This window comes from Glycine soja, chromosome 8 (assembly GCF_004193775.1).
Source record: "Glycine soja cultivar W05 chromosome 8, ASM419377v2, whole genome shotgun sequence".
In the NCBI taxonomy this organism is placed as follows: domain Eukaryota; kingdom Viridiplantae; phylum Streptophyta; class Magnoliopsida; order Fabales; family Fabaceae; genus Glycine; species Glycine soja.
The window spans coordinates 907,034-1,024,456 of NC_041009.1; the positions used below are offsets into that span (position 1 = coordinate 907,034).

Below are 117,423 nucleotides of genomic sequence, written 5' to 3' on the forward strand. Positions count from 1 at the left end.
AATATAGGATGGGAAATGTATATGTAGTTCTATACAAATTTACTAACAGAGAAATATTAAAATGAACTGAGCACCATTCGTAGAAGCTTAGTTCTTAACGTGTAGATCTACTCGATTTTTTTTTTTTCTGACATTGTCTTTTTCTTTCGGAAACAATCCTGTTTGATACAATCGAATATTAAATTCAAAACTTGGTCAATCAAGTTGTGGAAGACTAGTTACTTCCGCCGGATCCAATCTCATTGGTAATCAATAACTCTAATAAACTTCAACGCATATATACATAACAAACTGGAAAGATAATTTTGCTCCCGTTTGAAAACGATTCATGTGGCCTATAAACTTCGAGGATCCTAACAAGAACAATGGATCGAGGAGACAATCTCTTTCCAACTACAAATTAAACAGACCCACAGTACTGATTTGGACCCGTTCGTGAACAGAGTTACCATCCTCATGTCAGTTGCTAAGATATCACCATCGTCAAAGTGTGGGCAAATCTAATCAAAAAATTGACTACATGTTTTTACTTACCAACACAAAAGGATAAATTGATCAAACTCCTGCTCCTGACTTCAACGTAAGATTAATAATTATGTGATAAGTGTGCCAATGACATGTCTGAGTATTGACACATGGCAAAATCTATCAACACCCGAGTGACACAATACACGTTAAGACATTTTTTTTTTGGCGTGGAAGCTTAGTATCTTAACACGTGAACCAAACGTTTTCATGTACATTTTTTTAGCGACAGTGCTTAATTAAGTGCAACATATTGCTTTGGAAGCAAGGTTACGATCACCGGAAACAACGGTGTCTCTTGATCGGTATCACCGGTTTTTTTCTGATGGATTTTTTTCACCATGATTTCATTCAAATTGACATATTCTAGAGCATGACTTAGTGTGGAGAGACCAACTTACATATTTGTAGGGAGTTTGGGCCTTGGTATAGGGCCCATCGCCAACTGGTAAGCCTGTTACCATAAATATTATCCTACTTTTATGATGGAAAGGAATAATTGTCCAAAATAATTATGTGTAGAGCAATGCCAATGCCAATGCCATGCGTCCCAAAGTGGAAATCAACTAGGATTTGCATTTACGAAATAAAATACTGATTTGATGTAACATACATACATAGATACTTTTCACATTAGTAGTTTGTTTTATAGGTTTCAAGAAAAGACGAGAGAGATCAGACAGAAGTGGGTTGGGCCAGCGTTATTAACGGGCCTAAAGCCCAGAGCCTTGGGCCTTGGGTCCAGGGATGGCATCGAGCATCCAACAAGTGGAAGGCATGTTCCCTCTTGCCTTCTATTCCCCTCTTGATGGCTTTCGCTTGCATCTTCCCTCACATCTGGTGGTTGTCTCAAAGATACTTCACTTGTCCAAAAATACACTATTTCTGAAGAACCCTATAATAAGCGACCGGGCATGTCCTCATAAAACCTTTTTATTTTTTATTTTTATTATTGGCTACTTTTTAAAGGTTATTTGTATATATGTTAAAAGAGTTTAATTGGCATGCATGTAATAGTTTTTATACTGTCAACCAAATTATATATTATCCATGCTATGACTTATCATGCACGGTGGTTTGTGTTTGGATAAAAAAAAAAAACTTTGCACTCTTTATAGGTAGGGAATAGGTTTAAGAATTGAAAAATAAGAACTGTAAAACGAAATATAGCTTTTATCGTCTCAAAATTCAATCTTTAAATACTTATTGAAGAAAAAACATATACTGTTTTATTCCTTAAGTTACATGTTTGCCCAAGTGGACATACTCAAGAGAACACCAAGTAGAAATTGAGCTTTTCAATTCCCTCTTGAAGTGGACATACTTTAATTTTTTTTTTTCCTTTCTTTCCATGTTTTGTTCTATTTTTTTCTTCTTTAAAGTTAGTACCTGTTGACATGCATTTCGAACTCCTCTAGTCAAGTCAATCCATTTCAATCAAATTAAACATTTATGTATATGCTGTCAAAATTCCCACTTACAGCTTATCAATGAAACTTTTTGACCCTTCATGTTTTATCGAGAAAATATCAATATTTTATATCCGTAGTTACGGACTAATGGGTCTTGTAGCGCATTTATGCATGTTTTTTTACTATGCTGTAACAGACACTTTCAGAAAATATAAAGAGAAATTTACTTCCCAGAATACTGCAACTGCAGGGGCAAAGGTAAGCATTTGATTTATCCATCCTGCTTAGCCTGCTGTTTTAGTGTTCTCTGGTTGCATGTGCAGCACAAAACTCTATTACTTGATAATTGAGATGAGCCCAAGTGCTGCCTTCTGGGTATTTGACAACTTCATTGATTTGACATTCATTGCACAGATACCAGACGACTGTATGGAAGATCTCTCTGCTGATATCAAGGTTTGTCTATTATGATGTCTATGTTTCTTTGTTCTCTATGTACAAATGGTTAAGATTGTTATATATTTTTTTTCTTTTTCCAATATAGTTGTTGAAATTACAAGGTTTAGGTGGAAAAGGAGGGAAATTGAGTGGAGACACAGTAAACAATTAATATGATAAGTGCAGAAAACATTGCCAAATCTGTTTGCATATCAGAAATACAACTTCCTCCTAACTTTCATATAAGTTAGACTGAAATGCAAGAAACCTTTTCAATTACAAGTCAATTTTAGAAGACTACCTGGTTCAGAAACTCAAGCCCTTCAACTAAACAAACTGCGCATTTTGATTCCCTCTACAAGGTTTAAGGGTTTTGTGCACATGCATTGGGTAGTATTAATTTTACAATTTGATAAATTTAGAGAGTTGAGTTGTTGAGTTTTAAGTCACTGGAGGGTTTTGTATATTCATACTCTTCTTTGGCACAAATTTGAAAAGGAACCGATGCTTATTTTGGCATTTCCATTGTAAAATTATGATTTAGTAAAACAAAAGAGCAGGTTTGGTGTAATATTTTAAAGATTTTTATACTGCTTAGAAAGCTCCATTGCAGCAGCATTTCTTGTCCATATTGTTTTTTTTTTTTCACCTTTTTCCCTTGAAGAGTGGAAGAAAAAGAAAAGGAAACTTTGGTTAGTTTGGTTCTCAACTGAACTGGTTTTAGACAAAGGAGGGAAAAGGGGTGGGGATGAAGGACTCAAGAAAAAAAAAAGGTTTAGATCCTCAACAACATGACTGCAGGAAAATAGATGTGCTTGCCAACAAACTAAAGAAGGCATATGTAACCAAATAGAATATGAATTCAAATGCTTTTAACAGTAAGTTGGATATACTGTTTTGTAACAAGAGTTACAATTTGTATCGTATCAATTGCTAGTCGTATAATTAATAAGTACTGACTAATGATAGCTATCACCTGCTAGCGGTAGGCTATACTCTATAGCCTCAGTTACTTGAATATTTGGATGAATTTTTAATGGAATTTATTTATGCAATACTTCACGGTGTTTTTCTTTGGATTTCTTAATTTTGATTCATGCACCTTTGCAGTTTTTGTATTGTTAAGAAGGTGATATATTTTTTTTTCTTCACATTGTTGTCTATCATACTTGTATTATTATGCATTAAATCTTTTTGAATTGCTATCTTGTTATTTTATTGTCTCCAATTCCCAAAAATATTAAGGTAGGATCCAGATGTGAGGTTGAACCTGGGGCAAAAAGGGGTGTTGTAAAATTTGTTGGCCGGGCAGAATCACTGGGTCCTGGTTTCTAGGTTGGAGTTCAATATGACGAACCCTTGGGCAAACATGATGGCATGTAAGTAAAATTTCTATATCTGTTTATGATATGCAAATCAATATACTTAACTCCTGACTAACCTATCATCTTAAGTTCCCTTGACTATAATGTGCTTCGGTGTTTAGAAACTTCAGATTATGCCCACACTTCTCTTAGAATTTCCCTTGGATATGTCACAGGGTCAAAGGAGTAAGCTACTTCGAATGCCCTCCATCTCATGGTGGAATGGTTAGACCAGAGAAAGTGAAGGTTTGTTTAAAACAACATTGTAGTAATCCTTTAAACATTGGGATATTTGCTATTGTTTGTAGTGCTTCCTTTGTCTGATAAAAGAAAATTGATTAACACAAAGGAAAAAACTACAAAAAGATGAGAGAGAATATGGAATCCTTCTTAAAACAAAGACAAGCCAAAACAAAAAAGAACAAAGAGAAATATCAATGGAAGAAAGCTGCCCAATCCCTCTTTAGGCCTCAACATCGTGAAATCAAACGCCCAATTAAATCCCATTTAAAAGGTCATGTGCTTTTCACAAAGTAGAATCCAAATGCCTATTCTTAATGTTGGGGACCTAAGGGTAGTGCCTATGAATAAAGTAGAGCTGTTGTATTTTTTATAGGTGTTAGCTATCAGTGGAAACAGTAAAATAAGAATGTAAACGCAGAGAGGGTAAGGTACAAATGAAATGAGAGCAAATGCTCCCCCAAGCTAGAGAAAGGTTCTCTGAGCTCCAAATTCTATTCCAATTCCATCATATCCCCACAATTGATTCCCAATCCTAATCTATCAGAAACAATACTCAGGCTCTTTCTCTTCTAACTAACTCCCACTATTACCCTACTAACAGACAATGACATCAGGCCTTTATGGTTTGGGCCTACGAGAGTATCTCTTAAAAGGCCTATCCCATTTAGAATTCCTATCAATTTTAAACAGACTGAACCTACACAGATTGAATGGCAATGAAGAAGTGCAGTGCACAGTTTCTCTGATCTCTCATTCTCTCTTTATAAAATCTGGTTTGTTTTTTTTACCACCAATTGGCTGATTTTGTTGGGTGTAGAATTTGTAAGTATGTGTTTTACCTCCAGTTATGATTTTCTTTTTCTTTTTTCTTGATATAAAACATAGCTCCTATTTTCTTTCTCCACTAAAAGAAAAACACAGAAATATGTGTGTGCGTGTGTAGAAAGGATGAAGCTATTCCAATAGAGTTACTCTTTGTTCTCATCCTTTATTTTTTTAATCTGACGGTTCTAACGAGTAGCTCATATTTGACTGTTAGATTGAAAGAAAATGAAGGACAAAGATGAAGAATAACTCACTTAGATTAACTGTAACTGAACTGTTTTTCAAAATATTGGTTGCTTGAATAGATCCTTGAGAAATTAAGCTTTTGGAAAATTAAAGTTTCTCACCTATTTAATTAGTTTAGTTTTAATGGTTGAATGAACTCACGTCTACTGCTGGTTTAAATTTTTGGTAGGCTTCCGTTTGTCATTTATATTTGAGCAAAAGATAAAATAAGAAATTTATTTGTACAATTTCTTGTCAGGTTGGTGATACCTTGAAAGAGATCCCTTTGAAGAGGATGAAATATGAGTCTTCACGAGAAGCTGCTTTCAACGTGGAGGGTTTTCCTATATGGTTTTCCTCAAGTAAATCAAACATTTGTTTGGAAAAGTTCCATTTGTTGACATTTCAAGGCAGTGGATATGTTGAAGGGTTTCACTTTGACTTTTGAATTGTTTGTATTGTCTTTAGAAAAGTAATGCTAGTGCAATGTGAAAAACATAAATTAGAAGTTCACTGCAATGGTAAAATGAGAATCAACAAAGCCGGATACGGCTTCAGAGAACATGCAGATTGGTTTTTAGTTTTATTTCTAAAGTGCATATAATTTGGTAAAGGCTAAGACACTTGCTAAGACTTGGTTAATTTGTGAAGCCTTCTGTATTTATGGTCTATATTACTAGCATTCTGTAGAATTTTTCTATTTTGAAAACAACTGAATAAAAAAAATGCATTTACATGTAAGGTAATTTTCAGCGGGAGAAGTTTGAAGTTTTTTGGAAGCACATCTTGAAGGAAATTGTTGGATTGCCCAAACATATGAGAGGAAGAGAATGTGGGAAACTGCTTATCTTAGGGACACATTTTTTGCACGTTTAAGGACAACTTCACCGTGTGAGGGGTGAACTATTGTCTGAAAATATATGTAAAGAGGAAGAATTCAATTGTTGAGTTATTGTATAACTTTGAGAAGTACTTAAAGGGATTTTTGATACAACGAGTTGTTTTTAGATTTTAACTCTTTTTATATTAATCTTATATAAATACTTCATTGCCTACGATGGAGCGGGAGGCTGCAAAGCTATAGACACGGAAATATGATCACCAAAAATGGGATCGGTAGCAGGAAATGGGACACAAAGGCTAACCTAACATTTAAAAAATAAGGTTAAATTACTCATTTTATAATTTTATGATTCTTGCTATTTTAATTCTTATAATTTAAAAATGATTTTTTTAATTTTTATAATTTATATTTTAATTTTTTTTAGTTCATATAATTTAAAAGTATTTTTTTTAACCTTTGTATTTTGTATTTTAAAAAACAAAATATAAAGACTAAAAAAAAATTAAAATATAAATTATAAAGACTATAAAGAACACGAAAATATTCATTTGATTTTTATAGTTTTATGATTCTTATTTTTTTAATTCTTATAGTGTGAAAGTGGTTTTTTTAATTCCTATAATTTATATTTTAATTTTCTTTTAGTTATTTTTAGTCCTTATAATACAAAATACAAACTATAAAAATTAAAAAAAATTAAAATATAAACTATAAAAACTAAAAAAACATTTTTTTAATAAGAATTAAAAGGTAATTAAAATACAAATTATTAAAACTAAAATATACTGTTCTGTATTCATCTGATCTTGATCTCTTTTGTATTGTACGTGAAAATAATTTATTGGAAGATTTTCACGTTACGTCACACAGAAAATTCTACTATTATTTAAATTTGGCTAGTCAACAAAATAACTTGATTATCTGCTACAGTTAATTGTTTTTCTCTGCAGCTGCTGGCCAAGTTGCTAATGTACTTTTCTAGAGCAATTTCATGGAAACTCGCTATAGTTGGACCATTAACGAGTGTGTTATGACATATTTCAAGCTTATGCTGCCATGATTCACGAATCCAACTCCATGTTGTGTTGTGTGCCCCATGTTTCTCATTAAAAAATGTGTAGTAGCGCACGTTTCCGCAGTTGACAAAATGATCACGTCTTTTATTGGAGAAATAAATGAAAAATAATAACTGTAGATGTTCACCCCATTTTGAGATGAATTAGACTATTGGAGTGAAAGGAGTAAAGAGATAGAAGAAAAAGATAGAGAGAAAACGTGATAGATATAACATGTAATATTATTAAAACAAATAAAGAAAAATAAATAAAATGAATCGTAAAAGAATAAGATGTATGTTTACAGTTATCATAGGTTTAAAAAATATGAACTACTTGGATAGCCGGCCTCATCCTCCTGTAAAGTTTTTGGCTTAAATGAACACGAAATTAATTAAATTTTATGGGTTTCAACTGAAAAGTCACAAATTTAGTAACTTTTGGCATAAAAAATTAGAATTATAATGTCTGCGCATTACTTCATTAGATTGCATGTTATTCACGGCACCTAACGCATCTTATACGGTATACTTGCCATGCACATCAACTCTTTTATGTAGTTAATTAAATGAATATATATATATATATATATATTTTGACATATAGTTTCTCGTTAGTCATATAAATTGGATCTTGACCAGACCAGTTGACTTGCTTGCCGCCCTCATGTTTCACCTTCTTATAATGCATGCATCCTCCATCATTCTTTTGCACAATATATATATATATACAACACATATAACTTGTGCTATAACCCTAACCCTCTGGTGCTATCTCTTTTGTTATTTCTTAATCAATGGAGAAACATCAAGTGTTGTCCCCTATTTCATCTTCATCATCTACTTCTCCATCTGACTTTAAACTTGGTGATCACAATTCTAATGCTCATGTCAAAAAGGCAGGTTTATTAAAAACTCAAAGGCCAAGCCTGAAAGGTGGCAAAGAAATCAAGCAGCACAGATATGCATTTCAAACAAGGAGTCATGTTGATATACTGGATGATGGGTACCGGTGGAGAAAGTATGGGGAGAAGTCCGTGAAAAACAATAAATTTCCTAGGTTTGTCTTACTTCATTAATTACTCGTTTTGTTAATTGATCGCCTATTTGTGGTATAAACTACCTCAAATATGGAGACACAAAAGACTAAGCATATATTTCAGAAAACTTACGTACAATTGTTTTCAGCATGGCACGGCCATCTAAAAATTGAATAAACCAAAGCCATTTCTTTGCCCTGAAACGATTTATTGTTCGTAGAAATCATTTCAATTCTTAATTTGCCTGAAACCAACCCCCAAATCTTTTAAATCATATATCTATATAGAAAGTAGAAATCCTTATTTGTTTAAGATCATATTTGTGCATCACAACTGTTGTTACGAGTGTCTAAAATTCTTATCTTTGTTAACTTTAGTTCCAATTTTATTTTGGTGCTTTCAGAAATTACTACAGATGTTCTTATCGAGGTTGCAATGTGAAGAAACAAATCCAACGCCATTCCAAAGACGAAGAGATTGTGGTAACAACCTATGAAGGGATACATATTCATCCTGTGGAGAAGTCAACTGAAAGCTTCGAGCAGATATTGAGAAACCATCACATATACAGCCTAACTCTATAATTAGTGTATCTCAAATGTTAGAATAGGGTGACATGGATGGAAACAAATGTTATCTCAAAGATCTAGTTAACTGTAGTGGATATAAACAACATTTCAATTTATTTTCAGTTTGAAGTTCTGAAATTTCGATTCTTTAGACTAAAAGAGAAATGTAAGAATATCTCAATATTTTAATTGATTTATTCTATTTCTTTTACATGTAAGTACGTGTACAAAAAAATTCATCAAAGATATCTCAGAGCAAAATTTTTTTGGGTAATGTCCTCAAAAATACCTTTATACCTTTATTTATCTTTTAAAAATATTATAAATATTATATTGATAAAACATATCGTTGAAGTACAGAATGCTTCAGTCAAAGAAATGCACAAGTAACATTTTCACCTAAGCTCTGTATTGTTATCATAAAAATGCATACCCAGAAAATAATTTTCCCTAACCTTGTCATCATACTTTGATCGATCTTACCCAGAAAAACCTAAGCTCATCCAAATAATGATAATTGAAAACGAATGGTCAAAACTTCCCCCCTAGAGAAATAGTTCCATTTTTACCATATATAATTCCATTACATTTCACATGAAAATTGCAAAGTGAGAAGCTTTTATGAGTTTATATAAGTGGATACAGAATTAATAGGGATCCATCGTCATGAAGATTCAAAAGGTCAAGATATTCTATTTTTAAAGACATGAACACAAGCCTTTTAATTCCAAAGTCCGCTAGACAAATTATGCAATACCAATACTTCACATGTAGGATTCTACAGCCAAGATTTTTAATTCCAAGACTGCAACATGAAGAAATCTATAGTCTTTATGCAAAGTGAGATGTTATATTTTATTCTGTAAGTGTATCTTCTTATAAATTACTAGTCCGATGGATGGACTACGGGCTAGTTTTTTTCAGATTGTATGTTATTTCTTTTGTGAGGGCTTGTTTTGGGTCCGTAATCTCTCTCAAAATCCTAGTGTTTTGTAATTTCTTTCTTGTCTTGTTCAAGTACTTACAAAACTGTTACACCTCTTTATTGTTCAAAGCTTCTGAAATCGTAATCTAGCATTTAATTTGTGAAAGTTTACTTATAAGTTTCTATCAAATGACTGCTGTTTAGTTCAAGTCCTAATTAAAATTTTAAATAATCTAATTTAATTATAATTCCGTTTTATTTGAAGTTATAATTTGTAACATCAGATTTTATTTAAGCTGTTAAGCTGTTACGTGTGAATAATGGAACTGGAGCTCCACGAGAGCACTGCTGTTTGTTTCAATATTACTTCACAAAAAAGTTACGGCCAGAAGACCACGAAAGACACTCAACCAAAATTTATACCATTCCTAAAATTTTTTGGTGAATTGATATCATAAATATTATAATAAAACTTACATTATCAAATGATTGTGTACGGCGAGTTTAATGTAAATCCATAATTAAAAAAGACTGATAACCACATGTACCCAATAGAGTACCACCACATAAACATAAAAGGACAATTGGGCTTCATAACATCAAAAGGAACGCTGATGAGTGTGTCTAGTGACTACATGACGAGAAGATCCTAACCCTAAACTGTTATTAGTCTAGATAAAATACATACAGACTAGGAAGCTATATGAGCAGTTAATAAGGGAGAAGGGTCAATTTCTTTAGAGATCTTTTGAAATTTACTAGTTTTCTGTGCTGTTTTGGCAAAAGGTTGCATCCCTACTTTAGACTGCCAAAGCTTCGGCCATTAATTAATCACTTCGGAGAGAGGTCTTCTATAATGCCCTTCCCATCAAAAGCATCAAAAAAGAAAAAATTCTTTAGGGGGTCTCCTTTCCCAGAAATTGCTTTGATAACCTCCTGTGATTTTAAAAGTCAACCTAGTCAGTTAAATATCACAAGACATCTTTAAAGCACAATGAAACTAGTAAAATACCTGTCCAAGGATTCCCCCTATAATTGCACAAACAGGCGGAAATTCTATTGCATTTGTCACCAATCTTTCTAGAAGAGTATCAGGCACATGAGATTCATTGAGAGACTGTCAACACAGACATAAAAATGAGATAAATAATGGATTTAACTTGTAAAACATATAAAAGAAAAATAACAAATTCCAGGAAGAATACTTGTGCAGTACAAATCTCCTTTTTCAGTTTGAGAACACCAGAAAGATCTGCAATGGAAACTTCCCCTGCGCTACGTCCCTCAGCCTCTTCAAACTTTTCTATTACTGCAACAGATAATTTCATGTTACTGACAGCAAATTTTTCTATAGACCAGACTCATCACAAAATGCATTGCGAAAAAGAGGCAATAAAATTAAGGAAGAAAACAGATTTCTTTCAAACACGAGTCACAACAAAGTCAAAAAAGCATTAAGATGTAAACTATGGTCTCCACGCTCCAGCTCTATCTCTTCTCAGTTAACAGTCCAAGGACCAAATCATAAGGCAGACATTCTCAATTAAAAGTTTTATTTTTAAATTGATTATAATCATTTATTTTTACTTTATGTATTGTGTATTTTACTCACAAAATAGAACTCTACAGTTTACTGTTTACCAGACCTCTCATAGCATAGTACAGCTTTGACATTCTCCTGTGAAGTGCCCTCCAAGGTACAGATAATGCATCCTGCAGCAAAAAAATAAATAAAAAAAGAATTGCCATAGTCATGAAAATGAAGCTTTCAACTACACATCATTTAACACTTATGATAAAGCAAAATAAGTAACAAGCATAGCAACAAGGTGAAACTATAAATGACATAAATGACCAAGACTGAATGACATGCACAATAACCCTAATCCCACATCCATCTATCATGTGAGCTTCACAACAGTCCATTTGCATTTTACAAAACCCGCACACAACTTTAAAATTTGAATCCAGCAAGGAAATCATTTGTGCAACATGGCACACCTAACTCTAGTATATGACAAAAAAGGAGGACACTAGATTTTACTGACTTCTAGATTATTATTTTAGGATCACTGAATATACAAGTATGCATTAAAAGTCACGCTGTGGGCATCTAATGCAAATTAATGGTTGGGTCAGCTAATGCAAATTAATGGTTGGGGCATCTAATGCAAATTAATGGTTGGGTCAGCTATTGAGGTTATCATGTGCATCAAATATCCTTCAGGTTAAAATCAGTATGTTAGTTTATATCTTTTATTCTTTTCATTTAAAAATGATAAAATAGATTACTTGGAACACAGTTAAGGCCATGAGGATTGCAGCACATCAAGACCCAGGAACTAAATACTATCATGAGAAACATAAAAGGATTTTTTTTAACATGAGATGAAGAAATGCATGAAAGAATGCAACTATAATGAATTAATACAGACATACCTCGAATGATGGATATTTCAGGTCACATTTAACAGTTTCATCCTGTTTTTTCTGCCAAATCAGAATATATCATTAAAAAAAATTAGTGTTCGTTTTAAAAGCAGGGATCGTCTGATGCTTATCATTTACAACATCCAATGATAAAAATAATTCATTTAGCCATCATTAAGTGTGTATCTGGATCGACATCCGGAACGCACATAATTACATAAACAGAAAAATTCACGATAAAATGAACAATTAATACATAAACAATATGGCGTTCACCAGGTTTTCTGTTTTTGTGATTTTGTATTTATTCATCCTTATGGCCTTTACCACTAATTGCAAGAAAAAACTCCCTACAAAAAATGACGACTATAATAGATTTTATATTCATTGTCATCATGAATATAATAGAAAATTTTAATTGTTTACGAACCATCATCATATAAAAGCACACAAATTGGGACTAGAAATCAAAGAAAACAATATAAAGTCATAAAAACCAATAATTAACTGTGATCCAAGAGTAATATACCTTTGAATATTTATAATCCTGCAAATCGACGAAAATTTCACCACAAGAATCCCTGCAGTCAACAGCATAAAATGCTACACGTTTTGATAGCTTTCTGCATTTGTCATTAGCCAGTTTCTACAGCAAAAGAGTAAAACGACAATTTTGAACACAGTGACTATGTAAAGCCTCAGAAACACACACACACACAAGTTTTCCACATTACTTTGGCTGAAAGCGAGCAACAACTGACGACAACAACATCGAATTTGCTGAAGAATTCAACATCAAAACTCGACAAATCACCTGAAGCAAAGACGAACAACAGAAAAGACCAACCACAAAACATAATGTCAAGAACCACGTGAAAGCAATGCAGAAGCAGAAACCAGACAAATAAGGGAACAAGTTCAAAACAAAAACCTTTCTCAATGGAAACACGAACCATAGGGTTGAAGTCTTTAAGTGAATTACAACAAAGCTCACCAAGGGTCTTTCCACTATACGCATTCTCATCAGGAGGGATGAGAAAATTCGAGGAAAGCACTTCCTCAGTGGCAACCCGGTCATCTACTAAAGTCAGACTACCTACTCCAGCCAGAACAATATTCTTGCAAAACTAACCAACAACAGGAAACTCAAACTCCTCACACATTATTACATCAATATAAGGAAAACAAAAGTGCAACAAATATGATAACGACCAAACACAACCCATTTTTTTACTCCTTTTTGTGTATGTGTGTTTGTCAAAGTCAAATTTGAGATACCAGAGAGAGACAAGTTCTGGGACTACCTCAGCTACAGTTCCTTTCATTCCATAGACTAAGACATGAGATTTGCTTAATCTGCAGCAACATAATCACAAAATAAAATAAAATAAAAAGTATCATTAAAATGCTATGTGAAGTAGTTCTTTGAACTATTATTAGATTAGATATAACGAAGAACAAAAAAAAGCAGAAATCAATTAGGTTACAAGAGTAAAGTAAAATATATATATATATATATATATATCAAATCGTGCATAAAACAATTTCAAAATTTAAAAAGTTAAAGACGGAACCTTCTTTGAGCATCAGCTCCCCAAACCCTAATTTGACGGTCATACAAAGCGGTCTCCTGCGCAGTCAACTCCTCGCCGTCACCGTCCATTCCCAGCCGCAACCTGTTCCACGACACCATCGGAAACGTTTACTTTCGATTTTCCACGTCGCAATTATTATGAAACACAATGTACAAAAGTTAACGACAGTGAAAAACACCCACTCTCGGTGAATTCGCCTAAACGCTGAAAAAAAAATCGTATCTCAGTTCAAGCTTTCAAGAGCGCGGCGACGAGAATAATCGGTGAAGGCGAATTTTAATTTTTTGGGGGTCAACTGAACTAATGGCAAAAGGGCTAACATCTAAAGCCCAATACAAAGACAAATAATACACGGGTGTTGCTAGGTGCACCTAGAATAATTGGTGGTGCACCCAGAATTTTATCATATTGCCAATTTTACCCCTTATACAATCTTAAGGAAGAAGTTCTTCGTAAGAAGTTTTTCATAAGAGTTTCTTATGGAAGAACTTTTTCCTTAAGTTTTTTATGGAAGAACTTCTTCCGTAAGAAATTCTTTCCTCTTATGAAAGAACTTCTTCCATAAGTTTTTATGGAGAAGAATTTCGTAAGTTTTTTACGAAAAAACTTTCTTTCGTAAGAATTTTTTTTTTTTTGAAAAACATTTATGACCAATTAATTTAAAATTACGTTGTAACCAACTGAGCTAATGAGTCAATTACGTTATAAAATAAATAATGTTGTTATACATAACATTAAAATTTCTTATGTATATTTAATGCGTATGTAAATTTAAATAATAAATTTTGTGACAATTAATTTTGATGTAAATCATACGGATTATTTAATCCGTATATTTTTTTTAAAATAAAAAATATTTAATATTATAAAATTTAATATATATTAAATTTAATATTTATTTTTTTAATTATTAATATGTTAAATTACTCATTTGTGCATTAATTTTTTTACTATTACAAAATTTATTATATATTAAATTTTATAATTGTAAATATTTTTTATATTTTAAAAAATATACGTATTAAATAATCTGTGTGATTTATATCAAAATTAATTGTCATAAAATTTAATATATAATAAATTTTGTAATAGTAAAAGAAATTTAATGCACAAATGAGTAAAAAAAATAAAAATTTAAGGAATTAAAAAAAATCAAAAAACTAGTTGGTTAGAGCTAATGATCCAATATTTTTTAAAATTTATATTGTTTTTTTTAATTCCTTAAAGTTTTATTTTTTTAATTATTAATATGTTAAATTACTATTTTTGTATTAAAATTTTTTGCTATTACAAAATTTAATATATATTAAATTTTGTAATAGTAAATATTTTTTAATTTAAAAAAAGTATACAAATTAAATAATTAGTATGATTTATATCAAAATTAATTATTTAAATTTACATGCACATTAAATATACATTAAAAATTTGAGTGTTATGTATAACAATATTATTTATTGTATAACATATTTGACTTATTAGCTCAGTTGGTTAGAGCGTTGTGCTAATAACCTGAAAGTCACCGGTTCGAGTCTTGCTTCCGTAAGATCTTACGGAAGAAACCTCTCCCATAAGCATTCCGTGTGAAGGGCAAAATTGGAAGAAAGGTAAAATGCTTGGTGCACCTAGCAACACCCTAATACAGCCCAAAATCTTAACAAAGTGTTAGACAAAGGCTTGTCGGCTCCGGATCTATTTAATTTGGGCTTTAATTAGCCCATGAAGGAAGCTTTAACTGTAAATAGAATCGTTTAGCTACAGATGCAAATTGAACAAAAATTTTATTTTCTAACCTTCTCATAATTAAAGCTAATAATGTACTATAGATTTTTCAGTACTGAATGCTACCCTCTATAATTAAAGCCAAATGTTTTATCATTTTTTCCCAAGATAGTTACTAAAACTCTCAATCAAAATATTAAATACAGTTACATATTTATTGTTCGAACTCAAGATTACCAAAATTAAAATAATATAATTATTTTATTAATTTTAAAATGTATATATTACCAAAAGAAAAAAAAGTAATAGTGTAAACTTAACCAATTTAAATTGTGAAAAATACGTTTGTTTATCTATTTTTTTAAATGTTATTGATTTTTTAAAATAACTAATACACACCGGTGAGGAATAATCTTTTTTAATATAAACTTAGTATATATTCTTTTATCAAATATAGACCACTCACTACATGTATCTTCTATTTAGAGACAACCGTGTATAGATAGTAAAACTGTTTTTCCAAGTCAAATATCTAACCTAATTGCATTAGGAAGAAGTTAGATTCAAGATTATTAATTAAACTGAAATAATTTTTTACCAATTAATTTATGCATCAGGTGATAAGGAACAACATGTTTGATTAAACATCTCATATTTATGCGACTACAAAATTTATGACAAAATGTAAGCAAAAAGGACTTTAGGTTGTGTGTAGTATAGAAAAAAGAAATATAGTAAATAAAAATTAAAAACAAAAGTAAAATTAGGTGAGAAATAAAATGATAGCTAAATGTGTTATTTAAAGAAAAGAAAAAAAAAATAGACGAGACATATAAAGAAATAAGTGAAAGATAATAGGGTGGATTCCACTCCTTTCAAAATTATTTCTCCTCATTCTCTCACATATCAAACATTCTTATCTTATTTTGATACGAGAAATAAAAAAAATTGAATTAAAATAAAATATAAAATATATAAGTCCCACTAAATAAATTATAAAATTTATTTCATAAATTATTTATTTCCTTCTTATCAAATACAAACCGGAGAAACACATTTGTCCAGCGTATTAAAATGAAAATTGAAACATTGGCTGGTGCGTAATTTCAATTTGATTCTGTCGTGTCCTTGTCCCTTTTGTTTGCGAGAGCATGGCTTCACCAACGAAGATGATTCCCCAATGCTCATCATCTAGCTTAGCTCCCTCGCCCCAAAAATAAGAAACCTTTTTGTTTTATTTTCTTTTCCTTTTCAATGTGTGAATTTCAAGGTGGTCCAAGTTTAGGTGCCGGAACTATTTGTCCAAGGTCTACTCTAGAATTAATAGCTCTAGCAGTGCTAGTTTTAGCATTTCTTATTTGTCAACATGCTTAGATATTCCAGTGGATTCACAGACAAAACGATCGGTTGAGGTTAAACTTGCCTAGAAAACAGATAAACGATGAGCTTTATTTTCTTATTCCTTGAAACAATATGCTCCTTCTTCGTCTTTGTATCCTCACCACCATTTCTTAATATTCATTTCAGTCCTGCCAATACAATCAGTAATTAATGAACTGTTTCACTCTCTATTTTTTATTTCTTTGGTCATATCTTAAAAAGTTTGCATAAGAAAGAGTGAAATTCAAAGATTTAAAACAATAATAATAAGTTGTTTTTACTATTTTTTTACACTTTTAAAAAATAAACAAACAAGTAAAAATAATATGATGTTTTTGTAATTAAAAAAAATGTTTTCTTAAACCAAACAGTTCTAAATATAACCATGGCAAGACTATTAGTATTTTTTTTTATGAAAAACCATGGCAAGATTTTGTGAGTATTTGAGTAGTGGGCATTTGCAAAATTAGTTGATTTGTAAAATTGATTTTGAAGTTACTAGTATCAAAGATGTTTTTATTTCAAAAGCATGTTAAGAGTAAAATTCAATATAAAAATTGTGATTCAATTACTTTTAGTTTTAAGTCAAAATCAAATTTAAATCCTCAAGGTGAATAAGGGTTTAGATATAGGAATGATGATAGAGAAAAAATATGATGACTAAAAGGGAAAGGCCTCAAGGTGTTTGGACAAGTTGGGAGTGACTAACCTGTATCCTGGTTGGGAAGCCCTAGCATGGTCCACAGACCCCACAAGTCTCGCATCATGCGTCACGAACGGTACTGTAGTCTGTAGTATCTAGCATCTAGCACATTTAAGCGTGTCGTGGTTAAGAACGTGTACTTGATTTTCCTTGATCTGGCACCAAAGGTTGCTCAATAAATTTGCTTTTCCTTTCACTGGGTCTGGGTGTGGGGGCATCATGCACTGTCACTGTTCATGTTACTAGGATTCAATTCAATTTGAAGAATGAGTTTGGGAGAGAACAGGATTCAATGGGTTTGGTTTGATGAGGAAACAGATCCAAGGGTCACGTTAGTGGGAGTGTCAATGTATCGTATCTTGAAATTTGAAACGTGCCCCAATTGCAAGGGAAGATTAGCCCCAGTAATTAACTCCACCCAACTTTTTTAATGTAGGCCTATCATATTCAAAGATCTTAATTATTGATCAGGAAGTAAGATGATTATGTTTATGGATTGTGGCAGTCAAAATGAAAATGTTACTCCCTCCCTTCACAGTCACTTTATCACAACAGAAACTCTTACTACTATTGAATTAACTTGGTATGCTTTTTCTTTCACAATAAAAAAAAAAAACTTCATATGCTTTCCCATTAATGAGAATTATTTATATATATGCGCTGAAGAGTCCAAAAGTGTTACATAAGGATTTATCCGAATTTTGACATGATTGTCTCGTAAAAAAAATACTTTTTATAAACATTAAATAAATAAAATTTTGTCAGAATTTATAAATATAATCAGAAGAAATAAATAATTATTTTACATGATATAGTTGTTTCCACAGCCCTCGTAAATCACGCTCATGACCTTTTTATTTGCATTATTTAGACTGAACCTAAACTGCAAAGTTCAGTAAAAATTAGGATCGCAACAAGGAAACAAAAGGGTTAGTCTCAATAATGCAAAGTTTAGTACCTATTTTCATACTTCGCGTTTGAAAAAGTTATCTACTAGTATACCTGATTTCATACCTCCGAAAGTAAGGAATTTGTTTTCCGTGACAAAATATTATAAGGTCATTTTAGGTGAAATTTATTTAATGTAATATAATTTATCAAATCTCATTTTTTTTTATCAACTACGACATTATGGATCAGAGTTTTATAGTTAATTGTTTCTAAATTTTCACTATCAATATATAAAAAACAAAAAATTACTTAATATATCCTTTAACATAGTTAATATTAAATTTATTTAAATAAATAGAAAAAAACTACGTTTAGTATTATAATAATTTCAACCATCCTACTGTTATTGAGTAATACTTATCCGAAACACTTCACTTTTATAAAAAACAATTATTTTTCTTAAACATACTAACTTAAATCCATCCTTATTAAAAAAAAGTGCTTGTTGTATCTGAATTATAGATCTTTGACACTTGTTACTGTTATTCTGTTATTGACAATTACTTTTATCGGAAACAATTCACTTTAACATGTATAGTGCATGGGGGACTACTTCAAGCAATTAACTTAACTGGACATCAGAGATGAATCTTGACAATGTTGTGTTTGAATTGGATTGTAAGACAATTACAGATGATAGTAATACTTTCTCGGCTAGAATAACAGATTATTATGTCATTCTATAGAAATGTCAAACTCAGTGTTAAGTTTTGTTGGAAAACAAGTCAATCATGCTGCTGATACCTTAGCTAAGGCAACACGACGAGTGAATGCTAGCTCCAGAGTCTTCAATTATATTCGATATTGTATTCAAACTGTTATCTTGATGAGTTAACTTTGTGCTCTTAAAAAAAAAGAAAAACTGTACAGTGAGACTGAGAGGGAGCTAATGGGTGTAGAAGCATACACGCGGCCAATAATTGATAGGCACAGTGACAGTGTTGAGAGAAGGAAAGAGATAGGCACAAAATCGTTAACTGACAAATACTTAAGAGCTTGGTCCTACTATTACTGAGTATAGCAATGACCAGTAGTTATCTTAAAAATTTAAGAGATTCTATATAACTCTAAAATAGTATATTTTCTTAATTGTTCGGCAAATTAATTTAATTTTTTTTAAAAAAACTGAAAGGCTGAATCATGCATATCAGTGTTAGAATTAATGTCTCATGTGAGAGGTATATGACTTATGTAAGGACTAATAAATAAATAATTAATAATTAAGGGCTAAATTGTAATTGGACTTAATATGAGAAATTTATAGGTTAACTGCTACTTGATGGGAGTAGTGGTTATAAAAGGGACTTAATACCCACTAACGTTTCCATTCCTGACTATAAAGTGTTCTCTCTCACCCAAAATCACCACAAACAAAGAGAGATACTAAAGAAAAGGTCAAAGAAAGTGAAATTTTATTTCTCTCATTTTTTAAGGAAATCAAAGTGCAGAGAAAAGTTGTTATGAAGAAAGATACACATCATTATCTATTATTTTTTATTGATTATTTATGAGAATAATAAATTTCAAGATCCTGTTGATTTTCTATAATTGATAGTCTAAAAAACCCTTTAGAATTTTTACAAACAGTATCTGCATTATCAGTTTTACAAAATCTGTGAGGAATTCACATCGCAATAACAATTACAGGCACAGCTGCCACACTGACTCCTTGGTAGTTGAAAGGTTTAAAGGCTTTTCCTTTCTTTCATTCATAGTTTTTTCCTACTTTCACTATTTTTAGGAGGAGTTTAATTATTTGTGCTTTTACTTATTGTTTTTATTTTCTGTTTTACTTTTAATGATATATATATATATATATATATATATATATATATATATATATATATATATATATTAATGTATATTTTTTTAAATGCATTATAATTGTAATCATCTTAAAATATACTTAAAGTATAATATGTCGACATGTATGGGGAATAGGATAAAAGAAAAATCTGTCAAAAAGTATAAAAGAAAAAATTGAATAAAAAATAAATTTATATTGACATAATTAATTTAAAATTTATTTTTAAAATATCGTATGACTTAATTTTATGTATTATTGATATAAAAAATATTTTTTACAACTTATAATTAATCAAGTGAATTGCACAACATAATTTTTTTATTTAATATAATTAATATTTATAAAAAATAATACTTTTAAATATATAAATTATATTATAATTAAAATACGTAATAAATAAATATTTTTGAAAAAATGAATTATATTTTATATTTATGATAAATAATTTATATTATGATATAGTGTTATTTTTAATTATTGATAATTTAAAAATATATAAAATTTAGGTTAGAACAAAAAATATTGAAAAAGATAAACTAAAAGAGATAATGACAAGAGGTTGAAAATTTTCTTAAATATACTATCTTGAAAGAAAAATATAGCTAAAACAGATATCGTTAAATAGTGACAGTTAAAACACGTTTGTTTAAAGTAGTTATTCTTGTTTATAGAGAGAGGAGGATTATGTATTTTGACATTGTTAATCTCATATAGATGATAACGTAGTTAAATTTATCAACTAAAAGGTTGACAGCTTGACATAAAGTTAAGTGATAATATAAAAATATTTTTGCATTGTATAAAAAACAATTAAAATGTTAGATTATAAGGACATTTTGATAATAATAAATTTTTTTAAAAACTCAATGTAAAAAAATAGTAAAATTTTATTTTCCAATGGGTCAAGACCATGTTTGAGACCCAACTTAATCTTTACTAAAATGATGCCAAATATAATACTTCCACGACCGACATAATTTTTAAAGGAAAATAAATCTTTAAATAATTATAATATGAACCTAAGCTTTCCAAAGCTGTTCAATAAAATACTCTCTTTCTTTATTTGTTACTCATATTGACCTGAGAAAATATAGTTGTAGTCATAATTAATAAATATTTTGTTTGTCGAACTAATACTTTAAATTTAAATATATAAATTAAAAAATATTTAAAACATTAAATAGCACACACTCCTGAAAGTGACTACTAATCGACTCTTATTTTCAATAAGTCGTGTGACCTCTTTTATGTCAACAACTTTTTTCTGTTTTTTTATATTATGTATTATCAATTTTAAAAGAATCCTTTTAAATCATATCATTTGAAAATATAACATTTTGACTGAAAAATAAAAATAATAACAATAAAATAAATTTGATCTTTTAATTTTTAAGTTAAAACATTTCATTTTATATCTCATCTTCATTTGAATTTTAGATATATTATTTTAAAAATATTTATGCATATTTTTTATTTTTTATTTTAATTATTACATAACATTTAAAGTTAAAATTTTCGTGCAATAATCACTAATTTGCATAATTAAAATGATATTGATTCAATTTAAAACTCAATTGTAATGATGAAAATTGATATTCAGTATTTAATTCAATCACTTTTATCGTTTTTTCTATATAAATGGAAGTTAGGTTATCTACGCACCAATTTTCTTAACTATAATCTCCCCGTCTAATTTGTGTGTGTGTGTGTATATATATATATATATATATAAGTACACAAAAATATTTCCTGTTAGCTATTCTTTTTGGTGAGTTATTGAAAAAAATAGGAATGTGATTTGGTAGTTGGAGATGTGTTCGACGGGATGTTTTTGCTTATAAATTTAAGGTATAGATTGTTATGTTCATTTATGGTAACTTGTATCATTGGTTTTTAATCATCAATTAGAACTTCTGATTCCTAGAAGATACATCAAATATATTATGCGAGAATTAAATTTAGATTATCTCTACAAATTTAATGTGTGTATTTTTTTATGAGATATTTGTGTCATTTTATACGAATATTTTTTTATTTTTTATTTTTTTGGTTAAATAGCTAAATTCTTTTATGAAAAAGTATGAGATGTTGAGAAACTAATTCCTAAAAAATAAAATAAAAATTCAAATTTAATATTTGAATGTGTAAAAGTACGATAAATTAATCTTATAAATGATTTAATAATAAATTAATCTCTAAAAGTTACATCTTAATATTAATTTAATTTTTTAAAAATATAATTTATTATCAAATTAGTTCTTAAATATTATAAATTAATAAAAAAATAATTTCACAAATTTAACAACAACAAAATTAATTTATCATATTTTTTACACGTTAAAAAAAGACAAAAAAATTAATTTTTATGCATCATACTAATACTTATAGACCAATTTAATTATTTGTCATTTTAGCTTTGTTCTAAAAAGCAAACAAAACATAAGTTTTTTATGTCACGTGGCAATGATGTCATGGTATTTTGTTGTATTGCATTTAAACATCTGTTTCCAGCATTGAAGTGAGATTTTTGTGAAGCACTATGGCAACAAAGGTGGTGCACACATCTCATGATCTCATCAACCCTGGGCAATAATTGACTAGCCAAGGCCCTCTCCCCTCTCCCAGGGAGCCTGCAGTGACTAGTCGCAACTCACTCTCTTTCTTTTACGTATTTATATTCATGGTCCCATGACAAATCTTCCTATCTTATACTTGGATTCCTTTCCAATGTATGGCTGAATCAAGACACTTCAAATTTTCTGCAAACAATGGAAAAAAGAAAACAGAGATGGTGAAGTGAGTCATTTAATTAAGCCTAAATAGCCGATTTAATCATGCATTAGCTGACAACTTAATTTTTATATTTTTTAAATGACCAATTATTTTACAAATATTACTAACAATTTACTTCGACCGTTAAATATATTAATAAATTGATCATTAAAAAGCATGATAATTTAATGTTAAATAATGATAAAACTATATTATTTATTGATAAATTAATCCACAACATACCTAACTTATAATAAATCATTAAACTAATTTATCTTAACATTTATAAATATATAATTTAAGAACTAAATAAGCTATTTAGCCTTGAATTAACCAAAGTAAAGTGTAAACCTCTTGTGGGGGTGATGAGTTGAATTGAGATTTCTGACAATTTGTCAAAAGTCAAAATGAGTTCAATTTAATTAAACACGTTTTTAGTAAATTGGGTTGAGTTAATATTATAGGTTGACTTTTTTTTCGTGTATTTTCTGCAACCTAACAAAACTTATTTGTAATTGTGGATTTATAACTCTCAATGAATTAAAGTATTAATGATTTTTTTTTATTTTGCTCTTTTAAAATAATTGATCGACGCATTTGACATTTCAACTATTTGGAGGATCTGACAAACTAATTAATAATTATTATGACTATATTTAGATATTTTCTTTCCGATCTTGATTTAGTTAGTGAATACATAATTAAGTCACCCTTTTATAACCTATTTGTTTTATTTAAAAAAAAAAATTACGGCAGATAAAGTCAACCCATAACTCACTTATAGTTGAATTGAGTTAAAAAATTATAATTCACTCTTATAATAAATTCAACTTAACCCAATTAATTATTTTTTGTCCAATTAAGGGCTGACTATGTTGAGTTGAACTATTTTAATTATCACCCTAAGAATTATATATATATATTCTTTTGTTAAGTTCCTACTTCTCAATATTTAAATATCACATTGGATACCTGACTTCTCCGATTTAAAGAAATTTTGAATTTGACCACTAGTGAAGTTTTAACAACTCTCTACTAACTGATTTATTCACTCATTCAAGACAATTCTAACGACGCTGCAAGAATACTCTCAACGGTATAAGGAAAATAATTTATTTAGAAAAAATACTTATTTTAATGTTATAAATTGTCCATGAATATATATTTTCAAGTGTACATGTTATAATTATCGTTAGATTTGCGTTTAAAAAAAGAATTAAAGCATAATTTTACGATAATTAGGTATATTTTCTTGCATATTACTAGTAATTTATATTAAGAATGACTATATATGCTTCTTCCTCTACTGGTGTACTCAATAGAGCATAACATAAATAGCAATTACGCAGCATCGGCATTGCAGATTGAGTAAGGATTATCACGTGGAGGTGTTTGGGTATGTGAAGGTTTTACTGAGTCTCATAATTAATTGTTGTGGCTTAAATCTGCAAGGCATCTAAACCTGGAGCCCTCTAAATTAATGGCGAGCGTCTACTGCAAAGCCCCACCAGCACCACTCATCATTAGCCTTCTGCCAACAAACATGACTATTAGATTTTTCTTTCCTTTTAAAATTTTTCATTTTCAAATTTCAAGTGTTTTGTTTTGTTCCCATTTCCTACTAAATTTTAATGTGCTGGGCTTGATGAGAGTGATTTTTTTAAGAGAGATGAGAATGATTAATTACTCAGGGAATAGTAAATTTTGATTTCAGCCTTTACTTAAATATGTTTATATATAGTTACCCTTTTTATAGATATGGAGTGGATTTAAGATACTCACAACCAAAAATCACAACTCACAAGTTAATCTTAAAGGATGTAAAGTATTAATTAAGAGATAATTCCTCTATCCACTGATGATTCTCTATTTGTATAGTGAGAGATCAAACCTTATTATATACTTAAAGATTCCAAATTATTAATCAATTATGTCATACCTTCAACGCATATTTACTTTTTTTTTTCTTTCACATTTATATTTCTTTAGTTTAAATTTTTGTTTTGGAAGGGATTCATGGTTTAATCTCTTTGTAAGGGATCATCTCGACCTAAAGTACTAGATCAGATCAAATTGTGAAATGTTGATTAAAGTTAATTAATTAATTTATTATTTGCAACGTCTTGGTTGTGTCAAAAAAGTAAGTGCATCTTTAGATATTTGTTGAAAACTTTCAACGGAAAAAATACACATTCGACGCGAACACATGCAGAAATAACTACCTACCTTGTTACTCTTGAGTAAAGGAAACAGTTTCACAAACACAACCTAAAACTACTATCACGATACATTAGAGCTCAATCTACTTGAATTTCACCTTGATCAATTTAGTTTAGATCTCAGATAAAGTCAACATTCATACTTTAGAACATTTATTACAGGGGGCAAAATTTTATATGTAGTTTCCTAATTCATTTTTTCTACTTATTCAAATGAGACGAATATTTTTTTCTTATTGTTTTTAAATAATTCATCCTTTCTAATTTCTATTACATATTTTTAATCTTATTATTTTATTATTTCTGTCCTCCCTGACAGTTAAACAAAGTGTTTCTGTAGTGTAGAAAACTAAAATAGTAAGTTAATCCTAATAAAGGAAAGACATGCCATGAAATGTGAAACACAATGCAAAATGTCTTGTCTTTTCTTTGTACTTCTCTTTCCTGACTAAAAAAGCTGAAAGCAACCAACAGCCTGTCCTTATTATATCTCCTTTCTTTCCTTTCTTAAGTTTTACATAAGGGGAAGAGGCCCCATATTTGGAAAAAATGCATTTTTAAATTGTTAAAATATTTAGTTGAACCCTGTTAGCATATCATCCATACCCTTTTGGTTTCATTGCTTTTGCTCTTGTTCTCTGCCTCTCTCTCTCTGTCCTCCCCTAGTATCAAGTTCAACTTTCAATACATTATCCACACTCCTGTCTGCACAAGTCCGCAGTTTCCTCTTCTTAAGTGCCAAACAAGGTATGCTTTGTAAGTTTCCTTCTTTAATATTGCATACAATCCTCTCTCTTTCTGTCCCCCTTTTTTTTTTCTATTTTTAAAAACATAAAAGAAGGGGGGAAAAAATCTGGTTCCTTAATTTGACTGCCAGGGGAGGTTTTGGTGGTGAACGGAAGAAGTAAGCTTCCTTCAGTTACAGTTGTCTACAACATTCACTTCTCTCTCTTTTTATGTGTTGTTTGTTTTTATTTTCTTCCTATTTGACATCTATTTGCTTCATTATATTCTGTAGCAACTTAATTGTAACTCCGATTTCCTTGGAACTCTTTCAACTTGGCTGCTGTTGTTAGTCATTATTACGTATTTTCAACACTCTCTGGTGCAGGTTCTTCTCTCTCTCTCTCTTTCTCTCTTGCTAAATACGGACAAACAAATATTCAATATAGTTGTATAGCCTATTTTATGGTTGTCTCTCTCTTTTTTTTATAATAAATCTCCTCTATAAGTTGTCATTTTGAAAATCTTGTTGATAGAATTTCGGCTGGTGCATATTAATCGCTTTAATGTGTTTTTACTTCCATAAAGTTTGGTTCACCTTCTTTTTTTTCTGAGTGTGTAGTCCAATGTTTCTCCCCACTTAAATTTTCTCTTTTCAATTTTCATGCAATTGATTAGAGGGCCATCTTGGTGTGGTATACAGAAAGGTGAGCAAAGAAAGACTGAAAAAGTGCAAGTGTTTATGGATTGGAATTTGAAAGCACCTTCTTGGGATTTGAGTGAAGTGGATCAGGCAAACTTACCCAACATGGAAACAATGGAAGGCTCAAGCAGATATGGAATGTATAGAACTAAGGGGGAATTTTCTGTTGACTTGAAGCTTGGCCAAGTGGGAAATTCTGGCACGGAATCATCAGTGTTGACTAAGTCCAAAGATGGTGGTGCTGTTGGAGTCTCCAAAATGATATCCTCATCTTCTTCAGGGTCAGCTAAGAGAGCTCGTTCCCTTAGCAACGGGACACAAACAGTGTCATGCCTTGTGGACGGGTGCCACTCTGATCTCAGTAACTGCAGAGACTATCATAGGCGCCATAAGGTCTGTGAAGTCCATTCCAAGACTGCACAGGTCACAATTGGAGGCCAGAAACAAAGGTTCTGCCAGCAGTGTAGCAGGTACATGTTTCATATGAAATTTCTCATCATTTGCTCTCTTAATTAATTAATGTTTTTACTATTTTTTTTTTTAATTTGTATCATGTATAATTTGATCACCGGAGTTAGAAGTAGGTGTTAAAGTTTAAAGAGATTATTTAACAACCAAGTCCTCACATTGATAAATGAAATTTGAACTCACCGAATATGAACCAACCGGCAACTGGACCATTAGACACCTATTCTTTTAATTTAGGGATCATTAGCAATGAGGGGGAGGTAGAACCGAACCGTAGAAGCACAATCCTCAAAAAAAGAAAAAAAGAATCTCAATTGATGGGTGATGCGGTGTATTATTGAGTTGATAAATCCTGATTAGATTGGATGGCGTGTTGAGATGACATTTAAGCTGATTGTGGGTTTGTGTTGTGTAGGTTCCATTCACTGGAGGAATTTGATGAGGGGAAAAGGAGCTGCAGGAAGCGGTTAGATGGGCACAACCGACGGAGAAGAAAGCCACAACCAGAAGTTGTTCTAACGCGGTCTGCTAGTTTTTTGTCGAATTACCACCAAGGTTAGCTTTGAGTTCTAGCTAGACCCCTATGTGACATCACATAGGTACACAAATCTTAAAAGAGTAATAAATTACACAATGCACTTTCATGTCCACTGCCTACTACACACAAAACACTTTTGCTTTTCTTTCTAGTGTTTCTGTCTAAGTGTAGTTTACTGTTTTGTTTAAGTATCTTATCCTGTGTCACGCCCCAATTTCTTCCAAGGTCTTGACATTTCTCGACAACAAACACATAACATAGTACATCAATTATTGGTTAGGCACGGCCACCTATACCCGAGACCCTCTCCCACACACATCATGATATATATCATTTTTTTTCAGAAAATAATTCATACAGATTTTACACGCTTATCCAATTATAAAGTATCAGATTTTAGTACATCAATTATTGATTAATTATGCAGAAAGACATAGAAATTAAACTCTAAAAATAATAAATTAGTAATGTATTTCTTTTGTTTCATTAATTGTCGTTCTGGTTATTTCATAGGAAATAATAAAATTTAATAAATAGATAAAAAAAGAACAATAATTTTATAGAATTAATCTTATCATTATTAATTCATTCTTAGTTTTTGTTGCTCGTATCATTAATTATAAGAAATATAAATAAAAAAATATAATTAATGTTACATTAAAAAATTTAAATAACGAGATAAATTTTTTACATGATGATTATGATGGGATGGACGGATAGAGGGGGAAAATAATATTTTCCTTCCTTGACTTGCTATATATTACAGTAGAAACTAGAAAGTCAATGATTAAATTTAGTAGTACTTTTATCAGGCACACAATTGCTATCTTTCTCAAGTTCACATGTGTACCCATCCACTACTGTGGTGAATCCTACTTTGGGTGGAGTTCTTACTTCTGGTGATGTAAGGCTTCATGGGCAGAACCACCTCCACCACCAAATGCATTTGGTTGATAAACAGGACCTGTTTCTTGGATCTTCTCCAACCGGTTACAAGGAAGGGAAGCATTTGGCATTCATGCAAGGTGACCACACCCTCAACAACCAGAGCCCACATCTTCCAGGTGCTTCCGTGGGCCCGGCCCAGATGTTTCTTAGGACCAGCCCGTATTCAGAAAGCGGTGGATTGAGATGCAAAATGTTCTGCGATAGCCTAACAGGTTCGGCCCACGGCAACACCTCTCGTGCTCTCTCTCTTCTGTCATCACCACCACAGCCGCACAGTCCTGGAAATGGATTAAACCAAATGGTGAACCCTCACTCGCCACTTATGCAACCCTTGGGCCTGAGCCTGCATGATAACAGCCTGGGCTCCGTGGACCCGGTTTTGGGCCCCAACGGGAGTGACCATTCCTCATCAATGCATCACATAGGTTCTAATGGATCCCAGGTGAATGAGGCCCCTCCACTATTTCCCTTTCAATGGGAATAGACTTCAATTATAAGGACTCGTCCTTTGGTTGTTGATTCTTTCCCTCGTACTATTTCAATGTTCAATTTATCTTTTAATGAAGGCAATGAACTATATCCATCACGTTTAACAAAATGGTGTGGAAATTTTTCATGTCTTTAAAAGTGATGAGTTTGTTGCTGTGCACCATCAAAAACTATATTTCCTGCACTTTCTTGTCTTTCCATTTTTTATTCTTTGAAGCAGCACCACATTTCAATGTGCCAGTGCATAACTTACAAAACGCACAATTTTTTTTATTGAAGTGATGGTGCTGATTTACCCACAAGACTCTGATATCAAAATTATAAAAAGTATGAGTTGAAAATTAACAAAAATTAGAAGGAAAATGTGTAACTCTTAGGTGAATTTTAGGTGAATGCATACCAAAATTTTCTCCCTTGCAAGGTAGTATGGGAGTGTCATTCTCGTGTATTAAGGGAATGATACATTACATGATCATCCCTTCGTGCCATTCTCACTTATTATTAGTTGGTATTTTAGGAGGTATGTTTCCATGTGACGTAGGTGCATGGTGTTTTCTAGCCATGAAGCAAACGTTGAGCCCATTCTTTGATCTTTGAAGTAATTGGGTCGTTTAGATGCAAGTTGGCCCAAAACAAATGGGTTCAATATTTGAAATTTATTGGACTCAGAAAAGAATTTTGTACTCAAATGTATTTCAGGTTTAGTAGGTCATCTTTTATAAAAAAATAAAAAAATAAAAGTAATTATAAGAAAATAAAATGAGAATGTAAAACGAATTGCGTTTTTCTCATCGACTAAAATTAACTTATGTATTTAACTTTTGTAGAAGTCCTTTCATCTAGTTTCTTCAAAAGCTAAAGTACATGAGTTGATTTTAGCATATTAATTGAAGAAATTCAATATATTTTACCTTCTTTTTTTATAAGTATTTATAAAGAAATTTATTCAAACATAACGTAAATTCAAATTTTAAGGATAAGAAATAAAATACAAAAACTTACTTATATGTAATTTTTCCTAAAATGGGAGAAAACATTTATTCACCCTTAAGGTATGAATAAGTTTGCCACTGTTAACATACATATCTTTGCATTTTACAAAGTAAATGATAAGAATAGTCATAAAGCCGTAAACTGTTTAGGCGCATGCATGTAGGGTAAAGTTTCACTTTGAAAAGTATTTTTCAAATGCTATCTTAGTAAGTTGTTAGATATAAGTTATTTAAAATACAATTGACTTTAACATGTATGTGAGATTATTGTAACATTGTAACTTAACTGGTCGTCTCACGTTTGAGTTATAAATATACAATTATATTAAATATCCAAATTCAAAGTGGTAGCTTTACATAATAATTTTACTTGATTTGATAAAAATTGCTTTCAGTACAAAAAAAATGCATATAATCTAAAAAAAAAACTTTATGCTAAGTAGGAATTGATATTGGCACGGCTCAATCATATCAAAGAATCCAACCATCACCCAATCATTAGGAAATTTGATTTGATTGAACTGTTCCAACATCCCCACATACTCCTCCAACAAAAGAAATTACTATAAACATTAACATTTTCTACCTTTGTGTATGAAGAACATAGGCTTGAGTTCCGAGCTATGTCATCTTCCAGCAACGAACCAAATATCAGGAATAAGGGTCTTGAAGTGGCTTGCTTCCTAAGAGAAGAAAGCGGATGGAATATATAGGGGAGATTTTGAATTAAATTAGGATGGTTGAGAGGTCAATATGTATCAATTATTATATAAATTTCCATTACATCCTATACCTACATTATAGTTGATGATTATATTAAGTCCACAAAGGGGTTTCATTCCTAACCGGTTTTCTAATCGAATATGTTTTAAATAATGTTTCCAACACCGTGCCAACTACTTGCCATTATTCAAATCTATCTCTTCTTCCACCCTCCTCCTGGAGGAAAAGGGAATAATAATTAGTCTAATTATTTGAGGATCCCTTATTTTTCAATACATAATTTTGTTGAGTTCATGGAGATTGGTTTATGATAAATTGAACCAATAATCTTATTCTTATCTTACCTTTATTTTGCAATTCAAGTGGCCATTTTTAACATTAACATATCATTAATACAACTTTAGATCCATGTCCTAATCCCCTCATTAATTAGGAATTTTCCAGCTCACTTAATATATGAAAGTGGAGTCGTAGCATTTTATATCCTAAAATGGTCCACTGCTGCAATTGTAATATTTTTAAATCTTTTTTTTCTTCACTAGAAACTTGTCTCTCATGATTTTCTTTTCCCTAAATGTGAAATAATATCCATTATCCAACTACGTCAACAATTATAACTGGGAGCTAGTAGCATCTAAAGTAGCTCCTTTGAAGATTTTTGGTCGAAATGATCCAATGATGCTACTGTTAAGGGTGGAGTCAATGTCATCACACAGGGCATGTCAATCTCAATATATCACAAAGATAGATAAACGTGTTTGACAACAAATCCCGCATTAAGAATTAAGCTGACTTTAAAGAATCTTTGACTAAGTAAGTGGGGAAGGCCTCTTTGCGTCTTGCCCTTTGGCCTGGCGGCACCACCCCCTGATTCTGGGATCTACAGTCAGATTTTAGTTCTCACCATTCAACAATGCGGTCTCTGTACGGTATATTGTTTTAGTATCCTATTTTTTCTTCTTAATAACTTGGAGTTAGCTTTCCTAGTATTTTAATTATTCATAACTATAAAATATAAACTAATTTGATAGTCAATTTGTATTAATAAATGAGTGTAATTTCTTTACTTTATTATTGTTTTTAATGAAATAATGAATAAATTAACATCTTTGTTATTTTTTATTAGCAAAATGCAAAAGAAGAAAATTTCAAGTATTTTAGAGAAACAAATTGATGTAGAAACAGGAAGAAAAATTAAAAGAATTGAAAAGTCTGTTTAGCGTGCAAGACAAACCAGTGCGCACTCTTGCTTAGCGCAACACACGCTTAGCGTGAAAAAGACCCACGAAGAAGCCCAAAGGTGCATTTAGCGCAAAAGTCCGTGCTAAGCACGAAGTCAGCGTGACAATTAAACCTATATAAGGAGGAGAAAGCAGAAGAAAAAACACACGGAGTCTCACAATCCACGCACTGGGTCTATCCCTTAGGGGAAACCCTCTTTCTTTAGTCATCCATCATCTTCTTCCATCCACCTCACCCCCCCTAAAGGGTAAAAGTCTCTCATAACAATGAGAGGCTAAAACTCTCCTTAGTTAGGGCCTGACAAGTCTAAAAAACCAATAAATATATTGTAATGCTTCATATCTATCAATGTAATCAGGTATTTTCTTTCTTATCATCCTTTCTTATTTTAATTTCATGTATCATTCATTCTTACATTATTTTTAGGGGTTAGTCGCTCGGGAGACAGTAATCCTTAATAGAAATACAATGAAGGTCTTATATGCGTTAGTTTTAGGGGTTATTCATTGAAAAATGGTAATGTCTACACAAACTCGAAAAGGGTATCTCAATATTACATTTTTAGGGATAAAGTTACTTTGTTGTGTCTCTGCATACATTTTTAGTAACTTTATCCTTAATGTTGTTTATGATTCCATCTTTGTAGAGGGATTTGTGAGAGAGAATACATAAATTAGACTCTTCATGGTGAGATGGTGAGGGATCCGGGTTGAACATATTAATAGATGTGGGTAGAAAAAATTCACCAAATAGAAAATTCTAAAATAATAATCTTAGTCAAATAAGACATGTTAGGTCCCAACATTATCACCTTTTAATTCAAATATTTTATCTTCTATTTTCTTTTATCTTTATCATCTTTTAATTCAAATATTTTATCTTTTCTATCTTCTATTTTTATCTTTAAATATTTATCTTTTCTTCTAAATTTTTATCTTATCTCCTATCTAACAATTATTATTGACATGATGGAAGTCGATGTTGAACAGTGAACATTAACATTAAGCGTAAACCTAAAGCTTAAAACAGTGCATCAAAGTCTCCTATCAATTAAAATGGACCGTTGAAGTCGAGTATAGAGACATTTTTTCACAAGTTTCAGTTATAGATTGTACTATTTTTCTCATTCAATTATTATTTGTATTGAGAAACATTAAATGTTGCTTATAAGGCCCAAAGTTTTGTGATTGTTTGGCAAACTAGTAGAATTAATTCTTTCCAACATTCCACAGGTTGTAACGTGAAGTTGTGATTCAAAATAATTTTAATTACACGTTACAATCACATTCACCAATTCAATTTTTCTTTTTTATCAAAAACAATTTTACCAAACTATAAATCAAATGAATTCCCAATCATTCATTCGAGACAATAGCCTTCTTAAGCAGGCTTACAGAACAATTTCTTTAAAAGGCAATTAAATTGCACACTATTCCATTTATATTTAAGTAACTCTCGTGTAGCCTGAATGGAGGTACACCACAAAGAGGTCAACATGTATAAACCATGGATGTACTGGAATTTGAATAACCTCTCATTCTTTGTACACCGGATACAGAACATCTTTATCTTTATACATTACAGTGAGACAGAAAGTAACTCACGACTGCTTGAATTATTACCATGGGAAAAGTGTGCATGGTAACATCATCTAAGAAGAACTACCCATACCCTGTCCTATGGAAACTTCAAATCACAACTCAAGTGAACTCGAGCATCTCTTTAGCACATGCCTTCAAATAGTTAATAAAAAACGGGGGCAGAAATAGAAAGTGATACAAACCTGATTGGTTATCCACCTAATACCTGTTGAAAAGGATACTGGCCAAGTGGATAAATGTTTGTTGTCACCTGGCATTTAGGATTTCTATTTGTTTGCAACAAATGGGTAAAAAGGGAGAAACAGCGGATCTATCCAATTGGGAGTTAAAAATAATAATGCCCAAAGCTCAGAAGATGCATTTCATCTCTGAACATATCACTCCAGTCAATTATATAGAACATGATGTTTTAAGCCAATTCTTTCAGCAAGGAATACAAAGAAAATACAAAAAGCTTGCTCTCTTTGTTTTGATTCTTATTTCCTTACAAGCAAAACTCCAAGCTAACAGATACATTGAAGAATAACAAAAAAGAACATCAAACAGAAATACCCAAAGACTTCTTAAACTTCTCAACCTCCAAATATACGGTGGAATAAGGAAGGAACTCAGAGTAATGGTCTCTGCTCAGATCGTTTATAGCAACTGCAAGTTTGGGGATTTCTAAGATTTCTTCATGGGTCAAAGTCCTCACATACCTGGCTGGATTTCCTGCCCAAAGTTCACCGGTTGGAATTCGCCTCCCTGGTGGAACTACTGACCCAGCTTCAAGGATTGACTGCGTCTCCACCAATGAACCTTCCATGAGGATGGAATGCTGCCCAATAATGCACTCTGGCTCAATAGTGCAGGACCTCAACAGGCTGTATGCTCCAATTGTCACGTACCTCTCTATTGAAGTGTCAGCTGGAAGGCCTGTTTCTCAGAAGAAAGCTTAAACAATGAACAAGCATACATTCACAAGTCGTAATTAAGCCTATCCCATATGAATTTTTCAAGGATCGCAAATTAAATTAGCAAACTGCAATGTAATTCAACTCCACTTAACAGTAAACAATTGCAAAGAAGTATGCTGATGACTAACTCTCCACTTAAAAGCAAACGGCTGAATAACGAATATCACATTCTAATATTATTTTAAAACAAGCATAAAAAATATTTCTAGAACCCTAGAAGAAACTCAGCCCACAATGGTATAAATGTATAGAAAATTGGAAGGGAGGTTGTAAGTGTCAGACTGGACCATTACATAGACCAATAATAGTGGTAGAATCAAAATTACTTCATTATTGTTTGGGACACAAAACCCACTACAAGGTGCCCCAGTGCCAGACAGGTGCAGACTGAAAATAACAAGCTAAATGACCACAAGTATCGTTGCTCCAAACAAATTTACATTTCTCAAACAACACAAAAACATTTAAGTATTTCTTTGACTTAATAGTGTACCACCCAAGCCACCTAAAGATCCAAGCCCTGTCACAGTAAAGTAATCAGATCAAACAAGCATCTGTGTAACAAACTCCACTTCAACCTCATCATCACTCTTTAAGAATATTTACGCAATTCTTTTGACCCAATATAAGAATAAGATAGATATTACACTCTTGAATGATATTAGAAAATTATTAAATCCTTCTTATCTGTGCAGGAAAGGAAAAGCAATCTTGCTCTAAGTATTTAAGGAGATTCACGCAGATGCCAACTAGTAAGTTAAGGACTCAAGGCCAAGCAATGAAACAATATTTCATTCAAAAGTACTATTTGGTACAACACTGTTGCACGGAAGTTTTACACAAAACAAGTGACATGATTTCACCCAAAGCTTCTTGGATTAGGCTCTTCTAAAATGAATAGAGATAACAATATCATTTGAGAAAAATCAACTGTTGATTCTTCATATTTCAACACATTCATAATTTGTCATGCATATGCACCCAATATCGACCACTGATTTTACCATCAACTACTGAAACTATTTATTTTATCCTCTAAAATGAATTGCTCACTTTAAGCAACAAGTGAGATCAAAGTTTGTTTGCTTGTTTTTATTATTTAAATTTAGGCTTTGTTTGGATAAACTTTTAGAAGAGAAAAAATAGCACGGTAAAATGAATTGAACTTCTCCCATGAGTTAAAAAGCAATTACTGCATTTAACTTTTATAGAATCCCTCTCCATTTAATTTGTCCAAAAGCTGAAGTGCGTAAGTTGGTTTTAGCTTACGAGAGATACTCAATTCATTATGCTTTCTTATATTCTTCTCCAATACGTGATTATGGAAAAGATTATCCTAACGTGGCTTTATCCAGTGAAATACATAAGCCACACTCTATTGGGCAACAATTTGATGTTAGAACTTACAAGTTAATTAAGTACCCAACATAGTAGTGTGATTACTATGAAGCACACCGAGGAAGGAACGTCAAGCATGTTTACAAGTTACACCGGTTTTTCAGAAACACGAATTTTAGGAATTTGATACCAACAAATAGCAGGCTTTACTTAGAGAGACAAAAACGAAATTCACGTATTCATTTTCAATGAAGAGAAAGAAAAGGGGAACGAAAGTGTTGGAATGGGAACCAAACCTGTGGGAGAGGACCAAGCCGCGTGAAGAACGGAGCGTTCCTGTACGTTGGAGCAGAATCCGATGCTGATCTTGTTGAGATCGCCGCGGAGGACGCAACCGGGCCAGACGGAGGCTCCGTCCCAGACGGTGACTTGGCCGGCGAGGACCACGTTGGGTGCCACGTAAGCATCCACGGCAACTTTGGGGAGCCACTGCCCCAACGGGATTATCTTCCTCTGCCCACGGTAGTCCCACTTCACGCGATCCGCCGACGGGGTAATCGATGTCGGCGCATCCGTCGAAAAAGCGCGTTCTGCTGTCAGCAGCTGAGGCTGCACGTGGGGCCTTGCTAGCGCGTGTGCGCTTCTTAGGGCTCTCTTGGAGAAGCGTGCTAGATTCGCCATTTTAGAAGAGTGAAAGTGGAAAATGAGAGTGAGGTAAGGGGGGAATGTGTTTGTGGGCTACAGAGACAAATAGGTATGTAATGTGTTCGCTAAACGTGTCAGCATTCTTAAATGCTTGCCTCTCCTCACTCGCGCATTCGGGATTCGCTATTCAAATTATTTTTATTATTCATTTTAGTTTAAATATATTTTTCATTCAATAAAAAAATTACCTTATCTATAAATCATGTTTATTTTTTTTTATTTTTTTATCATTATTGTTAATTCTCTTCATTAGAACAAATGTCATTATTGTTAAGAGACTGAAAATCTCATCATGTTACATCACATATCTTTAAATTCTAAAAATAAAAATCAAAATAAATATAATTTATATAAAACAAAATTTTTTGCCATGTTCCCCTTTTTTTTCTTCGTTTTATCTTACACTCTTGAGGGCTATGGCCCTATGGCCTATGAATATTGGGTTTTGTTTCCAAGTTACGAAGACTTACATTTTAAATCTTTTACCTATCACTTTTCATTTTATGAATTTGGATAAAAATAATTCATTAGGAATTTCCTTTTTCATAATGATTTATTCTAAAGTGATCATTTCATAGAATAATTTTTATCTTTTGAAACGAGCATTCTAAACAAAAAATAAATACTCTAAAATTATTTTAAAAAAGTTATTCTGAAAGATAAAATTTATGTTTCAAAATGATTATTCCAAAATAATATAATACAATCTATTCCGAAATAATTATTTTAAAAGGTAATTTTTAGTTTCTAAGATAAAAATAAATATTTTAAAACTTATGAAAAAATAATTTTGAAAGGTAAAAATTATTTTTTAAATGACTATTCAAATATAAAATATTTTAAAACTATTTCAAAATGATCTTTTTATAAGTAAAAAAATTGACTTCTAGAATATTCATTTCAAAAATATTGTTTCACAACATATATTACTGGTGACACCAGAAACCCAAAATCCATTAGTGTTGGCGCACTATCCTGGGAAGGGTACTAGGGTTGACATGGTGGAGGACTGTCATGGGAGGGTAAAAGAGGTGTCATCGTGACATGAGTATGCTTAGAGAGAGGTGTCATTATGTGTTAAGGTTATGATTAGTTTAAAGAAATTATTAAGATATTTTAATCTTTTCAAATATTTATGGGAGATAGATGGTACAATATGAGAGATACATGATTGAAATGGCTACAAATTTGGATCCCAAGATGGACTTGGATTTAAAATTGTGGCAATTACATTGGCAACCTTAGCCTCACATTTAAGACTAGCACGTGTAGAATTTAGCGCAATTGCCGTTACGTATGAAATAAAAAGAAGCGATGACGTGTAGCAGTGGCATTGGCCCCATTCGAATCGGCTTAAAGTTCTGCTCTCCCACGTTCAGCCAACGTTCCTTCTCTCTTTCTCTTCTCACCGGCTGGTCACCGGCTTCTTTCATTCTCCGACCGCCCCTACCCCCTTCATTCCCGATTGCTTCGTTCGGGAACATGTCCAGTCACGCTGCTTCTTCTTTAAGGACCGCTTCCTTCTGCAATAGCCCCACGCGCCCCAAGAACAAAGCCTATGCCTCTGACCATTCAACGCCTCACTTCATTGCTCGTAAAACCTTTTCCTCACCGCGCACCATGTACCTTCTCCTTTTTTCTTTTTCTTTCCATCTTCAATAGCTCTTCTCATCTATCTATCTGTGCCTTTTGCCTTCTGGACAAATGTTTCATGTTGGCTTCAATTATAATTAAATTCTCTCGATACAGCTGGAGATATAGGATGGGTTATGTGATTATCTGAGAAGGAAGGAAATGTGGTGGATTTTATCCTCCCCTAATAAATAAACTAACATTTTTCTATTAAAAATAAATTCTCTCAGTGTACAAGTTAGAATAGTTATGTTCTGTGCTTAACGATTTGTATATTCTTTAACAATTAACCATAACATTATTAGGATTTTCTTTTTCAACTAGGGTGTTTTTAAATACATTTTAATTTTTTAATCTATCATTTATTCTATATATATATATATATATATATATATATAATTTTTTTTAAATTATTTTTTATGATTTTAAATTATACTATGATTATGTATACAAAAAAATTATAATATGATTTATATATTAAACATTTAAAAATATAAAATACATGCTTATTCTGTCCATTCCAGAAGCTAAAATATGATTCCAAAGATGAATGCAAATTGAAATATTATAATCAATAGCTGCCTGTTCCTGTGAATATTGATTTTCACATAATGGAGGACACATTTTCTCATATTTAGCTAATTGATTCATTACATGGAGTTAATGATTAATCATGTGATGATGGCGCCATTGTTTTCTACTTGGAAATGGATCAGGAAAGAGAGAACTGTGAAATCATTGCGGCTTTCAAAGGCATTGACAGTTCCTGAAACAACAACCGTCTATGAAGCTTGCCGTAGAATGGCTGCTCGCAAAGTAGATGCTCTGTTACTCACTGATTCCAATGCTTTGCTCTGTGGAATCCTCACAGACAAGGTAAGTATTGGACTTCTTTTTATGACTCATGCTGAAGAAACAAGAAAATAGACTATAGTATTGGGACTTTTGTTTGAATTTGTGCAGTTTTTACTTAAATTTACATACATAACTTGCTATTCTAATTTTGTGGTTAAAGGATATAGCAACAAGAGTTATTGCTCGTGAGGTTAATCTCGAAGAAACACATGTTTCCAAGGTTATGACAAGGAATCCAGTATTTGTCCTTTCTGACGCTCTTGCTGTTGAAGCCCTCCAAAAGATGGTGCAAGGTTGGTATTACTCGGAGATAGGCACATGCTAATTTCTATTTCTGTATGGTGCCATTGGAATAAGTACAAAGATCATTTATGTTTTCAGGGAGGTTCAGACATTTACCAGTGGTGGAGAATGGAGAAGTTGTTGCCATACTTGACATAGCAAAGTGTTTGTATGATGCCATTGCCCGTATGGAAAGGAAAGCTGAGAAAGGAAAGGCAATTGCGGCAGCAGTTGAAGGTATCGAAAAACACTGGGGAACATCTACTCCTGGTTTGTACAGTTATTTTCTTTTTTGTATGCCTAATTTTTATTTCTAATTATTGGATGGCGTAGTTAATTAGGTTGCCACTTTCTACAAGTTGTTTTTTTTCATGCTCATTTGGTCTTTGTGCAGGCTCCAATTCGACATTCATGGAGACTCTTCGGGAGCAGATATTTAAGCCATCTTTGTCTACAATTATTCCTCAGAATTCAAAGTAGGTAATACCTTCTTTTGTTTTAGCTGAACAAAAGTTGTCTCAGATTTAATTTGTTTTCGTGTTTGGAGTTGTTATACCAAGTTAATTCAGCAGATAGTGGCACTTTCCAGGGTTGTAACAGTTTCACCAACAGACTCAGTTTTGACGACAACAAAGAAGATGCTTGAACTTCGTGCAAGTTCAGCTGTTGTGACGGTTGGTGACAAACTTTGTGGTATTCTTACGTAAGTGTCTTGCTGTGGACATTGCCACCAGTCCACTTTTTTCTGAAAAGTTTCACACTTTTCTACTTTTGCCTTGCACTGAAAAATTAAATTTTTGTCAACGTTTATCATCGGAATAGTTTTGATGAACTATAACCTGCATACGAATTTCAGTTCAAAGGATATCTTGATGCGGGTAATAGCACAGAGTCTTCCTCCATCGTCAACTCTTGTTGAGAAGGTACATCTAGATCTGGTGATGTTAGGACCATGTTTTAGACGGAAAAGTTGTCTCTCCGAGCGTTCGATCAATTATCGTTTCTACTCCCTCTTATTTGACATATAGTCAACTCTATCTACAGGTCATGACTCCAAATCCAGAATGTGGAACAATTGATACACCAATAATCGATGCACTTCACACTATGCATGACGGAAATTTTTTGCATCTTCTTGTGGTTAATAGAGGTAATATAGATAGATAGTATACGGGATGGGGAACAAGTTCTTGCATAAATAATTTCTGATTTGGGTGGTTGAAAACAGATGGCATTGTTGTTGCTACGGTTGATGCGATTCATATCACGCATGCTGCTGTGGCGACAGCTAGTCAGGTATGCTTTCTCTGACTGTGTTTTTATACCCACTAAGGTTGACTACATGAAACTTCTATTGAATCCTGTTTGAAATGGTGTATGAGGCTGTTTATTTGTAAGTAATAGCAAATTGTTGTCAGCAAAACTTGATACTTTTCATGTTCTTAGTTGATTGTTTTGATGTTAAACTAAATTCAGGTTATGACAAAAAAACAACAAGTAAATTCAGATTCAGATATGAATATGTATTGATATCTAAATATGTATGCAGATTAATGATGAGTGGGTCTTCAGTGAGCATTTTGGTTTTAAACCTGGGGAAAATTGCCACCTTTAATTTTTACCCATTTGCTTAAGCTTCTTGCGAATATAATTAAGAATCTGAAAGCTCGATAATTGATTAGTAACAAAAGATTAACCAATGTTGACTATTTTTTTTAAATGTGCTTAAAACATGGAACTGGGTATGAAGAAGAGAAAAGGAGGTGGCATATCATACTAATGAAACGATGATGTATGAATTGAAAACCAAATGAAATCAGAGGGCACTTATTCAACTGTTTTTCCCTCTCCTACTTGCAATGTGTAGCTCCCAAAACAAAAATAAAAATATTCAACTGTTTTTCTCAACTTATTCTGAAATTGTTTCTTTCACTTACCGGGTTTGGAGCATTGCTGATGTTAATGTTGAATAGGCAGACAACATGGCACCGAAATTCAATTTTTTTTCAGCTTCCATGATCTTTTTTTTTTTTTTCATTTGTAATGACGGTATCATTTTCTTCACTAATTAGGTCGGAAATACTCCCAATTTTAACAACGAAGCTGCCAACTCCATGATACAAAAAATTTGGGATTCGGCCATGGCCTTAGCTCCAAATGAGGAGGAAGAGGATTCACAAAGGTTATAAATATGTATATATATGCGTCGATGTTGTTAGAAAAAATATTTTCAATATTTTAAGTTTAATTTGATATTATTATTGGCATGCCAGCGAGACTTCCTTGAAAATGATTTCTGAGGGAGGAGAAACAGGAAGATCCATTTCTTATCTTGCGTCAAGCATGCAGAACGCATTTTCCTTCAAATTACAAGACAGGAAGGGCAGATTGCATAGGTTCACATGCGGTATGTTAACTATTACATGTTTCCAATCATGTCTTTACGTACATGTGTGTTTTCACTCTCAAGTCTCATCTATCTCTTTTAGCATGCAAAAGTGCCAATGATGGTTACCTGAGTCTCAGTTGAATGTGACTGGTTTGCATGTCTTCAATCTATTGATGCGTAAATCTGCTTCTTGATTAAAATTTTTGAGTAATGTTAGCTGCACATATTGTACAGCCCATATAATTCAAACAGCGGATTATGCTTTATTAGTATTGATGACTAAAAGACAGAAAGAGAAGGAGAAACAAAATTGATAGCTTGGGACTGTGGTAGGGATATGCAAAGACATATGCATACTTGGGTTTTTGTTTTGATGAAATAAATAACAATGCATTTTGAAAAATAAAAGGAGAGAAAGAAAGATGGTGATAATGGGTATTCTGTAATCTGTACAAGAAACTTGTTTATTGCCCGATGTAGCTCTATTTCACCTTTCAAGCTAACTATACATTACGTAAAAAAGTGTAAGTTGAATGATTTGTGTGCTTGTATGCAACTTAAGATACTCGGAGCTTGGCAGAGGTTATAACGTCCGTCATTCAGAGAGTCGGTGATGATATTGACCCCATGGACCTGCCCCAAATTTTGGTAAGTTTCAAGATGTTATATTTATATTCTTCAGTCAGTTTTTTTTTTTCTCGTTTTCCTAATGCAAGCTGGTCAATTTTTTTTGAAGTATGAAGATGAAGAAAATGATAAAGTTGTACTGGCTTCGGACAGTGATCTTGCTGCAGCTGTGGACCACGCAAAGACGGCTGGTTTGAAGGTATGACTAAATGGAATTGGGGGAAGGGGTGCGTGAAGAAAAATTATATTTAGATTAATGAGTCTTTTTCGTTTTTTTTCTTTAAAAAAAAATGTATGGGAATAGCAAAATCTAAAATGTTTATTGTAAGTATCAAGAATCAATTGTCTTAAAAGGTGAAAGAACTTAAATGTGGGGATAGAATAAAGGTTAAAGGGATTACCTTAGATACGTTCAACTGAAAAACTGCTTCATAGCATTTTAGCGAGCAATCATCTAAAGCTTGCTGTCATTTGAGTGGGATTTGGAGCTATCATCCATGAATAATCATGGTAGTATTTGTGGGAATCTGTATCAGATAAGTTTGACTTAATTTGATGATGAATTTTGTAGGGACTGAGATTGCATTTAGACTACTCTGGAACACATGGTTATGGAACTGATTCAAGTTCATTAAGTTGGAAATATGCTAATTCAGAAGCATGGGCATCTGCATACAGTGCCATTGCTGCTGGAGCTGCAGTTGTTGCTGCCTTAGGTCTATTGGCGTTTGTGAGGCGAAGTCAATGATAGGAAGAAGCGAGTTTTTGTTGGGGGTAGAGGCCAAAACTGAAATGAGGCCTGTTGGAACTTAGGAGGAGGGGCATACTTTTAGCACTTGCCAATCTGTAAGTTCTAACATTTTGTATATCCACTTGTATTCGAAAGGAAGGAACAACGTTTTTATTCTGCTGTCTATAAATGCTACTTGCAGCTTGTAAATTTGTAATTCACTGGTTTAGAAGCCTCAAACATGACAATTTAATAATTGTTAGAAAAATTCTGACGATTTTACATCATCGCTTTCGATTTTGTGGCGACGTTAGAAAAATTACTCTGCAACTAACTGCATGGCCTAAAGCATCGTATTTATAGAGGCTAAAAAGTGGACTTTCCATGTATAAGGATTGAAATACAAAATTTTGACAAGTGGGACCAAAAATAAGTAATTAAATCGTTCAACATGCAGCCTCGGCATGTTCACCTTAAACACGGGTGGGTCCCACACGCTGATGTCAACAAAATTTTGCTTCAATAAGGATTAAATCACTAAAACGCAGAGTTTCGTATATAATTAGAACTAAAAATTGATCCAAGTGTAGTAATCAAATAATTAATTAAACTTTCATATATATTAGTGTCTCTTTTCTATTTTTGTTTATAAGATTCAAATTTAAAATGATATTTTTTTATTTATAAAATTTAATTTTTAATAATTCTTGTATTAATTATTTTTAAATTAAAAATATCTCTCTGGTTAAAAGAAGAGAGAAAATATATTTACAAATTAGAAGAGAAATGAGTATTAATGATAAGGATAATTTTAAAAAATATTATAAATTTAAGATAAACTTATTCTTATCAATTAAATTAATTATTTTTTTAATCTTAATAAATTAAATAATTAAGTTTTATATATAAAAAGAGACGAAATATCATTATCATCTTTAACTCACTAAAATGTAAAAACAAACATTCAAGAATAGTCATTTAACTCAAAAGTATATACACTGAAAATATAAACATAATCTAATTATAAATTACTATGCATGATAATAAGTATCTAAACATGCACTTGACATACATTAAAAATTGATTTCTAATCGATTAATAATATATTTACATTGACTATATATATATTAAATTCACATAGCTAAAATAACAATGAATTTACAAAGCGTCTTTTTGGTAACTTAAAATCACATTATACTGGCCTTAGTCACGAGGCCTTTGGAAATTTTAATTTCCCTCCGTCGTCAAATGTCAACTAGCTATGGGTTAGTACTACTGTAGCGCACAGTGCGAGAAAAAACAAAATCCTTCAAGTTTTTTTAATTAACTCAATGTACACAGTACACTTTTGTAGGCTATTGTAGTTCTAATATTTTATGCTTTTTAATTAGTACATTATTTTTATTAGCTGTAATGCCATGTTATAGTTTGTCATGTCAACAAATTAAGTTAATTATTAGATGGAATCATGATGAACAAACATGACTATAATTAAAGTATCGTATAGTTGTAGCATAGAAGAGTAAAAATACAATTAAGCTTAAAAACAAATTTATCCTTTTTATAATGTCAGTTGTGAGATCAAATGGATGGATGAGATTAAATTCAAAATCCAATTTCAAGTTCCCTATCCAATTACATGCATAGAGAAGCTAATATTCTTGTCGATTACATTACATGCCCAATACTAGCACAAAAAAAAAAATAATAACATCACCAATATAGTTCAATACATCCAATGGACTTTCTTTAGATTCACAACAGCTGCTTGATCTTTTTTACTTGCATTTATTTTGTGACAAGTTGGCATCTCTTCTGGTAACAAAAAAGAAAAAGAAAAATAAATGGGCATCTCTTTGCCCCCAACAAGTGTTTCTGTAATATGTTATTTTTGCCTTTTAGGCTTATTTATATTATCCAAACTTAATCACAAACTTAATAACTAAACTAAGAATGTAACATACAGAAGCTAGTAGGGCTTTAAGATCACAATTTCGACAAGGGATAAAGGAAGCAACATCCATTAGCTAGTTATTACTTAGATTCTAAAAAATAATTCAAAATAAGATTAATCAATTTTGTGATAAATAATAAAGTATTCGAAAATTCGAGTGTTGAATGCATATGAATTTTATTTGTATTTAGATTGATATAAATCCAATTTAAAAGTAAAAGATAAAGAAATAAAATAACAGAGAAATATAAGATATGAGATAAAAAAAAATTTTAAAAAAATTAAAGTGGATGAGAGGAACCTTGATTGCATGATCGAGTCCAGGGAAGCTTCAGTGATGCCACTCACAGATTGATACTCCCCAGTCCCAATCAGTATTATTAGCACGTGTGCATGAGATTGCGGAAAAGAAACACCATAGAGAATAGGGTTGTAGCTAGCTAGGAGAACAAAGTATCTGAATGAATGAAAAGAGACAGGAAAAGAAAAGTATTTAAATAAATGTGAAATACATAAAATATCAAACAATAAAAAAAAAATACACAAATTACTCTAACATCAATCTATACGTTTCAAATACATAATTAGTAACATGGTTCAAAATATATATTTAAAGTGTCGTAAAAAAAAGTTTTAAGTTAAAGATAATTTTATAATATTTCAAAGAACAAATACACAACAAATAATAAATTCTTAGTTCATACATGTTCTTAAATACGTAAGCATTATACTTAATTATTGAATTAACTATACAACAAAGTTAGATTCAATTTGAATGGAAACCATTTTGAACCTAAGATCCAAAAATTGATATAATTTAATGAAAAAATATTTTTATGTTATTTTATTTTTTTATATTCAATCTGTTTAATTATCAATTTCTCGATTTAATTACCAAGATTTATATTAGGTTTGGTGCATGAAGTAAAAAAATACAAGGTTGGATATCTATTTTCCAACACCATTAATTTGTGAGTAATGATAACTGGATACCCCATCATTTAAAGGCACTCCTTCAAAAAAAAATATTTATCTCATTTTATCACATCATAATATTTATTACATCTGTATTTCTTAACTTTTTTTTCACTAATTATTGATTAACCATTGGATGTCCATATATATTTTATCTTAATTTATTGAACGAAGTAGTGTACATAAAGCCAAGGTCTACGTACGCAGTGACCTGTGAATCTCTCTGGCTGCTACTGCATCTTTTTTATTTTGAAAGGTCAGGCTTCTACTTTGCTAAGGGAGTAAACTCTCTCTCACGCCTTTAATATTCTATACTATTTTCAATTTCCTCTTTTTATGATGATAAAAGAATATATTTAGTTGGTGCAAATGAAACTAAGTTTTAATTTTTTAAGAAAGTCTTCTCTCAAGTTTACAAATGAAAAAATAACTAAAAAACTATATTAAAGGTGATTTATTAAATTTTTCAACTAAAATTAATCATTAATAAAATTAATAAATATTTTATATCAATAATATACTAATAAAAAATAAAGTCTAATCAATATAAAAAAAAAGAATAAATGTACCAAATTGAAATTAAAGTGAATGACGCTATTGTTAAATAAAACTTTGAATAGGTGGTTGCGTTCAATTATAACCAATCCAGTGGTGATTTTCTCCAAAACAGTTTGGGGTTCAATTATAATAAAATAAAAAATTAAATATTTTTTTAGTCATTATAATTTATTATTTTTTTATATTTTTATCATTATAAAATTATTTTTTATTTTTAAGTTATGGTAAATTATGTTTATTTTATTTTTACTTATTAAGATATTTTAGATAATATTTTAAAGACGTATTTAAATTTATAGTAAATAATTGTGATTGAAAATATAAAAGAAGTAAATGTATATAAAAAAAAAAATTGACGTAGGGCGTAGAAGTAACATTATTTGCGCGCAATTTTTCTTGGACGAAGTGGTCGGTTTCTACACAGAAACACTTTAAAATGTCTTGTATCACGGACATCCAACGTTAACATGCACCTTCTGTGTTTCACTATGCACTAAAATAAACATAATTCAATAAATAAGCCGTGCGTCTGCACTTTGCGTGCCCCTCCTCTATCAAGTGTCTACTTACTTCTATTCTAAATGAAATGGGATACTTATGAATAATATATTAAACTTGCCCAATGAAATGCCACTTCATTAATTTGAATCTTTATTATTTTGTTACATAATTTTTTTCCTTCTAAAATCCTTCATGTGAAAAAATTCCCGTGAAAAAAGCAGTAAAATTAATTTCGACCGTACAATCCTAACTTATTCCCATGTGTAATGCTATTGAAAAGAGTTTGGACACGTACACAACCCAAATCTGGAGTGCCTGAGTAGAAGATTTAGAGAAATGGACAGAAAAAATAAAACAAGAGAAATTGATAGATTTAACAAATTAATTAAGATGGATGGAAGTAAGATGTAAAATAAGCTGAATGCATGAATTAATATTTATAGTATTACTAATTCAATTAATTAGTTTTTTTTAATGTTTAATTTGGATTAAAGTTGAAAAAGTTTAAAAGACAAAAAGAGGCAAAAACTACTTTAGTTTGCTTTAAATGGATGTGATTTTTTACTTTTGTGATGAGTTTTCAAACATAATGTTAACATTGACGAATTAGTTAATCGAGTTTTATAGAAAGAATCAAATGGAATAGTATATAAATTTTGTGGCAAAAATTTCTGTAAAGATGAGTAGCCTTATATGCTTTTTTTTTAATTTTTTTTATTACTCAAGAAAAATAACCTTCACAAATTGACACATTTTCTTATACTACACCTTCTCTCCTCGTTTTACTCAAAATAAACCTATAAAAAAAATATTTCTTAAACTACACTTATTTTGAGTTAGAGAGAAGTCGGGGTTGGGAACCCGACTCTTCTTCGATCATGGCTTCTTCTTTTTTAAATTTATTTTTTTATATTAATTTTATTTATTTATTTATTTTAAATTAATTCCATTTTTAAAAAATATTATTTTCACATATTTATTGTATTTTTAATCAATCTATTTTTTGATTATTTTATTTTAAAACTGTTAATAAACAATTTAAAAAATATTCTCATTATTTAAAAAATAAAATAATAATATTAAATTTTTATTTATTTTTTTAATGTGAAAATAATATTTAAAACAAGTGAATTAATTTTTTTTAAAAAAAATTAAAAAAGAATTTAATAAACAAACTCAAAACAATAGTAGTTTAGGAAATATTTTTCATGTAGATATATTTTAAAAAAAATGAAGAGAGAAAAGGTGTAGTGCAAGAAAAAAATCATATTCCCACATAACACAAACAAATGTATTATGGATTGTACGACTTCCTGTTCCAACACCGTCCCTTACCCAGACAATATTTTCGTCTAACGATTTAGCCAATTTCCATATTTATTAACATTTAAGATTCAATTTGAACCTTAACTTAGTTTTAAAAACGATGGTGGACTGGATAAACTTCTCTCAATATGAAATCGATGGCCAGTCTAATTTAAAGATATTGTTAAAATACATAGTTTTTACTTCTTGAAATGCGGCCAAATTTTTATTCTCGAGATTATACAACGAACTGCCTAAACAAATCATCCAACATAAAAGTATTCTATAAAGAGATGCCTATTTGTGTGGAAAACATTCGTAGATGAGCAGTATATTTCTCAAGCTAACTCAAGGCTTCCCCGTGTAACCCTGGGGATTGTTCTTTGCCCAATTCCATTGGTCCCTGCACATCTCATCCACACCATATTTTGCTCTGAAGAGAAGAGCCAAATTAATAATAACAAATAAGAAACATAAAATACAAGGTAAAAAAAAATGAAAGATCCCTACATCTTATTTATCAAATATACTACTTTAATGAAGCATTGTATGCTAGTATATAATATTTGAGAATCTTGATTTTTCAGTCAAAAACCAAAAATGAAAAATCCCTATCTCGGTGCATATTATTTATCAGTTTAATGTTATATCATAGCATTTGAAATTTGAGAATCTTGATTTCGGTCAACAAAATCGATTGTCAAAAACCCAAATGATTACTGATTTAAGTATTTAACCGTGCTTGTCACACACAACGGACTAAAGTACTTACTTCCATCCAAGTTCTTTCTCAGCTCTCTCTGTAGATGCATAAACCTCAGTAGCATCTCCCGGTCTTCTTGGACATAATTTTACTGGAATTTTCTGAAGATTTGATATCCAATGGAAAAAGAGAAGCTTTCAGATGCTATTTCATTCATTTGTGTTTTTAGATACATAAAGGGATTGGTTTATATTGGTATAAAACTTAACATTCTTACATCATTCAATAAATTTCATTTCACGAGTATGTCAGGAAGACGCATATTTACCTTGCCAGACGCCTTTTCAAATGCTGTAACCATTTCAAGCACGGATGTTCCACGACCAGTTCCCAGGTTGTAAGCAGTACAACCTGAACAACAATAATATCTCACATTCTACTTTAGCATGCAAAGAAAAACAATCAACCTATAATTATCAAAATACTCATACAAAGACACAAATTTGTCCATATAGATAAGCAAGGGAAGAAAAAGAACAATTCACCAATTTTTCCATATAGATATGCAAGGGAAGAAAAGAACAAATCACCTATGTTCTCTGTTGTGAAGAGCTTTCGCAAGGCAGCAATATGACCATCTGCTAAGTCCATCACATGGATATAGTCCCGGATCTTATTTTGAACAAGGAAAAAGAGAGGAGGATTAGCATTTTCGAAGGGGTTCTATGTGGTTATTTACTTTGTCCAAATGACACATTTCCCCCTGAAGGAGTATATGATGTAAAGAAAAGGAAAATTTAAATTTACGAACCGCAGAGCCATCCCTTGTGGGATAATCATGGCCATATACATTGAGTTCCGGCAATCTTCCAACGGCTACTTGCTGAATGTAAGGCATGAGGTTATTTGGGATGCCCTTGGGATCTTCACCGAGTTTACCACTTTCATGAGCCCCAACCGGATTGAAGTACCTCAGTAATATGATCTTCCATTCTGGTTCAGCTTTCTGAATATCTCGGGCAATTTCTTCCAGGAAAAGCTTCGATGAGTTCAAGTGTCGGTCAAAGAGTAAACAGAGACAAGATCCCAAAGTTAGGCATTACAAGCTTACAACTCAGCAAGTTTACACAACAGCCCAAACAATGATGATAAAATTTCGCAATATCATCTTGTCAAGTAAAATAAGAAGGTAAAATAAATTAAGCTTCTCCTAGAAGTTAAAATTAACTTATGCGCAGGAATTAAATTAACTTTTTGAAGAAGCCAACTGAGAGAGTTTCCATAATTAGCTTATATGAAAGAAGTTTAATTTATTTGACCTTTTTCTATTTCCTTTACTTATAAGTGCTTATTGATAAGTTTATCCAACCTTAGAAACCATAAGCTGCGAACAACAAAAAGCAAAAGTAAAAAGCAACTCAGAACAAAGTGATGGTTACCTTGGTCCGTCCATAGGGATTCATAGCTTGTAACCTGAAATCCTCCTCACACGGTATCTTTTCAGGTTGGCCATAAACGGTTGCAGATGATGAGAAAACCATCTACTCAGCAACACAATCATATTGTTAAGTAATATTCTATAATATATAAAAAAAAAAAAGGGGGAAAGGCAAGAATCTGATTCTGATTCCTTGGATGGAACACAAGGTAAAGTAATAAAATATTCTCCCAAAAATGAAATGAAATGAAAGCGAATTGCAATTATTATACAAATTATGGGCATGTAATTTTAAATTTTGGCTACTTACAATTATAAAGTTAAAAGTAGGGCGTGATAAAAATGTGGGTAAGGTGCGAACCTTTCTGCAATTATACTTTGCCATAACTTGGTAGAGGTTGATGGTGCCGACCAAATTAAAATCAAAATAGCGACGGGGCTTGGAAACGCTTTCAGCAACCGCTTTCAGGCCAGCAAAGTGGATCACGGCATCAAAACTATTTCATAATTAAAAAAGAAAAAAAAGTATCTTATCTTATTATTATATGCTACACGAGAAAACATAAAAGGAAAAGGACGCAAAATATTGAGCGTACGTTGTTCTGGAGAAGAGTTTCTCCAAGTCATCCCTATTCCTGAGATCGCCCTGGGTGAATTCCAGGTTCTGAGAAAGCTGAGGGCCCACCACTTGGCGGACGCGGTCCACTGCTTCCACGACGGAGTTATCGAAATTGTCGATTATTGAAACACTGAAGCCTCCTTTGAGAAGCTGGACCACGGTGTGGGTGCCTATGAAACCGGCACCGCCGGTAACCAGAATCTTTTGCGACGAGGTCACCATTTTGGAGTGTGAATGAGAGTGTTGTGTTGCGATGAGAATTTAAGGACTGAGAGAGAATGTTTAGTTGCTTTCCCTTTCTTTCTATCTAATCCGTTTTGGTTTGTTAGTTTCGCGCGCGCCTTTCTCTTCTTTTATATTTAACTGATTAATAATTATTTCCCATTTCTCTGTGTTTGTTATTATTTTGGGCGTGGGTCCCACACAGGTTTCTGGCTTTGGATTTGGATTGGTTCACCACGCAACGTCACCATCATGCGCGTGATCACTGGACCATCTCCTCATCCTTCTCACACTTCTTTTCCTGTAATATTACGGCGTTGTTCACTCGCTGTGTCTCATTATTTATTGTGCTTTTTTATATAAGAAAAAAACTTATTTCAATTTAAAATAAAAAATATTAAAATAAGATGTAGTAAGAACTCATCATAGAAAATAACTTTTATTTTCATGGGAACAAGAATCCTCACACTTTTATATGACAATAGAAAGAAGAAAAGTTACGTGTAATATATAATTTTGAAAATAAATCATGCTTGAGAATGATATATTTCCAATCTCATATTCTCAGAAATAAATATCTTTAAGATTAATTGTGTTTAGTAAGTCACTCCAATAACAAAAGTTTGTTAAATAAATTATACTGACACTTAAATTATTTTATATTACACATAATATTTTTTTTCTATCCATATTTTAATCCCTTAATTATTTAGAAAATAATACATTAATATCTCTTATATCATCTTCAATGAGAGTGCTTATATGACTTATTTTATTTTAAGCAAAGTTGCTTAACTTTTTTTTTCCTATAGAGCATATAATAAAATGTTGTTAATATAAGTATCATTACTTATATAAGTCATCATTGTTTAATGAATGTATATTATAAATAACATATTTTTTAGGATAAGTAACTTATCTAATTAATTGATGCTCTTAAAACATCTATAATATATGATAGTGTAAATGAGTTGTTTGTCTAAAATTTGTTAGCCTTATAATATTAGACAAATTTAAAGTTCTTACACAAAAATTTATTTCATTTCAATGTTGAGTTATTAAAGTGAATGTTTAACTTGAATTACATTAAATTTTGTAATTAAAAAATAAATCTTCAATAAAAATAAATTAAATAATAATCATGTTAGAAACAGAAGATTAGCTAACTACACTAACCTATATTTGATAATTCTTCTCTAATTCTTATTTCCTTTCCAATGGTATATTTATAGTGATTATACAATGAATAAGGCTTGGCACTCATGACTCATAACAGAAAAAGATAACAATGATAAAAAAATTGTAAATAACAGAATAGTGGAAACATGCTAGTTTGTTATAAGTGTGATAGTGTTGTCGGGCAAGGGATATGCTGGTGTCTTTTGGGCCTACTCTCCCTTTGGACTGTATTGCTATCATTATCCATTGTTGGAAAAACCAACATAGGTACATGAGTGAAAATTGCTAATTCGGGCTCTACCAATGATAACCCTCAAGGGTTATCAATAGCATGAAAGGTGAAAGGGTTGGGTCTGTGACCTGCGCCACAGAGCAACCAAGGAGAACAGTGAACGTCGGAATGAACGACCAAGAGTTGGACGACCGTAATACCACTGTCCCCGAAGCGCAGACCCATGCCGGTTGTGGTGGTGGTGGAGATGGTGGCGGGTGTGACGGCGGACGTTGACGCCTATGGTGGACAGAGCAAGAGGTTGAGGGGCAACGACGCGAACGACGGTGAGAACGACGGGTGCAAGAAGGAGCCAGATAGAGATAGAGCGAGAGATCATGATTGCGAACATTCCTCTGGCCGTCACAGGAGTGAGAGGGAGAGAAACTGAGAAAGGAGAAACGGGGTTGTCAGCAATGAAAATAGGTGGAGGCGGCATGCTCGAGCATGCGTGACTTCATTACAGAGCTTCCATGGGAAGCCGCCATGACAAGTGATGCTGACTTGGGTGCGGGACTAGGTGGCATGATCATGCGTGACTTCAGTACGGAGCTTCCATGGGAAGTTGCCATGGGGAGTGATGTTGACTTAGGTGCAGGGAATGGAATCGGAGTTGACATAAGAATCGGAGTTGACTATAAAATGTGAAACTATGAGCATAATGAATAAAGAGTGATAATAAGTAGGTTTTTGAAAATTTGAGGGACTAATAAAAATAATTTTTTAAAAAACTAAAAAAATTAAAGGATTAAAAATATATTTAATTTTTTTTAATATGATCATTATTATTGCTTTTCTCTCGTTTATTTAAATACAATGAGTAAAGTATTTAAAAATTAAATAAAATATAATTAAAATGATGGTAATTAATACTGCCTTAATATTTTAGATGGGTTGATATGTAGAAATAATGTTCTGTCACAAAAGTAAACATATAGAGAGAAAATCTGAAGAGATAACACCATGATCGATGTCTACTAAATGTGTATTTTTGCTCCTTGTTATTTCTCAATATGTGTATATTTCTCCCTTATTCCAATAATCTACTTCCTCTACCAATAAATAATTTATTTTTGCCCACTTACCCTTGTCCTTGGGCATTGCCTACTAAATGAAATTGAAAATTGAGACTTTTCTAATACTTCGTTTTCGCGACAGCGAATACTGACCAAGCCATGCAATCAGACCATCAGTTCCAAAGGAATGAAACTTCGAAGCAGACACTCACCAATTCTAGAAGAGTAGGACGAACAAATTTCAAAGCCTAAAACTTATCATACTTTTAAAAAAAAAACTCTTATCATTAATGTTCGTATTAGTTTCCATGTAACTTACGTAAATTGCACACGCTTGTATAAAAAGATTACTTATTACCTGTTGTTTTTGGATAATTTTATAATTAAGTGTTGAAACTAGCTAGCTTGCTTTGGACCTTTGGTTGTCGGTCCTAAGACATATATATTTGCGTATTTCCGCTTCCCCATAAAGTGGATTATTAACAACGCAGTAACACTTGGTTGATTTTTCTTTTCTTCTTCTTGGTTGAGTTTTCTTGTTACATTTACCAATAAGATAACAATAATATCCCGAACATGGTAAATTATCAGTGGTCAAGCTCAAGCATAAGGCGATCACAAAGAACAAGGCTTTTGACAAGAGAGTGTTTTTTTTTTTTTTTGTGTGTGTTTGAATGGGGATGGCAGCACCTGTTTATATAGTCCAATTCATCGGAGAAAATTTGCGCACTCACAGGAATTCGGCAGAAAATTCAAAAGTTGAATGTTAATGATGTCTTCCTGGACAGTGGTTTTTTATGTTTCTGTCTTGAGATATTTTATTTTTATAATACAACAGTTAATAAAGACGTACGATACCTGATTATTTATCTACAAGTTTTTATCTTTTTGACTAATTCTTACCAATTAATATCCCATTACAACTTACAAGACTAACTAGTGGAAAATGAAAGAGAAGCCACTACAACAAATTTTACCATTAACGACAATTATTTAATGGCAATACAGTCCTTGTTGTATGATTTTATAATATTGATCATGGAACTGTTTGGACTTTATTCCATGATATATACAAGTCTGGCATTGCTCCATCAATTGGGGCTGATTTGGCTGTCACCTTGCACGCGTACAGTGGAATGCTCTGCAGACACTTTACGTTACACTCTTGAGGAAACATATATACTTTTTTTTTTCTTACATTGAGGAAAGATACTTTGAACTTTGAAGTTTGAAGAACCTAATCCAATATGGTAAGCATGCTTACCATAAAATGTAGTTGAACTTGATTCTAAATTCGGTTATCATTTTGTGCCATGGGTTGTGACCAAACCTATCATTGTTTTGCTCTGGTTAGATAAATTGCAACTTGCTCTACCCAAGAGGATATAGTTAGTACTTATTCATCAGTTAATAACATGCATAGCTCTTTCTGGAGAAGAACTTGGTTTGCAGGTTCTTATATGCAACCCCTTCCCCAACCTTTGCTTCTTCTTAACAATATTCTTATAGTATTATTATTTGTCGTATAATTAGTTTTTTTTTTATAAGTAGAAATTCAACATAGGATCAGAGAGCTTCCAACCCTTCACATTTTATTCAATTTGGTTGTCATATAATTAGTTGATAATTTTTGTGTCTTTCTCTTAATGGATAAAAATATTAATACAAAAGTAAATTTGAAAATGAAAATGATGGACTTACTTTCTTCTTATCAATACTCAGTATATTATACAGATATTGTTTGGTTTAAATAAAATTCAAAAGTATCTGAAATTATAAAAAATATGTATAGTTAGTTTTTTTTTGGTAACGGTCTATAGTTTAAAAAATTATCAGTCGGCCGGTGTATAGTTATTAAAATAAATAATAAAACTACAAAATTTTAAAATTAAGAGAGAAATGGTAAATTTTAAAAAATGAAAAGTAATTTTTGATATTATAAATAGTTTAAATTTGAGATGAAAAAAGTTGATATAAAAAGTTTAAAGGATTCTATTAATGAATATAGAGAGGATAGTCAGGATAGGGAAATAATAAATAAAAAAAATTATTTTAAAGTTTGTTTTTTCATAAAAAAATCCAAATTTAGATTTCTAAATAGTGTAGTATTATCTAAATTTAAAGGTGATTAATTCGAAAAGGGATAAGATTTGAGAAAAAAAAAGAAAGAAATCTAAACATTTTTTTAAAAACAACATTAATTTTAGTAATTTTTAAAAAATATTAAAAATGTTTTGTCAAAAAAGAAATATTAAAAATAAACGTGACAGTAAATAATGAAAAGTTATTAGAAAAGGAAAGATGATCAAAATATAGTAAAAAAAAATTAGTTATGGCTTAAATTTCTCTCGGAAACCGGTGAGTGTGTTGTTTCACTCCTCTAATTAACACACAATAGAAGCCAATTGTGCCTCTCAGAGCTCTTTCAGATTCTCCCGTGTCTCATCATCCTTCCAATATTCATCAAGATGCCTCAGGGAAGCCTCGAAGTTTTTCTTGTTAACGCCAAAGGCCTTGAAAACACTGATTATCTTTGTAAGTTTTTATTTACACGCACACACATATAATATGAAAGGATATATCCAATTCCACCATTCATTTATAGTACAATTCTTAATTTGTTTCCTTTTGTTTTTTCACACATACACTTTCTGGATCTGATGGAGCAGGTAACATGGACCCTTATGTGATCCTCATATGTCGCACTCAGGAGCAAAAAAGCAGTGTTGCATCAGGTATATATACTTGATCTAAAAAATTAGTCACCCCTTGTCAATATAAATTATAATGTTTATAGTTTAAGTTTTCAATATTGGAAATATATATGGAGAAAGTGTATTAGAAACGTTAATGCCATGTTTTCTTGTGAAAACTTTCCACTGGAAATCAGATCATGCATCATGATGAATTGATTCAATTTAATTCCTGGCTAGGTCTGCAGAAAATTCAGTTCCCGAACCGTAATTATATTATGTTCGTTTCATTTATTTAAGTGGTGCATGCAAAAGGAAACAATAAACGTTAATGCAGGTCAGGGAAGTGAGCCAGAATGGAACGAGGCTTTTGTATTCAACGTGTCTGAAGGCGTTTCCGATCTGAGATTGAAGATCATGGACAGTGATTCCACCACGGCTCATGATCTCGTTGGAGAAGCTACGTACGCCATTTCTTGAATTTTGTCACTGCTTAATTTGGTTTCTAATTGATTTTGGTATTTATCTATATATCTATTATTACAGCATTCCACTGGATGGATTGTTTATCGAAGGAAATATCCCACCAACTTCATACAATGTTGTCAAGGATGGCCACTATTGTGGGGAGATTAGAATCGGCCTCACTTTTACTCCTCAGGCATGCTATCATATATGTTAATTAGTTTTTCTTATAATACTCGTTTGTGTATAGACACTTCAATTCATCAAAATCATATTATATGAAATTGTTAATGGTAGAAAAACATGAAATTACTTCACCTTTTCTTAATGCAGGATCGCAGTGAACGCTGCCCAGAGGAAAATTTTGGGGGATGGAAGGAGTCTGGTTACAGAGACTGATTGTGTTCATTTATAGCATTTCTGAGTCATGACTACTGGATCCAGTATTAACTTAGTTGCCTATTCAAGAGGATCTTCACTTTTAAATTGCTTTATTGTCAATTGATTAAAATTAATACCACAAACTCTAAATAATTCTTAGGTCACAAATAAATTATATTTTTATTTTCTACATTCATTCTGTATTATTTTTTTTTGTAAATAACTAAATAAGAGAGATAAAAAAGAAACGAGACATAAGATGGGTTATGTGATGGAGGAGGTTAATTAATTAATTATAAGAAGCATTCTAAAAATTTCTTGTAAATTTGAACAAACACGTGAACTGAGAAAGAGTATATTTGAAATAAAATAAAGTCAAATTAAATGAAGTTCCTTTGCTTTCTTCATGTTCTTTACCCAGAGTCCCTGAAGATATGCATATTATTTTAAACTAATTAACATCATTTGCTTCGAAAGAAATCTTTGTTCCAAAATTCCTATATCCATTGTCTAGGGAGACATCAGTATTAGATGTGATAAAGTCATATTAAAATTTACATTAAACAAAAGTCATGCTTAAAGTTCTCTCTCTCTCCTTGAACTTCCTTTTATTCCATCAGGGTATGCTAACGATTGTATTTACATTTAAATTAAAAATTACACGGTAAGTGAATTACCTAAGGCCATATCTATTTGTTTTTTTATAACATTAATTTATTTTTATTCATATGTTAATTTGTTAAAAAAATAATGAATATATATTTGTAAGAATTTTTTTTGTATAGTTTTAAAATATAAATATTGTTTTATTAATTTTCTATTTTCTTAAGTATAAATAAAAGCCTATATAATTTTTTCAATTTTGTTTGCAAAAAGATTATTACATTCTTTTGTATATTCACCTGTCTATAATTTTTCAAATATAAATACTGTTGGAATTTGGAAACGAATGGCGATTGAGCCATAAAACTTTCTTAGTTTATAAAATCTGTATTAATTGCTATTCTAGCTCCCTCTGGTGTCGTAAGCCAACCTACCGAAGAGTAATTGCTAGGCACTGGAATATTTTTTTAGCTAGAAAGGCAAAAGATAGAAGTAAACAATGCTTTGAGTAAAATGTGAGTTATTATAACTCTTCTAATATTATCTTCAATTCTCATAGATAAAGAAAAAGATAATACAATTTTTTGGGGATATAGAAGTAACAGCATAGCTTTATAGTTTAATACGAAAAACAAATTAGGACGTATAATTCTACACATGAACCTCTCAAAAAAAATATTCTACACATGAATTTGTAAAATACAAAAAATAAATTAGGTATAAAAGATATAATAACCGTTATGTGTATGACGCGAAACGCCCACATTTTGTTGATGGACAAAAAAAATAGGAGTTAGAACCACCCTCTTATTATAACACTGAATCAATCGTAAACATGCAAATAGTAGTCCCAATTCCTAATAAAATATTTAAATAAGAGGTATAATCATTTCTTCATGTTTAGAACTAGTTTAAGAGAAATAATCATTTTTTTAGGATAGTTTAATTATGAATCGGTGTCAAGGAAGCCTAACTCAATTATTTACGCAGAATGTACGAGTGTTATAAACCTTCTTATACTGTGTTCAATTCATAAGAATAATAAAAAAAAAAAGAACCAATACAGATTTTTAAAATCAAGAAACTAAACAAAAAATATTTTCTCAAAGTAAGCTACTTTATAACAATTGAGAGCTTATATGCCTTTTACAGCATTTTCTGAAGGAGAAAGAAAATAAGAAATAATACCACTTGAAACAAATAATAACTAGAGATACAAACTACAGTAGTTAGATACCATTGTCACAACAGTTGGACTCCTGTACCTCCTTACTTTGCTTACCTAGATCTTCTCAACGAACAAAGCAAAACACTAAGCGAGACCTTATGTTCACAATGTATTTACAATTGTCACCAGGAAAATAAAAGGATACTTAATGACAAACATTTTGCAGTCTACAAAAGTATAACTAGATACTAATAGCAGTTATCCTGGAGGTAGCTACAAATATATAACTAGCTTACCTTCTTTGAAAATTATTGTTGCACTGAGAAAACTGTGTTTGAGGATCAACGCCAGCGAAACCTTGCAGGCTCGTTTTTTCCAACGGTAGGAATGAAGAACTTATTGATGGCTGCTGCCCCGGCATGGACTTAACCCCTGTATCATGGAGAAACGAAAAATCACTTTGAGAAAAGCAGGAAGATCCTAAATCTGGCAACATTGAGCCACCATCCCTTCGTTCATGATAGTTAACAGGTTCCTGGAAACATCCTTGAAGTGTTAAATTTTCCTCTACTGGTATCACGCCTGTAAGAGTCTTAAATGCAAATTCTAGGCATGGGTCTGACCAAGAATTCATAAACGGAGCACAGTACTGTAATTCAGAATTATCATGGTTTACCGTTCCAGTTTCAAATAGTTGTTGCTCCGTTGTAACAAATCCACCCTCGACAACCTGTCCATTTTGCTTTAATGGCTCTTCATGTGTTAGTGAGTTTATATTCCTAGAATGATGCACAGGAGGTGTTATGTTTCCAGTGTGACGGGGTTCTTCATTCAAATTCCCTATTATGTTGCCTTGATCAAGATAAGACTGTCTAGTTGTAAATTTGGGAGCATTTTCATAAGAGGTGGAACTGGACCTCAACACAAGCTGGCTAACCATATTAAGCTCTTTCTTGTTCTGTGATTGGTTTGAGTTATCGTGAGCTTCTTGATTAATGCTTGTCACCACATTCCCATGCAATTGCTTATATGGCGGATTATCAAAGCCAGGAGGCAAAGCGGGCATAATGTCACCAGCATCAACTGGCAAAGCACCAGTGAGAGTCTTGATTGCAAATTCTAGGCATGGATCTGACCAAGAGTTCCCAAACGGTAAGGGGAGCTGTGGCTCTGATCTTGCATCCCCAATATTTTCAGCTTCAACTTTCTGCAATTGTTCCTTGTGACCAGTTTGGGCATCATATGACTTCTCACTCTGGTTTAATGATTCTCCTAGTACTTCTGTTTTCAAACTGTCAGAAGCTTGAGGAGTAAGCTTGGTTTCTTCCCCAGCATCGTGATGGTCAGACACTCCATTAGTTAAAGTAGCAGTTGCAGTTGGTTCTTCTTTGCATGATTTTCTAGTCGAATATTCAAGAGCTCTTTCAGCAGGCAGTACCTCAGGTTCAAGGCCAGCAAGTCGCTTTGATAATCGCATAGGTACTTTGACCTCTTTCTTTTTCTTGGGTTTATTTGAACGTGCCTGGGATTTTCTGTCCCTGCTTCCTGCAACAGTGTCAAGCAAATTGTTTTCACTGCCTCCGCTTCTTCCTGTAACATTGTCAACCAAAGTTTTTTGAATATCAGTTTCAGGGACTGTAGTGGTGCCTTTTCCTGTAGCATTGTCAACCAAAGATTTTGGAATATCAGTTTCAGGGATGGTAGTGGCGCCTTTTCCCGTAACATTGTCAACCAAAGTTTTTGGTATATCAGTTTCAGCTGGTGGTAACACACCAGTGAGGGTATTGATTGCATATTCCAAACTTGGGTCAGACCAGGAGTAGTGAAATGCAAAGGACAGCTGAGATTCTGATTTCTCATCCTCCATTTCTTCATTTTCACGTTTCCCCAGCTGAGGTTCTGATTTTTTCCTTTTATTTGCTGACTTTCCATTTGTTGGTGCTTGATCTGCAAGCACTGTAACTGGCCCACACTCACTTTGCTGCAATTTTGCTTTGGAGTTCATTGACTCATGTTCAATTGCAGCTAATCGTTTTGAAGCCCGACGAGGAAGGTGGTACTCTTTCTTTTTACTTGATTTGTTTGAGCTAATTTGAATTTCTGGCTTTTTGTCTTCTATTTTATCTGCTTCTTGCTGATGCGGTTGTTCCTTAGAAACTGTTTGGTCTTCAGAAATATCAATATCTAGAGTGTTTCTACTTTTCCTCAAGTTTCTTTTAGGAACCTGGAGAGTCTGTTCATTCATCACATTGTTGGCCAACTGGACAGGTTTACTTCCAGCAAGTCTTGGTGATGACCGGTGAGGTACATTGAACTCCTTCCTGTTTTTGGATATGCTATAGTTACTGTGATTCTTTTCAATAGCATTCTCCATCATATTCACAACATGCTCCTTCTCTTGCACATCATCTGCAGAAAGTACTTGTTCTGATTCTTTCAAGGATTCATTCAAAAGTGCTGAGCTACTTGGGTCAGATGTTTTCTTCAATTCAGAAGAGTTTGCAGCTCCATCCTCCAGTGAATGCATCTTTTCAACAGATTCACCCATGGGAACAGAAGCAACCATCATTCCAGATGACACATTTGCATTTTTCCCTTTCCTTGAGCTGTTAGCATCTAGCAATTCTAAGTTGCTTTTATCAAGAATTTCTGTGGCTGCAGTGAAAAGTTTAAAATAAGCAGGAAAGGGCATCAGGTGTAACTGGTATATTCTTCATGCCACAGAGTTGGATGAACTGATCCTACCAAAATATATTTCAGTCATGATTTCTTACCTGAAGAAAGCTGTTGTTCGGGTGCAGACTGCTTCAGTTTCTGTCTCTTGGCAGCAGGTGGTGGCTAGATTGAACAAAGCAGAAGAATTATGAAATTATTCAGTTTGAATTTTTAGACGCAAACATGAAAAATTAATGATTGTGAGAGCCACTTTAATATTTTTCTTTATCAATGATTCGGAGTTCTGACGACCCATCATATACCATTCTAGGATTTTAGACAACTAATGCCAACCGAAATCTATAAAGGATACCATGCAAGTAGGCAAATCTTAATAAAGAAAGTCATTATCAACTACTGCTGCAAATGCATGGTTGTCATTAGAAAGAAAGATCCTTAATATGCTTGAATTTTCAGTAAGCCTCAAATCTGAAGTGATTAAATAATCCCTAGATTCATTTAATTATCAACAGTTTGGAGTAAGAACTAATAGGTAAGGAGAATACTCAATAAAGACAACAATAGTAAGATGGTACCCATGCAAAAATATCTTACAGTTAAATTGTCTTCATCTTGGACTTGTCTTCTACTTGGCTTAAATGCACATGAACGTATATCACCAGATTCAAGATACCGAAGTACATCCTTCTTGGAACGGAATACATATCCACTCGCTGGATCTATATAAAACTGTTGGAAGTGTAACCCAATCACAACTTGTATAAGCATCAACTTTTGGAAAAGTGTAAATGTAGTATATTACTTAATATAAAACAGACCACAGATTATTTGCAATCTGCTTCTCCAAATAGGAAAGGACAATAACTAAAAGAAAGAGTAAAACTTAATTTGAAGCAAAAAAAAATTACATAAATCCATCTTCTTTTATAATACGTAAAAAAGAGATCCTTTTGGACGGATGGGTCCAGAAAAGCATGAACCCCCTACTCAAAGATCAAATAAATTTTTTTCATACCGGATCTTTCCGAATGCCCTTGCTGTTCTTCCTAATCTTTAATTCTTTCACCCATCCAGGTGGTAAATCCTCCACAGTAGACTTCTCAACCACAACCTAAAACACGGAAAAACTTTGAAAATTAAATATAAACAAACAATGTTACAAAGATACCTCATAATTTATAAAAATATTCAATGGACTAAATAAAGGTTCATCCAATAATCAATTTTACATAACCTATCACATTTTATTTGTAAACTTTCTAGGTCTTTTGTTTGTAAAAGTGTATTTGTGTTAGCACACAACCAAATAGACAAAAGTCACAACATATGAAAGAATTTATGCAACCTGGAAGACAGATGCAAACTAGGACTAACAAAAGAAACATAAACCAAATTAGTGAAGTAGAGTACAAAGAAACAAATACTTAAGCACAATGCCTTAAGCTGAGGCAGCCATTTTAATTTTCTGAATTGCCCTTTTGTTATGTGGGTCACATTCTTTCATGGTTTAATCTATAACTTTTTCCTCATTGTGGTTGTATTTTCAAGTTAATTTTCATAACATGGTCCTTTCTGCACAATAAATAAACAAAAGTTCTGCCATTTAGTCGAATTTGGTTTCATATGCCATAAGCAGTTCTAAATAATTATGAAAATCATCAATCATGTACATCACCGGACAGAGTAATGGGTGATAATAAGAAAGAATCTTCAATCTGATGATAACATTCATTAATAACAAACAGAAAAGAAAACAGAATTCAAGATGCAAGGGATACAGAAATACAAACATCGGTTGGAGAATCCATGTTACTGCAATTCTTCTTCTTGGAAGAGCAACTGTTGTCGATTGGAGAATCCATGTTACAGCAATTCTTCTCCTTCTCGGGAGTGAAACTGTTGTTGTTTGGAGAATCCATGTTACCGCAATTCTTCTCCTTGAGAGTGCAACTGTTATCGTTTGGAGAATCCAAGTTACTGCAATTCTTCTCCTTCTTGGAAGTGCAACTTTTGTCGTTTGGAGAATCCATGTTACTGCAATTCTTCTCCTTCTTGAGAGTGCAACTGTTGTCGTCTGGAGAATCCATGTTAGTGCATTTCTTCTCCTTCTTGGAAGTGCAATTGTTGTCGTTTGGAGAATGCATGTTACTGCATTTCTTCTCCTTCTTGGAGGTGCAACTGTTGTGTTTTGGAGAATGCATGTTACTGCATTTCTTCCCCTTCTTGGAAGTGCAACTGTTGTCCTTTACAGTTTCGAGATATCGTAATACCTCCGGTTTGGAGAAGAATTTGTATCCTTTCAATGGCTCAATGTAACACTGCAACATGAAAACATATTTATAGTGAGGGATAAGTTGCATTACTAATGTTGAATTGTTGATAAATAAATGACAATAAATGCATCCATAAGTTTTACAAGTAATGCTTACTTTACCCTTTTAAACAGTAATTAATAGTGGATAACGGAATAAAATATGTAAAAAAAAAAAGAGCAACATTGCAATTATTATGTCTGAAAATTAATAGTCCGACAACAAAACAAGAGAAAATAAAATACCAACAAGGAGTACAGAACCACATGTTCACATAAATTGAAGAGTGTAGATTTTAGCCTTTTACCAATGAATATAATAACCATTGCAAAATAATTTGAACATGGTCTCAAAAGATGCAACTCAAAATCCAGCTCATCAATTTAGAAAAATGAGGAAAACAATATAATGTTGTATCTATCATACATTTAAGTCATGAATGTTATTAAGAATCAAATTTAAGATTTTCAAAGTAAACTTCTGCTACAGACAATTCTCCAAACAAATTATTCATGATTCAAGGCCAGAAACTTGAAAACAGTGCAAGTTATAGACTAATAATGTCTACCATACATTAGTAGCAGCAGTTACTAGCTGACAAACCGCGATCCGGTGTTTAAGAAATAATTATATAACTTACTACAGGAATAACAGAAACTAAACAAAAGATGACAGTCTAACTACAGTCGCTAATGATCTAAAACAATAACATCCAAATTAAGAGAATGCATCTACCACCTTATATCCAGATCCCATGTGTACACCACTTTTACGGGTTCTGACTTCCACGTTCCAGCCATCAGGTAACCAATCAGGGTGTTCATTAGCTTTCTCTACGCTCTGAAATTGTCACAAATGAACCAAGTGACAAGTTATAAAGAATTTTAGCAAAGTAGGGGAAGGAAATATCCAAAGAAAAAAGCATCTTCAAAATTTATACCCACCTGCTGTTTAGAATTAGATTTTGTGTTACTGTCAATTTGTCTATTGGTTTCTTCAGACTTTTCAACGTCAGGATTTTCCATTTTCAGAACGCAGTCAAAGATAAAACAAATTCGCAAAAGCTATCAAAGCACCATGTGTCTCCCTTATTCCAATAATCTACTCCCTCTGCCTAAAAACCTGCATTCTGACTCGTTTCATTACACTAACAGGGAGAAATAACATGCAAGACACATTAGGAACCACAACTTGCCCTCCAATATAGACGAAGCTGGAATTTGCCCATCACTGCTGCACCACCTGAAACACAAAAAACTCTCGTAAATCATAAAAAAGAAACAGCTTCATTGGATATGATACAATCAAGAGACACATCTGAACAATAATGATTAAACAGATTCAACTCTGGAAAACACAAACACCTCAACCACCCAATCAATCAGCCGCGAGCAATTAGTGTGACCTGGTCAGAAAGTATTCCCCGACCAAATTGAAGATCAAATTCCTTCTTATAAACAGAAAAGCGAAAGAAGAAACATAGTTAAGCAAGCCATAATCTTTGAGCCTTGGTTGGGAAACACAAAGGGAAAGGACACAAAAAGAATAATAGAAATGAATCTAGACACAAAAAATGCATTGATTTTGACTAAAAACTCATCCACCTCCACACCCCGTTCCCACAACAAATCGTTAACATAAACAATAATAATAATAATAATAATAATAATAGTTAAAGATTACAATTATTTAGACAGAGAAGAAGTAAAAAATTATGAAAAAAGAAAGGTAATAATAAGAAAATAAGTTGGTAGATTAGTTAGTAGTTACCCTAATAGAGAGAGGAATTGCAGGATCCGGTGGCTCTTGGAAGAGGGGAAGTGAAATTGCGGGTTTGTAAGAGAGAGAGAGAGAGAGAGTTTTAGTTTTGTTAGGATGAGTATGCGAATATTTAATCTGAACGAATCGGCCTCCCAACCCACGTGTTCTATGAAATGCAACAACACACTTTTTGTTTCTCCCCAAGAATTAAATAAAAAAATATTAAGCTCAAGACCAGAAAGAGATACAGTGTGTGTGTGTGCGCGCGTTAGGTCAGTTACTCGCTCCCTCACGCATCTCGCCTCTCTCCACACAACAACACTTGCTTACTTTCAAACAACATTATTAGACTTAAAACCACCATTTTTTTTATATTAAGGAGTATGAAAATTAAAATTGAATGCTGTATACTGTATACTGTGATTAATTTTTTTGTCATTAAATCATTTTCACATTAGTATACTCACTTTATTTTATGATAATTGAATTTGTCTCCCCCCAATCAATAGGATGGTTCCTCTAATTCACCTTAAAATAGGTAAAAAGAATTATCCGCCAAGCATAAAACAACTTTTTCATCACTCATCCCCAGACAATTTATCGACTTTTGATTAAGCGCACGCACATTATTTATCTATACGTACGCCCACACACATTGAAGTTTATAAAAAAAAGTCTGAATATCATTTCATTATTTTCTTGCAAATTCTATTGACAAACTAGTCCATGCTTATAAAATATTTCTTCAAGAGCCAGGCTCAAACACATTGGAGTTCCTACAACGAAAAACCACATTATGTAATGATTACTTCTTTAATCTATAATCTAGTCTAGTATACACTCATAAAAAAAATCTATAATCTAGTATTTTTTTTTAAAGTGTAGTGTATTCTGCAGGCATACACCGCAAAATCGTCACCATTGAATATCAAAGTACACTCTGACAAATACGACTACTTTTTATTTTTGGGTAACACGATTGCGACTACTTCAATCAAATAAATTCGTCATAAGAAAATCAAATAAACTAAAGTTATTTTATATTACGATTACGACCCGATTGGGGGTAAAAATAACGATTGGTAAAAAAAAATTAGGTACGTAAATGGCCAGCATGATTGTGAATCTTTTGATTATAATCATTCACTTAGGCTACTCGATGAAGGCCACAATTCTGAGTACTATATATCATTTGATTAAGCTACGATTTTTTTAGCTATGTTAAGAAATCTTTGTCGTTCCCTTCCCAAGTTTGTAATACACTTTTTGTTTTTTTACAATATTTGATTTTTTTTTATAATTCAATTTAAACACAGTGATAGTATGAAGAAATTAATACTATTATCTAATTATAAATTATTATATATATATATATAGTAAGATTGTTAGAAAAATATAATTAATTTAAAAACTATATCTAAGATAATCTTCGATTCACTGAGTGCAATGAGATAAGAAACGATATGGGTCGTTCATATTCATACAGGCAAATAAAAAGTGAAGAACTCCTATTGCCAAATAAAAAGTGTGCTTCATGAAAAATGTAGCGACTTGTCAATTAAGCTCCGGATTGATCGCAATGAGAAAAATGGGAGACAAACATGAGAAATTTATTTGAAGTTTTTTTCCCTACAATTTTTAATTATTAAATGTGGTCCATTTAATTAACAATTCAGCCCAATTCGATCCTTTTAATGTATAATGTATATGTATGTTATAATAAAAATAGTTTTTTTCCCTCTGAATAAAAAAATATATGGTCATGACTCTCAAGAGCATTAAAAGTAAAAAAAAAAAGTATTAAAAAAGTATTGAGTATATAAAATAAAAATATTTAATATGTATTTTTAAAATAAAAGTATTTATTAATTATATTTAATACCATCAATTAGGGAGTTTTTGATATTGTTATAATATTTATTAACTAAATTACTCACTGACTTAAACTATTTGTGTTTTTTCAAATATGTATTTAAAATCTTTTACTCACTCACTCACGTATAGTCATTTTGTGTCAGTTTTAAGCTGAAAAAAAGTAATATTAAAAAGTTATCTTTTTAGTTCAAGGACTCAATAAAAATATAGTATAAAAACTTACTTAAAAATTTGTAAATAATTAAAGGATTTACTGAGTAGTCTAACATATTTATTTTCCTTAAACGCCAAGTAGTAATATATAGATTGATTTTAATTTATAAAAAAAGTCAATAATTTTGATTTTCTTATCCACAACTAGAAGGAGCACAAGACACAATAATAAGTGGAGACTCTATTGTAAGTTCTAACAGCACTGAGTAACGGCAAAGTCCTTGCTGGTTGCTTCCATTCGCGGTTAGCTTCTCTTGTCTTTCTTTCTGCATATCATCGCTACTTCTTTTCAATTTGCAAGACTTGGCCATTCATAACATAACTCAATACTCACTTATCCTTCAAAATCTTATTACGCTTCTTGGCTAGCTACGTAATTAGGGTTTTGCCCAATTCCCAATTCCCAACTCCCGCGCTCTCTGTCGTTCATTGTTTTGCACCCCCACAACTCCAATTTCAAACGGAGTAAAGTAGTAATCACCGTGTGCGTGTTTTTTGTTTTTTTCAGATGGCGTTGCAGGAGAGGCTAGACAAGTTCAAGAAACAGCAAGAGAAGTGCCAAACGACACTTTCGACCATTGCAGCTACCAAGGCCGCCGCGGCAACCCAAAAGTCCGCCACACATGCCTCGGCAAATGGAAGAAACGCTGCCCCTGCGGTTAAGTTTTCCAACGACACCGAGAGGCTTCAGCATATTAATAGCATTCGCAAGGCCCCTGTGGGTGCTCAGATGAAGCGTGTTATTGATCTTCTTCTAGAGGTATATTGCTCCTTGTTTCATTCGGTTCATAGTTTTATTCTCAGGATTATATGGCACTGGTGATGTTTTATTTATTTATCCATAACTTACGCAGCTCAACCTACTGAGTTAGACTCCCTTCACATATGACTCTAGTGATATATAGGCATGAGATGGAGAAATTAAAACTTGAAATTGCACACCCACACACGCACTAGTTTAGGGGGACTGCCTCATTCCGAGGTTTAGGGCATGGCATACGCATCAAGGAGCTGTAGCTGTAGTATCATTTACTGTAGTTGACCAACCTAAGAAAATCCACCATCAGTAGTTGATTTGTTTAAACCATATTCATTTGGTGCACGTGTTTACTGACAGACACGACAAGCTTTTACACCGGAGCAGATAAATGAGGCATGCTATGTCGACATGAAGGCTAACAAAGATGTCTTTGAGAATCTGAGGAAAAACCCAAAAGTGAACTATGATGGGCAACGATTATCTTACAAGGTTACTTTTATTCATATGCATATATCTGAACATTTTTACTCAGATGTTCCTTTAGAAAATAACTTATTCTTCTTCATTTGTTGTTTGCTTTTGGTCTACAGTCAAAGTATGGTATTAAGGACAAAACAGAGCTTCTTCAACTGGTACGAAAGTATCCCGAGGGCCTTGCTGTTATTGATCTCAAGGATGCTTACCCCACTGTGATGGAAGATTTGCAGGTAAAATGACTTTTGTTAGGCCCCCCGATCAATGGAACATTTCTTGGCATTGATTTTCAGCATCATTGGTTGTTTTGTCCATAGATATATGTCTATTCTTATTTCTTACAGATTGAACTCCAGTCTACATAATGTATTTTGGAGAAACATGAAAAACGCACATTAGTGGGTTTTATAAATATATTTTGCCACTTTCTCCTAACATTTGTAATTATAGCATTAAGGTTAGTACTGAGGAAATAAAATCATTTTTTAATTAGTCATTACAAAATCTTGCTGTTAAAGGTGCTGCTAGCTTGAATGCGGTTCAATCTTTCCTGCTGTTTTCTCACACATTGGGTTTGGACTTTTGGGGCCGTGTTAGCATAGGCAGAATTTCAAATGTTGTCAGTTGTGCAGGAGTTCAGTCTGAAGTGGCAATCCACTAAGTAGTAGAAAAAATGTTTTTGTAGAAGTGGCAAAGAGTTAAAATCTTGCAAATAATTGGTTTCTCACGGAATAGGACCTTATAAAGCTTTTGGTTTCTAGGCTATGAAAGCTGCAGGGCAGATTTGGCTTCTGTCCAACTTCGATTCACAGGAAGACATTGCCTACCCTAACGACCCCAAAGTACACATTAAGGTGGATGATGACCTAAAACATCTTTTCCGCAGTATTGAATTGCCTCGTGATATGATTGATATAGAGAAGGATCTTCAAAAGAATGGAATGAAGCCCGCTACCAACACTGCACAGAGGAGGAGTGCAGCTCAAATTCAAGGCATTTCTTCCAAGCCAAAGCCTAAGAAGAAGAAGAGTGAAATCAGCAAGAGAACGAAGCTTACCAATGCTCATCTTCCAGAGCTCTTTCAGAATTTAAACAGTTCCTGATTAACTCTCATCAAGTGGTTGTGTAGTTCAAATAGATACTTTATCAGCCAGTCTAAACTAGATTAGCATTGTGAAATATTCAGGAGGTTCTTGCTGCTGTGCCCTACTTTTATTTGTTTTTTTATTTTATTTTTTTTATTTCTGTACATCGAGGCTGCAGCTAATGGACTATTGTACTCGTCCTAATTTGTGAATCCTTGTATATTATCATCATGTTGCATTTAAATTTTTAGTCTTGCAAGTTTATACAAATTATTAGATTGGAACTTGGAAGTTCAATTCTTTTTTCTTCAACTCTATGTTTAGCTTGAGATAGTAAACCTACCCAATGTTTCAAAAGTGGACTTAGTTAAGAATATCCCGAACTCGACGTAACTCAGTAATAGTCCTATTAAATTGAAAGCTGCTTATACATTTCTTTTCCTGTCAGTCGAACGCACAAATAAATCATCCAATCCGTTGATTTTGATTTTTTTTTAAAATAAAGTTGGCTGGCTAGAGAAAAAAATAATCTTAATTACTGTTTTAGTTTGTGAATTTAGGGATTATGTTTTTTTTTATCCTTAAAATTTAAAAATGTTTTTTAATACTTGAATTGTGATATTGTTTTTTTAGTCTCTGAGGTAATAAATTAATATTTAATAATGATTTTAGTATTTTGTGATTATTTTTTAGCATTTTGTTAAAAAATAAAAAGTTATTTATTATGCTAGTTAGGCTAAAACATAAATACTAGCATTTTGTTAATTAGGTAGTTAAAAAATAAAAATTAATTTATAACAATTAAAAATCATCATTAAATATTAAGTTATTATGCTAGTTACGCTAGAGACTAAAAAATAAATTTTCAACATTTCAGAATAAAAATCTTAAATTTTGGAAACTAAAAATAGTAAATTTTAAATTCAAGAACTAAAATAAAATAGTAATTAAATCAAGAAAAAATGAAAACAAAAGTAGACTGTGAATGCTCATGATGATGTATGTGGAACGCAAAAATCAAATCAGCCGTTGGTTTAAGGAAAAAAATCGATGGTTTTTTTAGATAAAAAAATTATAAGCAATTTTGTAAATTATCCAAACACTACTTCTTTTATAAGTTCTTATAGGAAAGCACTTAAATAAGTATTATCCAAATACATAATTAACTAATCTAATAAAAGCTTTTTCATAATATAGCTTCTAGATAAGTTTTTCTCCTAGAAGCTCTCCTAGTGAAGTTAGACCCTAAAATTATAATAGAAATGATTGTAAATATTATATAAAATAAAAATTATTATATCATAGAAAGAAAGAAAAAAAAAATGTAAATTTGAATGTTGAGTAACTGTAAACAAGTTGTAAGAATGAGAGATGGCAGTGAAGGGCAGCAACAGAAAGCGTAGCGTGGTACACTTAAAATGTAAGGCGCCAAAATTTGCGTGGTATTTAAATGAAAGGCGTTGGTTTTTCCCAGTCCACCCATTTTTGTCGTGTGATAAACCCCTCTCTCTTATCGAAGAAGCTGAGCGCAAAGCAGCAGAAAATGGGTTTTGTGATGCAATGCTCAAGCTATGGCACTTGTATTTCTATTTGTATCTCTCATCGTTTCCCCCAAACCTCTCTATCTTTTCACGGTGAGTCACTTTGCTCCTTCAATCAACTAACCGAACATTACACTTAATTCGTATTTCTTTCCAGTTCCAGCTCACCACTGGAACCGATTCAAGAGTGCACGAAGGAATCAGAGGATGATGGTTCTTTGTAGCGTGGACGACCGAAGCTACAACCTAGATTCCCCGAGGAAAATGTCTCTGTCATTCATTGTTGTTCTACTTCTAATTTTTCATCTTCCGAATTCCCCCCTTTCCATGACTGTTTTAATTTCATGTAGAAAAATTGTGGAACACGTTTGTCTCCTCAAAGCAAAGCATGATTTATCTGAAGAGGAAGAGAACGACATGCTTGGTTATTTGTACACAACGCAGTACCAAATGGGCGGTGTTGTTGCAATTTCATTAGGTGGACCCGCATACTTCATATCATATACATTCCCTTAATTACGTAACTTTAGCTTCCATTGCTTTAACTGCATCTCCATTTATGTAATTGTAATCTAGTGTTAGGTTTTTGTTGCCAATGAATGACCTTTTTTATACTGTAGGGCGCATTTCTTCTCCAAATCCTGAGCGCTACACGCATGCTCTCTTTATGCGGTTTCAGAAGAAGGAAAATCTTGAAAAGTTTTACGAGAATCCCTTTTACATGAAGGTTCTCAAGGACTATGTAATGACTTACTGCCATGTATGCACCAACATGTAAACACCGATTCTCTGTTTCTTTATTTTTCGGTTATTGCCACAGGAATCTGTGTGTGTAAACAGTTTAACTTGGCCCTCATTTGATTTCTGTTTCAGGGATTGACTAATGTGGATTATGAATCGGAAGTGGCAGATGAAATGCTTTCTATATTTCGCAAAGGAGAGGTTGGACTAAGTTACTTTCCTCTTCTGGATCTATAAATTAAAGGGTTGTTCATCAAACATTGATGACTGTAACCTAGGGCTACAAATTCTATGCTCTTTCAAATTGTGAATGGAAGTAGATATAAATGTATCTATGTTCTGGATATTTGTACTTATGTATTTTACATTCATGGGCCCCTTTTTTTTTTATATCTGTGGTATGTCCTGTTTCTGATTTTACCAATATATATATATATATATATATATATCAGGAGTTTAACCATGGAGTGGAGTTTGTGCTTCTGATATCATTTAATGAGGATGCACTGGGTAACCAAGCAGAGCATGCATTAGCCTCTCTGGCATCGATGATGTTGGAATCTCCTTCCTTGATAGTCCAATTTACACATGGTATGCTTACAGTTCCACCATCACTTATACAATTGTTCCCTTGTTACTTAACTTAGTTTGTTGGCTCATCAAAAGTTCAAAATTTTCACAAAAGAATAGTATAAAAATGAGTGTGAGCTTTGGCACAATGGAAAGGTTGCTGCCTATAACTAGGAGTCTAGGAGGTCACAAGTTCAAATCTTGAAAACAGCATCTGTGCTTGACCCCACTAGGTGGGAGTCTCATGCACTGGGTTGCCCTTTATAATAGTATGAAGAATATCCTTTTCACTGAATTTTGATTTTGTAACTGCCTAACTGGGTTATTACTATATTGCCAGGTTTGAATTTGAGTCCAAGCTCTAAGGAATATACTCATGGAGTTGTGATTCGATTTCGATCCGGTGATCTCAGTCTCATGATCTGTAGCATCTGATTTTCTTTCACCAAGGTCTTGTTGACTGATACTGGTTCATGATGGCATTTCTTTTGCAGTTGAGGCATTTGAGATATTTATAAACAGCAAAGAGTACAAAAATGTAAGAAACCTTTTATTGTTTCTTACACATTTAGATTTCTGCACTTGGGCTGTTATATGCCATCCAGATATTGGTCTAAAGTAGTGTGAATTGTACTTTAGCAACCGATTCTAATTTCATCTTCATGCCTCGTTTTAAATGGAAAATGTTTCTGAATGCATCCCTTTAGTAAACAATATTATTCTAAATTTTGTTTGGGTTCATGCTGTCATTTTCTCTCGGTAAATTACAATTCTAATTTGTTGTTTGACACAGTCATTTTTAGGTATGTTTGAGAGGGTAAACCTTTAATTTCTAATAAATATTCTCTAATTTAATATTTAAAAAAAAAGACATAAAATGATAGATTAGTATAAATGTAATGTCCTAATCTTTTGTTTATTTTAATAAACATTATATACTTAATTTAAAATGATTTTTTTTCCTCTCCTTTTCCTTCCAAAACCCCACTCCCAAACATACCCATTTGAGATTTTCCTTTTTGATCATATCAACTTATTAAGATGAACTTTTAATGAGCAAAATTTAAATATAATTTAATAGATATTATCTTTACAAAACTAAAATATTAACACTGTAACCATAACTTGAGAACATGCCCAGCAAGATTCTAAGTTATCTTTAAATTTGAAAAACAGGTATGGCATTCTAAGTTCCAGCCTATTGTCCACAAATCTTTTTCTCTTCATTTCTCTGTTGATCCAGTGGGAACTGAAATTATGTAGCAAGGATGGTTTATGGTAAGTTTTTACTATTTACTTACTAGGCATATGTGGAAGTGAGATACATATTTCTCATATTTTATGCGAAATGTTTGCAGGTTTTCAAGAAGAGATGCGGCTTGGTTTCCACTTTTTAGAAAAAAGAACGGAGGTTATTTCCTGCTTTTTTATTTTCACTTACATGTTCTTTTGCCATGAATTATTAATATAAGTGTCCACTTGTTTTGGTGACATTCTGAAACTTGATTGTCTCGGGGTTTTTTTTGGTATATTGTAATTGTATACATGTAAAGTTGTATATGTTTGCCTGCACCTGCTATCTGTAATTCTGTATATTGATTTGGTTAAATATTGCTATGTTTATGTCAAAATTGGGCCTACAAGGTTCTATTCTTTTTCCTTAAAAATTGTTGCATAATTGTAATTCTGATTTTATGGACATATGCTAAACTAATAGTTATCAGATCAACCACTACAAGTCCAACTAAGTCCAACTACGTGGTGCAATCCATGTAGCCAGTCACACCTAGTGAGTTAAGGCTTTCATTGTTGACAAATATTGAGTCAGTATTCATATATGTCTACTGTTTACCTTCATTGCTAGCATTTCCCACCATAGAGTATCATCTATCTTGTAGCTGTTTAAAAACACTGTTTGACCATCTGAATTGAGTATCAACACACACAAAAATACTGACTTCAATATTTTTAGTAAACTGTATAAGAGCATAAATTCTGCTCCATGTTTCCTGTCACTAATGGCATAATTAAGCCAACTTTCATCAGTAATGTGCAAACATACTTTAGTTTGACTTGTTTTGAGGACCCTTAGTTCTTTTACAAGCACTATCTTTTATTTGTTGACTAAATAATTAAATATACTATTATTGCTTTTTTACATATAGGCCACTCACCCATGTTTTAACCTTGTCAAAGTCTTGCAAGCTTATTACCTAGATTGTTTTTAATATCATTTAAAAGGCAATTGAATGAAAGAAAAATAGTCACATTTAGTCACCATTTTTTTTACAGCCACCTTATTATGTTCATGTTCCTTTCTTCCCTTGTTCATATTTTAATCAGAAGTTCCTGTTTTGCATACTTTTCCCTAGAAATTATTCAGATACCCAACCAGAGAATTACACAGGTCAGAGACTCTTAAAAATAATTTATGTTTGGCAATGGTCAAGATCAAACTTCATTTTTTGGGTAAAGTCTACATATTTCATTATTTTTCCATTGAATCAAATTACAATTCTATCTTATGAAGACTAGACTATGATTCTCCCAAACTGTATTACTCTACATCTTTAATGGAAAACTAAAATATTTTACACTAAAAGCCTGCAAAAACTTGTATAACACGATAGGCAGCAGATTGCTAGATAGTTGATCAGTTATGAAGCGGGTTTGGACCCCCTGGAACATCTCGTAGAGAAACTCCATAAATTGGGTGGACCTCCTCTGTGCTGGGTACCTGTTGTGTCTTGGTATAGAAATGCCATGAGATTGAGGACTGCTGAGAAGAGCTGCTATTTTCTTTTTGCTTAATTTCTTTACTCATCCATCTGCCGGCCTTGCAGCAACTTGAGAGCTGGCCAATCATCAGCGTAATGATTAAGATCAGAAGTGAGAGCCTTGAATATTGAACTGTCATCACTGCAGTCTTGTGAGTTGGGAGTGACTTAAAATTCCAAAACACAGTAGTAAAGAGAAGGGTCTGATTATAGTTTACTCCCTTATGCAGGACGGTTTATTGTCCCTTTATATGAGGTCAGGGAAGCTGTAGAGAAGATAGAGCCAAAACCAAATTAATTTTAATGAAATGGCCAAACTGCCCATTGATATAAATGGATTTGCTGTGGACCATTGTCCAAACTAGTTGACAAAACAGAATATGGATTATGCAATTGTGCTTGTTTTGGCACAGTTGTTAGCGTTCACATATTTTGATTCAGGTCATCTTGTTGGAATTATTTCACTCTGATGATTCAGATAGCTTTGAGAATAGCTGGGAGTTTACAATTTAGGTACTGCTGCAGTAAACTTGAGCTTCTGATGAATGAAAAACTGAGCTATTAAATTATGTTGTCCAAGAAAGCAAGAGTCCTCTTTGGTCCTTTTACTCTGGTGGAGTGCCAACTAAAAATACTGCTTAAAAAAAGGATGAGGCCGTTGACTTTTCTATCAATTGGGTCTCATATGCCGCTCGTTAGAGTTTTGATAATTGAATTGTGTGATAATAATTGTGAAGACTTGAGCGTGCTTTCATATACACTGTGTCCCCGGATTAGAATGACAGCTAGTGCTGGTGCCTATTTTCCGATTCAAATTTTGTCTTTCCTCATGTGCCCTGGCCTCTAATCTGTTATTAGTGATAATCAGATGCGATGCTGAAGTATTTCCCAATTTCGATAGGTTTCCTTAGTTACCTCGTTCAGTCAACGCCAAAATCATCGTATAGTATTGATGCCAAAGCAGCTGTATGGTTGCTCTTGCTCTTCAAAGTCACTTCATAGCCTTAATTATAAACAACTGTTGAAGAATGGGGTCCCTGACAAGGAATCAAAAGAGAATGAAATAATTCATTATCTCATTTTTTTTATTTATTATCCTCACTGCCTGTAGGCATTCTTGCTAGCACCATTTACTTGTAGAGTTAGTGACCACCTTTGTGTTGATGAAAGAGATAAATGGGTTGTGTCATAGAGTGATGATATAAATATATATCAACCTTAAGGTTTCGTGTAATTATATAATTTTATTAAAATATTCTTATTTTTATTCTTAATTTTAATAAATGTATTATTAAACATTTCAAGATAACAATATTTGTTAGAAGATAAAATTGGAAAAAAATGTTTCAATATTGCTTTGAAACCTGAAAACATCAATTAATATATAAAAAAAATTGAATGCTAAAACATCAATGAATTTGGAATAGGAGTATTTCTTTGTGTCTCTTTTAATAACATCATATCACTTATTATATCTGACATGTTTTAGATTCTCTCTCTAGGCGTCATTTAGTGTTGTTTTGCACCGAAGGTTGTGGTTGTAACAACATGAATGAGGGCCCGGTTTGGCGCCTGTTCTAATTGACTGGACTTATAGGTGCTGGAATTTCAATTTGCATTGAATAAATTAATAAATAAAACTAAGGTCATTCTCAACCATCTTTTCTTTGATGGGTGTGTAAACCTGCACCGACTACTTAGAAGTTACTGGTTAGAATCAAGCCTACCAGTGATTACGCGTTACCCACATGTATAAAATATGTTCAAATAAAGGTCATGGTGGTATATCTTGTATGTTTAATCTAACATCCTTTTTTTCCAGAGCATCTTTTTATCTCTTGTCGAGCGCTAAAGGTAGTGACTCTTTTTCTGGGGCTGAACCCAAAACTTTGTGCTTTACGAGACTCGAGCCCCTTCCACGTGAACACGTATTACCATGTTTAAGTATGTATTTATCAATTGATTGCAGTTTTGAACTCAAAACTATGTAATATTTCAGTCTTATGTTTTTTTCAAACTATATTTAGTGTTCTAGTTTAATAATGCTCGTTAATGGAACAGACCAATTGCATAATAAAAACTGAAAGGGACAGAAGAAGATATTCGTCTAATTGGTTCAAATTTCAACAGAGCCGAGTTGAACTCACTTTCTTGGTTATTTGATAAGCAAGTAGATACTTACGTTAAATTCGTGTTAAATAGTCAGCTTGATTATCTTGCTTAATTTACGTGATTTGAACAACTTAAATACTCAAAAGGCCATCTTATGTTTCTTCAATCACCATGATCACATCTTAGGCTTTTTAATTCTTGCAGGTTGAGTTTGATTGTGATTAATATTATGCTGTTACATGTCTCTTGTTGCATCCTAATGGGATACCAATCTGACTCCTGATTAACAAGGTGGACCCAACATTGGTTTAATATGCAACAGTTATATAGTTCAAGGTGTTTTCGTGTGGAACAATATAAATATAAAAATTTAAAATTTAAGTGGCACAACATTTTTGAATATAAATATAATGTTAAAATAATAAATTAAAAATACTTAAAAATAAAAATTTAATTTAAGTGGCACAACATTTTTTTTATTTATAAAAATATGTTTAGATTTTTTAATTTTGTAAAATCTTAAAATTTGATATAATTAATATAAGTTTGTTTTACTAGTGACTTGAAAATATTTAATCATACATAGTGTTAATCGAACAAATTTGAATATTGACTAAGGAAATTAAAAAAATTATTTTCTTTTAATTAAATAATTATCTTATTAAAGCAAAATAATTTTTGCACTTTAATAATAATTAGCTTAAAAATCATATTGAAAGTAATTTCTGGTGCATTTGACAAATTTTTACACCGATGTACATGCCTATTAAACTCTTAATATTATCAATATTTTCAGTTTTACGTGCAGGAGAACTCTTATCATCCTCTCACCAGCCACTTGCTATTCATACCTCTGTCAGTTTATCATAGTAAACAAAGTAGAACAGGCCAGATGTGTCTTATGAATGACCTATCGAGACATGACTAAAATAGTTACTATTCCCATGTCTCGATAATGTTTTAAGCAAAAGGTTCCTCCAAATTAAAATCAGTGAGACGCATTTAAAGCCTCATGTCAAAAGGTTCCTCCAGAAGACTTTTTTTTTTTTTTTAAGAGAAGACATGCTATTTCATTTCAAGTAAACATAAATTCATGCTTCCTATTTTCTAAATTAAGTCAATAATCAACGGATGGCGATTTTGATATGGTTCCTGGGTGTTACACATCACTTACTACGATTAAATACAGGATTTCAGCACTAACAATTGAACAATCACGAAACAAGGAATTCAACGATATATAGTCCTAAATCAAAATTGAGTATGCTGCCCCCCATGGATGCAAGTATCTCCTCACGTTACCTATCTGTGCCAACAGCTGAACTATTTACGAATTCTAATGCCAGGAATGTCTTTCAAACCCATTTTTATTGCAGTTTTTCGGAAGAGAGCCGGAGGCCTCTGTAAACCAATTGATTCAGAAAATCGGTTTGCCAGCTCAGCCATAGTGGTCTTTTCCCTCCCAATTTCCCTGATGGAGTTATAATAGCCCAGCCAAGCATGATAAGCTGCTTCTTTGATGTCATTATCAATCTTTGCCATTGAATTCTCAATCTGCAAGGGTCATAGACAACAATTGTAAGTAACTATGTATATTCTAGATAGCGCCTAGTGGCCACAGCAAACCCATGCACAAAATTAATGTGGTAAAATGAATTTTGAGGATCAAAATATCTATGTACACGGCATAAATCAAGATTTTGTGGACGTTGGAACAACAGCAAGAACTGTACCTTAAGCTTTGTATGTGGATTTATATCTGGTAAGGGGAAATTTTGTAGAGGTAGATCCTTGATTTCATCTAAAAAATACTCTTCCCATGGAGCAATCAACAGTACACCTTCCCCTTCTTTGTCTTCCCGACCTGTTCTTCCAAGACGGTGTATGTATTGTTCACGGTCAGAAGGAATTCCCACCTGGATTCCAATCAGATACAGTTAATAACAAGTGAAGTCTACTCTATATCCACCTGGATTCCACACAAATGTTCGGGACATGGGGCAAAAAGTAGTTCCTGATGGAAATATTGGCTAGATATCCACCTTTTAGTAATAAGGAACTTTGTTTCAGTAATAATTAATTTACCATCACAAACCAAAAGGAGAAACAGAAAAAAGAAAATAAAATTTCCAACACATCCCAAGTACAGAAAAACATAAGTGGAAGCACATTAAAAGATGTAAGCATACCTGTATGACTAAGGTAACATCAGGATAATTCATTCCCCGCGATGAAACATCAGATGAGACAAGAATCAATTGTTTGGATTCCCTGAACTCATCTGATATACGAGTTCGATAGAGCTGAGGTTTTCGAGAATGTATCTCCCTAACATTCATTTTCATTTCCCGAAGAAGGTTATACATGAGTGATGTCACCATCCCAGTAACACAGAATACAATAACCTGCATGCAAATCTACTGGTCAAAACCATAAAATATGTAACAAAGCAATTTGAAATCTGAAACAGCATTTGACCTTATAATCAGGTGTTTGCAAGATATGCTCCTTCAGAATTTGGTGCACCAACTGAAAATGTGACTCATGAGGAGCAATAAGATAAGATTGCTTCACCTGTGATAACAAACCAGAATAACCATTAATACATATCACTGGAAATTTTTTATACAATCATTAAAACACAAGCAGCTTAAAAAAAAAATACACACACACACACAAGAAAAAATGTATAGCCAAAGGCTCTAGAAGTCAACCAAATATGTATTTTACTTTTGCAATTTTTAGAGTACGGCAATGACAATAGTTGCTGTAACTTGCCTTAACAGGAGTTTCTACACAACCCATTCCAACTGTATCAACATATTTGTGTTCCCTTTTCAAAACAAGCTGAGATACACGACGGACCTGCATATTTTTTAAGAATCAGTAACACTGTTGATGGTAACACTGTTGATGGAATAAAGAACCTGAGATTCAAAATTAATTATAAAATAAAAATAAAAACCTAACCTAACCTCCTTTGGCATGGTTGCAGAAAACAGCAAAGATTGCCGCTGACGGGGCAAACAATCAACAATTTTTTCTACATCCTTTCTGAATCCTAGGTCCAGTAAATGGTCAGCTTCATCAAGTACAAGCATCCGCAAGCCCATTAATCGCAGAGATATTCCAGACTTATTCTCAATGTGATCCAGCAACCTACCAGGTGTAGCAACAAGTATCTGCGAAAATTGATCCAGGAAATACAAAAAAACATTATGTTTCTACTTTGAGTAATGATTTTATTACACAAAATCAGCAACATTTCTTTTTTTCCCCTCTTCCCCCCACCCCTTGCCCACCAAAAAAAGCCTTGCACTTGGCCTGAAGCCGCATAGTGGGAAACATAAATAATGTTATATATAACACAAAACCTGGCATGGATCTGATTCAAGGCGTTTTTGGTCAACTTTAAATCGTATGCCTCCAACAAGAGTCTGCACCCCGATGGTCTCATGATATTTCAGCAAAACCTTTGCTACAGCTGCAATTTGACTAGCAAGTTCTCTGGTAGGGCAGAGAATTAGAACATATATTGGAGGCACCCGTTGAGATGTATTGCTACTCATAGCTTTCAGAACTGTTTCAATTGCAGGAAGCTGTTTGCACTCAACATCATTGATAAGAAAAAAAAATTCAAAACACAATGCAATGTGTTAAACATAAAAGAAATAGGGTGTACCAAAAAAGCTACACTTTTTCCAGTGCCAGTTTTAGCTTTGACTAAAGCATCCATCCCTGCAGTGCAATATAATCATCAAAATCAAATCCAATAGTCTTCTTAGACAAATAGCAGAAACATACTAACAAGCAAAAGACTGAAACTGGATCCAAACAAAATGCAGCAACATTTACAATACAAATCTTTTGCAAGATTAACAAGAGATAATCACAACAACAACAAATGACAAATATAAATTGGATTGGCAAACGGAGTTGCAAAAATCCAATCTGAAAGAAAAATGACAACATACCCTCAAGGCAAATAGGTAGGCTAGCCTCTTGTATGCGGGTCATTTGAACATAACCAGCTGAAGAAAGTGCCTTGACCGTCAGTGGCGATATACCGCACTCGTCAAACCTACAAAAACAAAACATCTAAATCACCCATTGCTACACCGATGTTCCACAAAATAGCCAATCATGCATATCCATCCCAGGTTTTAAAAATTGGTCCACGACCACAATTTCTGCTCCAACATCAAGGTTTCTGGGGTCTCGGCAACCATAATCGAGGCTGCATCAACCACATTAGTCTGTAATTTCCCACAACATCAAGGATCACAACGAAATTGCAAGGGCAATTTAAAACCTTGCATTCATCTATCTATCTATTATACCCTTTTCGATATTCATCACCATCCCTCCCACATCCTATAAGTGAATGCTAATCAATCAAGAAATACTCAAAGAAAAACCATTTTCTATTCGAAACATATAAAAAAATCCATTATAGCAAGCAAAGAAAAACCTTGTGTTGCTTAGAATGCTTTCATTGCTTTGTTGTTGCTCTTGACTCTGTTGTTCCTCAATCTGGCTCAACTTCCTCTTATTAAGCTGATACCTAATAAACTCAACCTCTGGAGATGTCTTGGGCACAACCCTCCTCTCTCTCTTGACATCATATTCCCCCAAAGAAGCACTACTACCCCTCTTCTTCACACTCAATTCAACTTCACTCTCACTCTCACTAGAAGAAGAATCATCACTACCCTTTCGCCAAAACCTATACTTGTGGGCCCCAACACGACTGTTCCCAACCTCGGGAACAGAACGGTAACCCCTGGTGTGTTTGGGGCCAAAATTGAGGTTCGGTGTTGGGTTCGGAGTTAGGGGACCGTCGTGGTTGTTCCAGAGGTCTTCGGCGCCTTCTTTGACGAAGCGATCGGCGAGGGCTTTGACGTGGTCGTTAGGGGAGAGGGGGCGGTGGGTGGCGGCGGCGGCGGATTGGTGGTCGGGGGAGAGGGTGGAGCGGATGTGGGAGCGAATGCGAGCTTGGTAGAGCTGCTTCTCTTGTTCGATGAGTCTGTTCTGTTTGTCTCTGGCGAGCTTCTCGTGCATGCGCTTCCACTTCCACTTGTTCACGCCGCCGGGAAAGGTGCGAGGACCGCCACCCATGTTTCGGAGCGAAACCCAGTTCCAGTTGCACGCTGCCCTACCAGCTTCCCCGACCATCCAACCCCACATTGCTGGAGACTCCAAAACCACAACAAAGGGTTTTAGTTTTTCAGCAACCAAACCAAACTCTTCTTATTTCTTTTGCACTTATAAGAACGTCATTTTTTTTTAGGTTAGAAATCACTTATATTTTCAAATCACTGAATCAAACAGTAATTCCACTCATAATTTACACTTCCGTGATTAAACATAAATGTCAATTATAGAGAGAGAAATTTATTTATTTATTACCCTAAATCAAATTAACAAATTTATACTGTTTTCTTACCATAAAAGAAACTCTTGGAATAATTAAATGGCTTCTCATATGTATATATAGTAATCATGTTATGAGTGCAAATTAACATTTATATAATAGTTAAAATATATATTTTGTAATAAGCTGAAATTTTCATAATAATTAAAATAATATAATAAATAAATATGCGTGTTTGATTCAGCATTTTTTATCCTGCGATGTTTTTATGTGTGTTTTGTTTTTTCCATTTGTTCTAAACAAAATATAGTATTTTTTTTATTCATAAACAAAACAAAATATAGTATGATAGTCAGTAAAATTGTTCAAGTCATGTTTTGTTTAAGAAATCTTAATCCATTCTTACTCGGTGAAAACTTACGGGTGATATACATGAAACTGATTTATAATTTCCTTAACACTAACTTTATGCTGCAGTAACATACGTTAAACTGATAAAAGGTGATTTATTTTCAAATATTATCTTAGCGAACAAACAAGAAGTTAATCTGTGGCGTGTAGAGGTTGCTGATTTTGGATTTTCTATTCACATTAGATCAAATAATAAAACAAATCAAGTCATGGTGTTCACAACGATTACACAATCCATCACCAAGGGGTCCTAAAAATAACACGAATTTGAGGACACTGATATCCTCTTTAACAATTCAATAAGCATTTGATATGATGATGGGTGCATAGATAGAGGAGGTTCCCTTCAAGCTTTAGAATGGCTCCTGGCAGCATTTCGTCTCGCACAGCATCCCACAAAGTATATAATACTCTGGCAATGCACAAAACAAAGGTAGATAGAATTAAGGCACCAATGACCTTAAGAATTTCTTTTATCATATTTATGGTTTAAAATCTCAATTATTCATTGAAAAACATAAATTGAAACAAGGGTCTCTGATTGTTGTAATCTTAGAAAAAGGGCAAGAATGTTTGTTTGTCTTACCAAGACAACAAATAAAACAACATTAAATATTGCAACAACTCTCCACTCGGTTTTCATGTATTGTGCCACACCAGCCCTGGAACCATGATTGAAGACAAAACAAACAATGGCAGTGAGACAATTTACTCACCTAGAAAAACAGAAATGGAGCATGGGCATGCATGCTTACTTGCAAGAGTCACAATCATAGCATTTGATGGCTCGAGAATTCTTGTACCGCTTGCAGTCATTGTTTGGGCTAACTGGATGAAAGGTCAAGTCATAGTAGGATGCATTTACAGCAGGATATCCACATCTAAGTTACATAAAACCCCAACTTAAACAATATCAGACATGTGCACTGATTTCTTATCTGAAAACATAAAACATACTCAACTGAAATGCATTTGGGTAGCTGTTATAAACGAGAAACCAGAGAATAGAACCTACTGGGAAGGAGGTCGGCAGCAGCCAGCTTCAATTGGTGATAATTTAGCTGATTTATATTGTTTAAGAGTCTGAATAAGAAGATTGGAAAGGGATAAATCACAGTTTTTTTTTGTGTGTATAACAGATAATTTAGCTGATTGTGTAATCGTTGTTGTACCTTATATTTTTTGGATAGGTTATTGCAGTCTTCAGATTTGACAAGACAAACCTTCAACCTTTCCCAGTTACGAGAATTGTTTAACTAAAACAAAAAGAAAAACTTCAAGCTTTTGGACGTTGAAGAGTTACTGTGCACCAACAGTTCTCCATGTTGACAAAAGTGTTACCTCTTTGAGAAACAAAGAACTAAAATCTTGAAGTTGGTATTCCTTATACCTAAGCAGACAAAAAGGCTGTCATTCATTAGATCACACCATGTTGTCAAGAACTAGAATAAGAAAAAAGAATTAAACAGACATTCATCCTCTTATAGCCAAGCAGTCATACGCAATGTGAGGCACTTTATATATCATGGAATTGTCACCATTTCAAATATCAAGGACCATAGTAATGTCTACATAAATGAAATACTAGACTAATTACCTCAGGCCAGTAACACTATGACCCGATCCATTGTTAGTCACGATGAACCTGAAATAATGGCAGAAGATTACATAAGATTGAAATGAGTATCCAAAAACAAAGAAGTTGATTATTGATTGGATGATAAAAATAATAGCAATGAATCTGATAAACTATAAATTCACCTCTTTTTAACATGATAACATAGATATTAAAAAAAAAAGTAAAGAGAGATTGTATGTTTAATTAGTTCAGCTGTTTTGACAATTGACATTACCGTTCCTCCACAATTCATAACAAGTTCTGGGCTCATTTTTCCTTTGCATCAGAGGTAAATGACTGGAGGAACTCAATTTGGAGTTTTAATAGCATGTGGTTCTATTTAATTGACAACCAAATAAAAGGAGGCAGTGAAGCATATTAAAGATGAATACTTAGTTTTGAAACGTAACTCATGCTACTGAGAGGAACAGAACAAGGATACCCATCTTAAAATATCAAATCATCCGGAAACATAGCTGCTAGAGCATCAGTTTTTTAACTTGCCGTGTTCTGAGTGCATGTTCTGATGTATTTTAGTTATAAAAATTCATTCAACATACCTTATTTAAAACAAAATATCATAAGCAGAAAAGGTATTGTCTGAGCTTTACATGTTTTTACCAATTTCTTATTCCAAATTAGTAATTTCAAATGATACTACTAGTAAATAGCAACTACTTGCTGCAGAAAGATAATATGAGGACTCATTTTATACCATGGAACACGAAGGTAGCAATTTCAATAAACAGAGCAGCCACATAAACTCCTAATTGGCTTAATGAACAGACCAACAAAGCAAAGAAAACAGAACTACGAATATGCTAAGGTTTGTTAATGCAAATGCTGAGGTCAGACTCTATCAGACTTCTTTTCATAACCAGTATATAAGACTCTAAACAAAAACATGGCAGAGACAGTTTGCATTTACAAAGAAAACAAATGATAATGTGAAAGGATTTGCATTGTCAACCAATCTGCATACTTACACCAATACTGTGAAGACCAGGATTCCCACCAAGACAAAGAACAACGTGATCAGATACTGCAAGTACAGTGTCAAGGATGATACCCAGAATCCAAATTTTCTTTCTTTCTTTATCTGATTTAGCCATCTTAAAAATAATGCATCAAATAAGGAATAAGGATACAATCCATAATAGTATGGAGTTGTTTTTCAGGGCACCCAAAAAGCCAACTACAGATCTGCACAACACAGAAATGTGATAGAAGACAACACACTAGCAGAAAATATTTAAAAGGAAAGAAAAAAATGCATCAAAATCATAAACAATGCAAGGCTGACATTAAGAAAATAACTGCTCCGAGGCCTATTACAGGCACAGTGAGAGACTTTCGGCAGCCATCATGATGAGTGCTCATCCACACTCCAAATATTATCACAACAATGGCCAAAAGCTGCACAAGGAGAACATGAAAACAGCATCAACAATCACAGCATTAAAAAAAATATTTTCATATAAAATCTTTTGAAAACTGTTTTCTACAGCATTTCCATGCTACTCAACAATCAGATTCTCATATAAAATCTATTAACTTTTGAAAATTGTTTAAAAAACAAGTATTTTAAAAAAAATATCAGAAACGGTCTCCCTCAATTCCACACTCTACTGTGTACCGTGCATCACCCTCCATCAGTTGTCTGAGCAACCTCATTTAGTTACATTTTGAAAACGAAATAGAGTTTTTGAAAATAGAAATCAAACACACCCTCAAGTCCCAGTTCTTATCTTCTGTTTTCACCTTTAGCACACAAAATAAACAGCTAGGGAAAGAAAGTGGTAACTGATAACAGCAAGTAAAGTTGGATACTAAAAATCGTATCTTTGGAATACGTTCAAGTGAAAACTGAAGTGGGGTATGCAAGAACAACAGCAAAAAGCACGTGAACACAAGACAGTAGATAAAAGTGAAAGCAAGAGGAAAATGGAACAAACAAACCCAAAAATTGAAATGAAAAAAAAAGAGAGTAGAAACTAAGGAAACAGCATTACCATGGTGAGAAAGTTGATCCATCTAGTAACAAAGGTGCTAGTTCCCATCCCCATTTTGTTCCGCGGAGGGGAAAACTTGAAGTGTCTGAATGAATATTCTTCTGGGTTTAACTTTAAAACATTTACTTTATTCAAAAGAATTCCGTTTTGTTTCTACCAGTTCTGGAAACAAAATAAAATAAAATAAAAGAGAAGCGAATGGGATATAAGGGTTAAGGTTTCAGTTTCAGTTTGACATGATGATGATGATGATGATGATGAAGCATAATGGAGAAGCGAGTGCATTATGTTTGATGAAGATGCGCCGCACGGTGTACGCTAAGAAATCCAACATCTTACGACACGATACCCAATGCTACGCACACTCGAGCGTAACAGTATCTCAAACCAAAGAAAGCTGTCTCTTTTTTTTTTTTGGAAAAAAAAATATTAAAAATGAAAAGAAATGAAAGCTGTCTTTAATTATGGAGGGTTCAAACTTGTGGTCACATATTCCCAGTACAACGTAAACACAGGCTGTTGGAAATATTTGTTGCTTAACCTAGAGAACATCAACAAACTGCATATCTGATTCATTCTTTTTATGGGATAATCCAATTTTTTTAACTAGTAACAAAAGTAGTAACAATTCTCTAAAAAAAAAAAAAGTAGTAACAAAAGCATTGTTCTGACGAGGATAATTTTGTAAGTTGGACAATAGTGAAAAAAAAAACATTTTTTAATCTCAAGGGTGAACTAAGTGAAATAAGAGATCAAACTTATGAACCCGTTAAAATAGCTTATAAGCCACTAAAGTACCTTACCAAATACACTCATCCCATCATGAATCATCTTACGGATTTGAATTTTTACTTGTTTTCTTGAAATGAAGTAATTATAAGATTTTTATAGATTCCCTTTTTTTCTTTTTTTTAATAGCTGGATGGAGACTTTCTCTTTCTTAAACTTAGGTGACATTTGATTTCCTAAATTATTATAAAAAAAATCATATATGTCTTTTAAATTTGAGTTTAATTACTCATTTGATCTTTATGATTTTACGATTTGTATATTTTTAGTCTTTAAAATTTGAAAGTAGTTTTTTTAATTTCTATAATTCATATTTTAATTCTCTTTTAGTCCTTATAATTTATGTTTTAATTATTTGTTAGTAATTTAAAAGTGATTTTTTTAATTCTTACCCTATAATTTAAAAGTGATCTTTTTAATTCCTATACTTTATATTTTAATTCTCTTTTAATTCTTACCATCAAAATATACATAATACTATCAAATACAATTAATTATAAAAATCATATATCTTTTAGTCTTTATGTTGTAAAAAAGTCATATATCTTTTTAAATTTAAGTTTAATCTTTTAAATTTGAATTTAATTAGTCATTTGGTCTCTATAGTTTCACGATTTGTATCTTTTAGTCTCAATAGTTTGAAAGTGATTTTTTAGTCCTCATCGTTTACATTTTATTTCTATTATAATCTAATTTGAAAGTGATTTTTTAAATTCTTTTAATTCTATTTTAGTCCCTATACTTTATAAATTATAAAAACTAAAAAAATACTTTCAAACTATAAGAACTAAAAAAAATTAAAATACAAACTATAAAGATTAAAAAACCCACTTTTAAATATAAGGACTAAAAAAAATTAAAATATAAACTATAACGATTAAAAAAATCACTTTCAAACTATAAGAATTAAAAAGACATGTATCATGAAACTATATAGGCCAAATAATTTAACCTATAAATGATGTAACATGGGTCGCATCTTTAATATATATATATATATTAAAACTTATAATAAAAATATTAATAATATAATTATCCATTTTGCTGCTCATTGCTATCCATTCACAGGAAATTACCCATAAGAGAGGTCCATTGCAATCAAAACTACAATACTCAGCATCCATCATTTAAATAAATAGAGTCAACTTATTTAACACTGACTATTTTGTTTAACAACTCGCTAGGAAATTCATCAACTTTTTTAAATAAATCTGTCTAATAAGCTTATATTAACCAACCACAATGATCAACAATTTCTCAGCGGTCGCAGTGGACAAGGCAAAGTGGCAAACAAGAAATGGCATCACTTGATCCAAGAGCAAGGATTCGAGTTTTTTCTACTTGTCCTTTATATGTTGACTAAGAACATGTTCTTTATATGCAACCCCTCCTCTCACCCCCAACACGTCTCCCCAGAAGTTAGAAATATGCCTTTATTACTAATTTTTTACAAAGAAAGAAAAATTTGATCCTCCCACCAATCCTCATGTATAAATTAGCTTGAAAAACTCCTTATATTGCAGCCTGCACTCCCCGAAAGAATGTACAATCACCAAAAAAGCAATCAACAATAGGCTTACTGTCATGTCACCAACCACAATTATTCTACTCTGTTTGCACATGTCATAACAGCTGACTTCATCCTTTCTTTATCTAAAGAGGTTTGAACAATCACCTGCCCAAAATGATTTATTATTAGGGTTAGATTATACTGTGAATGGGTATGACCATATGTGATTTCCACAAGTGATCCACCTACATTTAGAATATGAATAAAAGAAAGAAAAAGAAAAAAAAAAAAGACCACCAAAAGCATATACAAAATAATACAAATATGCAAATCCGTTGTTTGGTGGGGTGAGACCATAGTTAGGTTGCATTTGAACATTGGACAAAACCATAAGTTGTATTTGAACAAGATTTTGGTTCTTAAAAAAGTTAAATCATGGTTTGAATGGAAGTGAAAAAGAAAGGTTACGTTGGTTTGCAAACTAGAATACAATAGTGTATTCTATGGAACAATCAAAAGCAACTGTTTGCAAGCTTTTGTAGACGCTGAGGAAAATGACATGTCCCAAAGCAATTTTATCAAGTATACATACATAACTTTAAGAAAAATCATCTTGAGTGACTGAAGAAAAAAAAATACTAGTGGAAGGGAAGACATTTTTGAATGATACAACATTACCTGTTTAGCTAGAAATTAAAACAGAATCTATAACATTACCTCTTGTATTTTGTTTCCAGATCGAGCAAGTAACTTATACTGATCCTCAAAGATGGATGCCATATAAACCTGGAACAAATTTGGTTTCCATACTGATAAATCAAGAACGCGAGTTTGCTAATAATTATTAAATTGTGTCGGGAAATAAATGATAAGCAAAAACAAAGCTGGTAAGATCCATATTAGCATTGATAAAAAAATAAAAAGAGGTTTAGGAGAACTAAGTTTTTCTGTGTATACAGGAATGACTAGTAAACTGGCAGCGGCTGCTCAAAACAAGAACAAGCAATCACATAATCAAAGGAAAATGAAAAAGGAAACCAAGTGGGGTTTGTTTTTGGCAGAACAATCTTCTAGCTGAATAGTAGTCCGCATTATTATATTTTCAACTAAAGAAGTTACAAGGCAACCATAAGAAAATTCTATGTCAGTTGATTAATTTGAACCTTGATTAGCCTTTCACAAACAACATGCAAAATCCATAATGCAAATTGTAACTTATGATGAGTTCTGACAGAACAAACACTGAGCTAATACTTCATTCAAGCAAACAATAAAGAACATTATGCAGAGGTTGAATATGTGTCACTGTGTTCATACCTGAAAAGTTGGAGCTAATCCAGGGCTTCTGAAAAAACGGCCTTTTGAAACAGACTGGACTCCCTCAATCTTTTGCAATTCTTCGACAAGGGAATCCACTTCTGGCCACTGTCCAAAAATGAGCATAATTTGATGATTAGTCATGTCAAACCAATAATACAACTGGACAATAAAATAAACACAAATACTTAATGCTTCACTGTATGGGTAAAATCGGCTTCTAAACTATTGAGCAATAAAGTCTAACAGCAATGCAATTATTCAATCAATATAATGGGTATATTTTTTATAATTTTTGTAGGTACTTAGAGTGACTTCTACTTTATCATATAAAGATTACCTCTACATCTGTTTGAGCTGCTTTCAGTCTTCCATCTAAGGGGTCATGATCCCCAACTATAGCCTCTAAGGAATTCATTAATGGATCAGGCTGTCATAAGAAGATAATGAGTTGTTAAATCACAAAGTGCATAAACACCGCTTAATCTAAGTGGACTTGGTCAAAATAATCACTATTCTCCCCTATTGAAAGGAAAAACTTGGAAAAGTAAATAACAGCATAAACAAGTTACCATGACCTCCTTCAATGATAAAAATATGCGCTCAAGAGCAAAGTTTATTTGGTGAACTTTTGCCTCCAGAACCTGGAACAAAAGTAAGCTTAAAAATAAATACAAAGTCGTAATATATAAAGACTTCAAATATCATGATGGGTACTTGATCAATTCCATCTATTAGATATAAAACCACTCATCTAGTTCTATCCCCCAGGACACAAGCTTTTTTCTTTAGGCCACCCAAATATTGATGTTATTGTGGCCAAATTTCTTCAACAAGAGCCTAAATCAAATGTTGCCAAAGCAAATAATGTCCAAGGAAGTATAGCTCATCTAATAAAATTGGTGACATTGATGGGCTATCCATCTATTAGATAATTGTTTATTTAGCCCATCAATGTCACCGATTTCATTAGATGAGCTACTTCCTTGGACATTATTTGGTTTGTCAATATTTGATTTAGGCTCTTGTTAAAGAAATTTGGCCGCAACAACATCAATACTTGGGAGGCCAAAAGGAAAAAGCTTGTGTTCAGGGGAGAACACTGCAATAGCAATTTCTACTCCGCATAAAATTGATAATTCATTTGCTTTTTTGAATAAACCCCTTTTATGCTTGGAAAAATGTAACTTGCTTTGCGTTGGTTCATGACATGGTATCAAAGCCTCTACAATCGCGTGGTCAATAGTCCAATCCTTGTTGCCTTTATTTTTCTAAATTAAAGATACATTTCAGTACAAGGTAGGGCAGACATGTGCAATGTGAACATGCTTCAAGCTTAAAGGGCTCTTGCATGAGGTGGAATATTAGATACTGAAACTGACCAGAACACAAGAAAGGGAGATATAGATGTGTGGTGCACTAGGCAAAATCACTGATATCAGAAGAGAATATGCCAGTGAAATTACTCAATATAAGAGAAATACAGGAAAGATTAAGTACTAGAAATGAATAAAGAAAATGATGACCAAGACTTTGGCTGTTCTCCCTCCCAATTCTACTGTGCACTCTTTTCCTACCTCCATCCTACCCTTCCCACTACTGGTATATTTTATCACATAACAAACTCATCATTGCCCAAGCCACTCGCTCCCTCTTCTCCTTGCCATTATCAGCCACGTGTAAACTAATATCATTCCCATTGCCCACCCATTCCATGCTCATGGGAGGTGCATATCCCTTGCTTTCTCTTTTATTTCTTCTTTTGTACCACCTACTAATTAATGGTTTGCAGACAGATGCAAATCATCCGTGTACGTTCACCCAACAACTTATGCTTTTGGACAGTTTATTCATGACATCATCTACATTGAAAGCATTGAAAATAGACGGTGAAGTAACAAACATGGAAGACAAACAAATAATAGAAAGAAAAAAAAGTAAAAAAGTTTGTTGTGGCTCACATCATTATTAATTATTTAGTGGTTGAAAACTATTTTCCAATTTATTAATTTGTCACACTGTCAAGAAGGAAGATACCTGACCAATCTGAAAATATGATGCTGGGTTCAAAGTGGCATCCCACGATAATTCAGACTGATGAATTAATGCAGAGACTTCTTCAACCTTCATTAATAAGTAACAACATCAATATTGAGAATTTTTTACCACCACTCTGAACTCTGATTCCATGAAAGGGCAAAGGGCATCCAGGTGCTTAGCTCAATACAAAGTCACAAGCATAGATATGTTTGTAAAACTGAACTCCATAATACTGACATAGTGATATTAAATGCCGTATATACCTCAACAAAAATCCCAAAGTAAGCAATTTTCTGGACACGACATTTTACTATATCCCCAACTTGAAGTTTAGCCTGTGGCAAGAAACAGAAAACAAATCTGAAGACCACTTTGTTGTATTCAATCAACAGCACAAGCTCCATGCTAATTCAAGAAATGTTATTGTTACTAAAGTATTTACCATGAGATTTCTCTTCTTCTCAACTAATTCTTCCTTCTCTTTCGGTCTTAGAGAGAATATGAGCTTTCTCATTTTTCTGTCTGCTACTAACACATTTGTTTTAATTTTCTGCAAAACACAAGGTATATATGTTTAATGTTAAGATCAATAATATTCAAGTTCCATCTTTTATGGTAAAACTAAAGGAATATATTTTGGCAGTGCATTTATGTTTTGAATACCAAACCTGCCCAACAAATGAAGATAAGAACTTAAGTTTCTCTTGGTCATAAATCCTTAGAAGATCTTCCAATTTCATATCTGGTGAAATTCTATCTTCAACTTTACCATCAATCTCCAGAGATGGAGGAGAATCAGGAGACAGATTCTTAATTTCAGCATCAAAACTTGTAATAGTGCCTGAGTTTTGCTTGTATATTGATGGATCTAAGCCCTTCTGTTTTAACCATGACTCAAAAGCTAAGAATTTCCACTTGGAAGCCAGATTACGGTATGGCAGAAATCCTACCAAGGAACCAAAAGAAACCTGTAAAATGGTTTAATTTAGTTCAGAAACAATAAAAAAAATATTGATGACTAAGAAACTATTTTTTTATTTACAAATGAAAGTCCTTCATACCACTTTCTAATTACTTACAATGAACCCTTTGGTATTGCAGCTTACTAGTTCCACATCTTCTCTATCTCCAGTCTTAATCAAATCTTGTGCCCTGGTCCAATCAGCATCTTCGCTTTCCTACAAAATTAAAAGGCACCAAGGTTAATATAAAGTTGGGAAAATAGATAAATAACTCTTATAACCCACATATAATCTGACCTGGAAATCTGACATATCAACAACTTTCCCTAAATCATCCTTGTTTGTGCGAGCTCCAATATTAAGGGAAGCACCCTCTTCTCCAACCAATTTTGAGGCTTGTTTCACATATTGATCTAGTCTATAAAAAAATACATTCAAGCAATGAACTAAAACTGGAATTGCAACCATAAACTAAACCATAAAACTATTTTCATATACCTTTTTGGCTTTGCCTGTAGCGCAGCTTCCACGGACAACTCCACTCTAGAATCATCTGACAACTGACCTAAATCAGTCGACTCCTCATGGAACTCCAGCTGTCTCTCCTCATGTTGCTCCAATCCCTAATTAATCAAGCACAAAATTAGTTATAAGAACCAGCCTTACGTTACTAAATTCTACATTGCAACTAGCACAAAGATTGGCACCTACATCATTTGGGATCATGACATTCACTTCTAACATTTCTCGTTCACCACTCTCCTCTTTTTCACCACTTGGTTTGTGTGGCCGTTCCAACAAGGTAAAGCCACCAATTTCATCACTTAACTCTCCGTTCCACATCTTCAACTCACCGTCATAGTTCCCTTGGTCGTCCACACTAGAAGAAGGCTCTTGGATTGCCGCTTCAGGCTTCCTCAACAGGGTCATGTCACTAAACCGGGCCTTGACTTGCTCATCCTGCATTTTCAGCGACAGATTTGGCCTCATTCTCAACCTCGACGTCAACGTGTCCCCATCGCTGTCATCTTTAAGCGCGGCCGGCTTCCTGAGAATAACATGGGGAACACTACTCTTCCTAACACCCACCTCCTTATTATCCGCTCGAACGGGTTTCTTAATCTCCAATGCAGGTTTGTTATTATCGGATTTAAATTTCATCCCCTTAGCAGGAACAGGACGAACCAAACCCAGGTCATCAAATTTCCTTGATGAGCTCCCTCCCTTAGAGCCTTCAAATGGAACTTCCTCCACTTCCACAATTTTACCCTTGTTCTTATAAAAGGCTTTCTCAATATCAAGATAAGAAGCATCAGGATTGACCTTTCTTCCCATTATCTAAAAGCATAACAATGGCGTATGGAATCAATTACAAGATTAAAATATAAACATATAAAACAAAGCTATTACTATATGAAAAATTGTTATACCTTGGCAAGGGTGAGCTTGGGGTCCTCTCCGAGTAACCGACCGAATTTGAGTTCCATGAGGTCGTGGCTGTCGAGTTTAGGTGGTTCTTTTTCTCCTTCATTTCGTGATCGTGAGGCGAAGACCTTCACTCTCTGATTCAGAGAAATGGCTCTTCTTCTTGTTGTTTTTTCTGGTGAAAACCAGGGTTTACTACTGGTGAGAGGAAGAGACCCCATTTTTTCCTCTGAATTTCAGTTTACAGCTATTGTTAATTATGTTATTATTATTTTCATCAAATTTGAGATGTCTTCCCAGAGTCACGGACAGTGGTGGAGAGTGAGAGAGTGAAACCTTGGGTTTGGATAAATGGAGACAACGGAACAAAGGGTTATCCCCACAACTTGTGACGAGCCTTCTTCCCTCTCTTTTAAATTAATCTGGTTGATGAATAATTAAATACTCCGATATCTAAAAAATAAATAAAATCAATGCTAATTAAGTATGAAATTTTATTCCATATTTAATGTACAATTAATATTTTATTACGTGCATCGTATAGGAAAAATATTTATTTTTTATGATTAAAATTTATGATAAATAAATACTTTAATATATAAATTATATTTTATATTTATAATGAATTATTTGAATTGTGAGGTAGGTTATGTTGGATAAAATATTTTGGTTATTTTTTAATTTTTTTATTAGCTTGAAAATTATTTGACTATTTAATATAGAGTTTTTTTCAGTATTTTTTAAAATATTACTTAAATTAATATTTTTCAAGAATAACTTTTAATTTTTATATTTTTTATTTTTATCCTCAGTATATTTATTTAATTTTCTAATTACTTTTTTTAAAATAAATCATTATTTTTTTATTTAAAATTTTTTATCCATTTCAATAACTAATTTTACTAAACACATAATTTGATAAAGTAGTTTTTTAGTTTTTGGCTAATAACTAATTTTAAACTTTGAACTTCTAACTAATTTTTCAGTTAGTTGTACTGAATATAATTATAAGATAATTTTAATTATTAATACTTTAAAAATAATAAAATTTAACTTAGAGATAAAGATAATAAAAGTTGAAAAATATGAAAATTAAAAATATGAAGTATATAAAAAATCCCTCAAAAAATATATAAAACAATGTAAAATAAAAATATTTTTTTGTGAATATAAAAAAAAATAGTTAGTTACCATGTTATAGTGTAAAATGTACATATAAATGACAAAAGAGATAAATATTCATGCTAAAATATATTTTTGGTTTATCGTATAATTTTTTATTTTAATTCTGTCTTCTAAATTTAAAATGTTTCACCCAGTCATCTTTCTATCAATTTCTTTCACTAATGATGTGTTGACACAGCAAATATTCAAATGATATGGCATCTCCCACAATTTGCATGCCACCAAGATGATCAAAATAGTGTGGTCAACTAATGAGAGGGCCAACTTAGTATAACAAATACACTAGGGCTAAGTTAATTTTTTAAAAATTAAAGATGAAACTAAAATAAAAAATTTAAATAAGAAACTAAAGTTATATTTGTGTCAAATATTATATATGTCTAATTGAGTCATTGAGGAGAGTGAGGACCCCACCAACAATTTTTTTATTTCTTAAATAATTTTTTAAATATAAAAAAATAGTGTAAGATATTGAATTTTCGATCATTTCATTCTGTAACAATAGTAATGTTATTTTTAAACACCCAATATTTTAAATTAGGAGATGGCCAATGAAGATACATATGTTTATCAAATAATTTTTTACTGTTATTAGTATCGGAGACAAAAGAATTAAATAATTAGATGAAATAACATAATTAAAAATTATTAGGTGGACGAGTGAAATAGATATAGTAGTTAGTAAGATCCTAAAACTATTTTCTTTAATAATTTTTATAGCTTCACTCTTTCTAATTTTTAATATACGATTAATAACTTAAAATTAAGTTTTTGATCTGGTCATATATGTTTATATTATTGCAACTTATTTTACATCAATATTATAAACTACTAATATTTTACTCTATACATTAAAAAGAATCTATATACTGACAGTTAATTATTATTTTCTGATACGCCAAGTTGAAGTTAGTTAGATTGGTTAATTCGGTAAGGTGTATGAGGAGAGTTGTATACAAAAGAGATTGCTATTGTAATCCATTCAGACAATAAAATCTTCTTTTTCTACTCTGATATCTGTTTCTGAATACAAAGAATGAAATACATCTGAAATGATTGTAGCATGCATGCATGCACTTTGGCTTGAGAAAGTCATGTACATGCCCCAAAGAACAGAAAGGCTTAACGGTTAACTGTCTACACTGACTGTTTGCAAATTATGGAACACATAATACTGTAATAGCCCTTTTGCGGGAATCTTCCCAAATGACACAAAGCCACACAACCCAATGAATCAGGAACTTCAAAATGTCCCAAATGGGGTTGTTCTATTTGTAGCCAGAAAGATCAATTTTACTCAAAGACACAAGTGAAGCCTCCCCTTGCAAAATTAATGTTCCATCAATCAATCTAGTGTTCTTGCTCAGAGTGATCATCATCAGCTTGTTCAGCTTCCATTGTTGTTGTTGTTGTCGTCGTCTCTGGCTCTGGCTCTGAGCGATCATCATCGGTTGTTGTTGTTGTTGTTGTTTTCTCCACAGCCTCTTGTTCTTGTTGCATTTCACTTTTCTTCAATGAAGTTTGCTTGGACAGATAACTGTAGCTACCCTTCTCCTTGAACAATTGAGAGAAGTGAGGCTTGCAGTAAAGATATCCATCAAGAGCAGCATAGGTTGAAGGGGTCAGGAAACATCCTCCATGTGCACACCTAAAACATGATTTATGGTAAAACTCGCCTTCCACGGTCAACTGTCATAAATTCAATTCACAAAATTAGCAAACTAATTAAGGGTGGTCAGAACTCAGAAGCATATGTAACCACAAAAGAAAATGTGATTTGTCTTTCAAACCTTTTCCAATGGATATACGGTTTTCTTGCATTTTGAACATTTCTCTTGAGTCCCAGAGAAGAAGGCAGAAAGTTTGCTTGGTGCTCTATTCTGTAGTTGATAAAACAATTCATGAAAAAACCATGTCAATATTGAAACTAGTTGAAGACATAAAATTTACTACTAACTGAATTAATTATTTTGACAACAAATATAGCTCAAGCAAATAAATAAAAAGTGTCTTGTTTCGGTAGAATAATACATACCAGCTCGAGTGGAGGCTTTCCAGCTGATTGAAAATTATGAAACAAAATTACGATTTATTAGCCCAAAAATAGTACAAAACAAAGCAACTGTTGTGATAATTTTTTTGTACAAGAGTAAAAAAAAGTGTCTTACACGACTGGGATTTCTTGGGGTAGGCGCCAGTTTCCTTGAAAAGCTGCTCAAAGTGCACCTTGCAGTACAAAACCCCTTCGGTGGATGAGTAGTTGCTTATCTGTAATGAAAAACACCACAAAATATAGAAATAAAGCTTCAGATTTCAGACTCCATGCAGTCTCTTAAGGATATTTCTCAAGGATGCAATACAAATTTATGAAATCAAACATACATTTGTATTGTACGGGCACATGCACTAGTTCTAATGTTTTAATAACACATTTTTTAAAGTAATTAAAATTATTCAATATAATATATTAAATGCTCCTTAACGTACCGCAAGAAGGCCATTGCAATGGCTGCATCTGAAGCAATTCTTGTGATAAGCAGCCCCATCGACAGATAAACCTTCGACCAAGTGAACAGTTTTGTCGCAAGCCTTGCATTTCTGTTGGGTCCCGCTGAATGCCATATTATTTTATTTCCTTTGACGTACTAGCTAGCTAGCAGAATTTGGTTCTGTTGGAATTGGAATATGATTAAGCTAGCTAGCACGAAAGATTATTGAGGTGAGGTTTGAGCTAAGACACCAAAGGAAGGATTTATGATTCTAGCATCCATCCTCCATCGTCTTTTGTAGTTGCTGTCCCGTGCGAAATAGCAGTAAAACAAGGATGAAATGGGTGGATAAGAAGCATTATTTGTCTTTGGATTATATGCTCCGACACAAATTCTCTCTTCTCTAATTATAGGCCTCCTACTACTATGTAAAGCATATGTGTCTTTGACCAAGTCCTTCATGGAATTTGTCCATAGCATAAGTTTCTGGATTGAAAGATGATACTTCTACACCTGTTAGGCTCTAAATATAAATATATACCGCAAATAATTTTAAAGAGTAAGTATTCAAATTGTTCATCAAAAGTGTGAGTTATTATTGTCACTTTAGTGTTTGATAAAATTCAAATTAAATTAATCCTAAAAGTGTAATCCATCATTTACTTAGATTCAAAAGGCAATAAATTGTTAAGTTTAAAATTAAAAGTGACGTACCTATATATTTAGAATTTTTTATTTTTAAAGAATAATGTGATAACATATTATACTTTTAGGGACTAAGGTAATAAAATAGAGAAAATACACCATATTTTAAATTTTCTTACTTTTAACATGCATGAACTAATATGATAATATCAATGACTAAAATTGTGGTTTATCTATATTTTAAATAGGGACAGATTTAGGAGGAGACTAGCTGAGACTTGGCCCCCCTCCCTCAACATTCTTTGTATATCAAAAAGAAAAATGAAATAAAAATATTAATAGAGAAAATTTTATAGAAAAAAAATAAAATATTGATTTAATATTTGCTTAATTTTTTACTAGTAGTGGATTTTATCTGTAATTTTACACATGAATTTAATAATAAATATTTATGTGTAACTTTTTATTTAATAAAGAATTATTTATTAGAAGTTAGATAATTAAATAATTATATAAATAAAGTTGATCTCCTTTGATGCATTCCTAGATCTGTCCTTGATTTTAAGCAAGGCTAAAATATTAAATATATATAAAATTAATTTAGATAAAAATTTAAACAATGATGTAATTTTTTAAGGAGTTACACAAAGTAGAACACTTTATTGTTGTTATAAATTAGAACAATAAATATAAACATTTAAGTCATATTTAAATAATCAAAATTAAAATATTAATGTACAAAACTTTTTTAAGCAATGATATAATAATTAAATTAAATATTTTTTATTTTAATCATTCATATTTTTTTTTTATGATTGAATCTCACATCCTTGACATGAGAACTATTCTCGTTATATTATATCTTCCTTGCTTTTTCTAATATGCAAATATGAATGTCCGGCTCTTATTACACAGCAAAATTTAAACGTATAACAACAAAAAAAGCAAGCCATGAGAATTTGTGTTTTTTGTTTCATTTGGCTGAAAATCCTTTAACTGCTGCCGAAGCATGGAAGATATTTCCTGGGTGAATAGCCACGGGTACGAAACTTAGCAGCTTTCTCCTCTATTTCTAGGAATTCTTCTCCCCTGTTGGCTTCTATCATTGCCCTTTTCTCTTCTGCTGTTCTATGAATTTCAGCAACATTGTTTTGCATTTTTTCAACACACTTGGCCTTGTTTCTGTCCAATTTTTCCTGTCAAATGCAAATGTTTGAATATAACATTAGGATCATTCATACAACTGACTTCAGTCACAATATTGATGCATTAATTAACCACATATGACCTCAATCCTTTTAAGATGTGCCTCCGCAGATGCTTTCTTACTATTCTCCCACAATACGACAGCATTGTGCCTTTTATATGCCCTGTTTGACAGTTTCACATTTTTCAAGCTTAGTAATCAATAGAGAATGGAATTCAATAAGAGGTTATTCTGTAATATTCACATTTGAACGTCTATTCAAACGGACCCTTAAAGCCATGCAAATGTCCCAGAATTTCACAACATAGTATATTTAAGATAGAACCCGGTTTCTTTCTTCCAAAAATTATATACTAGCACCTTGTCAAAAAAAAAAAAAGATAGTACTTATATAACGAACTATGAGATGGTATCTTACCTGTTCTCTGCTTTTGTCTTCTCACTTTCTTCCCATGCTCTTATTAAAGCCAGTCTTTTCTCTGATTCAACCCTTGCAAGCACAGCATCTGATGACAAATATAGGTTACTTATCTCTTAAATAGTTATAACTTAAGTTATTGACTAAATACATAAAAAAGAAAAAATTAGAAAACAACCTCTGTCAACTGAATCCTTTGAATCCGTCCTAGTAGTAGTAGGAACTGCAACCTCAGTAAGGAAACTCAATCACATGACGGGTTGAGTAAATACTAAATGGCGTAGCATTGAAAGAAACGCGTGCAAAATCATGTACTATGCCTTATCCATGTAATTTCACGTGTACATAATAAAAATTAAAAATCATATATATGATTTGGAAGTCAAATAAATAATTCTAAATCCTCTTAAAAAATACATGCAACTGATTAAAAAAAAATCAATAGTTTGTTATATAAATTTAGCATACATAACAATCATAAATGCGTTGAAATGTCATTAATTAATCTTTTTATTAATTGAAATTATTTATTTTATTCTCTAAATGAATATGTAGAACAGGACAGGCGTAACCATAAGTCCATAACCAATAATTAGCCAAATCCAAACGTGAAATGACAGAGACACTTGTTAACTTTAAGATACTAATTAAGATATATTAAATGTGTGTTATTAATAATATTTCATACATTAAATAGGTATTTCTAAATGTAGGTACGTAAATAGTTAAAATATAAATTAAAATACTTAAAAGAATAATAATTATTTGGTCGATAATAATTGAATCTATCGAGTTACTCAATATAATTAATCAACATTCCTAAGTAAGGAGTTGAGTTTTTTTTTTTTTACTTAATATTTTGATTGAAAATATAAAAAAAATATATTAGAGTGACTTTGATGGAAAGAGAAATTCTCATTATTTGATTGAAAAGTTTAAAGAAAGAAAAGGTGGGGAAAACCACGATAATGCTTAATTGAATAATTCTAATTAAATCCTCCCACAAACATCTTTCAATTAATCTTCCTATTTTTATATTTACAATTCTTTTAGTACAAACTATATGTCAAAACAACATGTTAAACTTTAAAAGATTAAATACAATTTTTTTATTTAATATCTTCTTTATAAAGTAGTATATAGAAAGATTTACTCGTGTTTAATTTTATGTCCCTTCTTCTCTCTTTCCCTCGTTTTAATCAAATTCGACCTTAAAACCGAAAATAACTCACCTTTCTTTTTGACCTTTTTGGACAAAATTACTAAGAAACTACGAAATCGATTCCATTTGGCGAACAAACCTAGAAAGTTAAAACATAAACAAAAAAAAATCAAAGTTTCGTGAGGAAAAAAAAAACAAGAGGCCTCTGTTTAGTAAGTAAGCATGAGCTGAACGATGGTTCATATAAATGATCATAAATAATAATAAAGGAAAAAAATTGTCTCAGTAAATAAAAGTATTTTCACTCTTGAATGTTAATTAATTAAGAATTTAAGATTAAGATTACGATGTATTTTATATTAAATAAAATATTAAATTTAAGTTTAAAAAAATACTATGTATTATATTTGGAGTTTAAATACTAAATTGACCAATTAATTACTATATTAAATAGGTTTTATTAAACAGTGACTCAAAGAATTTTAGAAAATAATCTCAAAATTATATAAAATATACATTATAAATTATAAATTTCTTTATGACTATTCTTTTCTATGATATAATCTTCTTAACTATTTTCGGAACTTTTTATATAACCTACTCATTTATATTAAGAAATTTTATATTTTAAATCAAATTATGAACTGTAATAATATGAAATATATAATTTTATTTATTATTATATTTTCATAAATACAGTTGTAATATTTATCATAAAAATTTATCAACCACTACATTATATATTCAAAACGGTTAAATAAATTAAAACAATAACATTTAAATAATTAAGAATTACTGTAGATTAACCTCTTTTTTTAGAAAAATTCTTGTAAGTAAACCTTTTAAACCTATAAACATGACATATATATATATATATATATATATATATATATATATATATATATATATATATATTCAAAACATATTGATTCTAAATATTATCATCATTATATATATCTACAGCTCCAACGTGATTTTCATTGTTAGTTCTCAAATAAATATATAAAATTTCTAACAATACTAAGAGTCAATAAGTATGTAGTTTAAATGCAGTGTATTAAAATAGAGTCATAATACAAAACATAATCAATTCAATAATATTATGGAATATACAAATGAATATATGAATTTCAATAAATAAAAAATATCATGTGTATATTCTACATAAAGTATTCTAATGCTTTATATTTGCTTTGATATTACAATTTAAGAATGATATTTGCTTATGGTATACAACATGCAAATATATTACAATTTAAGCAAATATAAAGCATTCTACATAAAGTTATCATGTGTATGTTCTATACCATAGGTATAAGCAGATATCCTTCTTACATTATAATACACATAATTATTCCTTTTTAAAAAAAAAAGAATTGAAGTATATATATTTATGCCTACACTACATAATCAGACATTGCAATTATAATATTAGAACTCATAAAATTTTTATTTACTACAATAAAATGGAATGTTTTAAAAAGAGTGTATTGATATATAACACCAAGTAAGTTTTACTTCAGATAAAGAAAGGGGTTGGTTGCATCACGAATGGGTTGAATCCTGAAAAGCTTATTAATATATGAGTTTTGGTTCAGTCTATGTATGTCTTATGAGTAAGGGTAAAGCATGTGAGAGACTTACTTAGATTGAGTGGAGAAAATGCATACTCTTGTCTAACACCGCTTGAAGTGTCTGTGTTCTCCACTTCCTTGCCTCGTTGGTTCCCCGATACTCCCATAACGTATACACACTTGTACGTTATTATAAATACCAGACCTTACGGCATGCATACTTAGAATATATAGCAACACTAGGTCTTGATGAATGATGGTCTCGTTGGTATATGTAAGAGACGTGTGGGTAAGTTTCAAAGTAGGGTCCACTCACACATATTTTTATATTTTTACTATATATGCTTACTTATATTCTGTATTGAGTTCCAATCATATATATATATATATATATATATATATATATATATATATATATATATATATGTTGGTCCGAACCTGAAATACTTTCGTGGAAGATTTTCCAAACTATATTATAATGAACTGTATAGCATATGAAATAAATGAAGGGAAGGAAGTTATGATCATGAGCCGTAATAAATGAAAATAATAATTAATAACTTGGCAATTGCTAGGTTAGGTATCTCTTCCCCCAGCCGATCAGCTTTAAGATCACAATTAATAACTTAATTGTGTGTACTATATATATTATATCGTATAAAAAAATACTATTATAATCAGTATTTTTATTTTTGGGTGAATGATATCACGGTGTTAAACTTGACTCTTCATGAAGAGCCGCTGAGTTGTGATCGCCGACTGAACTGAAACAGATAAATGCTTTCTTTACACCAAAGGATGGATGCTTGTACATATATATGCAAAGCCAAATTAATTTGGTTATAATTAATTATATGGTGACCGACTGTGATTTATACACATTTCAAAAAGTGTATGTACTTTGGTTGGATTAATTAGATCTATGGGAAAGGCCAAGGTGATTTGTTCTGAATTGGAGATTTGCAAGCAAAGATTTGCACACCTAAACAATGTAGTTCCATGAGCAGCCATATGCCTCCACGTACATGTGCTAAATTGTAGAAATACTAAAATTATATTTGATAAGATTCTTAAAGGGATTGAATGATTTAATTTTTATATTGTTCCATGAGCAGCCATGTTTCCACATATGTTCGAGGGGAAAATCTTATAATGGAAGGAACCAAGCACTGTGTGGTAAAATGCCTAAACATACCATTGATTTGTGCGTGCTACATATATAGCTATCCTTCCATATTTTAAGAAATCTTTAAACTCGACAGTAAACAACATTAACACTGAGGGATGGCGGAGAGTGTGTGTGGTATATGAACAACAACCAGATGATCAGAAATTAACAAACTATTTTTGTGCACCATGGCAATATCAATGCCTTCTGAACTTGTTTCAGCAGTCACAAATCCATACCATAAACCAATGTTCTCATCCTTCGAACAAATTAAGCCAATCCGAGTAAAATTCCAAACGGAAACTAAAAGGAGAATGAATATTAATATTGTATTTTCTGTATCCAGATAGTAATATTTTCAGAGGTTTTATATACAGAAGCTAAGGATCTAATTTGGTACAAAGGCTGAAACCGTGCCTATATATAATTATTTTAATCCCCATGATACCATGATTACTAGCTTTTTTTGCTTTTTAATATCTGTCCTCGATAATTTATTTAAAATCTCTTTTTACCTCAAATAATAAATATGTTCTTTTGTATTATTTTACATTTATGGGTTAGCTTATCAATTAATTTTATAAAATATTTTTAATTCAATTTGTAACTAATAGGAGGAACTAAAATCAAACTTTTGAAAATTTAGAAAGACTAAAAGTATATTTTATCCTAATTTATATATTAATATCCTTATGAGTGTGAATTTTTTTTCATCTTTTGGTATAAATATCTATTATGTGATTTAAATATATTAGAGATATAGTTTAATGTATAGTTTATATTTCTTTATGATATAAATATTTATCCTCACCATTTATATATTGATTGTTATTCATTTTAATTGTATGATATTATTAATTGCCAAAAAAAATTATTAATAATAATAAACCGAAATTCTAAACAAAATAATCACACGCACACACAAATACAATATTTAACTACATCCAATGTGTGTGTATGCCTCCTTGGGATAGAGAAAGTGATTATTTCTATTATTCATTTGACAAATAAGATCACATCAATATTTATAAAAAAAATCTAGACTCACAAATGTACTTTGGACGGCTCCACTTCACTATGTTTCAACATTTAATTTATTTATTCATAAAATATGAGTCATATATAACATATATGAATAAATATTTATTTTTTATGATAATTAATTATAATCATAAAATTTAGATATTAAAACTGACCTGCGTAATGCACACTAATACACGAGCAAAATACTAGTATCTAATTAATATAGTAGCATAAGTGATAAGTTCATTATCCAAAATAATAACTTCATTTGAGTCATACATGTTGAACCAAAATTTAATTATTTACAAAGATATGTCAGCAAAAAAAAAATATTTATGAGAAATCTAGAAATATTTAACTTGAATATTTGAAGATTAAATAAAGAATTGGAAATAAATGTTTTATAAGAAATAAAGACACTGATTAATTAATATTTTTTTAAAATTTCATTTATTTTTTAACTTTTTTTACACAATCAACTTTTAAAAATTATTTATAATTTCTAATTGATTAAATGTATTTTATTTTTAATTAATTAAATATATTTAATACATCATATTGAATATAAATCTTGAAGAAGAAGAAATAAATTAAGAAAGGAATTTAAAATCTTGAATATTAAATAATGAGATCATTACTTTAAAGTTTTTTTTTCTTGTATTTCATTTTTTTTTATGTAATTGTTATTGATCTAAGAAAATTTTACATACGTAAAAAATTAAATATGAATTCTCCCACTAAACATATGATTAATTGGTATGCATATATAAATTATATTAAATGACAACATTTTTATTAGAAGCTATTTTTCAACAAGAATCACTTTACAGAATTTTCTTCAATGAAAACTCCAACGCATAAATGGTTGGGAATTCACATTTTCATCATCTTTAGTAAAATCAAGTCTCCCATGAAGACATTCATAAACAATTCTATCATAATTCTTAACGGATAACCTCAATTTAGGTTTAATAGTACATTCTAACAGGGACCGATCATACTTGTTCAATTTATCTCTCTCAACTTGAATGTCATGTTCAATTTATCTCTCTCAACTTGAATGTCATGAGGTGGACCTTGGAAAGTTTTAATATAAGCAGTAGGGATTCACAAAATCCTCTAGACGTAGAGCGCGCAGGGCCTTGAACCCAAATACATTATAAGTAAAAGTTTTTCTTAAAAAGAGATGAATAGGATGTATGACTTTGACTATTTTTTCAAAATTTCCTCCTATAGATACTTGGAGGAAACGAGGAGAAATACGTGTACCTTTTGTTGATTAGAAATGAAAGTGTAAGTAGAAATGTGTACCTTTTGTCTACTTTTTGTACCACTACAAAAGTAATGGGCAACATTGATCATTTGGGCGACATTCATGACTATAGTCATAAATACTTCAATATACATGAATGAATCATCCACCATGTTCTTTGCAGCCTTCAAGAGATAAGTGAGCTTATCCAGTTTCTCAACTTTATAACCAATTAAAATGCTCTAGTATGGTGTTGCTGCTATTTTAATGGTTTAAAATGAGTGTGTTGGTTTAATGGTCACTTTGCCTTTGAAATTCATGAATGTGCTTATGGAGGTTATATGAAAAGCATTTGTCTTTGCCATGTTTTACCTATTTTATTTTATGAAAAATGTTTATTAAAGATTGCATATGTATGTGTTGCCATATATTGATGTTTGAAAGTGGTTTATAATTCATAGATTAAAAGTATTTTATTTTACTATATGTCTATTTTGACTTGAAAATTTTAAAACTTAAAGATGGTGTGACTTGATATATGTGGTTCGGTGATGGCACTATTTATAATTATGTCTCTATTCTTATCCTTATAAAAAAACAGAAATACTATGAAAGTATACAGTAAGAAAAAAATATAAATTGATGCTGGATTAATATAAAGTGATTATCTTTGACGCATAAAGGCAATGTATTAATGTGTATTATTGGTCTTCAATTAATAGTAAAATAGAATTTTTAATTTTTTTAAATGATAAATTTATTTTCAAATTTAACTTACTTAAAAAGAGAAACATGTAAAGTGTAAAATTAAAGACACGTCCAAAGTAAACTTAAGCAAGTTATATTTAAAAGTACCTTAATTTAATATAATCACGAATAAAGTTTCACATTTTCATTTTATATATCTCTTTACTTTATGGGTCAATTTGCTTAAGATTAAAAAAAAAATGGATTCTGGTACAAAATATTTTAGTGATTATTTTTTAGAGATTTTAAAAACAATTATAATCTAATTTATGGTTGTTTACAATCATAAACATTCAATATTTTAAAAATAAATATTTGATTTTATGAGATATTATTCAAAACAACTTATAATTTTAATCAAAATTTAGACTTATTTGAACTACTGATTATTTTGAAAACCTTAAACAGAATACTTTAAAGGCTAAAAAACCAATATTTTAAAAGAAGTATGAGTATTTTACAAAATAAAATATAACAAAAGGCCCCCATATAAATATTTAAATTTTATTAATGATTTTGTTAACTATTTATTTAAAATTGATAGTCAAAAGAATACAATAAATCATTTAAAATTATATTTAATATTAAAAAATTCATCCTTATATGTGGTATAAAAAAATCCTTATCAATTAATGTTTTTAACAAAAAGTATATACCAAATATAATAAAATATTAATGATATTATTGATATAAAGCATAAAGAAAAACATTAAAGTAATACCCTCTGTTAATATTCAAGATTTTAATTTTCTTTTTGGCATCATATGTTTGTCAAGATTTATATATATATATTTTTTGGTGAATGTCCAAGGGGCTAAAACACTCCAAGAAGACAACTTTATTAATAACCAGGACGAAATAAAATACCAGACAAATATGTCATAATAAGACAATGCAAAAAGGACAGTAAAACATGAAAAATATAGTTTTCTCCATGAATGGATAACTCATGCTTAAAAAGTGCATCTGCAACTTGATTTGTTTCTCCATATATAAATGTGAGACCACGAGATCATCCCATTCATTCCCGCCAATTCTCTTATAGCTTCCACTAACGACCTGACATAATGTATTACAGGACAAACTCTCCTTATTAAGTTGATGATAGTAATAGAATCGTATTTCACCTGAAGACTTCAAAAGTTCAGTTTTCAACTATTACCCTCAGAAGGGGTATTTTTGTAAAGATTTATATTCAATACATATAATACCTTCAATTAATTCAAAATAAAATATTTTCAATTAATTAGAAATAATAAATAATTTGCAAAAAAGATGATTGTGTAAAAATAAATTAAATAAATGAAAATTATTAATTAATTTATGTATTTCTTAAAAAAACATTGTATTATTTAATTCATCTTCGGAGACCAAGTGAAATATTATTTAGTTTTTAAGTCAAATTATTTTTTATGAACTTTTGTTAAAATGTTAGTAACGTACACAGTTTTTGTTATACATTGTTTATTATTGTCTGAAATTTATTTAAATTTTTTCTTACTTTTTTTTTTTTTACAAAGTTCATCAAATGTAGGTTGGTTCAAAACCAAATAATATTTTACTCAGAGATATCTGGAGATTAATTTAAGAGTTAATAATAAAATATGTTATTGGAAATAACTAAATTAATTAACATTTTCTGTTTAGGTTTTAATTTTTTATTCAGTCAACTAACTAGAATTTTTTAAAAATTTAGTAAAGGTATTCAATGTATAATATTGAATATAAATGTTGACAAATATACGACACCAAAAGAGGAATTTAAAAGTTTGAGTATTGAACGAGGCAATGTAGTAATGATTTTTTTTCTTATCAAGAATAGTATTAATAAATTATTTTATTTGAAAAAAAAAATTGAAAACATTTTTTTGAAATAATGATAAAGGCAGCACTAGTAATATTTTTATCGGAAAAATATATTTTTTATTCTTTGACTATTATTTTAAATATAATATTAAAAAAAATCATTCATAAAATTTAAATATTTATATAAAGTGAATAAATATGTAAAATGAGAAAGTGAGACATTATTCATCATTAGATTGAATTAAAATATTTTTAAGTATAACTATGAGTTTGAGTATGTCTATAACTTTTTAACTTTACACATTTTTTTCTTTGATTGAAACACATTTGTTTATTTTAGGCTTAAATATATTTTAAATTTTTAATAAATAATTTATTTTTATTTTTGGTCCTTAATATTTTTTTATTTAATGAAATTTTGATATATTAAAACATTTATTTTGAGCATATATTGTTAGTTAAGTGATAACATGATATCATCTTAATAACTGATATGTATTGAGAAAATTTATTGAAAATGTATCATATCATCACTTAATTGATAATAAATATTTAAAACAAAAGTTTTAATGTATTAGGAATCCAATGTAATAAAATTTTTATTAATAAGTTATTATGAACCTAAAACAAAATTGATTATTTATTGGAAATATAAAATATATTTAAGCCTTTATTTTAAATAGGTTAAATTTAAAATGAGACATTTAAGCCTTTTTTTAACATGATAATATTTGTTACTTATTTTTATTTCCTAAATTAATATAAAGGTGAGAAAAAGTGTTTTTTTTTTACATGAGAAAAGTGGTTTAGTTTTTTTTAAAAAAATTATTCTCTAAAAAATTGTCTTGTTCAAATAAGAACACTTATTTGAACAAGTGAGATTATTTGTGTGGATTATTATCAAATAAGGCTAGAATGATATAAATCATATAGAAAGGAGAATATCCATTTTTAATGTGCATTTACGTCTTTAAGAAAAATTAATGATTGTTTGTAGTGATAAATATTCCGTACTAATATCATAATAAAAAAAATAGTATTTACTTAAATACAAGTACCTTATCTGGAAAGAAAAAAACAGTAGCTTGCCATTATTGATATGCTTGATCACAATGGTATTCACTAATTATCTTGACAGTTTCATTATTATAAAGAGCTAGGATATATGCACTTTATCCTTTAAAGTGCGGGTTGCATTTCTCAAACAGGAAATAAACGCAATTCCTCTATGTCAGACAAGTATTTGGATTTGGGATTTTTGGTCAGAAAAAAGAATAGTTCCCCGTAATAGATAGAGAAGCACTAAAACAACTTAATTTGGGAATATGGCCCATTGTAATTGTAATGTAAACACAATCCATTGTTTTAAAATTCAAAGAAGCACTACAACGTAAAACAGCCAGCGCCAGCAGGCAATGCAAACGTTATGTTTAATTGTTTATATTGTTAGGTTAAAGTTACTTAAAATTCGCCAAATATAATTATACAGACTTCCCCATTCCTGAAAATCATGCGTGCTATGCTGATGTGATGGTGTGAATCGAAGGTGATTGGGTCCCCTAAAATTGAATATTGAACTGCATAAGGTGCAGTTCCAAATCTGGCGGTAGTTAAATTGTAAAGGAATATCCATGCTTCAACTTAATACTAAAACAATCCTTCTAAAAATGGTTAGAATTTGCTCGACAGGTCCAATCCTTTGATAGATATGACTTGATTGCTTAAGGATGTTGAAAAAATCTCACTCAAATTTTTTTGTCGATAATAATTATGTAATATAAGAAAAGAGAGAATATAAAAAATGAGTTAGTTGAAGCTTTGAGAGAGTGAAACAACAAAGTAAGTATTTAGATTCATAATATAGAAATAGACCAATATAATAAATTAATGTTAAAAATAATAGACCTTTTTAAAAAGAGAATTATATTAAATTTGAATTTTGGTATGTACATATACACATAATAAATATTTATTTTTATTTAATAATAAATAAAAAAAATTAATATATGAATTATATTTTATATTTGTAATAAAAAATTAAATTGTGATATAAAGCTATTTTTAACTATTATCTTTCAAAACTCGGAAAATATCAAGAGCAGTTTTCAGACCATTTGCTCATGATCATGTATACACCCATACTTGTTGTATTAAGAGAGAACGTGACTGGGGTTATCACGAGGAAAAAGTTTTTAAGTAACATAATTTTATTTTACGTATTTCAATAAGAAAAAAATAGTTTCTTAATGAGTATCCCAAGACACTGGTTAGTATTTGTTAAAATTGATTACATTGATTGTGTATCTATCATTATTACTACTATTATCAAAACAAGAGTAATAGTAACTTAATGGAATTATTAATTTGTAAGTTACTAATGAGAATGGGGTTTGAAGGTTTAGGGGCACGTTATTTGATGGAGCGGTGGAAACATGAAGGGTGATTAGATTAGAGAGGATTGGAGAAATGAAATGAGAATAACCCAATTCACTTCAAATTTCCACCTGTCTTTGTTTGGGTCATTCATTTATTTCCCCTTTTTCCAAAGTGGCCAGTTTAATACAAAACATGGGACCAACGCCCATGGTATCTCTCATCTCCCTCCACATTAATAACCTCATTTTACACAATCTTGGGCACCACCAAAATACTTATTTTCTTTTGCAGAATGGATGTATTTATTCCAGAAGAGTATGTTATCAAGCGAAGGCTTGAGAAAAAGGCAGCAGCTTCAGCTTCAGCCTCTGGAAAAATGTCAAAATCACATTCGCATAGGAAGAACAATGAATCTACTCACAACAGGGTTTCCTCGTCGACCACTCATCCACCCAATGCTTCCTACCTCTCTAGTGGCTTTGGTCTTGTCGCCGACAACGTTGTTTTTACTTGTCTCTCCGCTTAATCAATCCCAAGTCCTACATTGTCCGGTTTCGGTGTGTCAATGAAAGCCAAGAACTACATGTGCTTGACACAAACCTTCTTGTATTATGCGCCTTAATTAACCAACAACTTCATTTTATTTATTTTACCCTTTGGTTATCTTGCTTTCTTTCTATCTTTCTCGGGGCTAAATTAACCATCCTTATTCCATTCAACTAACGCGTCCATGCACGCACCGTTTCTAGGTGTGATGATACAGTATTGTTTTCACTGGAAAGTTGAATCTTTTGCGGTCACATTTCTCTTGCAATAAAAGATCAAAAATAAAAAAAAAAGTTTTGGTTAAAACAAGTTATTATATAAATAAATAATAGAAAATATTTATTAAATTTTTTAAAGATGTTTAAACGCGTTGATAGTGCATTGGATAGCAAAATCATTCTTCTAAAGTAGCTACAAAAGAAAAAGTAGGCCGAACATACTAGGAGCATCTAGTGTTTCACAAAATACACAAGCAAAAAAACAGGAGAAAATTGGTCTAATATTTCGTAAAAAAAATGTTGGTCTAGTGGTCATGAAAAAAAAAAAATTATGAGCTTGAATCATCCCGTTAATAAAAAACTAATATTATTAATAATTAATATTTGTTGATAAAAGCACAAAAACAAAGGTAGTTGCCGTTTAAAAATAAATTTTACGTAAATAGTCTTATTAATATTATTCAATATAACAAGGTTCCTTTCTTTCATATTTTTTCGCTCTCCATTTTAGTTCTCTCGAATATAATTTTTGGCAATATAAATGTAATATTTATGGTGGTGGACTGTGTGAGTTTATACTGAATCATAGTTACACAGCCACATGATTAAAGCCCTTTTATGTTTCCGGAAAGTAACATAACTAGTTTCGGAACACAGAAGACAAATAAGGCTTAGAAATAAAATATGGTTTTCCTGCATGAAAATCAAACTCGGATGACATGTCTTGACAAATGTTGCTGACAACAAACATATTTACAAAAATTCTAGAGGAAACGGGTGAACAAGTTAAAACTCTGAACCATGATTTCAAGTAGAGAGAAGTGTTTTTTTCTCAGAAAAAGAACTTCTTGTCAAGAGAACTTTTATTTTCTTTTTCTTAAAAACGATGAGGAAATGACTTTACTTCACACTTCGTAGATTTGTTTCTATAACAAAAGTAATTATCTATTTTGTGCAGGAACCTAGTTTCCAAACACATTTTACGTTAGCTTTCAAAAACTTTTTTCCGAATGATAATGTGAAACTGAAAGTCATAACCGACAAGGAAGTCCATGATGATGAGAATAATAACAGGAAATGATGTTCTTCAAAACGGTGGTGAGGTTTGGGAATAACAACATGGAGCGGTGTTTGGGGTTTTTTTAATTGAAGAGGTGAGTGGCAATTTGTTTGGATGTGACGAGACTACTCGGGCTGTTGTTTCCTACGCTTCTCAAATTGTTGATTTTGGAAGCCAAAAAATGAAGTTCATTACATAAATATCATTTTGCATTCCAGAAGACAAAAGGGGGAGTGCAGGAAGCAATGGTCCGACTACTCGTTAAGTGAAGGTGAAATCACATCCCGCCAGGAGTCCAATATCTATGGCCCATACTAAACCAGAATGGGCTTTGCTTTGATCGATCCTAGTATGTTATTTTATGCTGTACTATTGAGCAACCAAATTTTATAAAAGGATAGTTAGATATTTTTTAATGACTAAAAAAACAAATTTAAGTTACTTATTTAATTACCGAATATAACCTTATTTAACCCGTATGAGAAAGAAAAGAATGCGACTTAGTTCACTAAATACAAGTTGGGCTTTTGAGGTGGGTCCAGGGCCACCTCGCCCCAACTCATGTTTTAGCATTCGGCTCCCGGGAAGCTTCGCCTGTGATAATAACAATCAATTCCCAAGCCATGAGCAATGCCACCAGTAGTACTTGGAAGTATTTGTTCAATTTCAATCGAGACATATCATGTCGTTTCAAAAAATAAAATCTCTTGTCAAAGGGACAAAAAAATCATCCAAGTATAATCATGAATACTTTTGGAATCATCATTGTATAGTACTTTCTTATTTCAATTTCACGTATTCTTTGATAATTGAATCATGCAGTACTGAAGCAGCATATTAATACGATCTTCAAAGTTTAACCTTGTTTCATGTACCAAGGACTATATTGCAAATTTGGGGAATTTTGAAAATCAAATTTGAATGCATCGTGCGTGGGATGTTTTGGTATGTATATGTGTAGCATTAATTCATGTGATCATTCTCACGGTATTAATTTCTGAAGCCACATTATATTTATATATGTTGGTATCTTTATTTTAGCCTTTTTCATTTTTCAGCGCCACAAGGTGTGTTTCCAATTCTAAAGGGAGAAGTCTTAGTGGGGCCCCCATTTACACTGTGCTCTTTAATTGCAAATTGGGGTGTCTTGTGAGTTTTAGTACGCTGGATCATGGGGTCGACCACCTTCACGTGACCACCTTTCACTATGTTGCCCCTCATGCTTGTCATGTGTGTGCAACACAGCCTCATCGAAAAGAAATCAAGTTTAAACAAAACTGTTTTATTAGTTTCATTCATAATGATCAGTTACTTAATTGAGTAAAAGACGCTCCAAGATTTTCACATCTCATTGTTGTCACATTACAGACAGTGAAATTGATAAACTCACTAAACCAAATTCACGTGAGAAAAAACAACAGGAAATCGAAAAATCAAAGCTATAGCCAGCTTCTTCTCGGACCACATTTGATGTGTACATAGATATTTGTTTGTTTCCTCTGAAGTGCCAAAGCCAGGCCTTCAAACAAATAAATATTGTGAACAAAAGTAAGTGGCGTTTTAATAATTGAGTAGCATAATTAAGTACAAAGGGATGGAAACTAATAGCAATTTGCTGATACTTAATTAACTTGGTCAGAATAAAGACACATAAACTGGTCAATAATTCTAGTGGTACATTAATTATTATTAATGAAACCATGATGGGTTCATTATTTTTTTTATTCATATATATATATATATATATATCTCGACGTTCAGATGACGAAGATTGCTCCCCTATAGTTGGTAGGTTCAACTCTCTTGTGGTTGAAGCAAGGGATCCAAAACATAGTCAATGATTCCCACATGACCGTATCCTGCATATGATGATAAAGCCGAAATTTCACATGTAAGAATTCTATTCTGCACATTCTTCCCAGCAAATAATTTTGCTTTAGCACTAGCTAGCTATTGTTCGTAACTCACTTCGAGTGTTGAGCTATTCCATCTCTGAAATGCCCACGTTAGAGCGTGATTGTGAATATACCTTCCCTATAGCATGACACAATTGATGATGACCTTTATGTGACTATATGAGTTGGAAAGTAAAAAGAAAATGGGACTAATCTTCCAATTGTGAAAAATAAGAACATTAATGGCACAGGAGAAAATTGAACATATTTGACCTTTGTCAAAATTAGTTCGCATGTCCAGTTAGTTCCTACGCAAATAATGGAATTAGGTGAAAACTAGGAGATTATCCATATCCTAATTAAGCGCACACTTCGATTTCATGGCTGATTGATTCTAAAGATCATTGCCTAATAATAAAGCCGAAAAGGCTTCCTTTTGTTATTTGAGGGAGCTAAATGTTCATAAGATGCGAACTGATGAACCAATAATATTAAACTTGCAATCCGTAATTTTTTGGTAAAGCTTAAAAGTGGATATCATAATGAATAAAGTGGATTAAGGGTCCCCCTCGTTGAAAATGTCGAATGGGACCAACTAGCCAGCGATGATGTGCTCTGCAAAATAAAATCATTGTAAGCTAGCATATATCAACATCTTTATGGTTCCCACTTTTGTGTCTCATCAAACAGTCATATCTCCATTTGTTACCATGCACCTTGATAAATTTTGTGGATATTATTAATCTAATCTTAATTACAATCCCTTTCACGGTCAGCTAGTAAGTTAATTAGGCTTAGTCTGCAGACAAATTAAACCCCAAATTTATTGTGACTTTGCTTCTTTGGTTGTCGGATTAGACCTTTGGATTACACTTGGGAACCTAACTAAACTATTGATGAAACACCACGCAAATGTGCAGTTAGCGACCACCCGAAACCGTGATTGTTGGATGTTCTAAAAGAAAATTATTTTGCCTTAAAAGAATATAAGCTTTTTTAATTAAATGTTTAAAAGTTCAATTTTAAAAATTTAGGTAATAAATATTTTCAAAATTGATAATTTATATACCTTAATTGAATATCTTAAATATTCTGTATTCATTTTATATTTATTATTTAGGATCACAATTTCTTCCACACAAAAAATCCTATTTGAACTAATTAAAAATATATACAATATAGTCAAATTAAATGAACTCTCTTTACAAGATCGATTATTCCTTAAATAAAAAATCTTTCTTAAAAAAACCCAGACAAGTATT

General features: G+C 31.8%; 15 protein-coding genes and 1 pseudogene across 27 annotated transcripts; 7 read left to right on the forward strand and 9 right to left on the reverse strand.

The window, feature by feature from the left end:
* Positions 1-1,216: 1,216 nt before the first annotated feature.
* Positions 1,217-6,032, forward strand: LOC114424551 (annotated as a pseudogene).
* A 1,568-nt stretch (positions 6,033-7,600) lies between these two features.
* On the forward strand, positions 7,601-8,756 carry LOC114424493 (probable WRKY transcription factor 75). Its single transcript, XM_028391352.1, has 2 exons — positions 7,601-7,990; positions 8,374-8,756. The coding sequence occupies exons 1-2, from the start codon at positions 7,728-7,730 to the stop codon at positions 8,552-8,554; spliced, it is 444 nt and encodes a 147-aa protein (XP_028247153.1). The 5' UTR covers positions 7,601-7,727; the 3' UTR covers positions 8,555-8,756.
* Positions 8,757-9,923: 1,167 nt separating this feature from the next.
* Positions 9,924-13,789, reverse strand: LOC114421156 (SUMO-activating enzyme subunit 1B-1-like). The gene is made up of 11 exons (XM_028386967.1): positions 13,672-13,789; positions 13,469-13,570; positions 13,199-13,250; positions 12,826-13,021; positions 12,629-12,708; positions 12,424-12,540; positions 11,904-11,954; positions 11,111-11,177; positions 10,670-10,773; positions 10,477-10,581; positions 9,924-10,400 (listed from the first exon to the last, which is right to left on the reverse strand). The coding sequence occupies exons 2-11, from the start codon at positions 13,555-13,557 to the stop codon at positions 10,296-10,298; spliced, it is 966 nt and encodes a 321-aa protein (XP_028242768.1). The 5' UTR covers positions 13,558-13,570; positions 13,672-13,789; the 3' UTR covers positions 9,924-10,295.
* An 11,802-nt stretch (positions 13,790-25,591) lies between these two features.
* On the forward strand, positions 25,592-29,093 carry LOC114424462 (squamosa promoter-binding-like protein 13A). Of its 4 annotated transcripts, none has more exons than XM_028391313.1 (5): positions 25,592-25,790; positions 26,062-26,154; positions 26,445-26,939; positions 27,353-27,492; positions 28,288-29,093. In XM_028391313.1, exons 3-5 carry the CDS (start codon positions 26,509-26,511, stop codon positions 28,905-28,907), a joined length of 1,191 nt encoding a protein of 396 aa, XP_028247114.1. In that variant the 5' UTR covers positions 25,592-25,790; positions 26,062-26,154; positions 26,445-26,508; the 3' UTR covers positions 28,908-29,093. The 4 variants fall into 4 exon arrangements, with proteins under 4 accessions (XP_028247114.1, XP_028247116.1, XP_028247115.1 ...); XM_028391315.1 differs by having other exon boundaries at positions 26,470-26,939; XM_028391314.1 differs by lacking the exon at positions 25,592-25,790 and having other exon boundaries at positions 25,863-26,154.
* Positions 29,094-33,758: 4,665 nt separating this feature from the next.
* LOC114420992 (gamma carbonic anhydrase-like 2, mitochondrial) lies at positions 33,759-36,531 on the reverse strand. Its single transcript, XM_028386731.1, has 2 exons — positions 36,061-36,531; positions 33,759-34,385 (listed from the first exon to the last, which is right to left on the reverse strand). The coding sequence occupies exons 1-2, from the start codon at positions 36,443-36,445 to the stop codon at positions 34,009-34,011; spliced, it is 762 nt and encodes a 253-aa protein (XP_028242532.1). The 5' UTR covers positions 36,446-36,531; the 3' UTR covers positions 33,759-34,008.
* Positions 36,532-37,768: 1,237 nt separating this feature from the next.
* LOC114424554 (CBS domain-containing protein CBSCBSPB1-like) lies at positions 37,769-43,246 on the forward strand. 2 transcript variants are annotated; one of them, XM_028391409.1, is made up of 14 exons: positions 37,769-38,091; positions 38,818-38,977; positions 39,117-39,249; positions 39,338-39,508; positions 39,633-39,714; positions 39,828-39,941; positions 40,095-40,161; positions 40,283-40,388; positions 40,467-40,534; positions 41,311-41,420; positions 41,512-41,645; positions 42,190-42,275; positions 42,364-42,453; positions 42,826-43,246. In XM_028391409.1, exons 1-14 carry the CDS (start codon positions 37,784-37,786, stop codon positions 43,000-43,002), a joined length of 1,806 nt encoding a protein of 601 aa, XP_028247210.1. In that variant the 5' UTR covers positions 37,769-37,783; the 3' UTR covers positions 43,003-43,246. The 2 variants fall into 2 exon arrangements, with proteins under 2 accessions (XP_028247210.1, XP_028247211.1); XM_028391410.1 differs by having other exon boundaries at positions 39,338-39,475.
* A 5,156-nt stretch (positions 43,247-48,402) lies between these two features.
* Positions 48,403-51,360, reverse strand: LOC114422206 (bifunctional UDP-glucose 4-epimerase and UDP-xylose 4-epimerase 1). Of its 2 annotated transcripts, none has more exons than XM_028388430.1 (8): positions 51,015-51,360; positions 50,729-50,915; positions 50,420-50,521; positions 49,792-50,019; positions 49,571-49,652; positions 49,309-49,391; positions 49,050-49,141; positions 48,403-48,710 (listed from the first exon to the last, which is right to left on the reverse strand). In XM_028388430.1, exons 1-8 carry the CDS (start codon positions 51,257-51,259, stop codon positions 48,626-48,628), a joined length of 1,104 nt encoding a protein of 367 aa, XP_028244231.1. In that variant the 5' UTR covers positions 51,260-51,360; the 3' UTR covers positions 48,403-48,625. The 2 variants fall into 2 exon arrangements, with proteins under 2 accessions (XP_028244231.1, XP_028244232.1); XM_028388431.1 differs by having other exon boundaries at positions 50,780-50,915; positions 51,015-51,358.
* Positions 51,361-55,991: 4,631 nt separating this feature from the next.
* Positions 55,992-57,424, forward strand: LOC114421940 (elicitor-responsive protein 3-like). Its single transcript, XM_028388080.1, has 5 exons — positions 55,992-56,260; positions 56,395-56,460; positions 56,756-56,882; positions 56,965-57,079; positions 57,217-57,424. The coding sequence occupies exons 1-5, from the start codon at positions 56,194-56,196 to the stop codon at positions 57,280-57,282; spliced, it is 441 nt and encodes a 146-aa protein (XP_028243881.1). The 5' UTR covers positions 55,992-56,193; the 3' UTR covers positions 57,283-57,424.
* Positions 57,425-59,026: 1,602 nt separating this feature from the next.
* LOC114420994 (methyl-CpG-binding domain-containing protein 13-like) lies at positions 59,027-66,092 on the reverse strand. 2 transcript variants are annotated; one of them, XM_028386732.1, is made up of 8 exons: positions 65,794-66,092; positions 64,968-65,265; positions 64,762-64,863; positions 63,502-64,029; positions 62,727-62,822; positions 62,306-62,440; positions 61,810-61,873; positions 59,027-61,690 (listed from the first exon to the last, which is right to left on the reverse strand). In XM_028386732.1, exons 2-8 carry the CDS (start codon positions 65,046-65,048, stop codon positions 59,328-59,330), a joined length of 3,369 nt encoding a protein of 1,122 aa, XP_028242533.1. In that variant the 5' UTR covers positions 65,049-65,265; positions 65,794-66,092; the 3' UTR covers positions 59,027-59,327. The 2 variants fall into 2 exon arrangements, with proteins under 2 accessions (XP_028242533.1, XP_028242535.1); XM_028386734.1 differs by lacking the exon at positions 65,794-66,092 and adding an exon at positions 65,388-65,597.
* Positions 66,093-68,022: 1,930 nt separating this feature from the next.
* Positions 68,023-70,482, forward strand: LOC114421375 (general transcription factor IIE subunit 2-like). The gene is made up of 5 exons (XM_028387262.1): positions 68,023-68,115; positions 68,381-68,632; positions 68,990-69,121; positions 69,223-69,339; positions 69,868-70,482. The coding sequence occupies exons 2-5, from the start codon at positions 68,381-68,383 to the stop codon at positions 70,207-70,209; spliced, it is 843 nt and encodes a 280-aa protein (XP_028243063.1). The 5' UTR covers positions 68,023-68,115; the 3' UTR covers positions 70,210-70,482.
* Positions 70,483-71,664: 1,182 nt separating this feature from the next.
* LOC114422957 lies at positions 71,665-76,908 on the forward strand. 2 transcript variants are annotated; one of them, XM_028389526.1, is made up of 10 exons: positions 71,665-71,825; positions 71,890-71,998; positions 72,083-72,210; positions 72,353-72,492; positions 72,606-72,674; positions 72,926-73,064; positions 73,384-73,446; positions 73,538-73,581; positions 74,220-74,321; positions 74,402-76,908. In XM_028389526.1, the coding sequence occupies exons 1-9, from the start codon at positions 71,735-71,737 to the stop codon at positions 74,304-74,306; spliced, it is 870 nt and encodes a 289-aa protein (XP_028245327.1). In that variant the 5' UTR covers positions 71,665-71,734; the 3' UTR covers positions 74,307-74,321; positions 74,402-76,908. The 2 variants fall into 2 exon arrangements, with proteins under 2 accessions (XP_028245327.1, XP_028245328.1); XM_028389527.1 differs by having other exon boundaries at positions 71,708-71,825; positions 71,896-71,998.
* A 2,061-nt stretch (positions 76,909-78,969) lies between these two features.
* On the reverse strand, positions 78,970-83,193 carry LOC114420996 (probable DEAD-box ATP-dependent RNA helicase 48). Its single transcript, XM_028386735.1, has 10 exons — positions 82,404-83,193; positions 81,907-82,013; positions 81,615-81,670; positions 81,307-81,531; positions 80,908-81,114; positions 80,711-80,797; positions 80,411-80,506; positions 80,122-80,337; positions 79,666-79,848; positions 78,970-79,486 (listed from the first exon to the last, which is right to left on the reverse strand). Exons 1-10 carry the CDS (start codon positions 83,117-83,119, stop codon positions 79,256-79,258), a joined length of 2,124 nt encoding a protein of 707 aa, XP_028242536.1. The 5' UTR covers positions 83,120-83,193; the 3' UTR covers positions 78,970-79,255.
* Positions 83,194-83,798: 605 nt separating this feature from the next.
* Positions 83,799-87,898, reverse strand: LOC114423008 (tetraspanin-10-like). Of its 4 annotated transcripts, XM_028389595.1 has the most exons (11): positions 87,348-87,898; positions 86,639-86,751; positions 86,484-86,538; positions 86,322-86,377; positions 85,315-85,362; positions 85,059-85,107; positions 84,890-84,973; positions 84,733-84,800; positions 84,473-84,598; positions 84,304-84,379; positions 83,865-84,129 (listed from the first exon to the last, which is right to left on the reverse strand). In XM_028389595.1, exons 1-11 carry the CDS (start codon positions 87,399-87,401, stop codon positions 84,064-84,066), a joined length of 795 nt encoding a protein of 264 aa, XP_028245396.1. In that variant the 5' UTR covers positions 87,402-87,898; the 3' UTR covers positions 83,865-84,063. The 4 variants fall into 4 exon arrangements, with proteins under 4 accessions (XP_028245397.1, XP_028245396.1, XP_028245398.1 ...); XM_028389596.1 differs by lacking the exon at positions 84,304-84,379 and having other exon boundaries at positions 83,799-84,129; positions 84,434-84,598; XM_028389597.1 differs by lacking the exons at positions 83,865-84,129; positions 84,304-84,379 and having other exon boundaries at positions 84,518-84,619.
* Positions 87,899-89,228: 1,330 nt separating this feature from the next.
* On the reverse strand, positions 89,229-95,777 carry LOC114420997. 2 transcript variants are annotated; one of them, XM_028386736.1, is made up of 14 exons: positions 95,396-95,776; positions 94,677-95,303; positions 94,464-94,588; positions 94,263-94,383; positions 94,083-94,181; positions 93,672-93,971; positions 93,446-93,553; positions 93,267-93,338; positions 93,001-93,087; positions 91,536-91,607; positions 91,304-91,393; positions 90,964-91,071; positions 90,364-90,432; positions 89,229-89,811 (listed from the first exon to the last, which is right to left on the reverse strand). In XM_028386736.1, exons 1-14 carry the CDS (start codon positions 95,609-95,611, stop codon positions 89,737-89,739), a joined length of 2,169 nt encoding a protein of 722 aa, XP_028242537.1. In that variant the 5' UTR covers positions 95,612-95,776; the 3' UTR covers positions 89,229-89,736. The 2 variants fall into 2 exon arrangements, with proteins under 2 accessions (XP_028242537.1, XP_028242538.1); XM_028386737.1 differs by lacking the exons at positions 89,229-89,811; positions 90,364-90,432; positions 90,964-91,071; positions 91,304-91,393; positions 91,536-91,607 and adding an exon at positions 91,917-92,825 and having other exon boundaries at positions 95,396-95,777.
* Positions 95,778-97,540: 1,763 nt separating this feature from the next.
* LOC114424633 (LIM domain-containing protein WLIM2b-like) lies at positions 97,541-99,543 on the reverse strand. Its single transcript, XM_028391497.1, has 5 exons — positions 99,063-99,543; positions 98,744-98,843; positions 98,611-98,633; positions 98,366-98,455; positions 97,541-98,264 (listed from the first exon to the last, which is right to left on the reverse strand). Exons 1-5 carry the CDS (start codon positions 99,195-99,197, stop codon positions 97,926-97,928), a joined length of 687 nt encoding a protein of 228 aa, XP_028247298.1. The 5' UTR covers positions 99,198-99,543; the 3' UTR covers positions 97,541-97,925.
* Positions 99,544-100,521: 978 nt separating this feature from the next.
* On the reverse strand, positions 100,522-104,327 carry LOC114424635 (remorin 1.4-like). 2 transcript variants are annotated; one of them, XM_028391498.1, is made up of 6 exons: positions 104,141-104,327; positions 102,567-102,635; positions 101,513-101,557; positions 101,335-101,422; positions 100,998-101,079; positions 100,522-100,905 (listed from the first exon to the last, which is right to left on the reverse strand). In XM_028391498.1, the coding sequence occupies exons 1-6, from the start codon at positions 104,235-104,237 to the stop codon at positions 100,702-100,704; spliced, it is 585 nt and encodes a 194-aa protein (XP_028247299.1). In that variant the 5' UTR covers positions 104,238-104,327; the 3' UTR covers positions 100,522-100,701. The 2 variants fall into 2 exon arrangements, with proteins under 2 accessions (XP_028247299.1, XP_028247300.1); XM_028391499.1 differs by lacking the exon at positions 102,567-102,635 and having other exon boundaries at positions 100,544-100,905; positions 104,141-104,319.
* Positions 104,328-117,423: the final 13,096 nt, after the last annotated feature.

What these genes read in the sequence shown, in the direction of transcription:
- LOC114421940 (XM_028388080.1), top strand. Translation starts at nt 56,194, where the DNA reads ATGCCTCAGGGAAGCCTCGAAGTTTTTCTTGTTAACGCCAAAGGCCTT. An exon ending in AAAAAGCAGTGTTGCATCAG is followed by an intron (nt 56,461 to 56,755) that starts GTATATATACTT and finishes ACGTTAATGCAG; the next exon opens with GTCAGGGAAGTGAGCCAGAA. An exon ending in GATCTCGTTGGAGAAGCTAC is followed by an intron (nt 56,883 to 56,964) that starts GTACGCCATTTC and finishes CTATTATTACAG; the next exon opens with CATTCCACTGGATGGATTGT.
- LOC114420996 (XM_028386735.1), bottom strand. Translation starts at nt 83,119, where the DNA reads ATGTGGGGTTGGATGGTCGGGGAAGCTGGTAGGGCAGCGTGCAACTGG. An exon ending in AGCATTCTAAGCAACACAAG is followed by an intron (nt 82,014 to 82,403) that starts GTTTTTCTTTGC and finishes TTGTTTTTGTAG; the next exon opens with GTTTGACGAGTGCGGTATAT. An exon ending in GTGTAGAAACTCCTGTTAAG is followed by an intron (nt 80,507 to 80,710) that starts GCAAGTTACAGC and finishes TTGTTATCACAG; the next exon opens with GTGAAGCAATCTTATCTTAT.
- LOC114421156 (XM_028386967.1), bottom strand. Translation starts at nt 13,557, where the DNA reads ATGGACGGTGACGGCGAGGAGTTGACTGCGCAGGAGACCGCTTTGTAT. An exon ending in GGAGCTGATGCTCAAAGAAG is followed by an intron (nt 13,251 to 13,468) that starts GTTCCGTCTTTA and finishes ATGTTGCTGCAG; the next exon opens with ATTAAGCAAATCTCATGTCT. An exon ending in AGGAGATTTGTACTGCACAA is followed by an intron (nt 10,582 to 10,669) that starts GTATTCTTCCTG and finishes CTGTGTTGACAG; the next exon opens with TCTCTCAATGAATCTCATGT.
- LOC114424462 (XM_028391312.1), top strand. Translation starts at nt 26,431, where the DNA reads ATGCAATTGATTAGAGGGCCATCTTGGTGTGGTATACAGAAAGGTGAG. An exon ending in TTCTGCCAGCAGTGTAGCAG is followed by an intron (nt 26,940 to 27,352) that starts GTACATGTTTCA and finishes TGTGTTGTGTAG; the next exon opens with GTTCCATTCACTGGAGGAAT. An exon ending in TTTGTCGAATTACCACCAAG is followed by an intron (nt 27,493 to 28,287) that starts GTTAGCTTTGAG and finishes TACTTTTATCAG; the next exon opens with GCACACAATTGCTATCTTTC.
- LOC114421375 (XM_028387262.1), top strand. Translation starts at nt 68,381, where the DNA reads ATGGCGTTGCAGGAGAGGCTAGACAAGTTCAAGAAACAGCAAGAGAAG. An exon ending in TTATTGATCTTCTTCTAGAG is followed by an intron (nt 68,633 to 68,989) that starts GTATATTGCTCC and finishes GTTTACTGACAG; the next exon opens with ACACGACAAGCTTTTACACC. An exon ending in CTGTGATGGAAGATTTGCAG is followed by an intron (nt 69,340 to 69,867) that starts GTAAAATGACTT and finishes TTTGGTTTCTAG; the next exon opens with GCTATGAAAGCTGCAGGGCA.
- LOC114420997 (XM_028386736.1), bottom strand. Translation starts at nt 95,611, where the DNA reads ATGGGGTCTCTTCCTCTCACCAGTAGTAAACCCTGGTTTTCACCAGAA. An exon ending in ACTTTGGGATTTTTGTTGAG is followed by an intron (nt 93,088 to 93,266) that starts GTATATACGGCA and finishes TTATTAATGAAG; the next exon opens with GTTGAAGAAGTCTCTGCATT. An exon ending in TATCATTGAAGGAGGTCATG is followed by an intron (nt 91,394 to 91,535) that starts GTAACTTGTTTA and finishes TTCTTATGACAG; the next exon opens with CCTGATCCATTAATGAATTC.
- LOC114424633 (XM_028391497.1), bottom strand. Translation starts at nt 99,197, where the DNA reads ATGGCATTCAGCGGGACCCAACAGAAATGCAAGGCTTGCGACAAAACT. An exon ending in ATTGCAATGGCCTTCTTGCG is followed by an intron (nt 98,844 to 99,062) that starts GTACGTTAAGGA and finishes TTTTCATTACAG; the next exon opens with ATAAGCAACTACTCATCCAC. An exon ending in CCGTATATCCATTGGAAAAG is followed by an intron (nt 98,265 to 98,365) that starts GTTTGAAAGACA and finishes AATTTATGACAG; the next exon opens with TTGACCGTGGAAGGCGAGTT.
- LOC114423008 (XM_028389595.1), bottom strand. Translation starts at nt 87,401, where the DNA reads ATGGGGATGGGAACTAGCACCTTTGTTACTAGATGGATCAACTTTCTC. An exon ending in ACCTATCCAAAAAATATAAG is followed by an intron (nt 84,801 to 84,889) that starts GTACAACAACGA and finishes CTTCTTATTCAG; the next exon opens with ACTCTTAAACAATATAAATC. An exon ending in TATGATTGTGACTCTTGCAA is followed by an intron (nt 84,380 to 84,472) that starts GTAAGCATGCAT and finishes TCATGGTTCCAG; the next exon opens with GGCTGGTGTGGCACAATACA.
- LOC114424635 (XM_028391498.1), bottom strand. Translation starts at nt 104,237, where the DNA reads ATGGGAGTATCGGGGAACCAACGAGGCAAGGAAGTGGAGAACACAGAC. An exon ending in CAAAAAGGTCAAAAAGAAAG is followed by an intron (nt 101,558 to 102,566) that starts GTGAGTTATTTT and finishes CTGAGGTTGCAG; the next exon opens with TTCCTACTACTACTAGGACG. An exon ending in AAGACAAAAGCAGAGAACAG is followed by an intron (nt 101,080 to 101,334) that starts GTAAGATACCAT and finishes ACTGTCAAACAG; the next exon opens with GGCATATAAAAGGCACAATG.
- LOC114420994 (XM_028386732.1), bottom strand. Translation starts at nt 65,048, where the DNA reads ATGGAAAATCCTGACGTTGAAAAGTCTGAAGAAACCAATAGACAAATT. An exon ending in ACATGGGATCTGGATATAAG is followed by an intron (nt 64,030 to 64,761) that starts GTGGTAGATGCA and finishes TTCATGTTGCAG; the next exon opens with TGTTACATTGAGCCATTGAA. An exon ending in AGGGCATTCGGAAAGATCCG is followed by an intron (nt 62,441 to 62,726) that starts GTATGAAAAAAA and finishes CACTTCCAACAG; the next exon opens with TTTTATATAGATCCAGCGAG.
- LOC114424493 (XM_028391352.1), top strand. Translation starts at nt 7,728, where the DNA reads ATGGAGAAACATCAAGTGTTGTCCCCTATTTCATCTTCATCATCTACT. An exon ending in AAAAACAATAAATTTCCTAG is followed by an intron (nt 7,991 to 8,373) that starts GTTTGTCTTACT and finishes TGGTGCTTTCAG; the next exon opens with AAATTACTACAGATGTTCTT.
- LOC114422206 (XM_028388430.1), bottom strand. Translation starts at nt 51,259, where the DNA reads ATGGTGACCTCGTCGCAAAAGATTCTGGTTACCGGCGGTGCCGGTTTC. An exon ending in CCACAAGGGATGGCTCTGCG is followed by an intron (nt 49,653 to 49,791) that starts GTTCGTAAATTT and finishes GTTCAAAATAAG; the next exon opens with ATCCGGGACTATATCCATGT. An exon ending in TTGAAAAGGCGTCTGGCAAG is followed by an intron (nt 49,142 to 49,308) that starts GTAAATATGCGT and finishes TCAAATCTTCAG; the next exon opens with AAAATTCCAGTAAAATTATG.
- LOC114422957 (XM_028389526.1), top strand. Translation starts at nt 71,735, where the DNA reads ATGGGTTTTGTGATGCAATGCTCAAGCTATGGCACTTGTATTTCTATT. An exon ending in AACCTCTCTATCTTTTCACG is followed by an intron (nt 71,826 to 71,889) that starts GTGAGTCACTTT and finishes ATTTCTTTCCAG; the next exon opens with TTCCAGCTCACCACTGGAAC. An exon ending in CTATATTTCGCAAAGGAGAG is followed by an intron (nt 72,675 to 72,925) that starts GTTGGACTAAGT and finishes TATATATATCAG; the next exon opens with GAGTTTAACCATGGAGTGGA.
- LOC114420992 (XM_028386731.1), bottom strand. Translation starts at nt 36,445, where the DNA reads ATGGCGAATCTAGCACGCTTCTCCAAGAGAGCCCTAAGAAGCGCACAC. An exon ending in GGCTTGGTCCTCTCCCACAG is followed by an intron (nt 34,386 to 36,060) that starts GTTTGGTTCCCA and finishes TCTGAGAAACAG; the next exon opens with GCCTTCCAGCTGACACTTCA.
- LOC114424554 (XM_028391409.1), top strand. Translation starts at nt 37,784, where the DNA reads ATGACGTGTAGCAGTGGCATTGGCCCCATTCGAATCGGCTTAAAGTTC. An exon ending in CCTCCAAAAGATGGTGCAAG is followed by an intron (nt 39,250 to 39,337) that starts GTTGGTATTACT and finishes TTATGTTTTCAG; the next exon opens with GGAGGTTCAGACATTTACCA. An exon ending in TGGACCTGCCCCAAATTTTG is followed by an intron (nt 42,276 to 42,363) that starts GTAAGTTTCAAG and finishes TTTTTTTTGAAG; the next exon opens with TATGAAGATGAAGAAAATGA.